The following is a 144,179-nucleotide window of genomic DNA, read 5'->3' as shown; positions in this document are numbered from 1 at the left end:
ATCAGACTTTCCCAAACTCAGTCCTGGGCCTCTGCCTGTTTGCACGTTTTGGTTTTTGCCCTAGTACTACACAGCTGATTCAACCCTGCATTACATGATAATCATAATCACTTTGTAAATTAACTATGCCAATGACCAAGCTTCAAAGAGCATAGGGCCAGTCTGAAATCTGATTAGCATGGTCAAGAACACCTGAGGAGGTGGGGAATTGCCCGGGTAACCAGACATTAAAGAAAGCCACTTCTCACCACCACTATGTCGTTATAGTTACGATCCTGAAACTAGACAGCCACTGATGATTTAAGATTCGATCAATGGCACACACACACCAGTCTTACCCTGAACCAGAGAAACAGTTTATTGAAAGAAGCAACTAATCTGTAAAATACATGTACATGTTTCAAATATAACTTTTTTATCTTTAAATACCAATTTCTATTTCTTACAAATGTACTTAGCTTTACAGAGTAATGCCAAATGTAGCAGACAAAGTTGAAATAATGCAAGAATTGCCTTCATATAGTATCACAAAGATTTTGAAATTCTAAAAAGTGATATGGCAGGAGGAACATTATTATTTTATTTATTAGAACAGAAATACTTTGAACGCCCAAGCCTAGCTAGTTGTCCAAGACTTACTTACATATATGTCTGTAAGCTTCAGTTTAGAATATTTTACATCATTATTTGATATGCTTCTCGAAACAAAAGCTTAAATAAATCAAATAAAATGTTCCTACAGCAGCAGCCTATTTCTTTCTACTCTTCAAGTGACACTGTAAACATCAGATTAAGATGATGACACATACTTACTGGCAAATACTGGTTACCTGGCAACAGCATGGAAAGTTCTCAGATAGGTGGAATATTTACAGCCACAGGTTCAACACAACATGTCATGAATGACCAGTAATATCAGATTGGGTATTAAATCAAATGTAACAAGTACCCAGTACCGTAGATGCCCGAATATTAATTGTGCATATGTAGATTGCAAAAACAATAAATAAAAATAACAACAAAAAAATATATATTATTTAAGACTGATGGGAAAATAAGCTAAGTAAAAAATATGACATACTGTACTGTACTTTATCTAACAACAAGAAAATACAGATCCACTGAGATAAGATCTCTCAACCAGGTAGACAGAGAACAGCTGAACTTTACTAACTAGCTAATGACGTAACCCAGTGGGCAAAACTGGTTGAAATTACGTATTTTCAACCAGTTTTGCCCACTGGGTATACCTATCCACTGTGCACCCACTGGTATTAGCCTGCCTGCCGTCTGTATTGCGCTAGCTAGCTGAATTGATGGTGATGTCTTTGTTGAGTTCCTTGTAAAGCAACAGCCCTATTCACAGCTCAGCTAACTGAACTGAAGCAATTTCATGTTTGAAAAGAGGTGACATGAGCATGATGTCACTCTAGCATCTGATGATTTAGGCAGAGTTGAAAAAAACAATAGAATAGAAATAGAAAGACAATAGAAAACAAAGGTTGAAGGAAATAAATCAACAGATGAGTGTCAATCATCATCATCCTCAACATCATCACCATCATGAGAAATCAATACCATCATCTTCACCATCATCATCATCATCATCACTATCATCATCATCATGAGAAACCAATACCATCATCTTCACCATCATCATCATTTTCACTATCATCATCACCATCATGAGAAACCAATACCATCATCATCATCATCATCACCATCATGAGAAATCAATACCATCATCATCATGATCACCATCATCATCCTCTTCCATCACCATCCTCCCCCTACCATCATCATCATCATGATCATTACCATCACCCTCCATTACCATCATCCTCCTCCATCACCATCCTCCTCATTCACTACCACCATCCTCCTCATTCACTATCACCATCCTCCTCCATCACCATCAATCACCATCCTCCTCCATCACCATCCTCTTCAATCACCATCCTCTTCAATCACCATCCTCTTCAATCACTATCACCATCCTACTCCTCCACCATCATCCTCTATCACTATCATCCTCCATCACTATCACCATCCTCCTCCATCACCATCATCCTCCATCACCATCCTCCTCCATCACCATCCTCCTCCATCACCATCCTTTTTCATCACCATCGTCCTCCATCACTATCACAATCATCCTCCATCACCATCCTCCTACATCACCATCATCCTCCATCACCATCATCCTCCATCACCATCCTCCTCCATCACCATCCTCCTCCATCACCATCGTCTTCTATCACCATCGTCCTCCATCACTATCACAATCCTCCATCCCCACCCTCCTCCATCACTATCACAATCCTCCTCCATCACTATCCTCTTCCATCACCATCGTCCTCCATCACTATCATCATCATCCTCCATCACCATCGTCCTCCATCACTATCACCATCGTCCTCCATTACCATCCTCTTCCATCACTATCACAATCCTCCTCCATCACCATCCTCTTCCATCACTATCACAATCCTCCTCCATCACTATCCTCTTCCATCACCATCGTCCTCCTTCACCATCATCCTCCATCACTATCACCATAATCCTCCATCACTATCACAATACTCCTCCATCACTATCACAATACTCCTCCATCACCATCATCCTCCATCACTATCATCCCCTATCACCATCCTCCTCCATCACCATCCTCCTCCATCACCATCCTCCTCCATCACCATCATCCTCCATTACCATACTCCATCACTATCACCATCATCCTCCATCACCATCCTCTTCCATCACATCCTCCTCCATCACCATCATCCTCCATCACTATCACCATCTTCCTCCAACACTATCACCATCATCCTCCATCACCATCATCCTCCATCACCATCATCCTCCATTACCATACTCCATCACTATCACCATCATCCTCCATCACCATCCTCCTCCATCACCATCGTCCTCCATCACTATCATCATCATCCTCCATCGCCATCGTCCTCCATCACTATCACCATCGTCCTCCATTACCATCCTCTTCCATCACTATCACAATCCTCCTCCATCACCATCCTCTTCCATCACTATCACAATCCTCCTCATTCACTATCCTCTTCCATCACCATCGTCCTCCTTCACCATCATCCTCCATCACTATCACCATAATCCTCCATCACTATCACAATACTCCTCCATCACTATCACAATACTCCTCCATCACCATCATCCTCCATCACTATCATCCCCTATCACCATCCTCCTCCATCACCATCCTCCTCCATCACCACCCTCCTCCATCACCACCCTCCTCCATCACCACCCTCCTCCATCACCATCATCCTCCATTACCATACTCCATCACTATCACCATCATCCTCCATCACCATCCTCTTCCATCACATCCTCCTCCATCACCATCATCCTCCATCACTATCACCATCTTCCTCCAACACTATCACCATCATCCTCCATCACCATCATCCTCCATCACCATCATCCTCCATTACCATACTCCATCACTATCACCATCATCTTCCATCACCATCCTCCTCCATCACCATCCTCCTCCATCACCATCATCCTCCATTACCATACTCCATCACTATCACCATCATCCTCCATCACCATCCTCTTCCATCACCATCCTCCTCCATCACCATCATCCTCCATCACTATCACCATCTTCCTCCAACACTATCACCATCATCCTCCATCACCATCATCCTCCATCACCATCATCCTCCATCACCATCACCATCATCCTCCATCACCATCCTCCTCATCATCATGTTTATCCTCATCATCATCAGTTACATCACGAAACACTGTCATAAACATTAACAACAACATCAACAAATTTAAACAAAAAAGCAGTTTATGAGATTAAGATTAAGAAAATGTAAGTTAAGGAAAGACATGCCGTTAAGCAAAATTATGCCCAATTTCTATCACTTGTACAAAAAGTGTGTGAACTGGTCAAATAAAGCTTCCAAAGAAACCTTCCAAAGAAACCCTCTCTTCAAGATACATACTGTCTATTCCATCCATTATTCCACCAGGGTCTCACTTGAAAACTGTGGAGCTACCCCCCGCCACATCTGTAGGTGCAGTTTAGGTGCAGTGTAGGCAGGCACAAACAGAGGTCAGCCCCTGTAGAGAGGTCATCCTGGTGAAGTGTTGTGCCCCTGCCCCTGTGCAACTGTCTATTGTTGCTTCCCAAATGGTACACTATTCCCTATATAGTGCACTACTTTTGACCAGATCTGGCACAAGGCTCTGGTAAAACATAGTACACTATATAAGGAATAATGTGCCATTTGGGATTGAGCCCATATACAAATCCCAAATCCTCCAGTCCTCCTCAGGATAGATGGGTGGGTGGGGCTTCGGCCAACCTAGGCAGCTCACCCAGTAGTCAGCTCTGAGTTAGGGGGCGGGTTAGGGGGCGGTTCCAGAGTCTCAGCAATCTCCCCCAGTTCATCCAGCAGCTCTGTGAATGCTGGTCTCCTGAAGGACTCCATCTGAACACACAGAGAAAACATAAGGATCAGTACTTGGCCTTGTTTGGGGTTTAAATGTAACTGTTCACAAAGCGACTCAGAGTAGGAGTGCGTATTGTCATGAAAATGTCAGTACTGAGAGAGACTTTGACATTCCTTCAAACAATCATCTTTATTCAATATCGATAAATTATTGCAATAATGAGACTAGTCAGCCCAACACTCTTGACTGTTGGGCCGAGCAGCCTAACCTTTACAAAAAATGCTGTTTCTTATACAGCTGATACCAAGAATGCTTAGTCATGGTTGGTTCCAGCCCTCGCATATAGATTGGGTTCATCTCCTGTGGTCATCTGTCTCTGGTGTTATTTTCCAGATGCAAGGATGATGAGACAATGAGGGTTTTGTTCTGTTCCTCCAGGCTCTCTCTATCTCTGTTACACCCACCACATCTTATCTATGGAATGACAGCTGTAGGTTTTAGGCTCCTCTCAGTTCACACAGACATTTAATTGTCTTACTGTTTAGTTAAGTATTTAATCATCAAATATCTAACAAATCAGGTAAATATGAAATTTTTCTATCACAGTATATTGGATCAGTTTTGTTTTTAATATAAAAATAAATATGATTTGGACAGGGAGGACCTGATCCTAGATCAGCATTTCCACCCTAAGACGCTTTGGGTACGATTCCGGTTTAGGAAATGCCTTTCCTACACAAGCCTTTCCTATGCACTTCTCAGTAGTTGGTATGGTCAGTCGTCTTGAACCATTTAATGTGTGAAAGTTACATATTTCAACAAAAAATAAATAGAATTTCGCATGCTGCCTTTTCAGCGGAATGTTGTCGAGGGGTTCCGCTAGCGGAACGCTTGCGCTAGAAAGGTTCACTTTCTACGTGTGGTCTAAGTTCCATAATGATTCAAATAGGCTACATGTCCCAAATTACTGCACAATTTGAACCGGCTCTAGAAGCGGGAACCGGCTCTGGCAGCTGTCTGTATACAGTATGTATTGTACTGTTGAAAGAACACTGCCATGTGGGGTTCCAACTGGAGTAGTGCACACCTCAGAGAGTGTGTTGCCAACTCGTAACCTACTGAGAGGATCACCAACTTCAGTTAGGAAGTTGGTGATCCATGTGATCAGCATAGCATCAAGTACCAAGTCTCCTCTCAGTCTGTCCGTGAGGACCAATGGATTGTGTTAAATGCAAAGGAGAAATCTGCAAACATATTAAGCACATGGGTTTTACTGCCCTACAAATGCATGTACACTATATGTAAGAGAGGATGGCGTAATCTGTCCCTCTCTCTGACCGGTATGCAAATTGGAGGCGATCAAAAAGGTGTCTGGTGGTGTTGATTATGCCTTGATGATCTTTTCAAGAGATTTCATCAAGGGAGAGGTAAGAGCTACAGGTCTGTAATCATTTGATACAGATGGGATGAGAGGTTTTTGGGACAGGTACAACAATAGATTTTCTCGGTTGCCATGACATCCTCCTGCAGACAGGCCGGGGGAGCCACCTGTTTCAAAGCGGGTGAAGAACTTGTTTAGTTCATTGGCTGTAGAGAGGCACACCCTCTCGTCTAGGCAGGAATCGATACATTGCCTACATTTGAAAGGGGTGTTTGCCATATTCTTAATGCACAACCAGGCAGACCAAGAGCCTCCCAGTGATATTATCTGTTGCACCTTATCCTTGTACTGGAGAGTCTTCCTGTGACCGTATCTTTCACCTTATCCTTGTACTGGAGAGTCTCCCTGTGATATTATCTGTGGCACCTTATCCTTATACTGGAGAGTCTCCCTGTGATATTATCTGTTGCACCTTATCCTTGTACTGGAGAGTCTCCCTGTGATATTATCTGTTGCACCTTATCCTTATACTGGAGAGTCTCCCTGTGATATTATCTGTTGCACCTTATCCTTGTACTGGAGAGTCTCCCTGTGATATTATCTGTTGCACCTTATCCTTGTACTGGAGAGTCTCCCTGTGATATTATCTGTTGCACCTTATCCTTATACTGGAGATTCACCCTGTGATATTATCTGTTGCACCTTATCCTTATACTGGAGATTCACCCTGTGATATTATCTGTTGCACCTTATCCTTGTACTGGAGAGTCTCCCTGTGACCATATCTCTTTCACCTTATCCTTGTACTGGAGAGTCTCCCTGTGATATTATCTGTTGCACCTTATCCTTATTCTGGAGATTCACCCTGTGATATTATCTGTTGCACCTTATCCTTGTACTGGAGATTCACCCTGTGATATTATCTGTTGCACCTTATCCTTGTACTGGAGAGTCTCCCTGTGACCATATCTCTTTCACCTTATCCTTGTACTGGAGAGTCTCCCTGTGACCATATCTCTTTCACCTCATCCTTGTACTGGAGAGTCTCCCTGTGACCATATCTCTTTCACCTTATCCTTGTACTGGCATCTCGCCAGTTTATCCCTTTGTTCACCTCTCTGTACACCTCCACTTTCAATTATTTGGTCACCCATAGTTTGTTGTTAGGAAATATCTTACATGTTTTTTTGGGATCACCAAATCATTCAATATAGCCAGATATCAGTCAACTCGTTCAGGTCAGCTGATGATTCTTCAAATCCACTCCAGGTGGTACAATCAAAGCATCCATGCAATTGATCAATACTGTCATTGTCCCACACTTGTATCTGTTTTTCCACCACCTTCTCCCTTTTGAGTTACTGTCTATAAGTTGGTCGTAGAAAAACAGTGTTATGATCTGATCCACCCAGTGGAGGTCTGGCCAAGGATGAATACGCTTTGGAGACTGAGTCATAACATAAGTCAATGATCTTATTTTTCCTTGTTAGACAAGTCACATACTGGGTGTAAGTATTCAAAGTGAGCTTGAGAGTGCAGCTAAACCCCCATGAAGAATTTGGGCGCATCAGGGGAAATCGCATCAAGCTCTTCAGTGGGTTGAAAATGATGTCTGCATTGACACTGTTTGCTCTCACATGGATATAAACAACAGTCAGAAAAAGCATGGTGAATAGCTTCTCATGCTGTCGCCGAAAAGCATTTTAAAAATCTGACTTGTCACAGCCGTGATTTAACCAGTTTTAGAAACGTCAGAGTGTTTTCTATCCACACATACTAATCATATGCATATACTATATTCCTGGCATGAGTAGCAGGACGCTGAAATGTTGCGCGATTTTTAACAGAATGTTCGAAAAAGTAGGGGGTAGACTTAACAGGTTTAACAAGTCCAATACCTCAAATGAAAGATAAACATCTTGTTCATCTACCCATCATGTCCGATTTTATTTATTTTAAGTATATTTTAAAAATATATTTATGTTAGACCACCACCAAATCAAAGGAAAAACGCAGCCATTTTTTCCAGCCAAAGATAGTCACAAAAGCAGGATTAGAGATAAAATTAATCACTAACCTTTTGAAAATCTTCATCAGATGACACTCATATGACATGTTACACAATACATTAATGTTTTGTTCGATAATATGCATATTTATATCCACAAATCTCGGTTTACATTGACGCCATGTTCAGAAATGCCTCCAAAATATCCGGAGGAATTATAGAAAGCTACGCCAGATAACAGAAATACTCATCATAAACTTTGACTAAAGATACATGTCCTACATATAATTAAAGATACACTGGTTCTTAACCTCTTCAGTCGACCCTCTACTTTTTTGAACATTTTGTTAAAAATCGCGCAACATTTCAACGCCCTGCTACTCATGCCAGGAATATAGTACGTTCATATGGTTAGAATGTGTGGATAGGAAACCCTCGGACGTTTTTAAAACTGGTTAAATCACGACTGTGGCTATTACATAACGTGCGTTACATCGGAAAGCGCAGGAAAACCTGATCACAGAAAATGGAAATAAATATCCTTGCGCCACTTCCAGCAATTGTTAACAGTGAGCCGAATTAGATAAGACCGAGCATTCAACTCCCACAGCATCCCCATGTTGTCGAGTATCTTGTGAATTTAATCATCTTTGATTCTTGGTTGAACCGAAAGAGGGGCACCGCTTACCTCCGGTCTCCGCCCAGATCATTCCGGAAGAGCTCTCTCCTGAAATTTTTTCCAAGACGACAGCTAATGATATTTACATCGCCTACGGATGATTTTTATCGCTTATTAACGTTTACTAATACCTAAAGTAGCATTACAAACGTATTTCGAAGTGTTTTGTGAAAGTTTATCGTCTACTTTTTGAATTTTAAAAAATGACGTTACGTTGTGAAATCGCTGTTTTTTTCGTTTATCACACAGTCTACATATAACGATATCTTGGCTTTATATGGCCCGATTTAATCGAAATAAAGACCCAATAGTGTTTATGGGACATCTAGGAGTGCCAACAAAGAAGATGGTGAAAGGTAATGACTGTTTTCTATTTTATTGTGCGGTTTGTGTAACGCCGAAATGCTAATTATTTTGTTTACGTCCCCTGCTGTGCTTTTCTGTTGTAGTGTATTGGTGCATGCTATCAGATAATAGCTTCTCATGCTGTCGCCGAAAAGCATTTTAAAAATCGGACTTGTTGCCTGGATTCACAACGAGTGTAGCTTTAATTTGATACCCTGCATGTGTATTTTAATGAACTTTTGAGTTTTAACTAATACTATTAGCATTTAGCGTAGCGCATTTGCATTTCCAGAGCTCTAGTTGGGACGCAAGCGTCCCAAGTAGAGGCAACAGGTTAATGCAACCGCTGTGTCAGATTTTTTTAAAACGTTATGAAAAAAGCCTACCTTGCAATAATCTGAGACAGCGCTCAGACGTAAAAGTATTTCTCCGCCATGTTGGAGTCAACAGAAATACGAAATTACATCATATATATTCCCTTACCTTTGATGATCTTTCATCAGAATGCAGTGCAAGGAGTCCTAGTTCCACAATAAATCGTTGTTTTGTTCCATAATGTCCAATACTAATGTCCAATTAGCTGCATTTGCTACCACTTTCAGCTCACGTGCCCAAATGCTGACGCTGGTCCAGCACAACTCGCACGAAAACTTCAAAAATATATATTCCAGGTCGAATAAACTGGTCAAACTAAGTAGAGAATCAATCTTCAGGATGTTATTTTCATATATATCCAATAACGTTCCAATCGGATCATACGTTTTCAGCTGCAGCCAAATGGAACGACGGTGGCACCCACAGAGAAATGCACCACAGGCAAATTGCATTCTGTCGGGACAGTGACTATTTCCCCTCCCATTCGGCCAAAGTTCACACCAGAAGCTCAATTCCACGTTCTACTGAATGGGGACATCTAGTGGAAGGCATAGGAAGTGCTACCAGATCCATATCTTATTTGGAAGTGGATAGGCGATGACTTGAAATTAGACATGTATTCAGAATTTCACTTCCTGTTTGGAAGATTGCCTGCCCTATGAGTTCTGTTATACTCACATACATAATTCAAACAGTTTTAGAAACTTCAGAGTGTTTTCTATCCAATAGTAATAATTTTTTATATAATTTGCATATATTAGCAATCTAGAACAGAGTAGGATGCAGTTCACTATGGGAACGCAATTCATCCAAAGTGAAAATACTGCCCCCTATCCTCAACAAGTTCGTGCTACCAAGTGTATAGAGCAAAAATATACCTTCATCCGGCTGTGGGCAACCACGAACTGTACTGTAATGTATACTGTACTGTAGCTACTCACGAGACTGTAAATTATACTGTATGAACTGTACTGTAATGTATAATGTATGAACTGTACTGCAAAGTATATTTTACTATATCTACTCACCAGACTGTAAATAATACTGCATGAACTGTACTGTGAAGTATACTGTATGAACTGTACTGTAAAGGATACTGTATGAATTTTACTGTAAAGTATACTGTAATATATCTACTCACCAAACTGTAAAGTATACTGTATGTACTGTAAAGTATAGTGTATGGACTATACTGTAAATTCTACTATATGCATTGTACTGTAAAGTATACTATATGAATTGTACTGTAACATATACTGTATGAACTGTACTGTAAAGTATACTGTACTCTATGCACTCAACAGAATATAAGGTATACTGTATGAACTATGCTGTAACGTTTTCTGTATGAACTGTACTTTAAAGTATACTGTATGTACTCACCAGACAGCAGCTGGCTGCCAGCTCCAACACCCGCTGAGGACACCCGCCCACCAGCTCCCTAAATGCACTCACATCCAGGCCATAGTCCTGTCAAACACACACACACACACACAAACACGGTCAATAGGGCTGAGCTTTCACACATGGTCCATGGCAGAGATTTCACACATGGTGCATGCGGCAGAACTTTCACACATGGTCCATGGCAGAGATTTCACACATGGTCCATGGCAGAGATTTCACACATGGTGCATGCGGCAGAACTTTCACACATGGTCCATGGCAGAGATTTCACACATGGTGCATGCGGCAGAACTTTCACACATGGTCCATGGCAGAGATTTCACACATGGTGCATGGCAGAGATTTCACACATGGTGCATGCGGCAGAACTTTCACACATGGTCCATGGCAGAGATTTCACACATGGTGCATGGCAGAGCATTCACACATGGTAGAAAACCTGGATCTGTGTAGTCGTATATAATGTAAATACAGAGTAGAGCTTTACCTGGGTTCTTGGTAGAATCTCTGGGTCTGCAGGGATCCTTGCCAGTATTTCACAGAGCATAATTCCAAAGGAAAATACATCCACCTGGTGACAACACAGAATCACATGTCTGTCGTACAGAGAGACAACCAACGATGAGCTATGTTCCAACTACTAGGATACTAAGACATGACAAAGCTCTCTAACTTTCTACCCAAAGTATTTTTGACCACATCTTCTCAAACTCAGCAGGCTTTTGGGCCTCCTGATCTGTGGTCAGTTTTGACTCAGGCAAGGCTATTTACTCAAATGAAGGGTCTTGGTGACGTATCCTTACCTTGCGATCGTAGGGTTCCCCACGCAGCATCTCCGGGGCCATCCAGAAGGCAGATCCCACCAGGGAGAGCTTCCTCTCTGGGTCTTTAACCGGCAGCTCCACCACCTCTCTGGCCAGGCCAAAGTCTGTGACTAGGGCCTCCCTGCCCCGCGCCGTCACACGGATCAGACAGTTCTGAAGAGTCAGACATATACAAATCATGTCAGTATACACAGTAACAGTCAAAAGTTTTAACACACCTACTCATTCAAAGGTTTTTCTTTATTTTGAAAATGTTCTACATTGTAGAATAATAACACATGGAATCATGTAGTAACAAAAAAAGTGGTAGGGGTGGTAGGTACAAGGTAGGGGTGGTATACAGAAGATAGCCCTATTTGGTAAAAGACCAAGTCCATATTATGGCAAGAACAGCTCAAATAAGCAAAGAAAAACAACAGTCCATTATTACGTTAAGACATGAAGGTCAGTCAATACGGAACATTTCAAGAACTTTGAAAGTTTCTTCAAATGCATTTGCAAAACCCATCAAGCGCTATGATGAAACTGGCTCTCATGAGGACCGCCACAGGAAAGGAAGACCCAGAGATACCTCTGCTGCAGAAGATAAGTTCATTGGAGTTACCAGCCTGAGAAATCGGTAATTAACTGCACCTCAGATGGCAGCCCAAATAAATGCTTCACAGAGTTTCAGTAACAGACACATCTGAACATCAACTGTTCAGAGGAGACTGCGTGAATCAGGCCTTCATGGTCAAATTGCTGCAAAGAATCCACTACTAAAGGACACCAATAATAAGAAGAGATTTGCGTTGGCCAAGAAACACGAGCAATGGACATTAGACATGTGGAAAACTGCAATTTGGTCTGATGAGTCCAAATTGGATATTTTTGTTTCCAACCACAGTGTCTTTGTTAAACGGAGAGTAGGTGAACAGAAGATCTCTGCATTTGTGGTTCCCACCGTGAAGCATGGAGGAGAAGGTGTGATGATGTGGGGGTGCTGTGCTGGTGACCCTGTCAGTGATTTATTTAGAATTCAAGGCACACTTAACCAGCATGGTTACCACAGCATTCTGCAGCGATACGCCATCCCATCTGGTTTGCGCTTAGTGGGCCTATCATTTGTTTTTCAACAGGACAATGACCCAACACACCTCCAGGCTGTGCAAGGACTATTTGACCAGGAAGGAGAGGGATGGAGTGCTGCATCAGATGACCTGGCCTCCACAATCACCCAAACTCAACCGAATTGAGATGGTTTGGGATGAGTGACGGAAAAGCAGCCAACAAGTGCTCAGCATATGTGGGAACTCCTCCAAGACTGTTGGAAAAGCATTCCAGGTGAAGGTGGTTGAGAGAATGCCAAGAGTGTGCAAAGCTGTCATCAAGGCAAAGGGTGGCTACTTTGATGAATCTAAAATATATAAAATACATTTGTTTAACAGTGTTTTGGTTAATACATGATTATACCCACCACTGCGACCTGTATGCTCTTGTTGGCTGGCCCTCGCTTCATATTCGTCGCCAAACCCACTGGCTCCAGGTCATCTATAAGTATTTGCTAGGTAAAGCCCCGCCTTATCTCAGCTCACTTGTCACCATAGCAGCACCCACCCGTAGCACGTGCTGCAGCAGGTATATTTCACTGGTCACCCCCAAAGCCAATTCCTCATTTGGCTAACTTTCCTTCCAGTTCTCTGCTGCCAATGACTGGAATGAATTGCAAAAATCACTGAAGCTGGAGACTCATATCTCCCTCTCTAACTTCAAGCACCAGCTGTCAGAGCAGCTCACAGATCACTGCACCTGTACATAGCACATCTGTAAATAGCCCATCCAACTGCCTCATCCCTATACTGTTTTTTTTTGTTGCTCCTTTGCACCCGTATCTCTACTTACAGATTCATCTTCTGCACATATATCACTCCAGTGTTTCATTGCTAAATTGTAATTATTTCGCCACTATGGCCTATTTATTGCCTTTACCCCCCTTATCATTTGCACACACTGTATGTAGACTTTTTTTATTGTGTTATTGACTGTATGTTTGTTTATTCCATGTGTAACTCTGTGTTGTTTTTTGTGTCGCACTGCTTTGCTTTATCTTGGCCAGGTCGCAGTTGTAAATGAGAACTTGTTCTCAACTGGCCTACCTGGTTAAATAAAGGTGAAATAAATCAAAAAAACATCATAGTTTTGATGTCTTCACTATTATTCTACAATGTAGAAAATAGTAAAAATAAAGAAAAACCCTGGAATGAGTAGGTGTGTCCAAACTTTTGACTGGTAATTTATACATTTTTAAATTCATTCATTCAACAGTGGTACTGCCACTATAAGCATTTGCGTTATGACAACTGCTTACCACCAGAGAGCAGTCTAACATTGTTATAGTACAATCACATGAATAGTAGGTGGTTTACTGTATGTGTGGAGAGAGCACCAGTGGGCTGAATGAGCTCAGTGAATGTGGGTGAGCTATTCTAGAAGACACAAGGTAGTAGAGCGGTTACATAAGTCGAGCAGGCAGAGAGACAGGCAGGCAGAGAGACAGGCAGGCAGAGAGACAGGCAGGCAGAGATAGAGATAGAGTCAGGAAAAGAGACAGGCAGGCAGAGATAGAGAGAGAGTCAGGAAAAGAGACAGGCAGGCAGCGATAGAGAGAGAGTCAGGAAAAGAGACAGGCAGGCAGAGATAGAGAGAGAGAGTCAGGAAAAGTGACAGGCAGGCAGAGAGACAGGCAGGCAGAGAGACAGGCAGACAGAGAGACAGGCAGGCAGAGATAGAGAGAGAGTCAGGAAAAGAGAAAGGCAGGCAGAGATAGAGAGAGAGTCAGGAAAAGAGACAGGCAGGCAGAGATAGAGAGAGAGTCAGGAAAAGAGACAGGCAGGCAGAGATAGAGAGAGAGTCAGGAAAAGAGACAGGCAGGCAGAGATAGAGAGAGAGTCAGGAAAAGAGACAGGCAGGCAGAGATAGAGAGAGAGTCAGGAAAAGAGACAGGCAGGCAGAGATAGAGAGAGAGTCAGGAAAAGAGACAGGCAGGCAGAGATAGAGAGAGAGTCAGGAAAAGAGACAGGCAGGCAGAGATAGAGAGAGAGTCAGGAAAAGAGACAGGCAGGCAGAGATAGAGAGAGAGTCAGGAAAAGAGACAGGCAGGCAGAGATAGAGAGAGAGTCAGGAAAAGAGACAGGCAGGCAGAGATAGAGAGAGAGTCAGGAAAAGAGACAGGCAGGCAGAGATAGAGAGAGAGTCAGGAAAAGAGACAGGCATGCAGGCTGACGGGTAGAAGCGAAAAGACAACACTGAAGCTATTGTTGAATGAAGGCATATTTATCCAAACAATGTCAGGAGGATATGACTCACACAGGACAGAAGCACCCACGTAAAACACTTAATCCCAGGAGAAAAGATGTCAGAAACAGTCCTACATACCAGTAGTCTTTTAAAACATGTTTTACTAAACACTGCCACCGTGTGGGCAGCTTGAGTCAAATGCATATATAATGTACTGTACAGTGTACATACACTACATTGTAAAAAGTAATTAATTCTGATAACTACATTTTTAGTGGAAACCCGTTGACTACAATCTTGAGTAACCCAACTCAAAGTATTGCAGTGTTAAATACTTAAAGTAATTAAGTGACATTGCCACTCATGTTTCTCTTTTTAAGTTGTAAATACTTAACTGTTTTGTGAACTTTTGACACTAACGATTTACTTTTTGTTGTAATGAACATACATACTGTATGTTAGGTCCGTTCTACTCAGAGTATGTGGACAGAGTTGAGCGGTTGTAAATCCTGTTCATTGCTCATGGACCACTTTGGTGCTCCACATCCTTTCCAACCGCTCCACTAAAAACTATGCCCTCACAAGGGGGAAAAAACTGCTACCTCATTAAAATCCCAATTTAACCAACACACATCTTCTTTTGTGAGTACCTGAACCTACCATTTGTTTTTGAACTATTGAAACGAGTACCTGAACCTACCATTTGTTTTTGAACTATTGAAACCAAACCATATGATTTGAAATAAAAGTATTTGAATAAATATGAAAAGGTGAATGTAGGAACCGCACATCATTTCAATTAGGCAACATGTCATATTAAACTGCATATAAACACTCTAAATAGGTCCAGAGCCAGACAGGGTGACTAAGAAAGAACGAAAATGAATTTAGGCTAGGTATTTATTTAGGCTATAGCCTACAAAGAAATACATTGTGAAACATCTGTCAGTGCGAAACAACAAGCTGATAGGGACATAAAGCAATCAGCATTTAAACAACACTTTGTTGTATTAAATCATTATAAAGTAGTCTATAAATTGGCCATATAGGCTATGACGTGATAATGCCCTCGAAGCCGGTGTTTGGACTTGGAGGATATATTGGCATGGTTGAGGGCAAACCGTGCCACCAGCTTCGAGAGCATTATCACTTTATACAACAGGTTACCAACATATTCAATTAATGATTGACATATTTTCCTTAAAAACGTTATTTTGATAAATATATTCATAATATGTAATCCTTCCACAAGATATAGTCCCGACATAAATCTTGGGTTGCTACCCAAGCCGGCTGGTCGTTTGTTCTATCGTTTCGGTTGCTAGAGACGCGACCCAGTCGTTCAGTCTTTTTGTTCTGTATCTATGGACGCGACCCAGTCGTTCAGTCTTTTTGTTCTGTATCTATGGACGCGACCCAGTCGTTCAGTCTTTTTGTTCTGTATCTATGGACGCGACCCAGTCGTTCAGTCTTTTTGTTCTGTATCTATGGACGCGACCCAGTCGTTCAGTCTTTTTGTTCTGTATCTATGGACGCGACCCAGTCGTTCAGTCTTTTTGTTCTGTATCTATGGACGCGACCCAGTCGTTCAGTCTTTTTGTTCTGTATCTATGGACGCGACCCAGTCGTTCAGTCTTTTTGTTCTGTATCTATGGACGCGACCCAGTCGTTCAGTCTTTTGTTCTGTATCTATGGACGCGACCCAGTCGTTCAGTCTTTTTGTTCTGTATCTATGGACGCGACCCAGTCGTTCCGTCTTTTTGTTCTGTATCTATGGACGCGACCCAGTCGTTCAGTCTTTTTGTTCTGTATCTATGGACGCGACCCAGTCGTTCAGTCTTTTTGTTCTGTATCTATGGACGCGACCCAGTCGTTCAGTCTTTTTGTTCTGTATCTATGGACGCGACCCAGTCGTTCAGTCTTTTTGTTCTGTATCTATGGACGCGACCCAGTCGTTCCGTCTTTTTGTTCTGTATCTATGGACGCGACCCAGTTGTTCGTTGTAAATGTTCCATTGCCATACTGGCTGGCAACGTTCTTATCTCTTGCTTACTAGCTAGCCAACTACGGCTAACTTACAGACACGTCACACAGTGCAGGCAGAAAAACAACAGTAGATGCATTTGTTTAAGCTGTTTTTTAGTGACATTTATTTGGATACATACATAATAATATGCTAATGAAGTACCTGGCATAGAAATGTGCTCTCTAATTAGGACACGGTTGAGGAGCTAGCCAACAACACAGTTAACACCATAACTTCAATCTGAAGCTGGGAAGACTGCAAACTAGATGCACTTCGTTTAGTTTGACCTTTTTTCAATTGACATTTCTTTGTATACATCTATAAAAATGATGTCAGCTGATTCATGATTTCGACTGGCTGAAAAACGCTTCCTGCCTCTCTCTCTCGTCACGACTCCCGACCCCTACAAGTTCATTACTATGGGACAGTTCGAGATCAAATTTGAATATTGAAACAATGTTACAAATGTCGGAGACAGACAGTAATTATACAAATCTCCGCTGTTGAAAACTAACTGTTAGTCTAAAATAAATGTTAGATAATGTCTAAATGCTTTTTATAGTGGAGATCAAGTGTATAACTTTCCTGCCTTGGCTGATGAGCCAGTGGATTGCGCAGTCAGATGGAACAGAAAGTAAATAGGCATTTTAACGTCATAGATTTAGCCGTTGGTAATTTGTGGAATAGACAACGGATGTAATGCGGTTTTAAACAATCCGTTTTCAGGATTAGAGACACCCGTTGTATAATTAGAATTAAATACAAATGACACGAAACATGATTTATTAATGCCTTTGAATTAATTTTGAGAATGAATGAAGCCAGTGTATGACTTTAGGCTCATGCGATGGTGCCCGGAGAGCAGGCCAGCAGCGGCATTTTTTTCTCTCGTAATTTTCAGTGATCGTGTCTTAATGTTTAATAAAAAAAGCATGAGCTGGCACACACCTAGAAAACATTATTTTGTGTAGAGGTGCTGTCTAACGGAGAATACAATTTAAGCTATAAAAAATCAATTGAGTCGACCACTCTATATAAACTCCCAGTAATGTTTTGTGTAAAACAACAAAGTTTCGGCATTATTGTGCCTTAATGGTAAACATTGTCCTATGTATTTGACAATTTGTCATTTTAACCCATCTTTGCATGCATTGTTGAACACAGTGCTCATTCTTATAGCAGATACTGGAGGTGTAACTGTACACATTATGTTGCATTAGCCTCTGTCATTGAGAGTAGTGCACATTATTTTGATGATTGTGGGAATGGCTTGTCTCATTATTTAACATCAATTTCCCTGACAGTGTTGATATCCGTTCATCATAATCAATTACACCTCATAGCACAACAAACTGCTTAATACTATTTTAGAAATATACTTTTCTTCCTTCAAACATGCATACAATGTTATGTAAAATTATCATGAAGTCTAAACATTTTCATTTTACCCACAATTCTTTAAAAATAGAGCCACGTGGTATTATTAAGTATTCATAACTTAAACGTAATAATTCTATATCAGCACAACACAAATAAATCAAGTGTTTAATATGAAAATATAAATGTGTCTGACTACTACTTTATTATTTTAAGTAAAGATGTAAAACATAATAGAATCAAGTAAGATCAACTTAATTAATAAATGTTAGAGTGACTCAAGTATGAAATAACTTGTAAAAACTCAATAACTTTAACAGTACTCAAAACATTAAGTGACACTAACTCATATGTCAATAAGATGTACTAACACTTTTATGATTTGAGTTCTACTGACTGTTGGAGATGTTTGAGTTGCCACTATTCGATTTCTTTAATGAGTCAGGCAGTTACTTTTTACAATGTATATTGAATATGATTTTCCACAGTATACCGCAGTATGCCAAGCCATTTCTCCATGACATTACAGTGCATATCGAACATGATTTTCCACAGTATACCGCAGTATGCCAAGCCATTTCTCCATGACATTACAGTGCATATCGAACATGATTTTCCACAGTATACCGCAGTATGCCAAGCCATTTCTCCATGACATTACAGTGCATATCGAACATGATTTTCCACAGTATACCGCAGTATGCCAAGCCATTTCTCCATGACATTACAGTGCATATCGAACATGATTTTCCACAGTATACCGCAGTATGCCAAGCCATTTCTCCATGACATTACAGTGCATATCGAACATGATTTTCCACAGTATACCGCAGTATGCCAAGCCATTTCACCATGACATTACAGTGCATATCGAATATGATTTTCCACAGTATACCGCAGTATGCCAAGCCATTTCACCATGACATTACAGTGCATATCGAACATGATTTTCCACAGTATACCGCAGTATGCCAAGCCATTTCACCATGACATTACAGTGCATATCGAAAATGATTTTCCACAGTATACCGCAGTATGCCAAGCCATTTCTCCATGATATTACAGTGCATATCGAAAATGATTTTCAACATAACATCCAGCCAAATGAACAACATGTAATAATTACAATAAGGATATTTAATTGAGTCCCTTTTTTTGGCACTAGAGTAGTACTGCCACTCTAAGCATTTGTGTTATGACACCTGCTTACCACCAGAGAGCAGTCTAACACTGTTACAGTATAATCACAACAATCATTTTTTAAATGTAACTAGGCAAGTCAGTTTAGAACAAATTCTTATTTACAATGACAGCCTACCCCAGACAACAGTGGACAACTATATAGGACTCCCAATCACAGAAAGATGTGATACAGCCTGGATTTGAACCAGGTACTGCAGTGACACGTTGGCACTGCGATGCAGTGTCTTCGTCCACTGCACCACTTGGGAGCCCAATAGGCAAGCTTGGTCTGAATAAACAGACAACTCAACTGAACATTCTCTGCCTTCGAATCTCACACATTATACCTGCCTGTGGGTCTACTTAATGCTGTTTTAGCTACCTCAGCAAATCAAATCAGGCCTATGGGGAAAGCTGAGTAAACGTGTTGATAAACATCTCATGGCACATCTCTTGATTATATCCATAGTGTAAGCAGATATAACAGTGTGTCTGCCCCAAATGGCACCCTATTCCCTATAATCCACTACTTTTGAACAGGGCCCATATACGGCTCAGGTCAAAGTAGTGCACATTGTATGGGAATAGGGTGCCATTTGGAAAGAAGCCAGCCAGTATGAAGGGGAGACCCGACATACAGACAGCCAGACCAGACACTCTTAAATAGCCTGACTCAATGGCGTCTGCACTAATCACTTCCCCGCCAGGCTACATTTTTCAGTCCTTACCTGATGATCCACCTGATTTGGCATCTATGCCTACTGAGAACAAAGCCAAATGCAGCTATGTGTGTTGGGTATTGATTACCATAGTAGGTGGTTTACTGTAGGTGTGGAGAGAGCACCAGTGGGCTGGATGAGCTCAGTGAGAGTGGGTGAGCTATTCTAGAAGACACAAGGTAGTAGAGCGGTTACATAAGTCGAGCAGGCAGAGAGACAGGCAGGCAGAGATAGAGAGAGAGTCAGAAAAAGAGACAGGCAGGCAGAGATAGAGAGAGAGTCAGGAAAAGAGACAGGCAGGCAGAGATAGAGAGAGAGTCAGGAAAAGAGGAAGGCAGTCAGAGATAGAGAGAGAGTCAGGAAAAGAGACAGGCAGGCAGAGATAGAGAGACAGGCAGGAAAAGAGACAGGCGGGCAGAGATAGAGAGAGAGTCAGGAAAAGAGACAGGCAGGCAGAGATAGAGAGAGAGTCAGGAAAAGAGACAGCCAGGCAGAGATAGAGAGAGAGTCAGGAAAAGAGACAGGCAGGCAGAGATAGAGAGAGAGTCAGGAAAAGAGACAGGCAGTCAGAGATAGAGAGAGAGTCAGGAAAAGAGACAGGCAGGCAGAGATAGAGAGACAGGCAGGAAAAGAGACAGGCGGGCAGAGATAGAGAGAGAGTCAGGAAAAGAGACAGGCAGGCAGAGATAGAGAGAGAGTCAGGAAAAGAGACAGGCAGGCAGAGATAGAGAGAGAGTCAGGAAAAGAGACAGGCAGGCAGAGATAGAGAGAGAGTCAGGAAAAGAGACAGGCAGGCAGAGATAGAGAGAGAGTCAGGAAAAGAGACAGGCAGTCAGAGATAGAGAGAGAGTCAGGAAAAGAGACAGGCAGGCAGAGATAGAGAGACAGGCAGGAAAAGAGACAGGCGGGCAGAGATAGAGAGAGAGTCAGGAAAAGAGACAGGCAGGCAGAGATAGAGAGAGAGTCAGGAAAAGAGACAGGCAGGCAGGCAGGCAGACAGGCATGCAGGCAGAGAGATGGTAAGACAGGTTGGGGTGTAGAGAGGCAGACAGCTAGGCAGAGACAGACAAGCAGATAGACAGGCACAGAAAGCGAGAGAGTCAGGAAGAGAGGCAAGCAGGCAGAGATAGAGAGAGAGTCAGGAAGAGAGGCAAGCAGGCAGAGATAGAGAGAGAGTCAGGAAGAGAGGCAAGCCGGCAAAAAGAAGGGATATAGACAGGCAAGCAGAGATAGAGAGAGAGTCAGGAAAAGAGACAAGCAGGCAGAGATAGAGAGAGAGTCAGGAAGAGAGGCAAGCCGGCAAAAAGAAGGGATATAGACAGGCAAGCAGAGATAGAGAGAGAGTCAGGAAGAGAGGCAAGCAGGCAGAGATAGAGAGAGAGTCAGGAAGAGGCAAGCCGGCAAAAAGAAGGGATATAGACAGGCAAGCAGACGGGAAAAGAAATAGACAGATAGGCAGACTGACAGGGGTGTGGAGCAGATCAGGGGGAGGGGAAGGAGGGAGGGAGGGAAGGCCCTGGTTGACTGGCTGGCTGTCCGACTAGCTGGTTGGCTGACGTCTCCTCAGCATCTAGAAGTCATTACAAAGGGAACCACACTACAGGCCCCCTCTCTCCAGTGTTTTCATTCAGCAGCTTGTGATTATTGGGCAACCTGGGTATCACTCCAAGCACCAAACCTGACCGCTAAATTTAGCATGGGCCCTCACCTCAGAGCCAAACAAAAGCAACAGTTCCCGGAAGACCAGATTTAGAATGGAGAGTTTCAGGGGGAATTAAAAGGGCTGTTCCAATGGAACTCTGAGGACTTGCTCTAAACTGTAACCAGGACTGTGTCCCAAATGTCACCATATTCCCTATGTAATGCACTACTTTTGACCAGGACCCTATGAAAGTAGTGCACTAAATACAGAATAGGGTGCCATTTGGGACACACTGCAAGTTCACTAAAATTATCTACGTTTGCAATTACATCCACCATACCTTTCCTAATTCTGGTCATTTTGAATTCTAATGATTTCTCCTACAGAAGATATGTCAGAAGAGCTGTGCAGCCTAATAGTGTGATTTTAACTGAAACAGTAATTGGTTTAACCTAACATGACCTTTTCAGAAAATACACTGCACATAATTATTTACCTTGCACGTCTGGCTTGGATTCACTATAATTTATAGAGACTGAAGTCCCTTCTTTAGAGATTGAAACATATTACACATGAGAAAAGACCTTGTCTGTCTATATGCCTCTGCCATCAATCCTAGCAGTGATCTTTTGAAACACTCTCTGTAATTGTGAAGACAGCAATTTTTTTTTTTTTTTTTTTTATTTCACCTTTATTTAACCAGTTAGGCTAGTTGAGAACAAGTTCTCATTTGCAACTGCGACCTGGCCAAGATAAAGCATAGCAGTGTGAACAGACAACACAGAGTTACACATGGAATAAACAATTAACAAGTCAATAACACAGTAGAAAAAAAATGGTCAGTCTATATACAATGTGTGCAAAAGGCATGAGGAGGTAGGCGAATAATACAATTTTGCAGATTAACACTGGGGTGATAAATGATCAGATGGTCATGTACAGGTAGAGATATTGGTGTGCAAAAGAGCAGAAAAGTAAATAAATAAATAAAAAAACAGTATAAAAACAGTATGGGAATGAGGTAGGTGAAAATGGGTGGGCTATTTACCAATAGACTATGTACAGCTGCAGCGATCGGTTAGCTGCTCGGATAGCTGATGTTTGAAGTTGGTGAGGGAGATAAAAGTCTCCAACTTCAGCGATTTTGCAGTTCGTTCCAGTCACAGGCAGCAGAGTACTGGAACGAAAGGCGGCCAAATGAGGTGTTGGCTTTAGGGATGATCAGTGAGATACACCTGCTGGAGCGTGTGCTACGGATGGGTGTTGCCATCGTGACCAGTGAACTGAGATAAGGCGGAGCTTTACCTAGCATGGACTTGTAGATGACCTGGAGCCAGTGGGTCTGGCGACGAATATGTAGCGAGGGCCAGCCGACTAGAGCATACAAGTCGCAGTGGTGGGTGGTATAAGGTGCTTTGGTGACAAAACGGATGGCACTATGATAGACTGCATCCAGTTTGCTGAGTAGAGTGTTGGAAGCCATTTTGTAGATGACATCGCCGAAATCGAGGATCGGTAGGATAGTCAGTTTTACTAGGGTAAGCTTGGCGGCGTGAGTGAAGGAGGCTTTGTTGCGGAATAGAAAGCCGACTCTTGATTTGATTTTCGATTGGAGATGTTTGATGTGAGTCTGGAAGGAGAGTTTGCAGTCTAGCCAGACACCTAGGTACTTATAGATGTCCACATATTCAAGGTCGGAACCATCCAGGGTGGTGATGCTAGTCGGGCATGCGGGTGCAGGCAGCGATCGGTTGAAAAGCATGCATTTGGTTTTACTCGCGTTTAAGAGCAGTTGGAGGCCACGGAAGGAGTGCTGTATGGCATTGAAGCTCGTTTGGAGGTTAGATAGCACAGTGTCCAATGACGGGCCGAAAGTATATAGAATGGTGTCGTCTGCGTAGAGGTGGATCAGGGAATCGCCCGCAGCAAGAGCAACATCATTGATATATACAGAGAAAAGAGTCGGCCCGAGAATTGAACCCTGTGGCACCCCCATAGAGACTGCCAGAGGACCGGACAGCATGCCCTCCGATTTGACACACTGAACTCTGTCTGCAAAGTAATTGGTGAACCAGGCAAGGCAGTCATCCGAGAAACCGAGGCTATTGAGTCTGCCGATAAGAATATGGTGATTGACAGAGTCGAAAGCCTTAGCGAGGTCGATGAAGACGGCTGCACAGTACTGTCTTTTATCGATGGCGGTAATGATATCGTTTAGTACCTTGAGCGTGGCTGAGGTGCACCCGTGACCGGCTCGAAACCAGATTGCACAGCGGAGAAGGTACGGTGGGATTCGAGATGGTCAGTGACCTGTTTGTTGACTTGGCTTTCAAGACCTTAGATAGGCAGGGCAGGATGGATATAGGTCTATAGCAGTTTGGGTCCAGGGTGTCTCCCCCTTTGAAGAGGGGGATGACTGCGGCAGCTTTCCAATCCTTGGGGATCTCAGACGATATGAAAGAGAGGTTGAACAGGCTGGTAATAGGGGTTGCGACAATGGCGGCAGATAGTTTCAGAAATAGAGGGTCCAGATTGTCAAGCCCAGCTGATTTGTACGGGTCTAGGTTTTGCAGCTCTTTCAGAACATCTGCTATCTGGATTTGGGTAAAGGAGAACCTGGAGAGGCTTGGGCGAGGAGCTGCGGGGCGGAGCTGTTGGCCGAGGTTGGAGTAGCCAGGCGGAAGGCATGGCCAGCCGTTGAGAAGTGCTTATTGAAGCTTTCGATAATCGTGGATTTATCGGTGGAGACAGTGTTACCTAGCCTCAGTGCAGTGGGCAGCTGGGAGGAGGTGCTCTTGTTCTCCATGGACTTCACAGTGTCCCAGAACTTTTGGAGTTGGAGCTACAGGATGCAAACTTCTGCCTGAAGAAGCTGGCCTTAGCTTTCCTGACTGACTGCGTGTATTGGTTCCTGACTTCCCTGAACAGTTGCATATCACGGGGCTATTCGATGCTATTGCAGTCCGCCACAGGATGTTTTTGTGCTGGTCGAGGGCAGTCAGGTCTGGAGTGAACCAAGGGCTGTATCTGTTCTTGGTTCTGCATTTTTGAACGGAGCATGCTTATCTAAAATGGTGAGGAAGTTACTTTTAAAGAATGACCAGGCATCCTCAACTGACGGGATGAGGTCAATGTCCTTCCAGGATACCCGGGCCAGGTCGATTAGAAAGGCCTGCTCACAGAAGTGTTTTAGGGAGCGTTTGACAGTGATGAGGGTGGTCGTTTGACTGCGGCTTCGTGGCGGATACAGGCAATGAGGCAGTGATCGCTGAGATCCTGGTTGAAGACAGCGGAGGTGTATTTGGAGGGCCAGTTGGTCAGGATGACGTCTATGAGGGTGCCCTTGTTTACAGAGTTAGGGTTGTACCTGGTGGGTTCCTTGATGATTTGAGTGAGATTGAGGGCATCTAGCTTACATTGTAGGACTGCCGGGGTGTTAAGCATATCCCAGTTTAGGTCACCTAACAGAACAAACTCTGAAGCTAGATGGGGGCGATCAATTCACAAATGGTGTCCAGGGCACAGCTGGGAGCTGAGGGTGGCCGGTAGCAGGCGGCAACAGTGAGAGACTTATTTCTGGAGAGGGTAATTTTCAAAATTAGTAGTTCGAACTGTTTGGGTATGGACCTGGAAAGTATGACATTACTTTGCAGGCTATCTCTGCAGTAGACTGCAACTCCGCCCCCTTTGGTAGTTCTATCTTGACGGAAGATGTTATAGTTGGGTATGGAAATCTCTGAATTTTTGGTGGCCTTCCTGAGCCAGGATTCAGACACGGCAAGGACATCAGGGTTAGCAGAGTGTGCTAAAGCAGTGAGTAAAACAAACTTAGGGAGGAGGCTTCTGATGTTGACATGCATAAAACCAAGGCTTTTTCGATCACAGAAGTCAACAAATGAGGCTACCTGGGGACATGCAGGGCCTGGGTTTACCTCCACATCACCCGCGGAACAGAGAAGGAGTAGTATGAGGGTGCGGCTAAAGGCTATCAAAACTGGTCGCCTAGAGCGTTGGGGGCAGAGGATAAGAGGAGCAGGTTTCTGGGCATGGTAGAATATATTCAGGGCATAATGCGCAGACAGGGGTATGGTGGGGTGCGGGTACAGCGGAGGTAAGCCCAGGCACTGGGTGATGATGAGACAGGTTGTATCTCTGGACATGCTGGTTGTAATGGGTGAGGTCACCGCATGTGTGGGAGGTGGGACAAAGGAGGTAACAGGGGTATGCAGAGTGGGTCTAGGGGCTCCATTGTGAACTAAAACAATTATAACTAACCTGAACAACAGTATACAAGGCATATTGACATCTGAGAGAGACATACAGCGAGGCATACAGTAATCACAGGTGTTGAATTTGGAAAGCTAGCTAAAAACAGTAGGCGGGGCTAATCCGCTAGCACAACAAACAGCAGGTAAAATGGCGTTGACTAGGCAACGGGGCCGACAGGTAAGACAAACAAGCAGAAAGGAGTACCGTGATTAATGGACAGTCCAGCGTGCGTCAGCTATGTAGCCAAGAGATCAGTGTCCAGGGGGCAGCGGTGGATGGGCAGGGGGCTGGGCTGGCGAGTGTTATCCAGGTTTTTTTTTTTTTTTTTTAAACTAACAATGACTAACTAGCTTGTAGCTAGTTAGCTGGTTAGCGTCTGGAGGTTCTTGAGTGTGTCATAAAAATAAAAGTAAAAGTAATAGCGATTCCGTATCACATTGGGTGAGGCAGGTTTCCGGAAGGTATAAACAAATTAAAAATCAAAAAGAGATAGAAAGTAAATGGGGTCAGAGAGTGATTGGGACGCGGTTTTGTTTGTTTGTTTGACGTAAGACAGACGTGTGCATCCTTTTGCCAACTCTAATGATACCAGTGGGGGGTCTAGGGGGAAAAACAACAGTACTGCTTTGCAGACACACCAATTACGTTCCGGTAAAATGCCATCATTGAGACCAGAGCCAAATGGATTGTCCCTCTGGGTGACATGCTAAATGCCAGTATGGAACACGTCACTGTCACCACCAGTATTCCCATGGTTAGTAGAGAGGGAGAGAGGTCGCTGGTAAAATGGGATGTGGTGAGGGAGAGAGAGAGAAAGATAGAGAGAGAGGGTGATAGGGAGGAGAGAGAGAGAGAGGGGGGGGAGAAAGATAGAGAGAGAGGGTGATAGGGAGGAGAGAGAGAGAGAGAGAGAGAGAGAGAGAGAGGGGGAAAGGGAGAGAGAGTGGGAAAGATGGAGAAGATGGTGAAGAGGGAGGGAGGGAGGGAGAGAGAAGGGGAGAGAGACAAGGAGAGAAAGAGGAGAGAGAAGGAAAGAAATATGAGAGAGAGAAGTGGTAGAGAGAGAGAGAGAGAGAGAGAGAGAGAGAGAGAGAGAGAGAAGGGAAGTAGGGCAGGATGGTGGCAGGACTCTACTATTGTTCCATTGCTCTTACTTTCCCAGACAAAAAGGGGCGGGCTGTTGGTGTGTATGTGTTCATGTCTCTCTCTCTGTGTGTGTGTGTGTGTGTGTGTGTGTGTGTGTGTGTGTGTGTGTGTGTGTGTGTGTGTGTGTGTGTGTGTGTGTGTGTGCGCGCATGCGTACAATAACAAAGCTCAGAGTGGGAGTACATTAACATGACAATGGAGTGTGCTTGTTACTCGTCCCTCTACATAACATAACCAACCTGCACTTCTGTGGAACCTGGCAACTGGGAATGAGACAACCGATTTTTCTAGGCTGATATCTTTTCCACATGGTAGAGAGTTATCCTCAGCCTCAGTCTGACTACTGAATGAACCTCAACTCAACCGTTCCCTGCTTTGTCCACAACAGTTGAAACCAATTTATTTAACCATTATTTATCCAGGAAGTCCCATTGAGGTCAGAAGACCTCTTTTACAAGGGAGACCTGCCAATGTGATCACTACATGATGTCACAGCACCAATGTTGCTAAAGTTTGTCGTAAGAGTAGGGGTTTTCTTAATGTCAAAGAGATCAGTCAGTGGCTGTAGCCAGGCCAAAAGTAGTGCACTATATAGGGAGTAGGATGCCATTTCAGACACAGCCACTGAGTGAGGTAACATCCCTTACAGCTTCCTCTTTCTTCCACTGCAAATGCTGAGTGCGGACCAACCTTATTTTTCCTTTTCACTTTCTGGGTTACTTTGTGGTCTATGCACCACAAATACAACAATAATCTACAATAGATGTGGCTGGGGTTTCCCCTGGTCTACTGTACCTTGGAGTTGAGGTCCCTGTGGTAGATGTGGGTGGGGTTTCCCCTGGTCTACTGTACCTTGGAGTTGAGGTCCCTGTGGTAGATGTGGGTGGGGTTTCCCCTGGTCTACTGTACCTTGTGGTTGAGGTCCCTGTGGTAGATGTGGATGGGGTTTCCCCTGGTCTACTGTACCTTGTGGTTGAGGTCCCTGTGGTAGATGTGGGTGGGTTTTCCCCTGGTCTACTGTACCTTGTGGTTGAGGTCCCTGTGGTAGATGTGGGTGGGTTTTCCCCTGGTCTACTGTACCTTGTGGTTGAGGTCCCTGTGGTAGATGTGGGTGGGGTTTCCCCTGGTCTACTGTACCTTGGAGTTGAGGTCCCTGTGGTAGATGTGGGTGGGTTTTCCCCTGGTCTACTGTACCTTGTGGTTGAGGTCCCTGTGGTAGATGTGGATGGGGTTTCCCCTGGTCTACTGTACCTTGTGGTTGAGGTCCCTGTGGTAGATGTGGGTGGGTTTTCCCCTGGTCTACTGTACCTTGTGGTTGAGGTCCCTGTGGTAGATGTGGGTGGGTTTTCCCCTGGTCTACTGTACCTTGTGGTTGAGGTCCCTGTGGTAGATGTGGGTGGGGTTTCCCCTGGTCTACTGTACCTTGGAGTTGAGGTCCCTGTGGTAGATGTGGGTGGGTTTTCCCCTGGTCTACTGTACCTTGTGGTTGAGGTCCCTGTGGTAGATGTGGATGGGGTTTTCCCCTGGTCTACTGTACCTTGTGGTTGAGGTCCCTGTGGTACTGTAGATGTGGGTGGGTTTTCCCCTGGTCTACTGTACCTTGTGGTTGAGGTCCCTGTGGTATATGTGGATGGGGTTTTCCCCTGGTCTACTGTACCTTGTGGTTGAGGTCCCTGTGGTACTGTAGATGTGGGTGGGTTTTCCCCTGGTCTACTGTACCTTGTGGTTGAGGTCCCTGTGGTATATGTGGATGGGGTTTTCCCCTGGTCTACTGTACCTTGTGGTTGAGGTCCCTGTGGTACTGTAGATGTGGGTGGGTTTTCCCCTGGTCTACTGTACCTTGTGGTTGAGGTCCCTGTGGTAGATGTGGGTGGGGGTTTCCCCTGGTCTACTGTACCTTGTGGTTGAGGTCCCTGTGGTAGATGTGGGTGGGGCTTTCCCCTGGTCTACTGTACCTTGTGGTTGAGGTCCCTGTGGTAGATGTGGATGGGGTTTTCCCCTGGTCTACTGTACCTTGTGGTTGAGGTCCCTGTGGTAGATGTGGGTGGGGGTTTCCCCTGGTCTACTGTACCTTGTGGTTGAGGTCCCTGTGGTAGATGTGGCTGGGATTTTCCCCTGGTCTACTGTACCTTGTGGTTGAGGTCCCTGTGGTAGATGTGGCTGGGGTTTCCCCTGGTCTACTGTACCTTGTGGTTGAGGTCCCTGTGGTAGATGTGGATAGGGTTTCCCCTGGTCTACTGTACCTTGTGGTTGAGGTCCCTGTGGTATATGTGGATGGGGTTTTCCCCTGGTCTACTGTACCTTGTGGTTGAGGTCCCTGTGGTATATGTGGATGGGGTTTTCCCCTGGTCTACTGTACCTTGGAGTTGAGGTCCCTGTGGTACTGTAGATGTGGGTGGGATTTCCCCTGGTCTACTGTACCTTTGAGTTGAGGTCCCTGTGGTAGATGTTCTTGTAATGCAGGTAGATCATTCCTCTGGTGATGTCACAGGCCAGGTCCACCTTCTCCCTCCAGCACAGAGACACATCCTTCCTGGCCAACAGTTCCTCCAGACATCCTCCACTAACATACTGAAACAAATAGACAGCCTGTCAGCCTCACATACTGAAACAGATAGACACCCCATCAACCCCCACTAACATACTGAAACAAATAGACAGCCTGTCAGCCTCACATACTGAAACAGATAGACACCCCATCAACCCCCACTAACATACTGAAACAGATAGACAGCCTGTCAGCCTCACATACTGAAACAGATAGACACCCCATCAACCCCCACTAACATACTGAAACAGATATGCACCACATCAACCCCCACTAAGATTCTGAAACATACAGACATCCCATCAACCCCCACTAACATACCGAAAGATACAGACATCCCATCAACCCCCACTAACATACTGAAACAGATAGGGACCCCATCAACCCCCACTAACATAATGAAACAATTATGCACCCCATCAACCCCCACTAACATACTGAAACAGATAGACACCCCATCAACCCCCACTAACATACTGAAACAGATAGACACCCCACCAACCCCCACTAACATACTGAAACAGATATGCACCCAATCAACCCCCACTAACATACTGAAACAGATAGGGACCCCATCAACCCCCACTAACATACTGAAACTGATAGACACCCCATCAACCCCCACTAACATATTGAAACATATAGACACCCCATCAACCCCCACTAACATACTGAAACAGATAGACACCCCCATCAACCCCCACTAAAATACTGAAACAGATAGACACCCCACCAACCCCCACTAACATACTGAAACAGATAGACACCACATCAACCCCACTAAGATTCTGAAACAGCTAGACATCCATCAGCCCCCACTAACATGTTGGAACAGATAGACATCCATCAGCCCCCACTAACATGTTGGAACAGATAGACACCCATCAGCCCCCACTAACATGTTGGAACAGCTAGACATCCATCAGCCCCCACTAACATGTTGGAACAGATAGACATCCATCAGCCCCCACTAACATGTTGGAACAGATAGACACCCATCAGCCCCCACTAACATGTTGGAACAGATAGACACCCATCAGCCCCCACTAACATGTTGGAACAGATAGACACCCATCAGCCCCCACTAACATGTTGGAACAGATAGACACCCATCAGCCCCCACTAACATGTTGGAACAGATAGACACCCATCAGCCCCCACTAACATGTTGGAACAGATAGACATCCATCAGCCCCCACTAACATGTTGGAACAGATAGACACCCATCAGCCCCCACTAACATGTTGGAACAGATAGACACCCATCAGCCCCCACTAACATGTTGGAACAGATAGACACCCATCAGCCCCCACTAACATGTTGGAACAGATAGACACCCATCAGCCCCCACTAACATGTTGGAACAGATAGACATCCATCAGCCCCCACTAACATGTTGGAACAGATAGACATCCATCAGCCCCCACTAACATGTTGGAACAGATAGACATCCATCAGCCCCCACTAACATGTTGTGACAGATAGACATCCATCAGCCCCCACTAACATGTTCGAACAGATAGACATCCATCAGCCCCCACTAACATGTTGGAACAGATAGACACCCATCAGCCCCCACTAACATGTTGGAACAGATAGACATCCATCAGCCCCCACTAACATGTTGGAACAGATAGACATCCATCAGCCCCCACTAACATGTTGGAACAGATAGACACCCATCAGCCCCCACTAACATGTTGGAACAGATAGGCATCCATCAGCCCCCACTAACATGTTGGAACAGATAGACACCCCCATCAACCCCCAATTACATACTGAAACAGATAGACAACCCATCAACCTTCACTAACATACTGAAACAGATAGACACCCCATCAACCCCCACTAACATACTGAAACAGATAGACACCCCATCAACCCCCACTAACATACTGAAACAGATAGATATCCCATCAACCCCCACTAACATACTGAAACAGATAGACACCCCATCAACCCCCACTAACATACTGAAACAGATATGCACCACATCAACCCCCACTAAGATTCTGAAACAGCTAGACATCCATCAGCCCCCACTAACATGTTGGAACAGATAGACATCCATCAGCCCCCACTAACATGTTGGAACAGATAGACACCCATCAGCCCCCACTAACATGTTGGAACAGATAGACATCCATCAGCCCCCACTAACATGTTGGAACAGATAGACACCCATCAGCCCCCACTAACATGTTGGAACAGATAGACACCCATCAGCCCCCACTAACATGTTGGAACAGATAGGCATCCATCAGCCCCCACTAACATGTTGGAACAGATAGACACCCATCAGTCCCCACTAACATGTTGGAACAGATAGACATCCATCAGCCCCCACTAACATGTTGGAACAGATAGACACCCATCAGCCCCCACTAACATGTTGGAACAGATAGACATCCATCAGCCCCCACTAACATGTTGGAACAGATAGACATCCATCAGCCCCCACTAACATGTTGGAACAGATAGACATCCATCAGCCCCCACTAACATGTTGGAACAGATAGACACCCATCAGCCCCCACTAACATGTTGGAACAGATAGACACCCATCAGCCCCCACTAACATGTTGGAACAGATAGACATCCATCAGCCCCCACTAACATGTTGGAACAGATAGACACCCATCAGCCCCCACTAACATGTTGGAACAGATAGACACCCATCAGCCCCCACTAACATGTTGGAACAGATAGGCATCCATCAGCCCCCACTAACATGTTGGAACAGATAGACATCCATCAGCCCCCACTAACATGTTGGAACAGATAGACATCCATCAGCCCCCACTAACATGTTGGAACAGATAGACATCCATCAGCCCCCACTAACATGTTGGAACAGATAGACACCCATCAGCCCCCACTAACATGTTGGAACAGATAGGCATCCATCAGCCCCCACTAACATGTTGGAACAGATAGACACCCATCAGCCCCCACTAACATGTTGGAACAGATAGACACCCATCAGCCCCCACTAACATGTTGGAACAGATAGACACCCATCAGCCCCCACTAACATGTTGGAACAGATAGACACCCATCAGCCCCCACTAACATGTTGGAACAGATAGACACCCATCAGCCCCCACTAACATGTTGGAACAGATAGACATCCATCAGCCCCCACTAACATGTTGGAACAGATAGACATCCATCAGCCCCCACTAACATGTTGGAACAGATAGACATCCATCAGCCCCCACTAACATGTTGTGACAGATAGACATCCATCAGCCCCCACTAACATGTTGGAACAGATAGACATCCATCAGCCCCCACTAACATGTTGGAACAGATAGACACCCATCAGCCCCCACTAACATGTTGGAACAGATAGACATCCATCAGCCCCCACTAACATGTTGGAACAGATAGACATCCATCAGCCCCCACTAACATGTTGGAACAGATAGACACCCATCAGCCCCCACTAACATGTTGGAACAGATAGGCATCCATCAGCCCCCACTAACATGTTGGAACAGATAGACACCCCCATCAACCCCCAATTACATACTGAAACAGATAGACAACCCATCAACCTTCACTAACATACTGAAACAGATAGACACCCCATCAACCCCCACTAACATACTGAAACAGATAGACACCCCATCAACCCCCACTAACATACTGAAACAGATAGATATCCCATCAACCCCCACTAACATACTGAAACAGATAGACACCCCATCAACCCCCACTAACATACTGAAACAGATATGCACCACATCAACCCCCACTAAGATTCTGAAACAGCTAGACATCCATCAGCCCCCACTAACATGTTGGAACAGATAGACACCCATCAGCCCCCACTAACATGTTGGAACAGATAGACACCCATCAGCCCCCACTAACATGTTGGAACAGATAGACACCCATCAGCCCCCACTAACATGTTGGAACAGATAGACACCCATCAGCCCCCACTAACATGTTGGAACAGATAGACACCCATCAGCCCCACTAACATGTTGGAACAGATAGACATCCATCAGCCCCCACTAACATGTTGGAACAGATAGACATCCATCAGCCCCCACTAACATGTTGGAACAGATAGGCATCCATCAGCCCCCACTAACATGTTGGAACAGATAGACATCCATCAGCCCCCACTAACATGTTGGAACAGATAGACATCCATCAGCCCCCACTAACATGTTGGAACAGATAGACATCCATCAGCCCCCACTAACATGTTGGAACAGATAGACACCCATCAGCCCCCACTAACATGTTGGAACAGATAGACATCCATCAGCCCCCACTAACATGTTGGAACAGATAGACATCCATCAGCCCCCACTAACATGTTGGAACAGATAGACATCCATCAGCCCCCACTAACATGTTGGAACAGATAGGCATCCATCAGCCCCCACTAACATGTTGGAACAGATAGACATCCATCAGCCCCCACTAACATGTTGGAACAGATAGACATCCATCAGCCCCCACTAACATGTTGGAACAGATAGACACCCATCAGCCCCCACTAACATGTTGGAACAGATAGACACCCATCAGCCCCCACTAACATGTTGGAACAGATAGACACCCATCAGCCCCCACTAACATGTTGAAACAGATAGGCATCCATCAGCCCCCACTAACATGTTGGAACAGATAGACACCCATCAGCCCCCACTAACATGTTGGAACAGATAGACATCCATCAGCCCCCACTAACATGTTGGAACAGATAGACATCCATCAGCCCCCACTAACATGTTGGAACAGATAGACACCCATCAGCCCCCACTAACATGTTGGAACAGATAGGCATCCATCAGCCCCCACTAACATGTTGGAACAGATAGACACCCATCAGCCCTCACTAACATGTTGGAACAGATAGACACCCATCAGCCCCCACTAACATGTTGGAACAGATAGACATCCATCAGCCCCCACTAACATGTTGGAACAGATAGACACCTCATTAGATTAGCATCACATACTGAAACAGACCTGGAAATAAGAGTTAAGTCTAAAGGATAAGGAACACTGCCACACCTGGCTCTCCAACCAAGGGGTAGGAATTGAGTAGCAAACTGAATAAATTCTGAGGAAATTCAGCAACTATTGGAAGTTGATAAAACTGCTTCTTCATTGTAAAACCCAACATGTTTCAGTCGCTACAGGCCATATTTGCCCAGATGGAGAGGCTCACACACAACCCAACCTTCTATACGTACAGGGTACATCTCCTAGAAACAGACAGCGTGTCTCCCCACTCATCTCACTAGTGTGAAGTCGTCATCCGTACAAGGTGGAGAAAGTAACACTCACCTCTAAAATAGGGTAGAGTTTATCTTCCTTCACACATATCCCCAGATACCTAGAATAAATCACAACAATATGTTATTCATATATTTCTTATTTCCATTCTTTTACTTTTAGATTTGTGTATTATTGTGAATTGTTAGATACTACTGCACTGTTGGAGCTAGGACCACAAGCATTTCGCTACACCTCCAATAACATCTGCAAAATATGTGTATGTGACCAATAAACTTTGATTTTATATGGACAACAGAATTATAATGTGGAATCATAATGACATTTAGAATATACTGTACTTGAAGATGGTTTAGTGGCTAATAAGGCCACCACTCCTGGCCCCACCGGTCGTCACACTATCTGTCTCCCAGGTCATAATATACAATAAGTTACATAAGATGCTCACGGCTGAAAACGTGTTTTGAGGACCAGCTGAGCCAGACATTCAACAACAACCTAGGCTCTTGTGAACAAAAAACAACATCTAAAAACTTGCCGGTGGCCAGTGCTCACCCGAGATTAACAACCTAAAAACGACATCCATTCCAGACACTGGTTTACAGTATACCTTGACTGAAAGGTTATTACCAACGGCTTACATAAAACCACCGAACATATCAGTCTTCTTACAATGCTCTGACGTTGGAGCCTGATAACATTGCCATTCTCACAGTGAGTAAGTTCCAAATTGCACCCATAGGGAATAGGATTCCATTTGGGTTTGGAGGAAGGCAATGTTCTCAGGCTCCAACATTAGAAATGATTCAGATTTTCACATCATTGTTTGAGTAGGGCCCACTCACAGAGGGCTGGATGCCCTATCTGTGCCAGGTACATATTGTATTGGACTCATATTCGCTTTCATCATTGACTCTCTATGCTCTGACCTCAGCAGATAAACTGTGCTGTTTAATAACCACTGATACTGTGGCCTTGAAAGAAAGGCTAAAATAAGATTGCTTGGACAAACACAATGCCTTGACACCTTATGTAACCACTTCATACGGGGAGAGCTGGCCTAAGGTAGTACTATGTCCCTCCTGCTGTGGCCATTACCGTACCTCACAGACTCAGCAGCATGTGTATACATACCCAGTCATCACCATGTCTTGAGACATGTTAAGACATATAAATGAAGATGTCTGGAGACGTCTTGAGACATGTTAAGACATAAATGAAGATGTCTGGAGATGTCTTGAGACATGTTAAGACATATAAATGAAGATGTCTGGGGATGTCTTGAGACATGTTAAGACATATAAATGAAGATGTCTGGAGATGTCTTGAGACATGTTAAGACATATAAATGAAGATGTCTGGAGACGTCTTGAGACATGTTAAGACATATAAATGAAGATGTCTGGAGACGTCTTGAGACATGTTAAGACATATAAATGAAGATGTCTGGAGATGTCTTGAGACATGTTAAGACATATAAATGAAGATGTCTGGAGACGTCTTGAGACATGTTAAGACATATAAATGAAGATGTCTGGAGACATGTTAAGACATATAAATGAAGATGTCTGGAGATGTCTTGAGACATGTTAAGACATATAAATGAAGATGTCTGGAGATGTCTTGAGACATGTTAAGACATATAAATGAAGATGTCTGGAGACGTCTTGAGACATGTTAAGACATATAAATGAAGATGTCTGGAGACGTCTTGAGACATGTTAAGACATGTAAATGAAGATGTCTGGAGATGTCTTGAGACATGTTAAGACATATAAATGAAGATGTCTGGAGACATGTTAAGACATATAAATGAAGATGTCTGGAGATGTCTTGAGACATGTTAAGACATATAAATGAAGATGTCTGGAGATGTCTTGAGACATGTTAAGGCATATAAATGAAGATGTCTGGAGATGTCTTGAGACATGTTAAGACATATAAATGAAGATGTCTGGAGATGTCTTGAGACATGTTATGACATATAAATGAAGATGTCTGGACATGTCTTGAGACATGTTAAGACATATAAATGAAGATGTCTGGAGATGTCTTGAGACATGTTAAGACATATAAATGAAGATGTCTGGAGATGTCTTGAGACATGTTAAGACATATAAATGAAGATGTCTGGAGATGTCTTGAGACATGTTAAGACATATAAATGAAGATGTCTGGAGATGTCTTGAGACATGTTAAGACATATAAATGAAGATGTCTGGAGATGTCTTGAGACATGTTAAGACATATAAATGAAGATGTCTGGAGACGTCTTGAGACATGTTAAGACATGTAAATGAAGATGTCTGGAGATGTCTTGAGACATGTTAAGACATATAAATGAAGATGTCTGGAGATGTCTTGAGACATGTTAAGACATATAAATGAAGCTATCTGGAGATGTCTTGAGACAAAGGTGATTTCTGGGTAGCTATATTTAGCATAAGTATGACTGGAAGTACAGTATACAGTATAATAACCTATATTTTTGGATTGGAATTCAGGAAAGGTCTGCCGTGATTCTGTGGTGCGCATCATAACATCCACTTGAAACTATGCCTTCACACCTTATGTAACCACTTCAGATGGGTAGAATAGGCCTTTGTGGCTACTAGATTATTATGTTCTGGAGCCATTGACTGCACAACATAAAGTACACAAAGCTTCCCAGCATTCCCATTCATAGTGTATGCCCTGTACTAACACAGATAATCTTACATAAATAAAAAATTATAGGCTTATCAGGCTTAATCTTATCTAAACAAATTGTATTTTATTTATTACATTGACAGGTACAATGCATCTATTAATATTTATTTTAATTAATAAGCAATGATGCAAAATTCTTACATGGTATCAATAAGGTCATATACCAAATATTATAAGTCGGCATCACAAAAAGGTGTAACTGACTAATACCTGACTATGTTGGGATGGGAGAGTTTTTGCAGTAGGCTGATCTCACGCACGATGCTATCCTGGTCCACATCATTCTTATAGATCTTCACCACCATCACCTTATGGCTCGTACTATGAATCACCTGAGAGAAACAGACAAGTTATTTCACAGTACTGTGAATCACCTGAGAGAAACAGACAAGAGTTATGTCACAGTACTGTCAATCACCTGAGAGAAACAGACAATAGTTATTTCACAGTACTGTGAATCACCTGAGAGAAACAGACAAGAGTTATTTCACAGTACTGTCAATCACCTGAGAGAAACAGACAAGAGTTATTTCACAGTACTGTGAATCACCTGAGAGAAACAGACAAGAGTTATTTCACAGTACTGTGAATCACCTGAGAGAAACAGACAAGAGTTATTTCACAGTACTGTGAATCACCTGAGAGAAACAGACAAGAGTTATTTCACAGTACTGTGAATCACCTGAGAGAAACAGACAAGTTATTTCACAGTACTGTGAATCACCTGAGAGGAACAGACAAGTTATTTCACAGTACTGTCAATCACCTGAGAGAAACTGACAAGTTATTTCACAGTACTGTGAATCACCTGAAAGAAACAGACAACAGTTATTTCACAGTACTGTCAATCACCTGAGATAAACAGACAAGAGTTATTTCACAGTACTGTGAATCACCTGAGAGAAACAGACAAGAGTTATTTCACAGTACTGTGACTCACTTGAGAGAAACAGACACATTTTTACAGTTTAACCACTAAAAAACCTGCTCAAGACCTATATAACCTGTACAAAATGTTTAAGTGACTGTCTGAAAGGAGCTGTTTTTGCAGGTAAATTAATTAACGACTCCATTATTTCATTGTGATTAAATCATCACATAAAATCAAACAGATTGATGACCAGTATGTTCCGCCATTTCTTGCCACTATGTTCCAATTAGATCCAACACAAAACATGCTTTGTCTTAAATATGCAGCGCAAATGGAACACTATTGTAAAAATAGTACGCTTTTTTTTACCAGGGCCCATAGGGCTCTGGTCAAAAGGAGTGCACTATATAGGTAGTAGGATGCCATTTGTGATGCATACTAGGTTCACTACAGATGGCTTATTGAGGGACCAGGTACCTTGTAGACTTTGGAGAAGAAGCCGCTCCCGATGAGCTCGGCGGTGAAGTTCTCCCAGAACTCCAGCTTGCGGACGGCGGTGCGGAGCTTCTGCCAGCGGTCCACATGGTAGTATTTGTCAGAGGACTCACCATAGAGCCTGGGGCTGGTGGGCTCTGAGGACACATCCACGTCACAGTCACACATCCTGGAGTGGGGAGTGATGTCTGCTATAAGGTAGACACACACACAAAAATACACATGAACACACGCACACATACACGCACACACACACACACACACACACACACACACACACACACACACACACACACACACACACACACACACACGCGCACACACACACACACACACACACACGCACACACACACACACACACACACACACACACACTTGTTAGTCACACCCCTCACCTCTGTGACAGATTACACTGAATGCCTGTCCTTACAAAGAGTCTGCAATAACCCCAAATAACTCTATGTCGAAAAAAAGTAGAGTGGATGAAAGAGGGAACGGACAATAATTAAATCTACGCTCATTAGCTCAATGGGATGGAACGTGACTCCCCTTTATGGAGAGAAACAAAGAGACATGAATAATGGTTCCTTAAAATAGTGTAGCAGGCCTGGGCAACGCAGGTGAGAGACTGTCCAGTGTAGCTGACTAATCAAGTGACTTGTTTTCCCTCCAGGCTAATAATAACAAGGAAGATCGAGAGGGGTTCTATTCATTTTAATGAGAGCATCTGATGAGAGGGACATGTCCGCCTACTACAGGATGAGAGGGAGATATTTGAAAGTAAAATGTGCTCTTCTGATGATTCATCTGGAGAAAGTGATCCTCTTCCATTAATTCATTTGTAACCAGATAGAGGTGAATGGAGCTTTTTCTCATAAGATTATGTTCCTTAATTGCTTTATGTATAATTATCAGTGTGCGCTTCTATCGTTAAGGAGTCCTTTTTAGGCTTTGAGGCATTCTAAGCCCTTATCAGACATCAAACACAAATGATTGGAATCGACTGTCACAGGAAAATGCAGCTGAGAAGACCAACTCTAACAGGAAGTGTCTGCAGCAAACAAAACCACGCTGTCATTGTTTTCATAGCAGCAGGATTGGCACCTTTCCAGGTTTGTTGTTGCTCCATCTGCCCTTTAACCATGCTGTCCCGACACCGGAAGTCAAGTAAAACAACTTATGTTAAGTAAGATATAGTGATGTGCGTAGCCGTAGAGGCTAGTGATTTGTCAGTGGGTGAACGTGTAAAATAAACTTCATAAAATAAAAGAATATACTGGACTGTCTGTGTGTTTTAAGGGAAGGACAGTTCTGTGTGTTTGAAACCATATAGTGTCTGTACCACACTGGAAAGGTGCCTATCCTGCTGCTATGAAAACAATATCTTACTTAAAATAAGTTGTTTCACTTGACTTCTGAGGGAGCAACAACAAACCTGGTCCTGACAATGACGCCAGTGAACAGCACAGACTGACACGCTGACACAATTGGCAGGGCTTCGTCAATCAAGTGGGAATCAACCCCACCATGGTAATCACCATGAGAGGCTAGCTCTCACACACGCTGCCATTGTTTTAACAGCCACAGCCGTGTACAAACAATCACAGTGTTTTCATCTCAACTGCAGCCCCCACCCCCCATTGTGTGACAGACCATAGAATGTACATACTATATGGTATTCAGAAAATATGGATGTGGATTACAGTCTGGTTTGTTTGAATACACAATGGTAGAAAAATCAGGTAATGATGTCATCTTCCCTTAGCATCAATCTGATGGCACTTCACTTTAATTGGGAGTGAATTTCAGTTTACAAACAACAAATCTGTCTCTAGATTTCATGTTGTTTGGATTCAATTTGTGTTTACAAATCTGATTTTTCGGTCTGTCTATTTCAGCTTTGTCTTACAGAGGGGTTTTGTTACTGAGCCAAGAGCTGCAAAAAAAAGTAACAAATCGAGTTACAAATGCATCCTAAATGGCACCCTATTCCCTATAGTGCACTACTTTTGACCAGGGGGCGAATAGGTAGAGCACTATGGAATAGGGTGCCATTTGGGCCGCAGCCTTAGTAAAGTGATTTCCTGTGGAAAAGCCTGTTATCACACTAAACAGTGAGTTTGACCTGTGTCTGACCACAGAGACCTTCAGGAGAAACACTACCAGTGGGACCGCCCTACTGACGTCCTACCCACAGATAAGAAATGTGAGTTATGAGACCTTCACAGTGAGACCAGTTCACACCAAGATGCAAGGCCATTTCCTGACTGATGTGGAATCACGTCAACAGGTGACGTCACAAAGGATGACACAGCCTTCACACAGACACGCAAGCGACAAAAGTTTTTCTCGAGTCTGACAGGATCCCTGTTATGCAGCAGCACTCTCTCACCTGCAGAAAGAAGTGTCTGTGTCCAAAATGCCATCCTATTCCCTATTTATTGCTGCAATCTACTTTTGACCAGAGCCAATTGGGTGCCATTTCGGAAATACCCAGTGCTAATGTTTAATTGATGTGTTATCAAATTTTAAAACATACAATCTACATTTACATTATATTCAGTTATCTAGCAGACACTCCCATCCAGAGCGATCCACAGGAACAACCAGGGTCAAGCGCACCAACCATCCAAGATCCTCCCACAGTTCCCCCAAGAGCTGCCCGTCAACCATCTGAGACCCCCCCACTGTCCCCCCCAAAAAAACTCAAGCCAATGCCCCCTTCCAAAACCCCAAGCCAATGCCCCCTCCAACCCAACCAAAACAACCACGCACCCAATATGCCAACAACCAACAGAAAGGACAAAAGAGAAAAAAAGAGAAAAACTAAGGAAAATAACAATACAAAAACAAGACATCAAGGCTAACTATATGCGTTTGAGTACATGTGTGGCACTGTTTTTGAGTGCATGTGTGGAACTATGTGTGTATGTGTGTGTGTGTGTGTGTGTGTCTGTGTGCACATGTGTGCGTTTGAATGCGAGTATGTCTGTATGCATGTGTACGCGCGTACAGTAATAATGAACTTAGTGTAACAGCAACATGCCATCCACACATAGGCTTCAGTCAATATGGCAGGCCAGCCTACTCTGGTCAGATTCAGAATCTGTAAATTGTCTCCACTGCTCTGTCTGCTGATCTCAGACACAGACCATTATGGTACAGATTGGAAGCTGGGTCATTAATCCTACATAATGATTTACTCAGGGCATGTGGCTCCAGCCGAGTGCATTAGGGTGAACACAACACTTTGTGTGTCTCAAATGGCACCACATTCACTACTTTGACCAGGGCATATATGGGCTATGATAGGGACTAGAGTGCCATTTAGGACGCAAAACACTTAGGGTGGATCCAATGAGGACACTTAAAGTGTTAATTGCCTCGTGGATCTTCAGACATCCATCCAGGGGAGACACAGGAAACCTAATGCTGCCTGCTTATGTCTGCAGTTTGGTGACCAACACAGGAAGAGCATGGAGAGATCCTGTTGTGTGGTTCTACAGCTGATCAATAGGTCTGAAACATACGGCACCCGGCCAGACCACACATACCTGCGGTGCTGAATGTGCTCAGTCTCAACTATAGGTCACATCACACAGGTGGAATATGCAGAAGCCACTTGAATTGTTTATTTAAAATGTACAGTATGTACAGTTTTAACTTCAACTGTATGTACAACTTTGGAAGTATGCTTGGGTCATTGTCCATTTGGAAGACCCACTTGCGACCAAGCTTTAACATCCATACTGATGTCTTGAGATGTTGCTTCAATACGGTATATCCACATCATTTTCCTCCCTCATGATGCCATCTATTTTGTGAAGTGCACCAGTCCCTCCTGCAGCAAAGCACACCCACAACATGATGCTGCCACCCCTGTGTTTCACGGTTGGGATGCTGTTCTTCGGCTTGCAAGCCTCCCCTTTTTCCTACAAACATAACGATGGTCATTATGGCCAAAGAGTTCTATTTTTGTTTCATCAGACCAGAGGACATTTCTCCAAAAAGTACAATCTTTGTCCCATGTGCAGTTGCAAACTGTAGTCTGGCTTTTTTTATGACGGTTTAGGAGCAGTTGCTTTCAGGTTATGCCGATTATAGGACTCGTTTGACTGTGGATATAGATACTTTTGTACCTGTTTCCTCCAGCATCTTCACAAGGTCATATGCAGTTGTTCTGGGATTGATTTGTACTTTTCACACCAAAGTACATTCATCTCTAGGAGACAGAACGCGTCTCCTTCCTGAGCGGTATGATGGCTGCGTGGTCCCATGGTGTTTATACTTGCGTACTATTGTTTGTACAGATGAACGTGGTACCTTCAGGCATTTGGAAATTGCTCCCAAGAATGAACCAGACTTGTGGAGGTCTACAATTTTTTTTCTGAGGTCTTGGCTGATTTCTTTTGATTTTCCCATGATGTCAAGCAAAGAGGCACCGACTTTGAAGGTAGGTCTTGAAATACATCCACAGGTGCACCTCCAATTGACTCAAATGATGTCAATTAGCCTATCAGAAGCTTCTAAAGCCATGACATCATTTTCTGTCATTTTCCAAGCTGTTTAAAGACACAGTCAACTTAGTGTATGTAATCTTTTGACCCGCTGGAATTGTGATACAGTGAATTCTAAGTGAGATAATGTAAGCAATTGTTGTAAAAATGACTTGTGTCATGCGCAAAGTAGATGTCCAAACCGACTTGCCAATACTATTGTTTGTTAACAAGAAATTTGTGGAGTGGTTGAAAAACGAGTTTCAATGACTCAAATCAAATTTTATTTGTTACATGGGCCGAATATAACAGGTGTAGTAGACCTTACAGTGAAATGTTTACTTACAGGCTCTAACCAATAGTGCAAAACAGGTATTAGGTGAACAATAGGTAAGTAAAGAAATAAAACAACAGGAATAAGACAGGCTATATACAGTAGCGAGGTTACATACAGACACCGGTTAGTCAGGTTGATTGAGGTAATATGTAGATATGGTTAAAGTGACTATGCATTTATGATGAACAGAGAGTACTAGTAGCAGTAGACTCCAACCTAAGTGTATGTAAACTTCTGACTTCAACTGTATATGCCATGTACTGTATGGCTGTCTGTCTGAGATTGTATGGGTTCTTGCTCAGCCTGACCTGAGAGTCCATATCAAGGCATAACTCAATTATGCATGAACAGCTGAAATGTTTTCTAGAGAAAAAGGGGGGATTGTGAGGGGATTGTCCATCGGAGAAGTAGCAGTTGTTGGGGCGAGCAGGTAGCCGACTATTGGTGGCTATTCAGCAGCCTGATAGTCTGAGGGTAGGAACAATTGGCCAGCCTTTCAGTTTTTGCCATGATGCTTCTGTACTGCCATGTCTGAGTGATTGAAGCGGGGAGAACAGGTCATGGTTTGGTGTCAGGGGTCCCTGAGGATCTTCTTGGCTTCCTGTGTCCTGTAAGGCAGTGTGCACCCCATGGTGCGTTTGGCTGCATGTACACCCTCTGAAGAGCCTTGCGGTCTGCGGCGGTGGAGTTGCCGTACCAGACTGTGATGCAGCCCAACAACATGCTCTCGATGGTGCTCCTGTAGAACACTGTGAGGGCCCTCGAGAACAGGCCGAATTTGGGGTTGAAGGGGACTGAGGACACACCCTTGTGGGGCCCCCGTGTTGAGGATCAGTGTCGAGGAGATAATGTTGCCTACTTTCACCACCTGGCAGCGGCCAGTCAGGAAGTCCAGGACTCAGTTGCATAGGGAGGAGTTCAGACCCAGGGCTGTGAGCTTTGTAATGAGCTTATAGGGCACTATGGTATTGAAGGCCGAGCTGTAGTCCATGAAAAGCATCCTCGCATATGCATTTGTTGGCTGGATGCAGTGTATGGCAAGTTACACAGAATGTCAACAGCACACAATGTAACTCTGTCCCGCTCTAACTTGTGTTTGTCCAAAACGGCACTCTATTTCCTATATAGTGCACTACTTTTGACCAGGGCATGCATAGGGCTCTGTTCAAAAGTAGTGCACTATATAGGGAATAGGGTGCCATTTCAGACACAACGTTCTCCTGTAGATCCCATGGAACTCCTCCTGTGCATTGGTCAAACAACCAACTGGAACTAAGGATTGTTTCGGCATGTTCAGGGTAGCCAACCACTGTAAGAGAAGGCCATTGCAAACACCAGACTCAAAGACTACTATCATCAGCACTCAATAAAACAATCATGTTAAGGCATCCTGAAATAAAAGCATTGCAACCTCCATTAAAACCTGGGAAGTATTTGATTATGTAAGTAGGGACATTGTTCCACTAAAATGTGGAATTGACATTTAGTGAGGGAGGACAGATTAGGAATTAAAGAACAGTCTGTTTCTTGAACAGTCTTGAACAGGCGTCACTAATACTGTAGGAAGGAACAACATAGTTTGCAAAGCTACCAGTAATTTACCAAAGTTAACAGAATATTTAGTAATTTTGGTAACTAACAGAAAATCTATGGCAATCAATCATAACTTTGGTAATTTATACCTACATTTTTAAAATTCATATACAGCATTCATATATATATTTTTTTTATCTATGTGTCCATATTGTCCATGAGTTTCTAGTAGATAATAGGCTAATTGATTAAATAAACATTTAATCAATAATGCCATTATTTTCAATTACCTCTGCAACTCATCCAACTGTTGACTTTTTTCACAACTGCCACCAGTTTGCCGGCAAAACATTGACAACAAATACATAGTAAAATAAATAATAGTGTGTAAAAAATATATAAGGATATTTCATACTAAAAGCCATGTCTTGTTTATTCTATGTGTAACTCTGATACTCTGTGTTGTTGTATGTGTCGAATTTCTATGCTTTATCTTGGCCAGGTCGCAGTCGCACCTGAGAACTTGTTCTCAACTATCCTTCCTGGTTAATAAAGGTGAAATAAATCAAATAAAAAAATAAAAACTCATGTTAGATTTTAGCAGACATTGTTATCCAGAAGAGCTTACAGCAGTGAGTGCATACATTATACTGGTCCCCTGTGGGAATTGAACTCATAACCCTGGCATTGCAAGTGCCATGCGCTACCAACTGAGCCACACGTAAAAAACAATGTTGTTTACTAAGTTTCTGGTTCATATTTAGGATAATGTTTTACAGATATGTCATTTTATTTTTAAATCATCTTATTTAATTATTTTATATATTTTACATGTGAAAAGGGCAGAGAGATGGCAAGAGAAATTACAGACACCTGTGTTAACCTTAACCCTTGTGTAGTGGTGTGTTCCGGAGTTCCAAATTGAGCAGCTGCTGAAAAATGAGCTCCTGTATATATTGAGATTTAAATGGTTTTTTAGAGTGAAGTACATCGAAAAAATCAAGAGAAAACTGCAAGACTCAATAGAAGACAAAACAAGGAACAAACCAAAAAGACAGGCTTTTGAAGAAGTAACTATTTTTCATAAAATTGTACAGTTATCTTAGCTAGCTGAATTGTTTACTTGTTGCTAAGCAGTTGCTAGGGACTCTCCTGGAAGAAGCTAGCTAGCTTACAAAGAATAACAACAAAAAATATCTAGTTAACAGAAGAAAGGAAGACAAAATAAGGACAGAAGAAAAAGGAAAAGAAAAAGGACAACAAAGTGAAACCTCTAAAGAAACAAGAGACCATAATACAAGAAACAGCACTATAGAGAGATAGAACAACAACAACGCAGCCACTGCCAGCTAGCCTACTTCAGCAGTACTGTATCATTTGAATTATTTTAGTCAATAAGATTCCTGCTACGTAAGCTTAACTTTCTGAACATTCGAGACGTGTAGTCCATTTGTCATTCCAATCTCCTTTGCATTAGCGTAGCCTCTTCTGTAGCCTGTCAACTATGTGTCTGTCTATCCCTGTTCTCTCCTCTCTGCACAGACCATACAAACGCTCCACACCGCGTGGCCGCGGCCACTCTAATCTGGTGGTCCCAGCGCGCACGACCCACGTGGAGTTCCAGGTCTCCGGTAGCCTCTGGAACTGCCGATCTGCGGCCAACAAGGCAGAGTTCATCTCAGCCTATGCCTCCCTCCAGTCCCTCGACTTCTTGGCACTGACGGAAACATGGATCACCACAGATAACACTGCTACTCCTACTGCTCTCTCTTCTCGCACACCCCGAGAGCTTCTGGTCAGCGGGGTGGTGGCACCGGGATCCTCATCTCTCCCAAGTGGTCATTCTCTCTTTCTCCCCTTACCCATCTGTCTATCGCCTCCTTTGAATTCCATGCTGTCACAGTTACCAGCCCTTTCAAGCTTAACATCCTTATCATTTATCGCCCTCCAGGTTCCCTCGGAGAGTTCATCAATGAGCTTGATGCCTTGATAAGCTCCTTTCCTGAGGACGGCTCACCTCTCACAGTTCTGGGCGACTTTAACCTCCCCACGTCTACCTTTGACTCATTCCTCTCTGCCTCCTTCTTTCCACTCCTCTCCTCTTTTGACCTCACCCTCTCACCTTCCCCCTCTACTCACAAGGCAGGCAATAAGCTCGACCTCATCTTTACTAGATGCTGTTCTTCCACTAACCTCACTCCCTTCCAAGTCTCCGACCACTACCTTGTATCCTTTTCCCTCTTGCTCTCATCCAACACTTCCCACACTGCCCCTACTCGGATGGTATCGCGCCGTCCCAATCTTCGCTCTCTCTCCCCCGCTACTCTCTCCTCTTCCATCCTATCATCTCTTCCCTCTGCTCAAACCTTCTCCAACCTATCTCCTGATTCTGCCTCCTCAACCCTCCTCTCCTCCCTTTCTGCATCCCTTGATTCTCTATGTCCCCTATCCTCCAGGCCGGCTCGGTCCTCCCCTCCTGCTCCGTGGCTCGACGACTCATTGCGAGCTCACAGAACAGGGCTCCGGGCAGCCGAGCGGAAATGGAGGAAAACTCGCCTCCCCTGCGGACCTGGCATCCTTTCACTCCCTCCTCTCTACATTTTCCTCTTCTGTCTCTGCTGCTAAAGCCACTTTCTACCACTCTAAAGTCCAAGCATCTGCCTCTAACCCTAGGAAGCTCTTTGCCACCTTCTCCTCCCTCCTGAATCCTCCCCCCCTCCTCCCTCTCTGCAGATGACTTCGTCAACCATTTTGAAAAGAAGGTCGACGACATCCGATCCTCGTTTGCTAAGTCAAACGACACCACTGGTTCTGCTCACACTGCCCTACCCTGTGCTCTGACCTCTTTCTCCCCTCTCTCTCCAGATGAAATCTCGCGTCTTGTGACGGCCGGCCGCCCAACAACCTGCCCGCTTGACCCTATTCCCTCCTCTCTTCTCCAGACCATTTCCGGAGACCTTCTCCCTTACCTCACCTCGCTCATCAACTCATCCCTGACCGCTGGCTACGTCCCTTCTGTCTTCAAGAGAGCGAGAGTTGCACCCCTTCTGAAAAACCTACACTCGATCCCTCCGATGTCAACAACTACAGACCAGTATCCCTTCTTTCTTTTCTCTCCAAAACTCTTGAACGTGCCGTCCTTGGCCAGCTCTCCCGCTATCTCTCTCAGAATGACCTTCTTGATCCAAATCAGTCAGGTTTCAAGACTAGTCATTCAACTGAGACTGCTCTTCTCTGTATCACGGAGGCCCTCCGCACTGCTAAAGCTAACTCTCTCTCCTCTGCTCTCATCCTTCTAGACCTATCGGCTGCCTTCGATACTGTGAACCATCAGATCCTCCTCTCCACCCTCTCCGAGTTGGGCATCTCCGGCGCGGCCCACGCTTGGATTGCGTCCTACCTGACAGGTCGCTCCTACCAGGTGGCGAGGCGAGAATCTGTCTCCTCACCACGCGCTCTCACCACTGGCGTCCCCCAGGGCTCTGTTCTAGGCCCTCTCCTATTCTCGCTATACACCAAGTCACTTGGCTCTGTCATAACCTCACATGGTCTCTCCTATCATTGCTATGCAGACGACACACAATTAATCTTCTCCTTTCCCCCTTCTGATGACCAGGTGGCGAATCGCATCTCTGCATGTCTGGCAGACATATCAGTGTGGATGACGGATCACCACCTCAAGCTGAACCTCGGCAAGACGGAGCTGCTCTTCCTCCCGGGAAGGACTGCCCGTTCCATGATCTCGCCATCACGGTTGACAACTCCATTGTGTCCTCCTCCCAGAGCGCTAAGAACCTTGGCGTGATCCTGGACAACACCCTGTCGTTCTCAACTAACATCAAGGCGGTGGCCCGTTCTTGTAGGTTCATGCTCTACAACATCCGCAGAGTACGACCCTGTCTCACACAGGAAGCGGCGCAGGTCCTAATCCAGGCACTTGTCATCTCCCCGTCTGGATTACTGCAACTCGCTGTTGGCTGGGCTCCCTGCCTGTGCCATTAAACCCCTACAACTCATCCAGAACGCCGCAGCCCGTCTGGTGTTCAACCTTCCCAAGTTCTCTCACGTCACCCCGCTCCTCCGCTCTCTCCACTGGCTTCCAGTTGAAGCTCGCATCCGCTACAAGACCATGGTGCTTGCCTACGGAGCTGTGAGGGGAACGGCACCTCAGTACCTCCAGGCTCTGATCAGGCCCTACACCCAAACAAGGGCACTGCGTTCATCCACCTCTGGCCTGCTCGCCTCCCTACCACTGAGGAAGTACAGTTCCCGCGCAGCCCAGTCAAAACTGTTCGCTGCTCTGGCCCCCCAATGGTGGAACAAACTCCCTCACGACGCCAGGACAGCGGAGTCAATCACCACCTTCCGGAGACACCTGAAACCCCACCTCTTTCAGGAATACCTAGGATAGGATAAAGTAATCCTTCTCACCCCCCCTTAAAAGATTTAGATGCACTATTGTAAAGTGGCTGTTCCACTGGATGTCTTAAGGTGAACGCACCAATTTGTAAGTCGCTCTGGATAAGAGCGTCTGCTAAATGACTTAAATGTAAATGTAAATGTAGTCTTAACATTCTGTATTCCCCCTTGTCTTAAGGGTAAAGAATTCACAAAAATTGACTAAACCCCTAAAATAAAGCAAAGGAACAACCTGTCATTCATCACAAACTTTGATATCTGGGTTTTCCCTCTTCACAATGCAGAACGACTGCATTTAATCAATGGACAGCAATCATTTTTCATTACAACACCTGTCATAATTCTTTATTATTATTATTATTGCTAAAGGTACTGCATAGGTGTAAACATACATTTTTTAGCCAGAGATAGCACTTGTATAGCCTAAGAAAGTAGCAGAAATGTGCAGAAAGTTTTGAATGTGTTTTATTGAAGGGAAACAATAACAGTCTTGAACTTTTTTGGCAACAGCGATATATTTTTATATACTGTACAATGAGGAATTCAACTACAAAATACTTGTCTTCTCCCATTTTTTAAACCATTGCCCCCACCCACAAGGTGTATAAACAACAACAATAAATAAGAATAACATAAGATAATAGATACAGAAATGTTAAGAACATAATCAATCAACACTAATTAGCACATGTAGGACAGTATGCAAGTGTGTGTGTGTGCAGATGTATTTCTCACATGTGCAGCACATAGTATTTGTTTTACAATCCATATTTGGGGCGCAGAATTGGCACCTCCTCCTCTTGCTGCAGCCTCAGCTGCAGCCTCAGATGGATCAGGACAAGATTCAGCCCCCTGAACAGCTTTCACAAGCCCTGAAGAGGCTGCTGTGCGGGGGAGGTGCTCCCTTCTTTGAATGTGTGGGGTTACAAGTGCCTTTGCCAGCTGCTCCAGGAACACCCTCCTCTTGTTCCGCTTATCAGGCATCCAGGTAGGGTTGATCTTGTTCCATATCAGAAAAGGCATTGTAACATCAATTATGTTATGGAAGATGACCAGGGGCCAGTGGGCAGTGATCCCCCTGCAGCTTTAAGTTCTAATCACCTTGTCCAGGATGTCCATGTGTCCTTTGTTGTGGTTGTAGTCCAGGATGAAGGCTGGCTTTCTGTCCTCACGATCACTGATCTCAGCCGTTTTGTGCAGTGTGCTCTGGAGGATCACATTCCTGTTGCTCTTTGGGAGGTAAGAAACTAGAGCTGAGGTGAGCATGAAGGCAAACTTTGATGAAAAGGCCTCTCACCCCTTGTTGCGAGGAGTGCAAGGGGAGCTCAGGCCTGTTCTTTCTAACTGTGCCAACCATGGTGGATCTTCTCCTTCATTTCAATCTGTAACACACATAATCTCAATTTCTCATTGTGTGTGTGTGTGTGTGTGTGTGTGTGTGTTTTTAGTGGTGTGTAAATTACAGCTTTCAATGACATATGAACAAAGGCGATGTTTAACTTTTGCTAATGTTGGGGTCAATCTAGGAAAATTAATCAAATTTCAAGTTGAAAAAATATAATTTAGGGTGTTTTCTCTGCGTTTAAACATAGTGGCGGATCTTTTTTTTTTTACCCTTAATACAACACAAGGGCTAACTACCCACTAGATGACAAGTGGTAGACTACAGTCGTGGCCAAAAGTTTTGAGAATGACACAAATATTAATTTGCTGCTTCAGTGTCTTTAGATATTTCTGTCAGATGTTACTATGAAATACTGAAGTATAATTACAAGCATTTCATAAGTGTCAAAGACTTTTATTGACAATTACATGAAGTTGATGCAAAGAGTCAATATTTGCAGTGTTGACCCTTCTTTTTCAAGACCTCTGCAATCCGCCCTGGCATGTTGTCAATTAAACTCTGGGCCACATCCTGACTGATGGCAGCCCATTCTTGCATAATCAATGAGTTTGTCAGAATTTGTGGGTATTTGTTTGTCCACCCGCCTCTTGAGGATTGACCACAAGTTCTCAATGGGATTAAGGTCTGGGGAGTTTCCTGGCCATGGACCCAAAATATCGATGTTTTGTTCCCCGAGCCACTTAGTTATCACTTTGCCTTGTGGCAAGGTGCTCCATCATGCTGGGAAAGGTATTGTTCGTCACCAAACTGTTCCTGGATGGTTGGGAGAAGTTGCTCTTGTGAGTTGTGAGTGAGCCCACTCCCTTGGCTGAGTATCAACCCCACACATGAATGGTCTCAGGATGCTTTACTGTTGGCATGACACAGGACTGATGGTAGCGCTCACCTTGTCTTCTCCGGACAATCTTTCTTCCGGATGCCCCAAACAATCGGAAAGGGGATTAATCAAAGAAAATGACTTTACCCTAGTCCTCAGTAGTCCAATCCCTGTGCCTTTTGCTGAATATCAGTCTGTCCCTGATGTTTTTCCTGGAGAGAAGTGGCTTCTTTGCTGCCCTTCTTGACACCAGGCCATCCTCCAAAAGTCTTCGCCTCACTGTGCGTGCAGATGCACTCGCACCTGCCTGCTGCCATTCCTGAGCAAGCTCTTTACTGGTGGTGCCCCGATCCCGCAGCTGAATCAACTTTAGGAGACGGTCCTGGCGCTTGCTGGACTTTCTTGGGGGCCCTGAAGCCTTCTTCACAACAATTGAACCGCTCTCCTTGAAGTTCTTGATGATACGATAAATGGTTGACTTAGGTGCAATCTTACTGGCAGCAATATCCTTGCCTGTGAAACCTTTTTTGTGCAAAGCAATGATGATGGCACGTGTTTCCTTGCAGGTAACCATGGTTGACAGAGGAAGAACAATGATTCCAAGCACCACCCTACTTTTGAAGCTTCCAGTCTGTTATTCGAACTCAATCAGCATGACAGAGTGATCTCCAGCCTTGTCCTCGTCAACACTCACACCTGCATTAATGAGAGAATCACTGACGTGTTGTCAGCTGGTCATTTTGTGGCAGGGCTTAAATGCAGTAGAAATGTTTTTTTGTGTATTCAGTTCATTGGCATGGCAAAGAGGGACTTTGCAATTAATTGCAATTCATCTGATCGCTCTTCGTAACATTCTGGAGTATATACAAATTGCCATCATACAAACTGATGCAAACTTTTGACCATCTATTTCAGATTTGACACTGGCACTGACACTGACCGATGACTTGCAAATAAGGTTGGAAAGGGAGGGAATATTACTGGAAACTTTCGAAGTTCGCCAGTAAACTACCAGAATTTTGGTATATTTCAAGGTGAACTTCGAAAGTTTCCAGTAATATTCCCTCCCTTTCCAACCTTATTTGCAAGTCATCGGTCAGTGTCAGTGCCAGTGTCAAATCTGAAATAGTTTTGGGTGTTTAACTACAACACCCCATACATTCTTGAAAATGCACCATAAATCAGATAATAACATATAGCATCCCAAACATCACCTTATTCCCAATATAGTGAACTATAGTGAGCTCGGGTCAAAAGTAGTGCACTATAAAGGGAATATGGAACCATTTGGGACAGAGCCAACAGACTTAGGGCTCAGACACACCAACAGTGTTTGCTGGCCGAGAGTACTTAGCACCTCTGAACGTAATTTGCGAACCGAATGTGCATCGGTTTACCATGTGGAATCCCATGAAAAATGTTGCCAGTCAAACATCTACAGCGGGTGGTCGCTAAAACACAGCTCGCTGATCCACATTTGGTGCGATGTGAGCAAGCCTTTACAGAAAGGTTTTCCCCGTGCATGCTTCACTATAACATACAGCACACAGTGACATCTGTGTGAGCTAAGAGGCTAAGGCTATGAAGTCAATCGAACAGAACGCCTGCATCGCAAATGGCATTCTATTCCTTTTACAGTACACAACTTTTGACCAGTGACCACATGACTCTGCTAGAAAGTAGTGCACTATAAAATGAATAGGGTACGGTTTGGATGCAACCACCAAAATATACTTGTTGTAACTCACTCTATTTTCCCATTACTTTTGTCATCCTGATTCTGAGGAGGACAGGCAGAAAGACTCAACCCATCTGATTACATCATCATAAACAACAACAAACCCAGAGAAAGAAGTGGGATTCAAAGGTCCCTTCATGCCAGCCTCTCCCTCCTCTGAGTACCCTCTCCTGAGTCCCCTCTCCTGAGTCTCCTCTCCTGAGTCCCCTCTCCTGAGTCCCCTCTCCTGACTGCCCTCTCCTGAGTCCCCTCTCCTGAGTCCCCTCTCCTGAGTCCCCTCTCCTGACTGCCCTCTCCTGACTGCCCTCTCCTGACTGCCCTCTCCTGACTGCCCTCTCCTGACTCCCCTCTCCTGACTGCCCTCTCCTGACTCCCCTCTCCCGACTGCCCTCTCCTGACTCCCCACTCCTGACTGCCCTCTCCTGACTCCCCTCTCCTGATTCCTCTCCTGACTGCCCTCTCCTGACTCCCCACTCCTGACTGCCCACTCCTGACTCCCCTCTCCTGACTCCCCTCTCCTGAACTATGAGCCTCCTAGGTGTATTGAAGTCAATGCACCCAGAGGAGGACAGAAGCTAGTTGTCCTCTGGCTACGCCATAGTTCTACCCTACAGAGTGCTTGCTGCAAGAGCTCTGATAGGTTGGAGGACGTCCTCCGGAAATTGTCATATTTACTGTTTAAGTCCATGGAAGGGGGAGAGAACTATGAGCCTCCTAGGTGTTGTATTGACATCAATGCACCCAGAGGAGGACAGAAGCAAGTTGTCCTCTGGCTACACCATAGTGCTACCCTACAGAGTGCTACTGAGGCTACTGTAGACCGTCATTGCAAAACAGTGTGTTTTAATCAATTATTTGATGAAGTGAATATATTTTGTATAATATTATCTAAAAATTATAACTTTTATCATATTTCACTATTTCTATTTTTATGAAATTCGCTGAGGAGGAGGGTCCTCCCCTTCCTCCTCTGAGGAGCCTCCACTGTCCTTCACATTCTCTATGGCTTCTGTTATCATTCACTTAACAACCATAAGCAACCACTTTAACAGAAAACTCCAATTCCCAGCACATCTTCAAGGTCCATATTCAGAAAGGGTCTCAGGGTAGGAGTGCTCTTATCAAGGATATATTTAGCCTTTTCGATTATAATGACTGATCCTAGATCAGCACTCCTACTCTAGTATGGCCCTGGTATTCCTTAAAGCAAAGGTTATTTTAGATGCTCAAGTCTCTATCATGCCAGTACATCACTCTCATCAAATGTATTCACCTGGAGCCTGTTTAGAGAATTGAGTCTCTGATATTCAAACCACAGAGGATAGATAGATAGATAGATAGATAGATAGATAGATAGATAGATAGATAGATAGATAGATAGATAGATAGATAGATAGATAGATAGATAGATAGATAGATAGATAGATAGATAGTACTAGGACACTTCTCTGACTCAACACCTCTGAACACGGTTAGGATAGTAGCGCACAATACTGAGGAGTTTCTATATTAGGACAAGACAGTTATACACACTTAGTCACACTGTATCAGAGACTCAGTCTGCGCCCCAAATGGCACCCTATTCCCCTGAGTGCAGTACTTTTGACTAGGGTTCTGGTTAAAAGTACTTTTTAAATGTTTTTATTTTATTTCACCTGTGTATCCTCATATCCAGAGCGATTTACAGGAACACTTAGAGTTAAGTGCCTTGCTCAAGGGCACTGACAGATTTTTCACCTAGTCGGCTCAGGGATTCGAATGAGCGACCTTTTGGTTACTGGCCCATCACTCTTAACCGGCAGGTTAACCTGCCACACTGTAAATGGGAATAACAGAATAGGGAGCCATTTGGGACACATATGAACGGTGCAGGTTTGGAAACAGAAACACACACACCTATATATGACACAGAATGTTATTACATCTACAAAAGCTGCTGATCATCAACAACATCCAACTCAATGCACGGTGCTCCATGCACACACGCTATAATCACAATCACGGGCAAGCAGCAAAACATATTAGAAAAATGAAAGATACAAAACAATTCAGTGTAATGGATGGAGTCACTCGGAATCAAAGGCATATGACTAAGAGTAAAAATAGAACTTAGGATAAAAATTCAATGCACTACTTCTGTAAAACTGTGAAATATTTCTATATGACACATAGTTGTCATGGGAACATCAAAAACCTAATGATATGATAGAGATGTCATATAATGTGTTTGGGGTATATTTTCATAGCATTTTCAATGCAATATTAAGAGGGGTAAGAAACAGTTGTTACAGTACTTACTCCATTGATTTAATAAGCTATTCATATGCATCTTGAGGATGGGGGGAAATGCACTGGCCGCCAGTCAGTGCAATACCCAGTAGTTATAGTCTTTATCCAGAAGCTGGGGAGAACCACATGCATGCAACAATGAGCATACACACACACACACACACACACACACACACACACACACACACACACACACACACACACACACACACACACACACACACGCACACACACACACACAGAGCCAGGACTGTTACTATACTGTGACATACATTAGGCTTTGCGTTCATGCAGGCATCGTCAGAGGCAGGCATACACACATAATCAGTAGGCCAGCTGTTGCATTCACATTTTCCATGCAAGGAATAGAAACATTGACCCTGTCTGAAATTTCTGTAAATATCTATTCAAATATTACAAATGAAAACAGGATTACATAAGTAAAGTAGGGTAGGCTATGACAAATACAAACAAATGAGTCTTGATTTTGGAATAAGAGCCAGCCATTTGCCCAGTGCGATATTCTATTCAATACATTGTTGGTATGTAGCCTAATCTTCACTTCTTCAATCAATGATCTCTTGTTATTAGAAAAATATTAAGGGAAACTTTAGGCTATAACTCTATTCTTGAACAAAACAACCTTGAACACATATTTAACACATACTTGATCGGTATAAATGGTACTTACATCGTTATAACAACAGTCCAATTCGTTTATAAAGAGTAAAGTGTTCCCCCAGAAATGTACTGATTATATTCTACACAGTGATATATTTGAACTTCGTTAGCTACGTAGGATACACTGTGATCCGAATTCGGTGCGCTATGCACTGTTTCCGTGTGCAGTTTGGCTCTTCAGTCTCCAACCAACGCACTCGCCACTCAGGGTGTGAAAGCGGTTGCACGGCGGAGCGGGGGTGAAACAGTCTTGATGAAATTCATGTTTGATGGGTTGCCTTTGGAGCCAACTGTAATTACGTCGGTTGATATCGCTCAACTCAGTCTCCACCCACTCTGTAAGCTTGACGCTGCATTATAGCCACCGATCAGCTGTGCTGTTGGCTACTTTGTAATCATGCAATAAAAAATAAATATTTTTTTCCCCATGTATTTATTCAGCAGGTACAATAAGGAGAATAAAGGCACAAGATGTAAATAGCACAGTATATACTGTAATATAAAGTACCAGTCAAAAGTTTGGACACACTTACTCATTCCAGGGTTTTTCTTTATTTGTACTTATTTCTACATTGTAGAATAATAGTGAAGACATCAAAACTATGTAATAACAGATATGAAATCATGTAGTGACCAAAAAAGGTGTTAAACAAATCAAAATAAGTAGCCACCCTTTGCCCTTATGACAGCTTTGCACACTCTTGGCATTCTCTCAACCAGCTTCATGAGGTAGTCACCTGGAATGCATTTCAATTAACAGGTGTGCCTTGTTAAAAGTTCATTTGTTGAATTTCTTCCCTGCATTTGAGCCAATAAGTTGTGAAAAGGGAGGCGTGGTATACAGAAGACAGCCCTATTTGGTAAAATACCAAGTCCATATTATGGCAAGAACAGCTCAAGTAAGCAAAGAGAAATTACAGTCCATCATTACTTTAAGACATAAAGGTCAGTCAATCCGGAAAATTTCAAGAACTTTGAAAGTTTATTCAAGTGCAGTAGCAAAAACCATCAAGCGCTATGATGAAACTGGCTCTCATGAGAACTGCCACAGGAAAGGAAGAGCCAGAGTTACCTCTGATGCAGAGGATAAGTTCATTAGAGTTAACCTCTTCAACCTATGGGGGCACTATGTCATTATTGGATAAAAAAACGTGCCCGTTTTAAGCGCAATATTTTGTCACGAAAAGATGCTCGACTATGCATATAATTGGCAGCTTTGGAAAGAAAACACTCTGACGTTTTCAAAACTGCAAAGATATTATCTGTGAGTGCCCCAGAACTGATGCTACAGGCGAAACCAAGATGAAACCTCAAACAGGAAATGAGCTGAATTTTTGAAGCTCTGTTTTACTATCGTCTCCTTATATGGCTGTGAATGTGCCGTGAACGAGCTTATGCTCTCTGCCGTTCGTCCAAGATGTCTGCAGCATTGTGACGTATTTGTAGGCATATCATTGGAAGATTGGCCATAAGAGACTACATTTGCCAGGTGTCCGCCCGGTGTCCTTTGTCTAAATTGGTGCGCAATTCTCAGTGGCAATCATTTTACCATGCCATTCAGAGGGAGAAGCACACTTCCAGGAACGATACATCATTGAAGAGATATGTAGAAAAACACCTTGAGGATTGATTCTAAACAACGTTTGCCATGTTTCAGTCGATATTATGGAGTTATTTTGGAAAAAGTTCTGCGTTTTTATAACTGAATTTTCGTTTTTTTTTGGTAGCCAAACATGACGCAGAAAACGGACCGATTTCTCCTGCACAAATAATCTTTCAGGAAAACTGAACATTTGCTATCTAACTGAGAGTCTCCTCATTGAAAACATCCGAAGTTCTTCAAAGGTAAATGATTTATTGAATGTTTTTGCTGGTTTTTGTGAAAATGTTGCCTGCTAATGCTAACGCTAAATGCTAATGCTAAATGCTAACGCTAAATGCTAAATGCTAGTTTGCTATGGTTGAGAAGCATATTTTTGAAAATCTGAGATGACAGTGTTGTTAACAAAAGGCTAAGCTTGAGAGCTAGCATATTGATTTAATTTCATTTGCGATTTTCATGAATAGTTAACGTTGCGTTATGGTAATGGGCTTGAGGCTGTAGTCATCCGGGTTGGCTCGACGCAAGAAGTTAACTGCGCCTCAGATTGCAGCCCAAATAAATGCTTCACAGAGGTCAAGTAACAGACACATCTCAACATCAACTGTTCAGAGGAGACTGTGTGAATCAGGCCTTCATGGTCGAAATGCTACAATGAAACCACTACTAAAGGACACCAATAAGAAGAAGAGACTTGCTTGGGCCAAGAAACACGAACAATGGATATTAGTCCAGTGAAATCTGCCCTTTGGTCTGTTGAGTCCTTTGAGATTTCTGTTTCCAACCGCCGTGTCTTTGTGAGAAGCAGAGTAGGTGAAAGGATGATCTCCACATGTGTGGTTCCCACCATGAAGCATGGAGGAGGAGGTGTGATGGTGTTGGGGTGTGCAAAGCTGGCATCAAGGCAAAGAGTGGGTACTTTGAAGAATCTCAAATATAAAATATATTTAGATTTTTTTAAATACTTTTTTGGTTACTACATGATTCCATATGTGTTATTTCATAGTTTTGATGTCTTTACTGTTATTCTACAATGTAGAAAATAGTAAAAAATAAAGAAAAACTCTGGAATGAGTTGGTGCGTCCAAACCTTTGACTTGTTCTGTATATAATAATGTGCCATTTAGCAGACGCTTTTATCCAAAGAAATGTACAGTCATGCATGCACACATTTGACATATTGGTAGTCCTGGGAATTTAACCCATTATTCTGGTGTTGCAAACACCATTCTCTACCAACTGAGCTATATGGGACCATGTATTTAATGTTACACACATGCGTTATATGAACCAACAATATTTCTAGGAACATTGTCAAGTCAAACAGAGATTGCATGAAGACATTGGATGATAGGGAGGAACACGTTTGTTTTACAGGCTCGAGTGCACCAGTCTAAGCATAAACTCACTCTGAGAGTGTGGGAATGAAATGATTATAACAGGGGGAAAGGAAGAGTAACATATCAAAGAACGGCTGAAACTTGTTGTTTCTCACTGTCTTATTGTTCTATAGTTGGTGTGACTGGTCTTACAGTTTTCCTGTTCGTCAGCCATCTGCTGCAAGTTGGCTGAGAGAGCCAGGCTCCACTCTAGTGTTCATGAATCATCAGCCTATTTCTGATCCCACACACTGACACATCTCTCTACTTCTACGGAGAGATTCTATCATTCTATCATCATTTCACCATCCAACCACCCGGTAATTACACAGCATCTTCATTTTTCTTCGTTACTTCATTGTTTTCTCAAAGCAATTACGTTACATAACAGTCACCAACAACAAACATTTAATAATGCCGACATGGATTGTTAAATGTATAACAAATCAAATTGAATCAGATTTTATTGGTCACATACACATATTTAGCAGATGTTATTGCGGGTGTAGCGAAAATGCTCGTAAACATCAAACAACTACATTTCTCAGTTAAATGAAATTGCATTAAAGAAAGAGCCAGATGAATTCGGAGTATGGCATACTTGTAGAGTAACACTATTCAGTACCGACGAGGAAGATATACTGTCCCGAATGTAGAATGCAGTTTCTGAAGTAGTAATTGGACAGATTCATTTTGTTTATTGATATGTTTGCACTCCAATTAATATGATAAAAGAATATGACGTTTAATGATATTCTTTCCATAATACACCACTCAATTGAACAGTGATGCAAGCATTTCTCAACACTGACAATAACATCTGCTAAATATGTGTATGTGACCAATACAATTTGATTGATTTGATGCTGATCTGTTCACTTCCACCTCGTTATAGGAAAGTGGGTAAACTCTGCCATCAGCTGTTCATAAAGTGGAACTACAGGTCTGTGCTGCTGTTCGGCATGATTCTATCTCATTTTACACCAACAACATTTTAAACCTAGTAAGGTCGATAATTAACCTTTTACCTCATTTTACCAACAAACACCAGTCAAGTTCAGGATATTGCGTATGACTTTAAAAAACATTGCCTCGATGCACATTCTTTACAACAATGTCCTAGTTGTAGTTTTTACTTTTAGTACATAAAAAAGACTGGATGAGACATCAGCAGGTGAGGTGGCCTTTCTGGAAGCCACCCCAAATACCCAGCAACTCATGTAGTAAATCCAGTGACAGTGACTATTGTGGCATACGGAAAAGTGAGCTGTTCTATCATGTTATTTTCCTATTATGTTATTTGACTGAGTTTCTTGTCTGTAAGACAACACAAATATAGTAGGCTTACAAGTAAAACCTACATGTGTGCACAATGAAAACATAGAATCTTATTCAGTACTGTGATGTGTACATCTTCTCTGTGCAATAAATTGGTCCTGTCTAAGATAGGCTATATAGAGACTGTCAATGTGGTTCCTTCACATTTATGCATCAGAGAGCTATGGACGAGCCAACTGCCAATATTAAACCAATATGCAGTGTAAAAACAAATTGACAGTGACTTATTGCATTATGAAACATTTGTCTTTAGAAAGATATTAGACTCGTCATTTTTAAACAAACCTTTTTTTATTATTGTAATACGGGCTACAGAGAAACACCTGTTGTTCACCCAGTTATAAACAATCAAAAATCAAAAAAAAACATTTAAATTTTTTAATTTACACAGGTATTTCATGGGGAGGGGGATCTCAGTGGTTTCGTCTCCTGGCATAGCAGGGGGAGGGGAGGGGAGGGGGAGAACAGAACAGAACAAGAATAACTTCTCTCTAGTTAATTTTGGTCTGACCAAATAGATGTTTCTCAACAAAGTAAACACTAAGACCTTACAATGTCAATTGGAATTGGCCATTGGCCTATTTTAAGCATCCATATCTTCTATATTTCATCACAATATTCCTCTGACTCCTGTTGCATCCATATAAGTATTCTCCATGTAGCAAAAATGTAACAATCACCCACCATTTCATTGTTTATTGAACTGTAGGTCCTGATTTTTTAGGAAATAGAAAACAAATCAAACAGAATTCTCTGTGTCCTTCAGCTAATGCATGATAGCTGGTGGAAAAAGTAGTACTAGCTCAGTTGCATGTGTAAGAGACAATTGCACAGTGCCTGTATAGCCCACACAATCAATGGAAACACCTCATGTCATTTATCCTGTGTGTGGGATGAAGCAGATTAGCTTTATTCAGAATGCCATTTATTCTGCCCATATCGTTTCAGAAGACAGTTTGCAGGTTGAGGTGAAGAAGGGATTTCGAGAGAGAGAGGGAATCATAAAGTGAAAAAGAATGAGTCACACATAGACTAATGAATGAGACAGCCTTTCTCTGTGAGCTCTCTCCACTTTACAAAGATATTTTACATTTGAATGAGAGAATCTTTTTGATCAATAACCACTTCCATCCAGATGATTGAATTGAAGGTATGTACTGTATGTGCTCTTGGTGTGGGTGGTGTGTTATTCAAAGAATATCATTTCTATAATCCAGTTTAAAGTTATACCATGCCCTCTGCAAACACTAGGGTTGGAGTCAATTCGAATTGAAGGCAGTCAATTCAGGAAGTAAACTGAAATTCCAATTCAATAATTTAAAAAGAGGATTATTCTCAATGACTACTCAATAAACGTTTTTTTTTAAATTTCAATATATTTAAAAAATTGTTATATTTTTTAAATTTTACATTCAAATCACTCTCTAAATTGACTGCCTTCAAGTCGAACTGACCCCAACCCTGGCAAACACTCTAATGGCCTACTGTGGTTGGAGGAGATGGATACACTGTAGAGGCAGAAAACATCAGTATTCTACATGTTAATACCTCAGACCAGACTCAAATACACCCCTCCACTGAGTGATGTTACTGTAACATGATAGTGACAAGAAAGAAACAAATGCTTTATACTTGGGATTTGAATATTATACTCTCTTTGGTGCAAGTATAATCTGTGGGTTTACTTTGTGACGTGTAAATCCATATTTTTCCACATCAATTTGGCATTGACACTATTTAAACTGCACCTAACCATTTTGTATCAGGGGTTGGATAGTGGGATTTGTAGTAATTTTTTACTGTATCTGTGCTTAGTTCTGTGATTGAGCAAGAGGAGGGGTGTAGTTCGAGGTGGCTGGGCTCTTAGCAGTGGCTTTGGTAGCTGCAGAGAATTGTGGGCTGTGTCCCAAATGGCACCCTGTTCTCTATTTAGTGCACCACTTTGACCAGAGCTCTACTGGCCCTGGTCAAAAGCAGTGCACTTTATGGGGAATATAATGCCATTTGGGATGCAGACCTGGAATCAGCAGTGGCAGAGGATGGTGGACAGGTTCAGGGGTCACGAGGAGATGGGTCGTAGCGCGGATCGGTCGGTTGGTTTACGATCGTTTTCTCCTTCCCTCAGAGTTCCTGAAGTTGGATGGCCTGATCTTCATCTCAGCAAACTCAACGGAGTGCTCATGGCCTTTCCAATGGAACCAGTTCACTCCCTGAAGAACACACAGTAATATTAGTAGCGAGGGGTTGATATTATTAACACAAATGCCTTGAATTTCCTCCCTTATCTTTTCAAAGTCAACAAGTTTGAATACTGTACTACAGCAGTATTTTTGAAAACAGAAATTCCTGCTAGTATTGAATCTTCAAGTATATGTGCTCTCACCTTGCTGTGACTGTCATCGCCATATCGTCCCATAAGGTTGACGCGATGGCAGTTCTTATACCAGAAGGCACCCTTGTAGGACAGGGCACAGTTGGTGACTGCGATGTCATTGTCATGGTCGTAGGTTGAGAATGGGCGACCATGGTGGTAGGTCATAGAATCACCTACAGGGGGCAGCAGAGAGAGCTTTAAGCAGGAACCAAACTTAACAGACTTCAGAAAGGAGGCTTAGGTTGAATACTTGCTCGCTTCACCCTCACCTAATAACAATACTTACTTTATTACTTAGATCTATTCTAACTTTTAGTGTGTCCACAAATGGCACCCTTTTGACCAGTGCCCTATGACCCCTGTAGTTGTCCAAATAGGGAATAGGGTGCCATTTCCGACACACATTGGACTTTGCACTAGCTATCTAATGGTTGTAGAGAAGCAAGTCTTACCTGCGGTACCACTGTACCCTCCAACGTGGACCTTGTAGCGACTGCGGGGATCAGAGATGGAGAACTTGTCGTACTGGGCATGGGCTACATCCCCCTTGTCTCTGAGGTCTACACGCAGCTCGTACTGTCCCACTACAGTGATCTTATGGAGGTTTGACAGGCCTGTGGGAAAATATGACAGTTGGGATTTACAATAATTTCTGAGGAATTTTTAGTCATGATATGTAACAAATAATAGGGGAAAAGAGGACAGTTTATTCAAATACAGTACTCATATTCATATACCTTAAATGCATTCAAATAAATCAATGAATGTGTTGATCTATAATATCTTCCATATTATGAGCATACCGAGCCAGAATTCGTCGTTCATGTCACCGAAGCCAGCAGTGTAGTTCCTCCAGTTGCGGAAGAACTCCAGTTTACCACTCTGCCGTCTGAGAAACACCTGTATGATGGGACAAACACCAGATCGCTCATTATATAACCCTAGGATCCATTACACTACATTACATGTCATCTGAATCAGTGTAGCCTGGTGTCACTTTAAATGGGGTGACAGGTTCATAGGAATGCCTGGAACAGAATGGAAACCATGCAGGAGTTTGAATCTGTTCGTTCCATTCCAGTCATTACTCTGAGCTGTCCTCCAGTCACCAGCCACCTATGATCTGAATCAATAAGGTTTGGAGTTGGGTTGTACAGTATACTAGTAGCCAGTGACTTACAATCCAACCACCTCCATCTGTGGCCATGTCACAGTAGACCTGTATGGGCTGACTCTCATCTCCACCCAGGTAGATGGTGTAGACACCAGAGGCTGTGTCTCCATTCAGCAAGGCCTGGGAGCAGTCCCTGGGGTGTTTGTACAGCACGCCAACTACACACACACACACACACACACACACACACACACACACACACACACACACACACACACACACACACACACACACACACACACACACACACACACACACACACACACACACACACACACACACACACGCAAACACGGAAGATGAGTTACTAAACAGCTCCGGCTGCCCAGCAAACTCTAAGCTGAAGATGAATAAAGAAGGGACAGAGATTACCACACTGTGTAGTGAACAGAGCAGAGGGTCGCTGTGGTAACATGTTTTTTTCTAAAAATATATACTTTTGTATTTGATGGTTTATGGGCGGTGCCAAATCGGAAGGTAGAGACAGGGGCAAATCCAAAGGGAAACTGAGAGTAGAGTCCGAGGCTGGATTCCTAACCCTATTGCCAGTGGGTATGTTCGGTCTGGAGTTGGCAGACTACCAACATCACTGTGGTAACACTCACTGGTGGTGAAGACAGTGGTGATGACTCTGCTCCTCTTGGGCCCTGCGATGGCCAGCAGTCTGACGGAGTACTCAGTGGAGGCACTCAGCTGGGCCATGTTGTAGGACGTGGCTGTGGGGCTCAGGACAACCTCCTGGAGGAACAACACAACCCAGCAGTCAGAATGTCAGAGATACGTCATTATTAATACATTCGGGTGCACTACATGGGGGAAAGGATGCCATTTGGGACTCATTGGATTTAGAAGTATATAATGCTTTTCTAGATCCCAAACGTGTATTATCAATGCTTTTTCTTACACTCCCCAAAGATGCATCATCATGTCCTCTTGGACAAAACCATACTCTATCTGACCAAGGAAGGAATGTTCTTCTCATCATTTTAATTCTATGGTTCCACCATGCAGACAACCACTGACCCGGATTGTGCCGTCAGCTGACTCAAAGCTGAGGATGTAGCCGGTGATGTCAGCGCGTGGGGCCTTCCAGGTCAACATGGCATTCTCTGTCTGGATGCTACTGGCTGTCAGGTCCTGAGGGGCATCTACATCTAGGGGAGAGAACACAGTGGTCTAAAACCCCCGTTCAGACAGAGTACTTCACCTTCTTTAAATCTTCTGTTTCCAGGTTCAGGTTGTCTGTTTGAAAGGGTACGGGGTAAAAAAGTTACATTTTAAACATACAAATAACAGTTATGTAACCTGTAGGGTTAGTGGGACAGAAAATACTGAAACTGCAGTAGGGAGAAAGAGATTAGTGCTTTGTATGAATGGCTGCCTGTTCGGTTTGAATTTGATATGTTCTGTTGTTGATCCACAATTGAATGAGCATACAGCTTCATAGCAGTTTCACAATAAAATTGTAGGCACTAATCAAAGCTGCTGGTTGGATGTTTGTGTGGGAGGGAAGGTCCAGCCTCCCCTAGGCCATATACCCACCAGTGGTGAACTCAGTGGTTGTGGTGGCGCTCTTAGCAGCCGCTCTCATGGCGTAGACCTTGACAGTGTAGTGGGTGGCAGGGGTCAAGGAGGTTATCTCAAACTCCACAATGTTTCCAGACACTCTCTCCATCACTGGGACAACTGCACACACAGAACACACAGAAACAGTGAGGAGACAGAGATAGAGACAGGGACAGAGAAAGGGACAGAGAAAGGGACAGAGAAAGGGACAGAGAAACAGACAGGGAAGGAGACAGAGACAGGGACAGATATATAAATATTAATATAAACAGAGAGAGGGAGAGAAACAGGGACAGAGACAGGGACAAAGACAGGGACAAAGACAGATATAGACAGTGACAGATATAGACAGTGACAGGGACAGAGACAGATGCAGGGAAAGAGTCAGGGACAGGGACGGAGACAGGGACAGGGACAGATATATAAATAGCAATATGGACAGAGAGAGAGACAGGAACAGGGACAGAGACAGGAACAGGGACAAAGGCAGATATAGACACAGGGATAGAAACAGTGACAGATACAGGGACATAAATAGAAACAGGGACAGAGACCAGGACATGGACAGAGACAGAGACAGAGACAGAGAATGATACAGAGACAGGGACATAGAGACAGGGACATAAACATATATATAAATATAAATATAGACAGGGACAGGGACAAAGACAGGACAAAGACATATGTAGAAATATAGGCAGGGACAGAAACATATATAGAAATAGAGGCAGGGACAGAAACAGACACAGAGACATATATAGAAATAAAGACAGAGACAGATACAGAGACAGATATAGAAATAGAGGCAGGGACAGATACAGAGACAGATATAGAAATAGAGGCAGGGACAGAAACAGAAACAGAGACAGAGACAGACACATATATAGAAATAGAGGCAGGGACAGAAACAGACACAGAGACATATATAGAAATAAAGACAGAGACAGATATAGAAATAGAGGCAGGGACAGATACAGAGACAGATATAGAAATAAAGGCAGGGACAGAAACAGAGACAGAGACAGACGCATATATATAAACAGAGACAGAGACAGACACAGAGACAGAGATATATATAGAAATAGAGGCAGGAACAGAAACAGACACAGAGACAGAGACATATATAGAAATAGAGGCAGGGACAGAGACAGACATAGAAATAGAGGCAGGGACAGAGACAAACACAGAGACAGAGACAGACATAGAAATAGAGGCAGGGACAGAGACAGACATAGAAATAGAGGCAGGAACAGAAACAGACACAGAGACAGAGACAGACATAGAAATAGAGGCAGGGACAGAGACAGACATAGAAATAGAGGCAGGAACAGAAACAGACACAGAGACAGAGACAGACATAGAAATAGAGGCAGGGACATAGACAGACATAGAAATAGAGGCAGGAACAGAAACAGACACAGAGACAGAGACAGACATAGAAATAGAGGCAGGGACAGAGACAGACATAGAAATAGAGGCAGGAACAGAAACAGACACAGAGACAGAGACAGACATAGAAATAGAGGCAGGGACAGAGACAGACATAGAAATAGAGGCAGGGACAGAAACAGACACAGAGACAGACATAGAAATAGAGGCAGGGACAGAGACAGACATAGAAATAGAGGCAGGGACAGAGACAGACATAGAAATAGAGGCAGGGACAGAGACAGACATAGAAATAGAGGCAGGGACAGAGACAGACATAGAAATAGAGGCAGGGACAGAAACAGACACAGAGACAGAGACAGACATAGAAATAGAGGCAGGGACAGAGACAGACACAGAAATAGAGGCAGGGACAGAGACAGACACAGATATAGAAATAGAAATAAAGACAGAGACACGGAAAGATACAGAGACAGATATAGAAATAGAAATAAAGACAGAGACAGGGACAGAGACAGATATAGAAATAAAGACAGAGACAGGGACAGAGACAGAGACAGATATAGAAATAGAAATAAAGACAGAGACAGGGACAGAGACAGAGACAGATATAGAAATAGAAACAGAAAAAGATATAGATATAGAAATAAAGGCAGAGACAGGGACAGATACATAGACAGATATAGAAATAAAGACAGAGACCGATATAGAAATAGAAACAGGGACAGAGACAAACACAGCTTTATAAATAAAGACAGAGACAGGGACAGAGACAGAGACAGATATAGAAATAAAGACAGAGACAGGGACAGATACAGAGACAGATATAGAAATAAAGACAGGGACAGGGACAAAGACAGATATAGAAATAAAGACAGAGACAAGGACAGAGACATACAGAGATAGGGACAGAGACATACAAAGACAGAGACAAAGACAGCTATAGAAATAAAGACAGGGACAGAGACAAAAACGGAGACAGCAACAGGGACAGAGACAGTGACAGAGACCAGGACAGGGATTGAGACAGAGACAGGGACAGATAGAGACATTAACAACCAGATCAACATCTGTCTGTAAGGATATTAAATGAAAACAATGAAGGTGAATGCAACGCATTTTCTCCTATAAGCCCTGGTAATATAGAGTATAGTACATCCAGATGGTGTGTGTGTGCGATACCCTACCAGTGTCTGCGCTGTAGGTGATGACATATCCGTCTACAGTGGCGATGGAAGGCTGCCAGTGCAGCAGAGCATCTGTGTCATTGATGTTGACTACAGTCAGGCCACGGGGCTTGTCCAGAGCTGTCAGATAGAACACACACAGAACACACACAGACGCACACACACGCAATGTGGTTACCCTGAGCAGAGCCACATCAAACACCTCCCCAAGGACAGAGCCATTGTCTTCTGTTGTAAGGAAACAGGAAACCTATCCACCCCCAGCCATGCTCCATCTGTACACACTAACATCTTTCACAATGGGCTTCGTGCTCAGCCTTTATAGACCTATCACCAACTTGGTTGTCACCATCAACATTTGATGCTTTGTTTAATTGTATTGAATGTATCACATTTTGTCTGCAGGGCATACAACGACTAAGCTATTATTGTTTTGGTGTTGTATGTGGATGTAGGCTCTTGTTACCATACTCCAAACGCTATGTCCCAAATGGCACCCTTTTCCCTTTGTGGTGCATTACTTTTGACAGGGGCTTATAGTGCTGTGGTCCAAAGTAGTGCACTAAATAGGGAATAGGGTGCCATTTGGGATGCATGCCTTGTGTTTTGACAGGTGTGACACACACCTGTGGTGACGCTGCTGGAGCCAGGCTCACTCTCCTTCTGTCCCTTCACAGAGATGACTGTCAACTGGTAGGTCACTCCAGGGGTCAGGTTGGACAGCACCTTCTGAGACTCAGTGCCACCCACTGTCACAGTCTGAGGAGCACCTGCACACATACACGTGAAGAAAGGGACAAGGTCAGTCAGACCATCAAATGACATGGAATTATATAGAATCAATAATGAATTATAGGACATGTTTTGGTCAGACGTCCGATTCTGTATTGGCTATTATTTATTCAATCCATATCACAAATAATATGTTTTATCATCAAGCAGCAAACCAGTAAAAGAGTGAACCAGTAGTGAAGCAGTTCACATCAAAGTTGTGTTGGGTTGCACTTCAAACTGCCACAACACCTCACAGAGACAGAACAGCCACTAGAGGGAAGAAGACGACTAGCATAAAATTCCACAGAATAATCTGTTCTCTCTACTGAGACTCCAAAATCCTACCTTACTTATTTTAAAATGATAAAATAAAGTCCGTGTGACCACACCACACATGTAAATGTGTTTCCTCTGGTTTGCAGCCAATGTATGTATAGTATAGTATATACGCTGAGTATACAAAACATTAAGCACTCCTGCTCTTTCCATGACAGACTGACCAGGTAAATCCAGGTGAAAGCTATGATCCCTTATTGATGACACTTGTTAAACCCACTTCAATCAGTGTAGATGAAGAGGAGGAGACAGGTTAAAGAAGGACTTTTAAGCCTTGAGACAATTGAGACATGGATTCAGAGGGCGAACGGGTAAGACAACATATGGAAGTGCCTTTGAACAGGATATGGTAGTAGGTGCCAGGCACACCAGTTTGTGTCAAGAACTACTGAGTTATTCATGCTTAACAGTTTCCCGTATTTATCAAGAATGGTCCACCACCCAAAGGACATTCAGCCAACTTGACACTACTGTGGGAAGCATTGGAGTCAACATGGGCCAGCATCCCAATGAAATGATTTCGACACCTTGTGGAGTCCATGCACCAATGAATTGAAGCTATTCTAATGGCAAAAGGAAGTGCAACTCAGTATTAGGAAGGTGTTCCTAATATTTTGTACACTCAGTGTATAGTATAGTTATATATGTATGTACAGTATAGATACAGTGCCTTGCGAAAGTATTCGGCCCCCTTGAACTTTGCAACCTTTTGCCACATTTCAGGCTTCAAACATAAAGATATAAAACTGTATTTTTTTGCGAAGAATCAACAACAAGTGGGACACAATCATGAAGTGGAACGACATTTATTGGATATTTCAAACTTTTTTAACAAATCAAAAACTGAAAAATTGGGCGTGCAAAATTATTCAGCCCCCTTAAGTTAATACTTTGTAGCGCCACCTTTTGCTGCGATTACAGCTGTAAGTCGCTTGGGGTATGTCTCTATCAGTTTTGCACATCGAGAGACTGAAATTTTTCCCATTCCTCCTTGCAAAACAGCTCGACCTCAGTGAGGTTGGATGGTGAGCATTTGTGAACAGCAGTTTTCAGTTCTTTCCACAGATTCTCGATTGGATTCAGGTCTGGACTTTGACTTGGCCATTCTAACACCTGGATATGTTTATTTTTGAACCATTCCATTGTAGATTTTGCTTTATGTTTTGGATCATTGTCTTGTTGGAAGACACATCTCCGTCCCAGTCTCAGGTCTTTTGCAGACTCCATCAGGTTTTCTTCCAGAATGGTCCTGTATTTGGCTCCATCCATCTTCCCATCAATTTTAACCATCTTCCCTGTCCCTTCTGAAGAAAAGCAGGCCCAAACCATGATGCTGCCACCACCATGTTTGATAGTGGGGATGGTGTGTTCAGGGTGTTGCTTTTACGCCAAACATAACATTTTGCATTGTTGCCAAAAAGTTCAATTTTGGTTTCATCTGACCAGAACACCTTCTTCCACATGTTTGGTGTGTCTCCCAGGTGGCTTGTGGCAAACTTTAAACGACACTTTTTATGGATATCTTTAAGAAATGGCTTTCTTCTTGCCACACTTCCATAAAGGCCAGATTTGTGCATGGGACAGAGTCTCCCACCTCAGCTTTAGATCTCTGCAGTTCATCCAGAGTGATCATGGGCCTCTTGGCTGCATCTCTGATCAGTCTTCTCCTTGTATGAGCTGAAAGTTTAGAGGGACGGCCAGGTCTTGGTAGATTTGCAGTGGTCTGATACTCCTTCCATTTCAATATTATCGCTTGCACAATGCTCCTTGGGATGTTTAAAGCTTGGGAAATCTTTTTGTATCCAAATCCGGCTTTAAACTTCTTCACAACAGTATCTCGGACCTGCCTGGTGTGTTCCTTGTTCTTCATGATGCTCTCTGCGCTTTTAACGGACCTCTGAGACTATCACAGTGCAGGTGCATTTATACGGAGACTTGATTACACACAGGTGGATTGTATTTATCATCATTAGTCATTTAGGTCAACATTGGATCATTCAGAGATCCTCACTGAACTTCTGGAGAGAGTTTGCTGCACTGAAAGTAAAGGGGCTGAATAATTTTGCACGCCCAATTTTTCAGTTTTTGATTTGTTAAAAAAGTTTGAAATATCCAATAAATGTCGTTCTACTTCATGATTGTGTCCCACTTGTTGTTGATTCTTCACAAAAAAATACAGTTTTATATCTTTATGTTTGAAGCCTGAAATGTGGCAAAAGGTTGCAAAGTTCAAGGGGGCCGAATACTTTCGCAAGGCACTGTATATACAGCATAGGTATAAACTACATGGCCAAATTAGTGGATTCGGCTATTCAGCCACACCGGTTGCTGACAGGTGTATAAAATCGAGCACACAGCCATGCAATCTTCATAGACAAACATTGGCAGGAGAATGGCTTAACTGAAGAGCTCAGTGACTTTCAACTTGGCACAGTCATAGGATGTCATCTTTCCAACAAGTCAGTTCTCAAATTTCTTCCCTTCTAGAGCTTCCCGGTCAACTTTAAGTGCTGCTATTGTGAAGTGGAAAGTCTAGGAGCAACAAGGGCTCAGCCACGAAGTGGGAGGCCACACAAACTCACAGAACTGGCCCGCTGAGTGCTGAAGCGCGTAGTCCGTGAAAATTTGTCTGTCCTGTTGCAACATTCACTACTGAGTTCCAAACTGCCTCTAGAAGCAATGTCAACACCATAACTGTTTGTTGGGAGCTTCGTGAAATTAGTTTCCATGGCAAAGGAGCAGCACACTAGACTAAGATCACCATGAGTAATGCCAAGCGTTGGCTGGAGTGGTGTAAATCTCACCGCCATTGGACTCTGGAGCAGTGGAAACACGTTCTCTGGAGTGATGAATCAAGCATCACGATTTGTTAGTCCAACAGACAAATCTGGGTTTGGCGGATGCCAGGAGAACACTACCTGCCCGAATGCACAGTGCCAACTGTAATGTTTAGTGGAGGAGGAAAAATGGTCTGGGGCTGTTTTTCATTATTTGCGCTAGGCCCCTTTGTTCCACTTAAGGGAAATCTTAATGCTACAGCATACAAGTACATTCTAAACGATTCTGTGCTTCCAACTTTGTGGCAACAGTTTGGGGAGGGCCCTTTCCTGTTTCAGAATGACAATCCCTGGTATGGTAGAACTTGACTGGCCTGCACAGAGCCCTGACCTCAACACCATCGAACACCTTTGGGATGAATGGGAACGCTGACTGTGAGCCAGACCTAATTGCCCAACATCAGTGCTTGACCTCACTAAAGTCCCCGCAGAAATGTTCCGACATCTAGTGGAAAGCCTTCCCAGAAGAGTGGAGGCTGTTATAGCAGTAACAAGGGGATCAACTCCATATTAATGCCCATGATTTTGGAATGAGATGTTCAACAAGCAGTTGTCCACATACTTTTGTGTAGCTGTATCTACAGTATAAGTACATATTTATTTATTTTATTTAACCTTTATTTAACTAGGCAAGTCAGTTAAGAACAAATTCTTATTTACAATGACGGCCTACACCGGCCAAATATGGACGACGCTGGGCCAATTGTGCGCCACCCTGTGCGAAACCCAATCACGGCCGGTTGTGATACAGCCTGGATTTGAGGTGTCTGTAATGACGCCTCTAGCACTGCGATGTAGTGCCTTAGACCCCAGCGCCACTCGGGAGAACCCTAACCCTAAGCCCTATAGATATAGCATAGATATAGGGTATATGCCTGTACAGTATAGGTATGTATGTCTGTAGGTACTCACCTCCCTGAGCAGGGACATAGGTGACATGGTAGCTGTCCACTCGAGCCCTGGGGATTGTCCAGTGTACAATGGCCGAGGTATCAGTGACATCAGAGAAATGGATGCCCTTGGGTGTGCCCAGCCCTGGCATAGGGGAACATAAGGATACAGAGGACACCAAACAAACAGAACACAGGTAGGAACTTAGGGGGCAGGTTTGTAAGCGAAGGGGAATGAAAACCACAAAGTGTCTCAGAGTAGGAGATCATTTTTGCCATTTTAGATAATAATCAATAAGATCATATGGACAAATGCTAAATCAGCACTTCTACTCTGAGATGCTTTAAGGAAATGGCTCCAGATCATAGGATATCTCTCTATAAAAGATGACTGCTTCCAAATAAATGACAAAAGAAAGGAAAACACCCCTAAAGCACAACTAAAGATTCCTAAAGATCCCATTCCTAAAAACATCCATAGGATTTTTTTTAATGCCGTAATTACCCAGAAAATACACATTATTGACATCCACCAACTAAAGTAGAGAAAGAGAAACAGACACAGACAAAGAAGCCAAGACTCCCAGAGCCTGTCGTCAGCGCTGGGCCACAGCATCTTCCATGACAGACACGACACGGGGAGATTAACTTGCCCCCATTACAGACACACAAAAGTGAAACATGCATCAGGGCCATCGGACCCGAGAGTGAAGCCATACCCCCAGAGAAGGCAGGGGACGACCAGAGAGAGAGAGAGAGACACCCATTCAGACAGAGACACAGACAGACAATTTCCCTAAAGACAATTAGACAAACCCCATTGGGGCTGGACAGTCAAAGACAACATTGGAGACAACTTGACAGATAGAGACAAAAAAACTGAGCAAGTGAAGAGTTGAATAAATCTCCTGAGCAGTTCTCTGTATCCCCATGAATGGGAGGCCATCAGAGGCTGAATGCTGTGTTTACACTGACAGGCAGACAGTGAGACAGACAGACAGAGTGTGTTGGTTCACATATACTGGAGCTGGCTTTAGAGGAGAGGGTTGCTGGATGATTCCACTGGAACCACACAGGAGAGCTGACAGACGAGACAATGACAGGACAGTGAACACTGAACAGACATGATGAGGATGAGAAAAAACACCATGAGACCCATCACACACAGCTTTGGCACAAGACACACAAGGCAGCCGAAGCTGGTTTAAATAAAACATTCATGACAACCTAAGGACTCCATTCAATAGGCTAAATAAGTACCATTTGCAAAGTTAATTATAATTCTACCAGATTGCTGCCTTGAACAAATATTATGACACAATGTTATCAGGTTAGTAAACAAAAACGACTGCAACGATAAAGAAATGAGATAATTGTATAAACATTGACCCATTTTGACCCTATTTTCATGCTGTTATTGTAAGACTGCAAACTGACAACATGCAGAAAGAGAAAATATAGTTTACAATATTGAAAGCTGCTGCACACATTCCTAGCATCATCTATCCAGCAGCCCTACGCCCTATTGGTGGTGTGATGTCATACCATGTACCTGTTTTGGCCACCCCGGAGATAGAGTCTGAGTGCCGTCCAGAAATTACCCCATACAGCTCAATTTCGTACTCTGTGTCGTCAATTAGCTCAGTAAGCACTGTTGTTCTCTCCTCGCCGGGCACGACCACCTCTTGCGGAGAAGCGAGGTCGTCGCTAGTATCATTGATCACAATGACGAAACTATCAAAGAGGTTCTCTTCAGCCAACCAGGCCACTTTACAGCTGTCTGGGGTGATGTCAGAGACCAAGAGATGCTCCACGATGGGTTCAGCTTCTGAGTGATAAGGGAAGACATGTTGTTTCCATCCTCTTTAGGCCTCAAGAGCACTTTAGGAAGTGCTAATGAAGATTACAGAAGATCATTCACAGTTATTCCATATTGTATTTACTATAGACAATCATATGATCATGAAAGCAGAAATGTATGAAAGTGTGTATACTTATTTGAAATAGATGTAGTTCTGACCTTGTGATGTACTTGTCTATTAGTGTTCTTTATTATGTCATGTTTTATGCCCACCCCAGGAAGAGTAGCTACTACTTTTGCAGCAGGTCATTTGGATCCTAATAAAATATCAAATACTAGTTCTGGACCCATATCAATTTAGGGATCCATATGAGTCAAACGAGAAGAGTAGGTTTGCAAGATGAAAATAATTAAAAGTTGTGTTTCACCAGTATTAATTATGTAAGTTATAAATGTTCATACCACTTGTGTACCTATCACAGCCACTGTGGTGAGCATGAAGGGAAAGATATGTATTTTATTGGTGCAGGTAGGTATGTTGTTATTCACCAGCTAGTGTGATCAAATTCAATCCTCAGTTTATTGATGCTGTGACTGCAAAAATCTATCAGAAGAAAAGGAACATAAGAGACAGAAAGTCAGGGTTTGACTAGAGTTTTAAGAGTCTGGGTGACTACGTCATTGCAGATGGGTCTGTGCTTACAAAGAGTTGCAAAAAACAACAGTGTAAACTAGTCGTTACCAGTAGCTAATAATGCCTGATGAAAAGGAGAGGAGTGGAGCCAACAGGAGTCTACATCTGCTAGAGTCTACATCTGCTACAGTCTACAGCTGAGTCTACATTGTTTAGTCTACATTGGTTAGTCTACATCTGTTAGAGTCTACATCTGTTAGAGTCTAGAGCTGCTAGAGTCTAGAGCTGCTAGAGTCTACAGCTGCTAGAGTCTACAGCTGCTAGAGTCTACAGCTGCTAGAGTCTACAGCTGCTAGAGTCTACAGCTGCTAGAGTGTATAGCTGTAACAGCCAGAGAGAGAGGGTGTGCTAGCAGACTGGCCATCTGCACCATACAGACAGCAGTTTATTACAACTAAAGCTGCTTCCTGGAGATTCAGAGCTGCAGATGGATGGAATATGGGCCAGGGTGGTTCTAAAGTATTTCTGGTGTAGCTCTGTCCGAGAGACGGACAGTCAGACATAGACCGTGGACTGACCGTGCCGCCTCAGTGCTGCCTGACTAGATACAGGGACATGACTCGTTAGAACACTACAACAAACATTAGGTGCCTGAGCCAGTGTGAACCCAGAGGATTGGGCTGACGGGAAATGAGGGAACTGCTCAAGGCAGTTGTTGTGAGAAGAAGTGGTGGAAAATGAAAACCATATCACAAAAATCCCGGGTAGCTGTCACTCTTCGTTAGGAGTGGAGCAGGGCTTCTTTAGCTGGGCAGCTAGTCAGTCAAGGAAGCAGGGAGGGAGAGAGTGTGATAGAGGCCCCGGTAAAAAAGTAGTGCACTATTTATGGGAATAGGGTGCCATTTGGGATGCAACCCAGAAGTGGAAACATGTGCACCAGCCCCAGCATTCCCTGGCACCCCAACACCAGGCTCTAGCAGTCCCTGGCATCCCAACACCAGGCTCCAGCAGGCCCTGGCATCCCAACACCAGGCTCTAGCAGTCCCTGGCATCCCAACACCAGGCTCCAGCAGGCCCTGGCATCCCAACACCAGGCTCTAGCAGTCCCTGGCATCCCAACACCAGGCTCCAGCAGTCCCTGGCATCGCAACACCAGGCTCCAGGACACAGTGTCAATGTGAGCATGAGATTGAGGAGAAGAGTGGTCTGGAAGAGTAGCAGAGCGGTCTGGGAGAGGAGCAGAGAAGGTGTGGGAGAGGAGCAGAGTGGGTGTGGGAGAGGAGCAGAGCAGTCTGGGAAAGTAGCAGAGCGGGTGTGGGAGAGGAGCAGAACGGTCTGGGAGAGGAGCAGAACGGTCTGGGAGAGGAGCAGAGCAGTCTGGGAGAGGAGCAGAGCTTTCTGGGAGTGGAGCAGAGCAGTCTGGGAGTGGAGCCGAGAGGAGTAGAGCAGTCTGGGAAAGGAGTAGAGCGGGTGTAGGAGAGACGCAGAGCAGTCTGGGAGAGGAGCAGAGCGTTCTGGGAGAGGAGCAGAGCGGTCTGAGAGTGGAGCCGAGCAGAGCAGAGAAGAGCGGTCTGGGAGCGGAGCAGAGTGGGTGTGGGAGCGGAGCAGAGCGTGTGTGGGAGTTGAGCAGAGTGGTCTGGGAGAGGAGCAGAGTGGGAGCGAAGCAGAGAGGATGTGGGAGCGGAGCAGAGCGGGTGTGGGAGTTGAGCAGAATGGTCTGAGTCTAGGGAGAGAGGTGAACAAAGCCCTCACAGATTAGAAAAAAATCTTCTTACGGACTTGAAGAAACCATTAACTCTCTCGATCCATTTTTTTTATTTTTTTTATTTTTTACCTTCATTTTACTAGGCAAGTCAGTTAAGAACAAATTCTTATTTTCAATGACGGCCTAGGAACAGTGGGTTAACTGCCTGTTCAGGGGCAGAACGACAGATTTTGTACCTTGTCAGCTCGGGGATTTGAATTTACAACCTTTCGGTTACTAGTCCAACGCTCTACCCACTAGGCTACCCTGCCGCCCCATTTGCCGAATCGTCATTATGTGGGAACAGCTGAACTATAGTGTGCTTTGAGTGATACAATGATACAATACATACCTATATTGTTTATACCATGAGGATAACATGAAAAACGTGAAGAACTGTTTTAAATGAGCTTTGAAGAGATTGTTTGAAATAAATCTCGTTTATTCACTGGGAAAGTTACCAAATTAGTAGATGAGTGAGAAGTAATTTGAGGCAGGTTTTCAGTAGGTGAGGGAAGACCTCAAAAGAACAAAGCTATGTGTGCGATGTGTGTGCAGCCTGGCCTCTATATGTGTGTTTAGGGGAGAACGGGAGGTACCAGGGGTCTGACTGGTCTGAATGACAGCTATTATTCTCCATGGCAGCAGAAGTATGCAGAGGCCAGGTTCATCTAGGTACTCTATGCTGTCAAAAACAGATGGCTTGGCTAGGTCACCTAAATCTTAACTGACATCCACCTCGAATCCGAAATGAAAATGTTTTACTGAAACATAGACAACACTGCATGTGGATACGTATTATTACTTGTCACTGCTTATTCCTTTTGTACATTCTCATAGCACATGCCAAAGTCCTCAATGGTTTTAACAGCAAACAGGTAGGTAGTCTTGTTCACGCTCCGTTCAACGTTGTAATTCACAGAATGTGAATTGTTGATAATGACTACTATTGGTTGGATGGGAGAATTAATCAATGCACCTGTTGGGTTTATACTGTCAGTCAGTCAGTCACTACCCAGGGTACAGATCACAACACGTGGGTCGGCTGACATCTCAGAGATTCTCCAGACATGTTCTCTCATGGTACGCCCTGACAGGCACATACTGTACTGTAGTCTGCTTAGGGTGGCTCAAAGATGGATCCACTGCAGGCCAGGTCAGGCCTCATGTCAACTGAATGGGTTTTGTCTGGGTGGGGTGGTTCTATACTGTGGACGGTTGGTTTCGAAAATATATTTTACAGTCACTGCATCAAAGTGAGGGAAAGCCACATAATGGGTGATATGGTGTTGCTAGGTGATGATGGTTGAGGCATTTGAATGGCAAGAGGTTAAAACAGACTGGGGGTTTTGTATGGTGGAAATGACTAAGTAGCAAAGAACTTCCGCAGTGGCTGGACTGGTCATTTATCACCATTAGACAGTTATTGTAAGAAGAGATCAGAGGTAAAGTGCTGTTGGTGGGAAAACAGATAAATAAAGTTATATTGGTGTACAAATGGATAATAGGGTGTACACTACAGTATAAAGAGACAAAATGATACCATGAATTAAATCAAGCCTCTTTCAAGACGAGGGAGAAAAAGATTGTGATGTTAATTCAAATATTTAGTCAGACAGACAGAGGATTTACTAAGTGAGTGGTGATACCTGTGATGGTGTCTGCATAGACAGGCCCCAACAGGGCCCCCTTGAACAGCCCATACAGACTGACATTGTACCAGGTGGCGGGAGAGAGGCCTACGATGCCCAGGCTCTGGGCCGCATCTTGCAGGGTGTGGTTCTGCCAGTCTATCCCTGCCTCTGCGTCTGTCACCTCAACCACAAAGCCATCAAAGTCTCCCTCCTCAGTGACCCAGGACACCAGGAAGCTGTCCCACGACACGTCTGACACTGTCAGTTTGCCCAGCACAGGCTTCTCCTCCTCTGGAGGACGATAAACATGACAACAAACAACATCAAGACAACGTTAGGCAAACCACTCAATGTAAAACATAGATATAGATAGGCTGTGACCCGATTCTCCACCCTTTTTCATGAAATGTGCACTTCCACCATTTCAAAATGGTGAAAACTCCCTCTAGCCAATGCTTACAGCAATCCTATGCTTATAAAATCCACGACGGGGAGTGTACAAATCTACACCTTTGGAGAAGGGTGGAGAATTGGGACAAGGAAAATACAATACACATAAGAAAGCTGAGGGCTTGGAATGTGAAAAAGGCTGGTTATTGAAGACATAGCCTACAGATATTTCCCTGAAAACATTTCACTCAAATGACATGGCACACAATAAACAAGTATTGACCTCAAAGAAGAGAGTAGAGATGTTTGTAGACCCCAAGAAAGTTGTATTCAATCCATGAAGACAGTGTTAATTCAAGACTCCATAAAACCAAAAAAGACAACATGATTTTTGCTGGAAAAGATCGTTGAACCTGATAACCCAATCTCATTTCTATTTCAATAATTTATTTCCACATACAGATGTAGGATCTTAATTTGACCAGTTTCTCACAGCACAAAAATAATCGAGCAGCAACAGGTAATGTGTGGATTTAAATTAATGGACATTTTTGATAATTTATTTTTAGCTCGGGCAAATCAAGTCTGACATTTTAAATTGGAAATTAAAAACTTTAGAAGCCTTTTTAAACCTTGAATATACTACCATTTCCTGCAACAACAGGATGATCAAATTATTAAGTTCCAACATCTTTAAGACTCTGAAAGAAGTCCCTTTAGTGTATGTAAATGAACGTGGAGTGAAAGTGTGGATATGAAGACTCAATTTATTGTTGAGACAGACAGACAGACGCGCAGACAGACAGACAGACGCGCAGACAGACAGACAGACGCGCAGACAGACAGACAGACAGACAGACAGACAGACAGAGACAGACAGACAGACAGACAGACAGACAGACAGACAGACAGACAGACAGACAGACAGACAGACAGACAGACAGACACACACACACACACACACACACACACACACACACGCGGCCTGTCTCGCTTGTCTATTAATGGCTCTGAACAAGCCATTCATTTTTAAAAGTCCACTGTAGTCCGCTTGAGCAGAAGTACACAGTACACTTCAAACACATGGAGAAGCCATGCAGTAGCAGCAGTAGCAGCAGTACAGCAGAGAAAGGAGAACTGCCTAGCCCATTGTTAGCTGGAGGTGTCAGCAGAGTGAGATGCAGGGAAACATCAAGGCTACCATTATCCTATTTTCAAAGCACCTATGTTGGAGTGGGCAGAAAAATGTAGACTAAATGGAATGGAAGACAATGAGAATGGAATGAATGACATTTGATGGAAGGCAGGCGGAGACCAGCCAGGCCATTAATTGCTTGTGAAAGCTCACATGGGAAAAGAGATTGAACAGCATTACCAGAACATTTTATAATGTTGGAGTAGTTAGATTGAGACCATCAGGAGGGAGGGGATTGAGTCAGGCTCTTGTTGTATTCATTCTCTCTTTATATACTAGTCTATGAATGTTCATTTTACTGACACATACTAAACGATCAACATACGTCATGTCAATCAGTACCTAACATAAATCTGCATTCCAAATGGCACTCTGTTCCCTTTATAGTGCACTATATACACATTTTGGATCTTCATTTGATCACCATGTTGCAGGAGAACTTGTAAAACTTGTAGTGTAAAGTGTAAAGGCTTCAGACTTGATTTTCCCCTACGAAAAATGTATCAACCCTTACAAAATGTAATGAATTATAATCCACATAATAATTCACATTTCCTGTTGCTGCAGGATTATTTCCCTGCTGTAGCAAACTGCTTAAAATGAAGATCCTACATCTGAAGGGAATAGGGTGCCATGTGGGACGGATTGTCTCTTCTCCTTTTGTCAGGCAACAGAAACAACTGTGGCTGAGTCTGAGGTCTGGCCTTCAGAACATGCAGATGGAGTCGTGATGGGCTGAATGAAATTACTTATCGTCAAGATGAGACCATCTCAAAGACATGCAGGACATGCACTTTGTGCTCCATTTCTCAAATTGGAGGAGCAATTGGTCATGCAACATTCGTGCAAAATATTGTTGAACATGAAAACTTCACATAAAAAAGCACTCTATTTCTAGTCTTATTTATAGAGAAGTTCACGTAGGTGTATAAAACCGTCACCAAACTGCTAAAGAATATTGTTCTGTACAGCAGAATCTTCAAAAGGCTTTGTTTACACTCTAGGGTTATACTTCATATTCTGTGTGGTGTGCGCAGTACACTAAAGCCACGGACAAAATCATCTGGTGTGTTTAATCTATTATTCAAATGTGATTAATGACTCCTTTGACTATAGCTCAAGGTATTATCATTCAAACTGTTCTCTCTCATTGTGCCTGAGCCTTCCGTTTACACAAAGGCTCCCCACAGCTCCATGAGTCTGAATTTGCCGATTAGCCTAAGTTATAATACTGCAGCTGTACTGTCTCCTGATCTTCCTACATCAACAATACATGTCTGACTGCTGGAAGGATGTGGGAGGTTTATTATATCAAATCAATTTTGGTTTCTTGCTCAGCATTTGAAATAGCCTTAAGATTTTGAAGTTTTTTGTTCTGCAGAGGTATAATGTTGTTACTGGCTCACTCCAGTGGGACTCCAAACCCTTGAACTCTAATTCTTGTAATCCTTTCAACGCCAGATGACTGTCAAACACAAGTAAAGTCCAGGCCTGGGGGGTAAAAGGGTGGGACCCCCCCCCCCAGGGTGGGACCCCCCCCTCCCAATCCCTTTATATCCCTGTTAACGTGCAGCGTGCACTGCGTTTGCATTTTCTGTCTGGAATGGAGACGATAAAGTGTTGGAGGAACGACCGCTGCATGCTGATTAGAGGAGTGGTGATCTCGGAGCCAATGTTTTAACAGAGTATGTATCGTTTTATCTGACAGACCCACAATTCATCATGGTAAATTCATACAAAAACACAGAGGAGTGGGCTCACTCCACCAATTATCACATGAATGAGCTTTGTATGGAGCACACACACACACACACACACACACACACACACACACACACACACACACACACACACACACACACACACACACACACACACACACACACACACACACACACACACACACACACACCATTCTGAAAGTTGGCAGCATGTAACAAAGACCCAAACAAAAGACAGTCATTCTTATCCATACCAGCGTTTCCCTCTCACCATCTCAATTTTGCCCATAGCCAGACAGATTAATGGGTATCCCGTTACATAACTGGAGGACTTTCTTCTCAAATGTTTGGTTTGGAAGCATCCTGCTAAAAAGCTCAAAAGTGTTATAATCATCTTATTTTCCTTTCCTTGTTTTAGTAAAAAAGTAAACCCACGTGCAGTAAATGAAACAGAGACAGAGAGACTTAAAGAAAGTAGTAACAATGAATTCAATTCATTCCCTACTGCAGGTTTGGCTGCAGGACTGGAGAGCAAAATTGAATCGTTGATTAATGAGGAGAAGGCTGAACAAAACTTTACTGTAGAAAACTTCACGAAACACAGTCCAAACACAAAAAAATAGCTTTCTTACAGACTCCTACTATACAGCAGCCAAAACTGGCCTGTGAGTGGTTTCTTTTGGCCCCCCAAAGTTTTATCAAATAATTCTAATAATAATACATATATTTTGGAGGGGTTTCTGTGTCAACACAGTCATTGTCAACACAGTTATTTTAAATTACATTACATTTTAGACGTGACAATTCCATAAGGATTTGGCAAGAGAACAGAGACAGACTGGCACCCAGGCTAGAGTACTGTCCACACTGACCTGTGGCTAGAAAGCATGTAATAAGGGACCATGGAAATATAATCTAGATTGTTTTTCTATGTAAGGGACCAGGTTGGAAAGGTAGAGGGTTACTGTCGACACTGACATGTGGCTACTGCAGCATGATATCATATAAATAGATTGAGGGGACACTCAATATGTCCGAAAGTCCTCCCATTATAGCATTACTGACCTGAATGGGGATGCCTGCTCTATTTATTCTAATTCTATGAATTGGCTAAGAGGAGATAGCGGTGACCTGTCCACACCGACCTGTTGTTGCGGAGATGGTGGTGGGGCCGCTCTGCCTGCGTCCCCTCTCAGCAGTCAGGGTGATGGTGTACAACATGCCGGGCGTCAAGTTCCTCATGGTGTACTTGACGTCTATAGAGACGGGTGTCACCTCAGCCCTTCTCCCATCGGCTGACACGTACTCCAGCTTGTACTTGTCAATCTTAGCCACCGGCTTCTGCCACACCAGTACCATCTCAGTCTCAGAGGAAGACTCCACCTCCAGGTTCTTAGGAGCATCCAACGCTGAAGAGAAGAACATAGAAGGAGAATATATAATATAGAAGGAGAATATAGAAGGAGAATATAGAATATAGAAGGAAAATATAGAATATAGAAGGAGAATATAGAACACAGAAGGAGAGTATAGAATATAGAAGAAGAACATAGAATAAAGATGGAGAATATAGAAGGAAATACAGAATATTGAAGGAGAATATAGAATATAGAATATAGAAGGAGAATATAGAAGGAAAATATAGAATATTTAAGGAGACTATAGAATATAGAAGGAGAATATAGAATGTAGATGGAAAATATAGAATATAGAAGGAGAATATAGAACACAGGAGAGTATAGAATATAGAAGAAGAACATAGAATAAAGATGGAGAATATAGAAGGAAATACAGAATATAGAAGGAGAATATAGAATATAGAATATAGAAGGAGAATATAGAAGGAAAATATAGAATATTTAAGTAGACTATAGAATATAGAAGGAGAATATAGAATATACAAGGAAAATATAGAATATACAAGGAGAATATAGAACATACAAGGACAATATAGAAGGGGAGTATAGAATATAGAAGGAGAGTATATTTCAAATAGTGCAAGACAAGTGCAAATAACCATTTGTGAATTGTAGGAGGCAAATAGTCGAATGGGGGGTATTTTTAGTACATTATTACTACAATCCATAATCGTAAACAAAAACAATGTATTTCTTTACAATACAGAAAAAGGTCATAGCTCTCACCTGTAACAGCATTGGTGGTGGTAGGAAGGCTCTCACGCTCACTCTTCACAGCTGTCACTCCCATCCCATACTCTGTCCCAGCTCTCAGGCCTAAACAACACACAGACGAAGAACACTTATCGTACAGGATGTATGCAAACAGAGCATGAGAACAAAAACATGTTATTGTATTTTTAATATCAAATATTTATCAATGAAAACAATATGTTTAAAGTTCTATATTAAAACACCCAGCTGTTTGCAGGTGAAAAAGACCGAAGCTCTTCAAGGCTTTTAAAGCTACAGTGGGGAGAACAAGTATTTGATACAATGCCGATTTTGCAGGTTTTCCTACTTACAAAGCATGTAGAGGTCTGTAATTTTTATCATAGGTACACACAGAATCTAAAACAAAAATCCAGAAAATCACATTGTATGATTTTTAAGTAATTAATTTGCATTTTATTGCATGACATAAGTATTTGATCACCTACCAACCAGTAAGAATTCCGGCTCTCACAGACCTGTTAGTTTTTCTTTAAGAAGCCCTCCTGTTCTCCACTCATTACCTGTATTAACTTCTTAAGGTATCAGCATTTTCACTTTTGGATAAATAGCGTGCCCAATTTCAACTTCCTGCTACTAATGCCAATAATATAAGATATGCATAGTATTATTAGATTTGAATAGAAAACACTCTGTAGTTTCTAAAACTGTTTGAATCATGTCTGTGGGTATAACAGAACTTATGTAGCAGGCAAAACCCCGAGGACTAACCGTTCAGAATTTTTAGGTCTCTGTCTGTTCAGTGAGTTCTCATTGGGAAACGATATTTCTTAGGACCTTGTTTTCAGTTCCTACCGCTTCCACTTCAGTCTTTGGAATTTGATTGAGGTTATTATTTTGTGCAATGAAGAAGTACGGCCATCTAGGAACTGCGTAACACTGTTGAGAGTTGCGCAGGACTTGAAAAGTAGCTTGGTTTGTTGTCTTCCTGAATTGAACACAGATAGACCCGTCTTCAATTTGATCTATTATTAACGTTTAAAAATACCTAAAGTTGTATAACAAAAGTAGTTTGAAATGTTTGGCAAAGTTTACAGGCAACTTTTGAAATATTTTGTAGTGACGTTGCGCAATTTGGAAGCTGTTTTTTCTGGATCAAACGCGGCAAATAAATGGACATTTTGGATATATATGGACGGAATTAATCGAACAAATGGACCAATTGTGATGTCAATCAAACAGACTCAATCAAACAGACATCAGGGATAAAATTGTAGACCTGCACAAGGCTGGGATGGGCTACAGGACAATAGGCAAGCAGCTTGGTGAGAAGGGAACAACTGTTGGCGCAATTATTAGAAAATGGAAGAAGTTCAAGATGACGGTCAATCACCCTCAATCTGGAGCTCCATGCAAGATCTCACCTCGTGGGGCATCAATGATCATGAGGAAGGTGAGGGATCAGCCCAGAACTACACGGCAGGACCTGATCAATGACCTGAAGAGAGCTGGGACCACAATCTCAAAGAAAACCATTAGTAACACACTACACCGTCATGGATTAAAATCCTGCAGCGCACGCAAGGTCCCCCTGCTCAAGCCAGCGCATGTCCAGGCCCGTCTGAAGTTTGCCAATGACCATCTGGATGATCCAGAAGAGGAATGGGAGAAGGTCATGTGGTCTGATGAGACAAAAATAGAGCTTTTTGGTCTAAACTTCACTCGCCGTGTTTGGAGGAAGAAGAAGGAGTACAACCCCAAGAACACCATCCCAACCGTGAAGCATGGAGGTGGAAACATCATTATTTGGGGATGCTTTTCTGCAAAGGGGACAGGAAGACTGCACTGTATTGAGGGGAGGATGGATGGGGCCATGTACCGCGAGCTCTTGGCCAACAACCTCCTTCCCTCAGTAAGAGCATTGAAGATGGGTCGTGGCTGGGTTTTCCAGCATGACAACGACCCGAAACACACAGCCAGGGCAACTAAGGAGTGGCTCCATAAGAAGCATCTCAAGGTCCTGGAGTGGCCTAGCCAGTCTCCAGACGTGAACCCAATAGAACATCTTTGGAGGGAGCTGAAAGTCTGTATTGCCCAGCGACAGCCACGAAACCTGATAGATCTGGAGAAGGTCTGTATGGAGGAGTGGGCCAAATTCCCTGCTGCAGTGTGCAAACCTGGTCAAGAACTACAGGAAACGTATGATCTCTGTAATTGCAAACAAAGGTTTCTGTACCAAATATTAAGTTCTGCTTTTCTGATGTATCAAATACTTATGTCATGCAATAAAATGCCAATTGATTACTTAAAAATCATACAATGTGATTTTCTGGATTTTTGTTTTAGATTCCATCCCTCACATTTGAAGTGTACCTATGATTTTAAAAAATCAGACCTCTACATGCTTGGTAAGTAGGAAAACTTGCAAAATTGGCAGGGTATCAAATACTTGTTCTCCCCACTGTATAGTTGAAGTTGTGCCTTCAAAAGCTAGTCACAGTTAAAAGTTGTTCAAGCAGGAAAATGGATAATCAACTTCTAGCAAACTCCACATAATAAACATTGGTCTGTCTGACATTTGAAGATTGTTGTGATTGTAGCTGCTACATCTGGACAATAGATTTTATTACCAGACTTCTCTGGTCTCTACTCCTCCCGTTACGGGGTCTGAGACGCCGAAGTTTCCCACCATTAGCTCTGACAAATTGAACACCCTAGTCATTGGCGACTCCATTACCCGCAGTATTAGACTTAAAGCTAATCATCCAGCGATCATATACTGTTTACCAGGGGGCAGGGCTACCGATGTTAACCTTTTGCGTGTAGGGGGCAGTATTTTCATTTTTGGCTAAAAAACGTACCCATTTGAAACGGCCTATTTCTCAGCCCCAGAAACTAGAATATGCATATAATTGTCAGATTAGGCTAGAAAACACTCTAAAGTTTCCAAAACTGAAAAAAATATTGTCTGTGAGTACAACAGAACTGATATTGCAGGCGAAAACCTGAGGAAAATCCAATCAGGAAGTGCCTCTTATTTAGAAAACACTCTGTTCCTATGCATTCCTTTCCTCCATTTAAAGGGATATCAACCAGATTCCCTTTTCTATGGCTTCCCTAAGGTGTCAACAGTCTTTAGACATAGTTTCAGACTTTTATTTTGAAAAATGAGCGTGAAAGATCACATTGCGTAAGTGGATAGGTGGGGGCTCTCGGAGTGAGTTTTGAGCTACAGAGTAAAGCGGCCGTTGTTTCTCCCGGTGTTATTGAAAAACCTACACACCCGGTTGATATATTATCGAATATATTTTTTTTTTAAACCTGAGGATTGATTATAAAAAATGTTTGACATGCTTCTGTGGACATTATGGATAATAATATTTTTGTACGTATGGAACATTTCTGGGATGTTTTTTATTTCAGCTCATGAAACATGGGACCAACACTTTACATGGAACATTTCTGGGATGTTTTTTATTTCAGCTCATGAAACATGGGACCAACACTTTACATGTTGTGGTTAATTTCCATGTAAAATGTTCCACTTTACATGACCGCTCTTTCCTGTGGATTTCTGAACATAACGCGACAAACAAACAGAGGTATTTTGGGTATAAAAATAATCTTTATGGAACAAAAGGAACATTTGTTGTGTAACTGGGAGTCTCGTGAGTGAAAACATCCGAAGATCATCAAAGGTAAACGATTAATTTGATTGCTTTTCTGATTTTCGTGACCTAGCTACTTAATGTGTACATAATGTTTTGTGGTGCTATCGATAAACGTACACAAACGCTTGGATTGCTTTCGCTGTAAAGCATAATTTCAAAATCTGAGACAACAGGATTAACAAAAGGCTAAACTGTGTTTTGCAATATTGCACTTGTGATTTCATGAATATTAATATTTTTTAGTAATATTATTTGACTGTGGCGCTATGCTATTCAGCGGTTGCTGACGAAAATGATCCCGCTAACGGGATGGGTAGCGTCAAGAAGTTAAGGCAAATCTGAAAATGGTACTGGCTAAAGCTAAAACTGGCGAGTGTAGAGAGTATAGAGATATTGTTATCCACGTCGGCACCAACGATGTTAGGATGAAACAGTCAGAGGTCACCAAGTGCAACATAGCTTCCGCCTATACATCAGCTAGAAAGATGTCGGCATCGAGTAATTGTCTCTGGCCCCCTCCCAGTTAGGGGAGTGATGAGCTCTACAGCAGAGTCTCAAAACTCAATCGCTGGTTGAAAACTGTTTTCTGCCCCTCCCAAAAGATAGAATTTGTAGATAATTGGCCCTCTTTCTGGGACTCACCCACAAACAGGACCAAGCCTGGTCTGTTGAGGAGTGATGGACTCCATCCTAGCTGGAGGGGTGCTCTCATCTTATCTACCAACATAGACAGGGCTCTAACTCCTCTAGCTCCACAATGAAATAGACTGCAAGCCAGGCAGCAGGCTGTTAGCCAGCCTGCCAGCATAGTGGAGTCTGCCACTAGCACAGTCAGTGTAGTCAGCTCAGCTATTCCCATTGAGACTGTGGCTGTGCCTCGACCTAGGTTGGTCAAAACTAAACATGGCGGTGTTCTCCTTAGCAATCTCACTAGAATAAAGACCTCCTCCATTCCTGCCATTATTGAAAGAGATCGTGATACCTCACATCTCAAAATAGGGCTACTTAATGTTAGATCCCTCACTTCAAAGGCAGTTATAGTCAATGAACTAATCACTGATCATAATCTTTATGTGATTGGCTTGACTGAAACATGGCTTAATCCTGATGAATTTACTGTGTTAAATGAGGCCTCACCTCCTGGTTACACTAGTGACAATATCCCCCGTGCATCCCGCAAAGGCGGAGGTGTTGCTAACATTTATGATAGCAAATTTCAATTTACAAAACAACCCCCAACCTTTTTCGTCTTTTGAGCATCTAGTCATGAAATGTATGCAGCCTACTCAATCACTTTTTATAGCTACTGTTTACAGGCCTCCTGGGCCATATACAGCATTCCTCATTGAGTTCCCTGAATTCCTATCGGACCTTGTAGTCATAGCAGATAATATTCAAATTTTTGGTGATTTTAATATTCACATGGAAAAGTGCACAGACCCACTCCCAAAGGCTTTCGGAGCCATCATCGACTCAGTGGGTTTTGTCCAACATGTCTCTGGACCTACTCACTGTCACAGTCACAGTCAAACTCTGGACCTAGTTTTGTACCGTGGAATAAATGTTGTGGATCTTAATGTTTTTCCTCATAATCCTGGACTATCGGACCACCATTTTATTACGTTTGCAATCGCAACAAAAAATCTGCTCAGACCCCAACCAAGGAGCATCAAAAGTCGTGCTATAAATTATCAGACAACCCAAAGATTCCTTGATGCCCTTCCAGACTCCCTCTGCCTACCCAAGGACGTCAGAGGACAAAAATAAGTTAACCACCTAATTGAGGAACTAAATTTAACCAATACCCAAGATGCAGTTGCACCCCTAAAAACTAAAAACATTTGTCATAAGAAACTAGCTCCCTGGTATACAGAAAATACCCGAGCTCTGAAGTAAGCTTCCAGAAAATTGGAACAGAAATGGCGCCACACCAAACTGGAAGTCTTCCGACTAGCTTGGAAAGACAGTACCGTGCAGTATCGAAGAGCCCTCACTGCTGCTCCACCAAACTGGAAGTCTTCCGACTAGCTTGGAAAGACAGTACCGTGCAGTATCGAAGAGCCCTCACTGCTGCTCCAGGAAGTCTTCCGACCAGTGCAGTATCGAAGAGCCCTCACTGCTGCTCCACCAAACTGGAAGTCTTCCGACTAGCTTGGAAAGACAGTACCGTGCAGTATCGAAGAGCCTTCAAGCTGCATACTGGACCCTATTCCAACTAAACCACTGAAAGAGCTGCTTCCTGTGCTTGGCCCTCCTATGTTGAACATAAAAAACGGCTCTCTATCCACTGGATGTGTACCAAACTCACTAAAAGTGGCAGTAACAAAGCCTCTCTTGAAAAAGCCAAACCTTGACCCAAAAATATAAAAAACTGATCAGCCTATATCGAATCTTCCATTCCTCTCAAAAATGTTAGAAAAAGTTGTTGCACCGCAACTCACTGCCTTCCTGAAGACAAACAACGTATATGAAATGCTTCAGTCTGGTTTAGGACCCCATCAAAGCACTGAGACTGCACGTGTGAAGGTGGTAAATGACCTTTTAATGGCGTCAGATTGAGGCTCTGCATCTGTCCTCGTGCTCCTAGACCTTAGTGCTGCTTTTGATACCATCGATCATCGAGAGATTGGAAACCCAAATTGGTCAACACGGACAAGTTCTGTCCTGGTTTAGATCTTATCTGTCGGAAAGATATCATTTTGTCTCTGTGAATGGTTTGTCGGCTGCTAGAATCCTGACTAGAACCAAAATATTGGATCATATTACTCCAGTGCTAGTCTCCTTACACTGGCTTCCTGTCAAGGCAAGGGTTGATTTCAAGGTTTTACAAGACGCAGGCCTCCTAATTATCCATAGAATTTCTAAGCTGGAGGCAGGGCTTTCTCCTATAGAGCTCTATTTTTATGGAATGGTCTGCCTACCCATGTGAGAGACACAGACTCAGTCTCAACCTTTAAGTCTTTACTGAAGACTCATCTCTTCAGTACATCATATGATTGAGTGTAGTCTGGCCCAGGAGTGTGAAGGTGAACGGAAAGGCTCTGGAGCAACGAAAAGCCCTTGCTGTCTCTGCCTGGATGGTTCCCCTCTCTCCACTGGGATTTTCTGCCTCTAACCCTATTACAGGACCTGAGTCACTGGATTACTGGTGCTCTTCCATGCCGTCCCTAGGAGGGGTATGTCACTTGAGTGGGTTGAGTCACTGACGTGATCGTCCTTTCTGGGTTGGTGCCCCCCTTGGGTTGGGCCGTGGCGGAGATCTTGGTGGGCTATACTCGGCCTTGTCTCAGGATGGTAAGTTGGTGGTTGAAGATATCCCTCTAGTGGTGTGGGTGCTGTGCTTTGGCAAAGTGGGTGGGGTTATATCCTGCCTGTTTGGCCCTGTCCGGGGGTATCATCGGATGGGGCCACAGTGTCTCCTGACCCCTCCTGTCTCAGCCTCCAGTATTTATGCTGCAGTAGTTTATGTGTCGGGGGGCTAGGGTCAGTCTGCTATATCTGGAGTACTTCTCCTGCCTTTTCCGGTGTCCTGTGTGAATTGAAGTATGCTCTCTCTAATTCTCTCTTTCTTTCTTTCTTTCTTTCTTTCTTTCTTTCTTTTTTTCTTTCTTTTTCTTTCTTTCTTTCTTTCTTTCTTTCTTTCTTTCTTTCTTTCTTTCTTTCTTTCTTTCTTTCTCTTGGAGGACCTGAGCCCTAGGACCATGCCTCAGGACTACCTGGCATGATGACTCCTTGCTGTCCCTAGTCCACCTGGCCATTTTGCTGCTCCAGTTTCCACTGTTCTGCCTGCGGCTATGGAACCCTGACCTGTTCGCCGGACATGCTACCTGTCCCAGACCTGCTGTTTTCAACTCTCTTGAGACAGCAGGAGCAGAAGAGATACTCTTAATGATTGGCTATGAAAAGCCAACTGACATTTACTCCTGAGGTGCTGACTTGTTGCACCTTCGACAACTACTGTGATTATTATTTGACCATGCTGGTCATTTATGAACATTTGAACATCTTGGCCATGTTCTGTTATAATCTCCAGCCGGCACAGCCAGAAGAGGACTGGCCACCCCTCATAGCTTGGTTCCTCTCTAGGTTTCTTCCTAGGTTTAGGCCTTTCTAGGGTGTTTTTCCTAGCCACCGTGCTTCTACACCTGCATTGCTTGCTGTTTGGGGTTTTAGGCTGGGTTTCTGTACAGCACTTTGAGATATCAGCTGATGTAAGAAGGGCTATATAAATCAATTTGATTTGATTTGATTTAATTGCCTTGCTAATAGATTGAAGCATAATTGGGTTTATTTCAGCCTCTTCAGTTTGGAACCTCTATCTGCTCTGGTTGATCTAGAAGAGGTGCTATATGGGGCAGAAACAACATTTGCTATGATATAAGAGGCTTTGAGATCCTTTTAGTCCGGCTATGTGGCCGCGCTGTGCGGTGCAATTAAGAGCCCTCAGTCCAACGGCCTTCATTTCCTTTATTAACTCCCACAGAGGTCACTAGGCAACCAGGCACAAGAAGCATGAAATTACACCTAACGCAGAGGAAACTCATTATCAATAAAATCACAAGCGTGAAGGCAATTACAGATAATAACTGTGTGAAAAAAGTGCTGAGGTTTGTGAGGAGCGGAGAGGAGCGGAGGGGGACCGGGGAGGCCAGTCAGCTGAATAGAAGCACTGGATGCATCCCAAATGGCACCTCATTCCATATATAGTGCACTACTTCTGACCAGAACCTATAGGCAGATGGTCCCTGATCAAAAGTAGTGCACTATATAGGGAATAGGATGGCATTTTGGGACACAGCCAATGCCTTATTTACAGGGGATGGGTCTCCCAAGAACAAAGAACGGGCCCCAGACAAAGACACTATTACCCGTTTGGAACTTTTTTTTTTCTCAGCCAGGGAGCTTAATCCGTTGATGCAGTGGCACATGGTATACAAAAAGAGTCTGTCCGCCCGCCGGACTCAAAACATGGAGTATAATGGGAACCGGTGCAGGAGGATAAAAATAGGCCCTCCCTGCATTTCTTGTTAAACCAGGATGAATCTCACATTGAAGTAGTAGTGTTATTCCATTTAAGGCCTGAATGCAATCTCCCTTGAGCTGTCTTCTAATAAAGTGGGGGTCTTTTGTGGCCGGACAAACGTTTGATGACAGAAAAACAAAGCAGCCCATCTGTAAATAAGTGTATTGAATTTAATAATGACAATTTAGAAGGAGGGCCGCAAACGCTTGGCAGCAGAACAGTTGGCAGAGCGAGGCTGCCGTTTACATTGAAAAACAATATACACTATATATACAGCAATACGTGGACACCCCTTCAAATTAGTAGATTCAGCTATTTCATCCTCACCCATTGCTGACAGGTGTATAACATCAAGCACACAGCAATGCAATCTCCATAGACAAATATTGGCAGTAGAATGGCCTTACTGAAGAGCTCAGTGACTTTCAAGGTGGCACCGTCATAGGATGCCACCTTTCCAACAAGTCAGTTCGTCAAATTTCTACCCTGCTAGAGCTGCCCCGGTCAACATATGTGCTGTTATTGTGAAATGGAAACGTCTAGAAGCAACAATGGCTCAGCCGCAAAGTGGGAGGACACACAAGCTCACAGAACGTGACCGGCGAGTGCTGAAGTACGTAATGTGATAAAAACCTCCTCGGTTGCAACACTCACTACTGAGTTCCAAACTGCCTGTGGAACAACGTCAGCACAAGAACAGTTCGTCGGAAGCTTGATGAAATGGGTTTCCATGGCCGAGCAGCCGCACACAAGCCTAAGATGACTATGCTCAATGCCAGGCGTTGGCTGGAGTGGTGTAACATCCGCTGTCATTGGACACTGGAGCAGTGGAATCGTGTTCTCTGGAGTAATGAATCACTCTACACCATCTGGCAGTCCGATGGACGAATCTGGGTTTGGCAGATGTCAGGAGAATGCTACCTGCCCCAATGCATAGTGCCAACTGTAAAGTTGGTGGAGGAGGAATAATGGTCTAGGGCTTTTTCATGGTTCGGGCTAAGCCCCTTAGATCCAGTGAAGGGAAATCTTAAGGCTACAGCATACCACAATGAATCTGTGCTTCCAAAATTGTGGAAACATTTTTGGGAAGGCCCTTTCCTGTTTCAGCATGTCAATGGCCCCGTGCACAAAGCGAGGTGCATACAGAAATGTTTTGTCAAGATCGGTATGGAAGAACTTGATTGGCCTGCACAGAGCCCTGACCTCAATCCCATCGAACACCTTTGGGATGAATTGGAATGCTGACTGCGAGCCAGGCCTAATTGCCCAACATCAGTGCCCGACTTCACTAATGCTCTTGTGGCTGAATGGGTGCAAGTACCCGCAGCAATGTTCCAACATCTAGTGGAAAGCCTTCCCAGAAGAGTGGAGGCTGTTGTAACAGCAAAGGGGGACCAACTCCATATTAATGCCCATGATTTTGGAATGAGATGTTTGACGAGCAGGTGTCCACATACTTTTGGTCATGTAGTGTATATTAATTTACACAAAGACAGGACGGTTGTTTTATAGCTGTTCTCACATTGATTGTTTTTTTTAAGAGGTAACAACAAAAATATCTAAAAACTGAAAATTCACAGATATTACACAACACCACCACCAAAAGCATCCTGTTATAACTAGACTAGTGGAGGGGCTCTGTCTTACCAGTGATCTTGAACAAAGGAAAAGGAGCAGTTGCCACTACCTTGCTCTACAACCAAGGTGCATGAACTGAGGAGTAAACGGAAGAGAAGAGGAATTCTTGGAAGAGGAACTCTTGGAAGGCAGTTGGAGTTGATAAAAACACATAGTCATTGATATAACTAACACATTTCGGCCCTTACAGTTCATCAGGGTTTTACAGATATGTAGTAAAATGAGATCACTTACCAGTGATCTTGGCCTGGGTGGTGTCCAGGGGTCCGGTAGGGAACAACAGCTCTCCATGGTCTCCTCCAGAGAGGGGGCCATATTTGATGCGGTAGTTGTCTACTTGAGCCTGGCTGTTCTTCCACTCCAGAGTAATGCTCTCGTCAGTCAGCTCTACCGTCTGCAGGTCCCGCGGGGCATCCAGGTCTGGAACACATCCAGTCATAGATCAGGCCGGGGGGAATGTCATGATCCCCTCGCAAATACAATACGATGTGTGGTCCAGACCCCAGTTGAGAACAGACCAACACTTTTTTATCGCCGGTTAGTATGTTTGCCTAGGATGTGGCCCCCTGGGCAAAATGACTTTGACACCCCTGGCCTAGTTGATCAAAGATACTGGACAGTTTTTCATCTATTTTTTAAGCTTATTGGATGTTTATTTTAATTCAATCTAAATGTATAACAGCTAAAGGGTAAGACATGAACATATAAACAGTTCAATAATCAACATTACCTTTATTCTAATCAAAGACCCAGCAAAAAAATTATTACACATCCATCATTTTGATATTGTGCTGTTTAAAGAGATCCACACTTCCAGCCACTTTCCCCAAATTCCCATGTTTTCCAGAAATCCCAGTTGAACGGTTTCCAGATTTCCTGCTTATTCCCTCCCGATTCAGGTTTTTCCAGAAATCCCAGTTGGAGCATTCTTGGATATCCTGTTTATTCCCTCCCGATTCCAGGTTTTTCCAAAAATCCCAGTTGGAGCATTCTTGGATATCCTGTTTATTCCCTCCTAATTGAAAGATTTCTGGAAAACTTTTGCAACCCTAGTGTTGTATAGTTTGCTTGTCCCTAATGGGCCCTGGTGCACTATAAATGGAATAAGGTGCCAAATGGAATACAACTCTTGTCTCACCTGTTAGGAAGGTCTCAGATACAGGCACGCTGGTCATCTCTCCCCTCTTGGCCATGAGCGATACCTCATACTCTGTGTCGGGGTTCAGGCTGCCCAGGTGGTGCTGTGTGTCGCTGGAGGACAGCTCCACTGTGTTCCTGTCTGAGGGGTTGTCGCTGGGCCCATAGGACACTCTCACCCCATCCACCATGGCCACAGGCAAGACCCAGGTCACCAGCGCTGTGGTGTCCGTTACATCACGCAAATTCACCTCTCTAGGAGAATCGATCTCTGGGGATAGAGGAGGTGGTGGTGGGGGGGGGGGGGGGGTGAATACAGGGTGCGATATGAATACAGCTCTATGGTACGTGGTGAAATGTATTGCACTATATAGGGAATAGGGTGCAGTTTGGGTCGCATCCCAGGACTGAGAACATTTAGTTAGCATTCATGATGTTTTTCATGTAGAGCAGCATTTCCCAAACTAAGTCCTCGAGTCCCCAGGGGGTACACATTTTGGTTTTTGCCATAACACTACACAGCTGATTCAAATGATCAAAGCTTGATGATTAGTTGATTATTTTAATCAGCTGTGTAGTGCAAGAGCAAAAACCAAAACGTGCACCCCTTGGGGTCTCGAGAACAGAGTTTGGTCAGAGAACGGGGTTTATTAAGGCAGGTTGTCTATTTTTAATAAGGTGATACTCGGTGCAGGTGTCCTGGTAAAAGGCCATGGATAGGGCAGAGAGACTTGGAATATGATTTAAAGAGTTTAAGCTCTCATCAGAGCCTTTGTTACAGGGTTGAATATGAATAGTGACAGGATTTACTACCAATAATCATTTGAAAATGAACTATGTTTTCTTTTAGGCATCCATGCATAACGTTATTAATTTAAGTACAGATCAAAACCCAGAGCATGAAAGGCACTTTCCCTAGATTATGATGGAATTGATTTGTCACAATTAGCAACTTCAGGAAAGTCAACCTTCTGCAGAAGAAAGATAAAACAGGGAATCTGCACTGGAGCTTAACATAGATTTAACCGCCAATGAGATTGGCTGGCTGTGTGTGTGTGTGTGTGTGTGTGTGTGTGTGTGTGTGTGTGTGTGTGTGTGTGTGTGTGTGTGTGTGTGTGTGTGTGTGTGTGTGTGTGTGTGTGTGTGTGTGTGTGTGTCGTTAAAGGGTTGTGAGTGTTTCCTGGGAGGATGATGGCTTCCCATGAGCCGGAGTGGTCCCTCCCTCCCTCCCACATAAACACACACCATGGGGGAGGGGATGTGGGAGGGCATGGGGGAGGGGATCTCTCCATGCAATTAGACCCACAGAATGCTAATCCCACTACACTATGTCTATGTGACTATTAAAACCTACCCTAATCAGAAACCATGTATAGATGGCGGAATTCGCACAAAGCTGAATGTGCGAGCCATCACATTCAATGATGGAAAGATGACTAGGAATATAGCCGAATATAAACAGTGTAGTTATTCCCTCTGCAAGGCAATCAAGCAAGTGGAATGTTGGTATAGGGACAAAGTAGAGTTGCAATTCAACGGCTCAGACACGAGACGTATGTGGCAGGGTCTACAGGCAGTTATGGACAACAAAAAGAAACCCAGCCAAGTCACGGGCACCGACGTCTTGCTTCCAGAAAAACTAAACACCATTGCCCGCATTGAGGATAATACAGTGCCACCGACGCGGCCCGCTACCAGAGACTACGGGCCTCCCTCTCCTTCTCCGTGGCCGACGTGAGTAAGACATTTAAACGTGTTAACCCTCGCAAGGCTGCTGGCCCAGACGGCATCCTTAGCCGCGTCCTCAGAGCATGCGCAGACCAGCTGGCTGGTGTGTTTACGGACATATTCAATTGCTCCCTATCCCAGTCTGCTGCACCCACATGCTTCAAGATGGCTACCATTTTTCCTATACCCAAGAAGGCAAAGATAACTGAACTAAATGAATATCGCGTCGTAGCACTCACCTCTGTCATCCTGGAGTGCTTTGAGAGACTAGTCAAGGATCATCTCACCTCCACCTTACTTGCCACCCTAGGCCCACTTCAGTTTGCAAACCGCCCCAACAGGTCCACAGACGATGCAATCGCCATCACACTGCACACTGCCCTATCCCATCTGAACAAGAGGAATACCTATGTAAGCATGTTGTTCATTGACTACAGCTCAGCAATCAACACCATAGAACCCTCCAAGCTCATCATTAAACTTAAGGCCCTGATTCTCAACCCCGCCCTGTGCAATTGCGTCCTGGACTATCTGACGGGCTGCCTCCAGGTGGTGAAGGTAGGAATCAACATCTCCACTTCACTGATCCTCAACACTGGGGCCCCACAAGGGTACATGCTTAGCCCCCTCCTGTACTCCCTGTTCACCCATGACTGCGTGGACATGCACGCCTCCAGCTCAATCATCAAGTTTGCAGATGACACAACAGTAGCGGGCTTGATTACCAACAACGACGAGACAGCCTACAGGGAGGAGGTGAGTGCACATGGAGTGTGGTGTCAGGAAAACAACCTCCAACTTAACGTCAACAAAACAAGGGAGATGATCGTGGACTTCAGGAAACAGCAGAGGTAGCACCCCAGCCTACAGGGAGGAGGTGAGGGCACTCGGAGTGTGGTGTCAGGAAAACAACCTCTCACTCAACATCAACAAAACAAAGGAGATGATCGTGGACTTCAGGAAACAGCAGAGAGAGCACTCCTCTATCCACATCGACAGGACAATAGTGGCGAAGGTGGAAAGTTTTAAGTTCCTCGGCATACACATCACGGACAAAGTGAAATGGTCCACCCACACAGACAGTGTGGTGAAGAAGGATCAACAGGAGGCTGAAGAATTTAGGCTTGTCACCTAAAACCTAAAAACGTTTACAGATGCACAATTCAGAGCACCCTGTTGGGCTGTATCACCGCCTGGTATGGCAACTGCGCTGTCCTCAACCGCAAGACTCTCCAGAGGGTGGTGCGGTCAGCACAACGCATCACCAGGAGCAAACTACCTGCCCTCCAGGACACCTACAGCACTCGATGTCACAAGGAAGGCAAAAAAGATCATCAAGGACAACCACCACCCATCCCACTGTTCACCCCGCTATCATCCAGAAGGCGAGGTCAGTACAGGTGCATCAAAGCTGGGACCGACAGACTGAAAAACAGTTTCTATCTCAAGGCCATCAGACTGTTAAACAGCCATCACGAACACAGAGGCTGCTGCCTACATACAGACTCAAATCATTAGCCACTTTAATAAATGCATCACTAGTCACCTAAAAAAATGACACTTTAATAAGAGTCAATCACCACCTTCCGGAGACACCTGAAACCCCACCTCTTTAAGGAATACCTAGGATAGGATAAAGTAATCCTTCTCACCCCCCTAAAAGATTTAGATGCACTATTGTAAAGTGGCTGCTCCACTGGATGTCATAAGGTGAATGCACCAATTTGTAAGTCGCTCTGGATAAGAGCATCTGCTAAATGACTTAAATGTAATGTAAATGTAATAATGTTTACATGTCTTACATTACTCATCTCATATGTTTATACTGTATTTTATACCATCTACTGCATCTTGCCAACGCCGTTTGGCCATCGCTCATCCATACATTTGTGTATTAGGTCATTGTGAAATTGTTAGATTACTTGTTAGATATTGCTGCACTGTCTGAACTAGAAGCACAAGCATTTCGCTACACTCGCATTAGCATCTGCTAACCATGTGTATGTGACCAATAAAATTTGATTTGATTTGATTTGATGTGGGTGTGTTTTAATGGCAGACATAGAGAGGCCTTGAGCTACATGGAGATCTAGGTAACATAATCCCAGTGCTGTTGTGTAAAAGTATGTTTGTGTGTGTTTATGTGTGTGTGTGTACGTGCGTGTGCGTGCATGTGTGTGCACGCATGTGTGCAAGCACACGTGTGTGTGCGGTGTGTGTATGCGTGTCTCAGGTTCCAATGTTCAACAGCTCAACAGCTCCATAAACTTTAGGCACGGACATGCTAGTCCTATAGTGTCAGTCAACGCTATAATGTATAAACTACCCTCCGATAAAGAGGAAGGGGGCGTATAAGAGGAGAATGTCAGGTAGCTAGTGACTTAGTTCTGTTTACTCTGGCAAAGCGAATGCATTTTCCAAACCATAAATAAGCAGAGAGAGCCTGACCTTGAATTGGGATGGAGGTGAGCCAATAAAGGTTAGTACAGAAACCTGGGAAGAACATTTGCTTCAGGATATTGAAATGTCTTTACTCTGATTTGTTGAAAGAGAACTCTTGCAAGGGCAGGGGTGAAAGCTCCCAGTCTGTTCAGCTCCCACGTCAGCGCTGGCATGTTCGATTAAAAACCATGAGCTGGCGCACACCCAGGAGAAATAGTTTGTGTGGAGGTGCAGACTAACGGCGAGTGAACTATAAACTATCAAAATAAAGAAAGTCACACACTCCATGTATAAACTCCCAGCAATTTAATGGGTATTTACCAACGTTTCTGCATCACTGTGCCTTCCTCTGGGTAATGTCATGAATACTTGAACCAGGTTATGTAGACAAAAAGTGCAATTAGTGTAACCAATGACAGTAGTGAGGGGTGTGTCTTAATGATTAAGTTAATTAAAATTAATTTGTGAAACTGTTAAAAAAAAAGTATATGGCATATTAAATATATTACACTATTGTTATCATATAGAAAGATAATGGAATATTGTATCATATTAGCATCAGCATACGTTGGTTGTTTCATTCAATTTCACATAATCATTTCGTACTTAATTTCATATTTGTTACATGTAATCTTTTGGTTCAACCTGAATGTATAATGAGCACCATCAAACAGAGGGAACATATTAGGTGTACTCTAAATCACAAAAAAATAAGTTGAATTTCTGTGTGAAATTTCCCAAGATACCAACTTTCTATACAGTCGCGAAATTACACAAACAAGTGTCTCCTCCACCAGGTAGACAGACCCATTGTAGCAGCAATTGACTCTGTAACATCAAACATTTCCACATTTGTGGATTACCACATTAAACTGATGGTTGAGAATCTCCCATTTTAGGTTAAAGACACGAGTCACATGATCTCATTGATAGAGGGCTTAGGAAGGTTACCAGAGGGCACCCTGCTGGACATTTTTGATGTGGAGAGCTTGTACACTAACATCCCACACACTGGAGGCTTGCAGACGCTGCAACACTTCCTTCAGCAGAGAGACTCTACCCTTGCTCCATCCAATGATTGCATCTTACAACTTACTGAACTGGTATTATCACATAACTACTTTGTCTTTGAGTCAGACCTTTTCCTTCAAAGTCGGGGTGTAGCCGTGGGCTCCCCTTTTCCCCCAACTATGCAAACCTGTATGTGGGACAATTTGAAGAAGCACTCCTTTATAAAACAGAGACACCCCTTACTTTCTAAAATACTTCTATTGAAGAGATATATAGATGATGTCTTTGTGCTATGGGAAGGAAGTCAGCAGGAACTAAATGAATTCCAAACTCTGCTAAAGGAGAACTCTGAATACCTCAAATTCACCATGCAGACTGGTGAGAGAAAAATAAACTACCTGGACTTATGGATCATCAAAGAGAATGATGCATTACACACAGACTTATTCACGAAGCCCACAGATCGCAATACCTTGTGCCTATGTGCAGATAGTATGCATCCTCTTCCCCTCAAGAATGGCCTACCATATAATCAGTTACGCAGGGTTAAACGAATCTGTGGCCACCAGTCAGATTTTGACAGCAACGCAAAAAAATGACAGATAAATTCAAAATGAGAGACTACAAGGACAAAACTCTTGATGCTGCAATGATGAAAATATCTCAAAAAACAAAAGAGGAATTACTAAACCAAAGAAGAAAAACAACGCAATCGTACACGAAGGTTTCGGAGAAAATGAAAGATCCTGATAAAGCACTGGCACCCCGACTGGTTGTCTATAAGCATGGTCACAATATTGGAGATAGTTTGGTGAGATCTGACATGCCCCCTGAGACTACTCAGACTCTCTTGACACCTATCCCAAATGGGAACTACAAATGTGGCTCTTGCGCACAGTGCAATAGCACTATAAAAACGTCTTTCTTCAGACACCCACATACAGGTGGAAAGATCCCTGTTAGGGGATCATCTCATGCAAAACCAAGGGAGTAATCTATGTCATCACCTGTCCATGTGGAAAAGCCTACGTAGGACAAACGAAAAGACAATAAAAACAACGCATAGCTGAACACCGCAGCTCAATCAGGTGTAAGAACATTGACTATCCAGTAGCAGCTCACTTTGTTGAATCTAACCATCCCATCTCCTCCCTCAAATACACAGGCATTGAGCATGTTGCTCTACCAAGGAGAGTAGGTAACATGATGATCCTACTACTACAAAGGGAGGCTTATTGGATATCCGATCTATAAACAGTTTTCTGAATGTTGACTTTGATCTCAGGCCCTTCTTATGAACAAAATGTTTCCTTTATGAACAAGTCTTATAAATGTATATATTTTTCTACAGCTTATTAGCGTACACCTAATATGTTCCCCCTGTTTTATGATGCCTAATATACATTAAGGTTTAACCAAAATATCACATGTAACAAATATGAAATGAAATAGAAAAGTATTATGTGAAATTGAATGAAAGAACATATGTTGATGCTAATATGATAAAATATTCCATTAGGTTTCTATATGATAACAATAGCGTAACATATTGAATATGCCATATATTATTTTTAAACAGTTTCACAAATTAATTTTAATTAACTTAATCATTATGACACACCCCTAACTACTGTCATTGATTACACTCATTGCACTTTTTGTCTACATAACCTGGTTCAAGTATTCATGACATTACATTTACATTTACATTTAAGTCATTTAGCAGACGCTCTTATCCAGAGCCTGAGGAAGGCACAGTGATGCAGAAACGTTGGTAAATACCCATTAAATTGCTGGTAGTTTATACATGGAGTGTGTGACTTTCTTTATTTTGATAGTTTAGGGCTGGAATGTTCCAGAAAGCTTTTTTTCCCTAAATGACAATAGCACACCATTCTCCATGACTATTCATGAATGTGTTGGTAGTGCAGTATATTTTAACCTCCCCTCGAGCCACCTAAAAATAGCTTGGCTAGTGAGAGGGTACGAGATGTATAGTTTCAACATGAAACCTATTGTTATATTGATCCCATAAAAGCCATTAGCCCTTATAGCAGCAGCATTATGGAAATATGATTTCCACATAAATGTTAACCAGCCGAGGGGGTAGGGATGGCTTTTTACTACCTCTGGTAAATCAAGACGTTGCCATGAAAAGTGACAAGCAAATCACTCAATATTGGCACTTCAGGATGCCTTGGATAGACTGTCAAGCTGCATCCCAAATGGATGCACTATAAAGGAAATAGGGTGCATTTGGAACACACTCACAGAGCTGCAGCAGTGCGGATATTCAATAGAGAAACCTAGTGAATCAAGGTGACAATGTGTTTCTGTGCGTAACTATGACAGCTGTAAGCTGCTTCTGAGTCTGTGTGTATTGCTGGGAATCATGTCTTTTAAATCTCCAGCAGGTGGTCAGAATGGCGTAGAAGGGGTTTATGGATTATATCCAATGCAAATATGTCATGAATACAAGGATTACAGAACATTTGAGGTTGGCAAGAAATAGTTCATCATATTTTGAAATAGTTATTTAATTTACTTGTTTTAATGCGCGACAAGCTACCATCTACGCAGATTTAACATTCAGGTTAATTTTCCAACTGAAAGATATTGGCCTGGAGGAGCAAATTCTTGTCCTAAAAAACAAGTGAATAGAACTCTATAAGTGCTGTATGTAAGGACTCACTTGTGAAAAGGCTTTTGCGTGCTGCAGGTCCGCTGGTGTTGTTCTTCACCACCTCCAGTTTGACCTCGTACTCCTGACCAGGTCCCAGCCCAGACTGCTCGAACATGGTGTCAGGGCTGCCCAGGGAGTTCAGAATCTCCCCGTTCTCCTCTTTCTGACAACACCAAACGACACCAGTCATTAAAATGAGATGGCATGTTTTAAGACACACAGTATATCTACCGTTACCCACCTCAAAGTCAAGGTTAGCCTTGGGCTGATTCCCAAATGGCACCCTAATCACTACTTTCCCAGGGCCCCTCTGGTCAAAAGTAGCACACTTTATAGTAGATGGGGTGCTATTTGGGACATAGTCTTGGTGTGGGAATAGGGCAGCCACATCGTACTCAGAGGATTCTGTCTGTGATGGTTAAACTACTGTAAGGATGTGGGGGGGGGGACTGAATGTAATGAACTGTGGCTTTCATGTCCTTGGGCTACTTCTCATAGGCTTTGGAAAAGAAAAAACAAAGCATTCAGAAACAATAATGGTTCTGTGCCTCATTGCTGCAGTACATGGCCATTAGAGCTGTCGACAGAAGCCTTGCAGAACATTTAGTCACATTTAACTGCTGACTTAGAGACTTGAATACGGGCTCTGCTACATGATTTCCACAGGATACTCAGGTTCACATAGTATTTGTCCCAAATGGCACCCTACACCCTATTCCCTATACAGTGCACTACTTTTGACCAGAAACCATAGACCCATAGGCTTCTGGTCAAAAGTAGTGCACTATATAGACAAAAGTGTGCCATTTAGAACACAAATGCACATAGCTAGGGCAATTACTGAAGCTAGGAGTGGGTCTGTCTGTCCTTTCAGGGGGCGGTGTATGGTTTCGACCACAGGAAAGTGGGGATAATGATAGGCTTTTGGCTTCTGAAGATCTCAGCCTCCTCCATGTAGAATATGTAGAGACAGATCTATTAACAACAAAATCCACCATGGGAGACGAGGGAAAGGCGTGTTCCTCACTCAGATTGTTTGAAGACGAGGGGTCTACTACTGATAACTCAGTGTTTCTATAGATGAGAGGTCTACTACTGATAACTCAGTGTTTCTATAGATGAGAGGTCTACTACTGATAACTCAGTGTTTCTATAGATGAGAGGTCTACTACTGATAACTCAGTGTTTCTATAGATGAGAGGTCTACTACTGATAACCCAGTGTTACTATAGATGAGAGGTCTACTACTGATAACCCAGTGTTACTATAGATGAGAGGTCTACTACTGATAACCCAGTGTTACTATAAATTAGAGGTCTGCTATTGACAACTCAGTGTTTCTATAGATGAGAGGTCTATTACTGATATCTCAGTGTTTATACTGCTGATAACTCAGTGTTTCTATAGATGAGAGGTCTATTACTGATATCTCAGTGTTTATACAGCTGATAACTCAGTGTTTCTATAGATGAGAGGTCTATTACTGATATCTCAGTGTTTATACTACTGATAACTCAGTGTTTCTATAGATGAGAGGTCTACTACTGATAACTCAGTGTTTCTATAGATGAGAGGTCTACTACTGATAACTCAGTGTTTCTATAGATGAGAGTTCTACTACTGATAACTCAGTGTTTCTATAGATGAGAGGTCTACTACTGATAACTCAGTGTTTGCATAGATGAGGGTCTACTGCTGACAACTTACAGTGTTTCTGAAGATGAGGTTCCAGCCATCAAAGGGGATGTCCAGGGGGTCCCACTGAACCTCTACTGCAGTCTCCCTCACTGATGTGAACTTGAGTCCCTCGGGCTCAGGGAGATCTAATGGGATGAGACTTACAAATGAAACCATGTTTGATATTCTGTTTACTAAATCCTCAGGACACCCAGCACATGGACTGTGTCAAAAATGGCACCCCTTTCCCTATATAGTGCACTGCTTTCGATCACAGTCAGCCCTGTGTCCTGGTCAACAGTAGTGCACTATATAGGAAATAGGCTGGCTGGTTCCAATGATGGGTAAATAAAGTGTAACAACATTGAAAAACTACCATATCCCAGGTACAATTAGGGATTTAATTCAATGAGATTAGCAACAGATGTTCGCATGAGCCCTGCAATCAATTTGTTGATATAATTCGTTTTTTATTGGCTGCCCGTTATGAATGTCACTTTTGCATTACTTCAGATCTGGGAGAGCCGACAAGTCAGGTACCAAAGGTGAGGTAAGGGTGTACGGAGTCCATTTTAGGACAGTCTCAGTCAGACTTGAGTCTGTCTTATCACGAGTTCCAGGAGAGACTGAGATGGCCTTAATATGGACACCGTAGAGGTGAATTACATCTCCGGGCTGAAGTTTCCCCAGTTACAGATCTAGGATCAGCTTACCTTCCACCAATCCTAACCTTAAACAATAGTGGGGAAAATGAAAATCTGACACATGGTGAGAGTCTTCGGTCAACTTTTTACTACTCCTGACTTACGTGTTGCCACTCTGGCACTGACAGGGACACTCCTCTTGTTGCTGAGGACTGCGAAGACACTGATCAGATACTCCACACCAGGCTCCAGCTCACTGATGGTGGCGTTCTTCTGATCCCCATGCACACGCATGTCCAGCTCCAGGCCTCCAAGGGCGGTGGGCACATATGTGACCAGGTACTCTGCCACCTGCATCTCGTTAGCCCAGGACAAGTCCACTGTCTCTGGGGTGACCTCCTGCACTGTCAGGTCCTTGGGTGGAGACACTGGAGAGAATCACAACCACATCATGTTAGGGGACATATTCAGTATAGTAGGTATAATTGTAACAGATGAGTGTTTTTTATTGCTAATACCATGGACTTGGTTGGGTACGCTTTATAACATGACAAAATAATACACAACTATGACACGTATCACAAACGCAAAGGACAATGCCTATGAATCACTTTCAAGTTCATGTAGTCTTAATGAGAAGGGAAATTAAAATGTCCGGATTTGCTGAACGTAGAATTCCTGTCTGGAAATTCCAGCAGCTGCACAACTACACTTCAATGGAGGGTGGACATCGAATAGCATCAATTGCCAAACCCATTTTTTTTTAAATGTCTCTGATTTCAGGTATTTTGCGGCATCTAACGACATAAATTCGACCAAATCATCAATTCTCCAAGATGACTCCAATTGCCATGGACATTTTCACTTGACATCCACATTAAACAGCAACAGTATTTATTCAAAGCAATGTAACCAATGTTGTGCAGCCAGACACTTTAGCATTTAAATGAATGTCATCATGTTGAAATGTTCCTCAAACATATCAGCCATAAACAAATGATATCACATCAAGCCATAATCCCATCAAGCAAAGGATGTGAGATCTCTCTCTCTGTCTCTTTCTGTTTGTCCAAAATGACACCCTATTTCCTAGTACAGCGATTCTCAACTGGTGGGTCATGACCCACATACGTGTCGAGGGAGGTTTGAATGGGTCGAGAGTGTGAGCAAACATTTTTATTTTACATTTTTTATGAAAAATACTCCAGTCTGAAAATTAAACTACTAAAACCAGGTAGAAAGTGTGTAGAAATGAACCTATATATTTTTTTATAATTTCATATTTTTCTTTAATCACAGTATCTTCAATATAGAGTTATTAGCAACGCTATTTAGAGGATTTGGTTGATTTTGTGTTCTCAAACCAGTGAGCTTAACATTCCTCATGCAGAATATGGGCTAAATTAAATTAATGACAATGAAAAAGGTGGGACTGCTGTTCCCTTTTCATATAACTAGTACACTTACTATCAATATAGCATTCAAAATAGTTTTCCAGGTTGCATTTTAGCCCCCCCAAAAAATTATATTGGTTTGCAACTGAGACAACCTGGTTCAATTTGGGTTCTGAGGCAAAACCAGTTGAGAACCACTGCCCTAATACACTACTTTTGACCAGAGCCCTAATGGCCCTAGTAAAAAGTAGTCCACTATAAAGGGAATAGGGTGCCATTTGGGATTAATCTTCGGTTTCTTACCCCCAGAGCAGTCCTCTCCGATGAAACCTTCATTACACAGACACACTCCATCCATACATCTCCCCTGGTCCTCACAGTCTCCTGGACAGGTCAGCACAGAGCAGTCCAGGCCCTGGAATCCCTCGAAGCACACACATGTCCCGTCCACGCAGTAGCCCCTCTCCAGGCAGTTTTTGGGACATGTCTTCTCACTGCAGTCCTCCCCAGCAAAACCTTTGTTGCACACACACTGGCCGTTAACACAGTGCCCACTGTTCAGACATTTGTTGGGACAAGTCAGCTCGCTGCAGTCTTTGCCCGTGAAGCCAATGAAGCACACGCACGTGCCGTCAACACACTCGCCGCGTCCCAGGCAGTCTTTGGGGCAGGTCTTGATGCTGCAGTCGTCCCCGGTGAAGCCTTTACTGCACACACACTGTCCATTCAAACACCGGCCTCGGTTCAGACACTTCATGGGGCAGGAGATTTCAGAGCAGTCGTCACCCTCAAATCCTACATTGCAGACACACTCTCCATTGACACACTGGCCTCTGTTGCTGCAGTTGTCTGGGCAAGACAGGATGGAACAGTCCACTCCCTCGAAGCCTGGGTCGCAGATGCACCTCCCGTTGAAGCAATGGCCTTTCTCAGTACAATCGTTGGGGCAGGTGAGCTTGGAGCAGTCTTCGCCGCTGTAGCCAGAGTGACACACACATTGGCCGTCGACACACATCCCACGGTTGTTACAGTTGCTGGGGCAGGTGAGTTCCCCACAGTCATCCCCGGTGAAGCCCTCCTCACAGAAGCAGGTTCCGTTGACGCAGCGACCGCGGTCGTAGCAGTCGTTGGGGCAGATGAGCTCGGAGCAGTCGTAGCCCATCCACGGCTCGTCACACACACACTCATCGTCTACACAACGGCCGCGTCCCAGGCAGTTGTTCAGGCAGTTGGTCTGGGAGCAGTCGTTCCCGGTGAAGCCGTCCTCACAGATACACATGGCGTCGATGCACTCCCCGTTGTCCCCACAGTCCTCCTGACATGGCTCCATGCTGCAGTCGTCTCCGTGGAAGCCCTCGAAGCAGACACACTTCCCATCGACGCAGCGTCCCTGGTCTTGGCAGAAGTTGGGGCACTCAGACTCGGTGCAGTTGGGTCCCTTCCAGCCGGGCTCACACACACAGTTGCAGGTCTCAGTGCTGAAGTTACCACGGCCGTTACAGTAAGGCTTGGTGGCCACCTCACCTGAGGAAACGTAGAGGAAACAACACATACATCCATTAAATTATGATAATATTATAATCTTTGCAGCAAATAATATATGTACAAAAAGACAATTGCAATGAGTCGGAATAGGGAATATTGATCTATAGCAGAATTAAAAGCAATGTAGGAATGTAATCTAAGTGAAAACTATAACTCTAACTGCCGCAAGAACAGTGTTTCTAAATCCTGGTCCTTGGAACCCAAAGGGGTAAACATTTTCCTTTTTTCCCTAGCACAAACTAATTTTATACAACGAATCTACCCACTATCAAGCCTATAGTTGAAACAGGTGTGAAACACTGCCTGAGAATGTCTTTGGTCAAAATGTTCTGTGCTATACCTGTAACCTGGGCTCCACAGCAACCGGCTCCACTGCCACACTGTTCTCTGAGGCTGGACAGCTCAGACTCCAGCATCTCCAGTCTGCTAAAGATGTCCTTCATATCAGGCATGTGGTTGTCACAGCCACATGCCTGCTTGGGGATGTTGATGCGGTGGGTGAACACGATCTGGTTCTCTCCGTCCATCGTGTGGTCCTTGTTCTCCATGCCCTGCATGACCGACTGGACTGGACTTCGTTTAGGCTTGACCTTGGTTCCTTCTGGGCTCTCCATGTTTACGGAACACAGGGAGCTGGAGGGGACGTTGATGTTGTAGACGTGGTTGAAGACCACTGGTTGGTCAGGGTGGGGCAGGGTCAAGTTCTTAGAGGGTTCTCTCAGGGTTTCTCTGCGGTGGCGGATGATCTTCTTGACCAGGCCGGTGCTGGAGAGTTGAAGCAGCATAGCCACGGTCACACAGCCTAGGAGCAGGCCTTTCATCACCCTGATGACCAGGTCCAGTCACGTCCTGCTGGGGGCGCTTGTGAGCGGTCAGGGACGGTGGAGGAGAATGGAGTTCTTCTATCTGGGAGATGGCGCAGATACCCTTGTGTGTAAGAAAGAAAGAAATACGAAAGAAAGAAAGAAAGAAAAATAAAGAAAACATAATGTGAATAGAAGCAGAAGGTCAGCCTTCAGATAAACTGTATGTATGAAAAAGCAAGGAAACATTAGAGTTGAGAGAGATTTTGACAAATACTGTATGTTGTATTACAGTAGCTACTTTATTATATTTAAAATCTCAACCAACTATGAATTCTCAAGTTATGAAACTCAGAACTATGTTGACATTTCCAGTTTGGTCTTGCTAGCCAGTACGGAGCTGACAGTGACCAACACAAAACACCCTGATACACATGGGACCACTTGGCTGTAGTGAAATGTCATAGTATCCTACTAAAAGCAATTAATCTTCCACAGTCCCCCTCCAATACATTATCCTGTTGCAGCCTGCCTGCCTGCCTGCCTGCCTGCCTGCCTGCCTGCCTGCCTGCCTGCTGTCTGTCTGTCTGTCTGTCTGTCTGTCTGTCTGTCTGTCTGTCTATCTGTCTGTCTGCCTATCCTTCCTTCCTTCCTTCCTTCCTTCCTTCCTTCCTTCCTTCCTTCCTTCCTTCCTTCCTTCCTTCCTTCCTTCCTTCCTTCCTTCCTTCCTTCCTTCCTGCCTGCCTGCCTGCCTGCCTGCCTGCCTGCCTGCCTGCCTGCCTGCCTGCCTGACTGCCTGCCTGTTTCCCTGCCTGACTGCCTGCCTGTTTCCCTGCCTGCCTGCCTGTTTCCAGTCTCCCTGCATGCCGGTCTGCCTGCCTGCACCCCATCTCAACCCCCCTGGTCACAGTGGAGGACACAGACACTTAGTGGATGACATTGTGGCATTATTTTGTCTATTTCTCTGAGGACTAACACTGCAGGGACAATTACTGCAGGGGTGGAGTGTTGTGACCTTGAGTACTGCTCGAGCTTATTCTCCGTCCGGGTTTCTCATGACATGCTGCCATAAACAGCAGGCAACACCTGCATGTGGGGAGTGGGGAGCTACCCTTCTCCCTCCCCTTCCTGACTCCCTATACCACAACCCAAGCTGACAGATTAATACTGATGAGGGGAAGACCATCTGCAGGTTCCTGGCTAGCCTAGTGGCGCACGGAGTGGAGGGTGTTCAGTTTGCGCACCAAATGGCACCCTATTCCCTTTATAGTGCACTACTTTTGACTAGAGCCCTATGGGTATTAGTTGTTTTTTTAAATAGTCAACTGTAAAGGGGATAGGGTGCCATTTGGTACGCATCACAGGGCTCCCCAAGGGTCAGATCAGCATTCACCTCACCGCTCTACAGACGGCCATTCAGCTTAATTTGGTAACATGATTCTTTCTACACCAGAAGTTACTGGGCTGTTTGGCAAGGCTCCTGAGCATTGTGGCTGCTTTGTTAAACATTTTTTTCATTTAATTTATTTCACCTTCATTTAACCAGGTAAGCTAGTTGAGAACAAGTTCTCGAGGGGCGAATGGCTCAAAATAATGGCTGTAACAGAGCAAATGGAATGGCATCAAACACATGGAAACCATGTATCCCATCGATGCTGCTCTAGCCATTACCATGAGCCTTTACTCCACAATTAGGGTACCACCAACCTCCTGTGCTCCTGCAACATGTTGTTTCTTTTAAGAGTAATGGTCTGCTGGAAAATGTGCCGAGATTGAATTGTGGTTTAGAGACAGGCAGTAAAAGTTTGTTTTCTTTCCTTTAATCTTGTGGTTAGATAAAACATACAAGTATTCTCCACACCAAATACAGGTTAGTTAAAGTATTCGCTCTTGTAAATACAGGTTAGTTAAAGTATTCTCTCTTGTAAATACAGGTTAGTTAAAGTATTCTCTCTAGTAAATACAGGTTATTTAAAGTATTATCCACTGTAAATACAGGTTAGTTAAAGTATTCTCTCTTGTAAATACAGGTTATTTAAAGTATTATCCACTGTAAATACAGGTTAGTTAAAGTATTTTCCACTGTGGGCAACCAAGCTTGAACGTGAAGCATTAACTACATGTTCTGTATGAACACAAGAATAGATGTTGACATAAAGGGGGGATTTGTGAAGACTATTCCTAACAATATGGTATTAAGTAACTATTAGGTCACTTAGTTTAAGTTAAGAGTGACATATTTAGAAATACCTTGTTATTGGCACATTATACGTGAGGACATGAGTGTAAATACAAATGTAACAATGGATTTCCTGCCTTCAATAAAAGTGTGTGTGTTTTGTACCACAAGCTAATGAAATACTAACTTTTCTGCACCATTTATTTGGTGTTCCTCATCTTCAGTAAGTACATCATTTCTACACTCTCCCCTGTGAGAGCAGACGGTGGGGGGCTGACAGACAGGACAGTCATTGGCACAGGGAAGTCATGAACAGGTAACATCCTGTGCTGTGAGGAGCTGCTCTGTTTCTGTCTGCTCGGTCTCCTGAACCGGGGCTGGCTGACGTGTGATTAGGCTGGCTGACAGATGAGCTCCAGTCACAGGGATACAGGGGATGGGATCCCACGGCTGATCTCAGCTTCAGCAGCCCCACGTAGCCAGCCGCTGATTCGACAGACAGGGATGAGTGCCTCCGTGATGTACGCACAGTAAGAGCACTAATGGGAGCGCTAAGATCTGGACCCTAGGGGTGCTAAAAAGCTACCCCCCACCTCACAGGCATATACACACACACACACACTCCACTGTGCCTGAGCATCGCAAACCAGGGATTAAATCAACAAAATAGCCAGAAAATTGCTTTGAGCTGCTGCTGGGGTTTTAGTTCTGGACGGATGGTTGGCTTTCTCACTTTGGAGGCTGGCTGGCTTCTCTCCACATGAACCTCTAAGGGACCCAACCCTCCCTGAGAGACAAAACTACTCTTTGTGTGAGGCATTATTTAGCAAATCTGTGGCTTTGGCAAAACACAGTATTATTCCAAAAATAAGTGGAAAGGAATAAAACATGTCTAATCAGAATCAACTATCTACAGACAGGAGAAGCTAATGCCAGCTTCTTGTGACCATACGGTTATTATTAGATGATACTGCGATTAACAGACAGTTGTAGCTTTTTTCTACCATGGGAAACGAAGAAAACAGCCTCCCCTCCTGGACTTCCATCAGCAGACCCCCGTGGCCATGGTTTGATGCTAATGCAGCTGGTCGCTGGCACACCAACTCAGACCTGACACTATTTGACTGCTGCTGCTTTCACTTGTTTTTACTCTATTGTTAGCTTCTCAGACCACAACAAAGCCAGTTGGCTGCCATGTGGCCAATGTGAGGGGAATTTTACCAGGGAAAGAGGAACCTACTGGCTGGCACACATATTTAGTGCAAGTGATCTATATTAGCCCAGTATTGTATGAGTGGTACTGAGCCGGCAACACTTCAGTTTTATACCCACCCCACACAGAGGACAGCTGGGAATGGTTTCAAACAAAGTCCCGTCTTCAAAAGCTTCTCATTCAAAACTTTGCAGTATTGACTATTCATCTGTCTTAACAATGGTGCCCATTTAAGCAATAAGGCCCGAGGAGGTGTTCTCTGCACGACGCAACGAGGAGTGCCAGGTTACAGCCCTTAGCAAAGGTTTGGATTGATTCATTCGAAAAAATGGCAAAGAAGAATGAGTCTACAGATCTCAAAACAAGCAAAGCAGCATCCTTCTCTGACCCTGCCATATGGACATACATAATGATCATGGGGATTAGAGACGATGTCTGCACCCCTGTGGAAAACCAATTAGCATAATAAAAAAATCCCCATGAAAATATCTGTTCAAAGTTTCTCAGTCCAACGCATCTCTCCGTCCAAACATCGGTTTATCCTACAAACTATTAAGACCCTTCTATAGAAAGATGAGACTCACAAACACAATGGTGTTCTCCGTTTTGCTCTGAATTCGGTACAGCCGATGGGGCTTGTTGGTAGAGCCAATCTTCCAACCTCTGTATGTAGCGTCCGAAGAGTTTGGGCTGCACACTAATAGGACGCCTCTGTGGAAATTTGTGGATCTGGCTATTTCAGCCACACCCGTTGTTCACAAATGTATCAAATCGAGCACACAGCCATGCAATCTCCATTGACAAACATTTACAGTTGAAGGGCCGTACTGAAGAGCTCAATGACTTTCAACATGGGACCGTCATACTCAGTTAGTCAAATTTTTTGCCCTGCTACAGCTGCCACGGTTAACTGTAAGTGTTGTTATTGTGAAGTGGAAATGGCTAGGAGCAAAAACGGATCAGCTGTGAATTGATTGGCCAGACAAGCTCACAGAACGGGACTGCAGAGCGCTGAAGAGCGTAGCACATGAAAATTGTCTGTCCTCAGTTGCAACACTCACTACCGAGCATAGTGCCAACTGTAAAGTTTGGTGGAGTAGGAAAAATGCTCTGGGTCTGTTTCTCATGGTTCTGGCTAGGCCCCTTAGATCCAGTGAAGGGAAATCTTAACACTACAGCAAGTATTTACGTTCTTGACAATTCTGTGCTTTCAACTTTGTGGCAACAGTTTGGGGAATGCCCTTTCCTGTTTCCGCATGACATTGCCCCAGTGCACAAAGTGAGGGCCATACAGAAATGGTTTGTCGAGATTTGTGTGGAAGAACTTGACTGGCCAAAACAGAACCCTGACCTCAATCCCATCGAGCACCTTTGAGGTGAATTGGAACGCCGACTGCGAGCCAGGCCAAATCGCCCAACATCAGTGCCCGACCTCACTAATGCTTTTGTGTCTGAATGGAAGCAAGTCCCTGCAGCAATGTTCTAACATCAGAGGCTGTTATAGCAGCAAAGGGGGGACCAACTCCATATGAATGCCCAAGATGTTGGAATGAGATGTTCGACGAGCAGGTGTCCACATACTTTTGGCCATGTACAGTAGTCTACATATGGAGACTGTTCAGTGACGACAAAAATGTACAAAAATGTTTGTTTTTTAATGTTTCCTGATCTTTCTTATATCTCTCAGATATAGGACAGACACTTCAGAACACATTTATTTTGTATTTTTGGGGGGGCCTTTCTGTTGTTCCATATAGTGAAACTGTTATTCAATGCGGTTTAGACTGTTATGGGATCAAGAAATAGGGTAAAATGTGATAGTTGTAACTATGTTGACATGATTTTGATTGATCAAATAAGGACGAAACTACATTAATCTACTGTAGCTACATTGCAAGCATCGGGTGAACTGACGAACAGTTTTACCATGTGGGTGTGGATACAATAAGCATGGTCCTTCATTTTCTATAGAAAATCATATATTGTGTGAGACAGAACTGAGACCCAATAGAGATTAAATCTAATCCCCAGAAGTGTTTCTTTACATAAATCTGCTTCTCATACTTGACTGTACCTCCCTGCTTTTGTCATTAGTGTAATGTAAGAACCATGGCACTGTGGCTCCAACTTCAACCAATGAAAGCCATGATCCTCCTTTACCTTACGGTACTAAACATGATTTTTTCTTCTCTGATGAAGACTCTCCTCTGTGTGCTGTGTTCTTTCCTTCTGTTCTGTGTAAGTCTTGGAGGATCTTGATTCTTCAATAAATCCAGTGAGTTCACTTATTTAACACAAAGCAGAAGGAAGAGTATGAGGCTTGAACACAGCAAGAGGGGAAACCAGGACCCTGCAGGCCATTGAAATCCCTATAAGCTACAGTTTTGCCTATAAACTACAACATTTTCCTTCGATTGTATCCCAAATGGTGCTCTAGTCCCTAGTGCATTTCTTTTGACCAAGACCTATGATCAAAATAAAGGCACTATTTAGGGAATAGGCGCAAGTAAGATTTTTGTTATAAATGTTTAATCGCTTAGCATAGCTGCTACCGTTTCCCACGTTAACCTCTAGTTTCAGGGGAAATGAACAATTATTGCTATTCTGTCGATGATTGCTTTTCCAGGAGTGCCTTACATTTTCTTTCCTTGTCCCATCTTTAAGACACTGGAAGTTGTTATTTCAATTGGTTCTGGATGAGCACTTTATGATTGATGAGAGGGAGCTTTCCGCCTGTAGAGGATTTCAGACGTTATATGCAGAAGCCAGGATTTCTTTCAAACTCAGCTCAGCCTGGCCCCCATGCTGCAAACTTAATTATCACTCTAGCCTACAGGGGCGGACTGGGACCAAAAATCAATAACCGGCCCATTTTCTTTCCTTTAAAAACCCAAGAAATACAGGTCCACTTGGCTAAAAATGGACTACCAGTTGTCCCTTGGTAATCTATCTTAACTAATACTCACTGTTCCATATGGTACAGTCAAAATAAATCACTAGAAAAGACAACTGTTCACCACGCACAGTTTGGCCTGTCACTGCAACCAGTCTGTTTGGTAAAAAATACTAACTATTGATAGAGCAGGAAGGAAGGCAAGCGTCATCATTCTGCGGGCACATGTGTTCCATGACATAAACGCAAGCTAATACAGATCATGACTGTCTGCTAATGATAAATGGAAGATATGCCAGAGGAGTACAAAGGAAGCAGTCGCATTGCTGGAGTGTCCTACTGTCTACCGTATCAGTCAGATCAACTACACAACAAACACACTGAATAATGAAACAGACTGGCACACTTGATGTGTAAAAACTGTACATATTCAATGATTTCTTCAACCAACTCCCAGGACTGTATCTACATCCCCAGTTTGTTAAACAGGGGACAGGGGAAAAGCATCGTTTCAGTAGAAATCATCAAGCTTGTCTAGTTTTGTAGGTCACCCATGGCAAAGACGGGCTTGCCTTCCTTGGCACACACTCTTATTTAATCTGGGTCGCTCGTGAGGAGGTGAATGGCCAGTTATTGTCTGGAGGATCTTTTCACCTTGAGAGACGCCATACAAAATATCTCAGTGGATGTGTACTGACCCAGAGTATCAGGCTCATAGACCATGGTATCAGAGTACGAGGCTCAATGACCAGGAAATTCTGCTCCAACAAAAGATCATGAGAAAATACAACACATCAAACTGCCACACTTACATCTTCCATTTACTACAAAGCCCGGAAAAAAACCTCTCTCTTATCACATTTCAAGATTCATCTTTAAAGAGAAGATTGGCGATAAGGAGGACACACTGGCTAATATTGAAATGGTTTGATATGCACATAAATCATTCAAAAACGCCTGCAAGGTGAAAGGGTTTCTACTTATGTCCTCTTCTGGAGCGGTTAAAGTGTTTGTTTCAATCTCCACGAAGGTCACAATCAGAGAGAGAAAGACAGAGGGAGAGAGAGAGAGAGAGAGAGAGAGAGAAAGAGAGAGAGAGAGAGGGTGGGGGTGAGGGGGGAGAGGAGAGATAGTTGCTGAGGCCAGCACTATATCTGTATGGCTGAGAGTTATAATCATCAAACACAGAAATTGATTTCCTGTATGACTTATAACGTGGATTGAATGCGAGTGCGAGTGAGAAATGGGATCGATTGTAAACTCCAGCCCTCAGTCATGTTGTTGCTGCTCACCAAAATGGGTTTCTAAAGTTATCACCTTGCAACAATGGGAAACCCTGTGCTCTCTGTCCTTGTCTCGATCGATCAAACAGTACACAACCCTTACTGATATTGCACAGTGTTGAACTGAGTTGAAAACGACGCAGGAATTCATTTTTGAAAACACCGTAGACGAAGCAGTCAATCAATCTCATTTTATCCAGTCAGAGGGAGGGGAGGAAGGCACCGCATGCTTTAGAGGGATGAGGCTCACTGATGGTACTGACTGTGCCCAAGACCTAACACATTGGAAAAAACAAACACAAAAGGGTGCCATTTTGGATGCAGCCTCTAACGCAGTCCACTGCCTCTAAACAAGCCCTCTCAGTCTAGTTTGCTAGTGGACGACTGGACGCAGGCGTCCCTCAGACATTTATTTTCTCTGGCCTGGATGCCATTTATAGGGCAGTCAGTTGTGGCAGGTTTGGGCTCACTGATTGGTTTCTAACTAATTGTTTTGAGCAGTCATAATAAACACAATACACTTCCATTTGTTTGGATGAAAGGCCTAGATGGTAACGACACAGAAACTGACCCTCATATCTGGCTGTTGGACAAGTCACAGAGGTGGTAAGGAATTTCACCTCACATTAAATGTAGTGTTTGGTATTTCTGAGCTGTATACATTTCCATGTTGATGATAACTAGAATTGAATAATTGCAGAAATGCAAATAACCCCACAAGATTAACTTTAATGGCATAGTGCAGTCAAAAACATGATTTTGCTGTGTTTTATATATATTTCCACACTATGAGGTTGAACTACACTGTGAAATTGTGAAAATGCTCTTTTAGTGTAAGAGCTGTTTGAACAGACTAGCTGAAATGTCAGCCTGTTTTCATGGGATGGAGTTTTGGCCTGCCTGGTGACATTACCAGCAGGTAAATTAGTTAATAGACCAATAAGAAAGAGAGTTCCAACCCTCTCTGCCAATAACAGCTAGTTTTCAGTTTTTCCCTCTCCACTCAGACCACTCCCAGATAGTCCAAGCTAAATTCGTGCTTAAGAAATTGCTCTTTGCTAAGAAACTATTTTTGTTTATTTTTGACCATTTTATTTGAAAACAATCACAGTAAGGTACATATTCGTTACCCAGAAATGATCTGATATTGAGATAAAAAAATGGCTGATGCATTGGACATTTAAGAAACTTGAAATTGTAGACAAGTCTCTTTGAATATGCATACAGTCTTTGGAAAGTATTCAGACACTTTTTCCACACTTTGTTAGGTTACAGCCTTGTTCTAAAATGGATTAAATTGTTTTTCTTCCTCATCAATTTACTCGCAATACCCCATAATGACAAAAGCGATAACAGGATTTTAGAACATTTTGGGAAAAACGGAAGATCACATTTACATAAATATTCAGACTCTACTCAGTTCTTTCATCAAACATATTTGGAACTAATTACAACCTCGAATCTTCTTGAGTATGACAGTACAAGCTTGGCACACTCGTATTTGGGAAGTTTCTCCATTCTTCTCTGCATATCCTGTGTGTTTAGGGTAATTTTCTGGTTGGAAGGTGAACCTTCACCCTAGTCTGAGGTCCTGAGCACTCTGAGCTGGTTTTCATCAAGAATCTCTCCCTACTTTGCTCCGTTCAACTTTCCCTCGATCCTGACTAGTCTCCCAGTCCCTGCTACTGAAAAACATCCCCACAACATGATGCTGCCACCACCATGCTTCACCGTATGGATGGTGCCAGGTTTCCTCCAGACGCAATCCTTGAAATTCAGGCCAAAGAGTTCAATCTGGTTTCATCTGACCAGATAATCTTATTTCTCATGGTCTGAGAGTCTTTAGGTGCCTTTTGATAAACTCTAAGTGGGCTGTCATGTGCCTTTTACTGAGGAGTGGCTTCCGTCTTGCCAATCTACCATAAAGGCCTGATTGGCCTGATTGGTGGAGTGCTGCAGAAAAGGTTGTCCTTCTGGAATGTTCTCCCATCTCCACAGCTCTGTCAGAGTGACCATCGGGTTCTTGGTCACCTCCCTGACCAAGGCCCTTCTCCCCCGATTGCTCAGTTTGGCTGGGCGACCAGCTCTAGGAAGAGTCTTCATGGTTCCAAACTTCTTCGATTTAAGAATGATGGAGGCCACTGTGTTCTTGGTGACCTTCAATGCTGTACCCTTCCCTAGAGCTCCACGGACAATTCCTTCGACTTCATGGCTTGGTTTTTGCTCTGACATGCACTGTGGGTCCTTGTATAGACAGGTCTGTGCCTTTCCAAATCATGTTCAATCAACTGAATTCACCACAGGTGGACAGGTGGACTCCAATCAAGTTGTTGAAACATCTCAAGGATGATCAATGGAGACAATGGAAACAGAATGCACTGGAGCTCAATTCTGAATACTTATGTAAATAAGGTATTTCTGTTTTAAAATGTGTATAAATTAGCTAATATTAAAAATAACTTTGTTATTATGGGTTATTGTGTTTAGATTGCTGAGGATTTTTTATTTATTTAATCAATTTTAGAATAAGTCTTTCACTTAACAAAATGTGGGAAAAGTCAAGGGGTCTGACTACTTTCAGAAGGCACTGTACAGTATGTTTCTAAACTAAGGGGTAAACACTCAGAGAAGGGAGAATATTAAATAAATCATGTGTTACAATGTTTTGATTATATCCCCTCCTGGCATATAGCTTATAATTTTCCTTGGTATGGGAAAAGCATAAAATTACTTTAAAGTTTTAAATATATCGAAATATGGTCTTGTTTTTTTCTCGGGATGAAAGGGCTTGGTTTCATATAAATCAAGCCCCATGTTAATGATCTTCCATTACCCTGGTGTATCTGATGCCACAGATAGCAGGGGAGTGGGTTGGTTGGTGTGTTCATGTCTGATAAGACAGGCTGGGGGTGGAGGACTGTGTCACCAGCACAAACACTTATCGCAATGCACTTCTAAGTCCCAAATGACACCCTATTCCCTATATAGTGCACCTTCAAAAGTAGTACACTACATAGGGAATAGAGTGCCATTTGGGACTCAGACAATGAACAGCTAGTGCGATCACCTAGCCAGGGGTGAACAGTATCCCCCTGATTGAAACACAGGGTTGCTTTAAATCCTATCCCAACTTATCTGACTGTTACAAAAAGTCAACACACATTTACAGAACCGAAAAGCAATTTCCCATTCTGACATTGAGATACAAAGACAAATTAGGATGCTGTGAATGCACATGGGAGGAGAATAGAATGGCAGGCAGACAGCCGGAGACTCCATTTTATTGTCAAAATGTCTCTCATCTCTGGACAGAGCCCATCAATTTTCTTTACTGCTAGTAACCCAACGTAGGTCTGTCACACACTGCTCTTGTAGTCCAGTCCAGACGGAGAGGACACATACCAGTCGTTGTTCATGAGATCTTTTTACCATGTTGTTGGTGATCTCCTGTTTATTAGTTCAACCTCTGTGTGGCAGGCAGCGCCAGGGAGAAGCTGCCTCATCTCCTGCCTTTATAGCACATCTAACCATTCATTTCAGCAGACAGTCGTAACAACCTAGACCTCCAGTCATTTATCCCACTTCCTTTAGTTTTAACACCACACAGCAATGACAATAAAATCTGCACGTGTTTGACCTCATTCTAACTACTTTACTCTAAAGACTTTTCCCACAGTTTGTTGTTACAAAGTGGGGTTAAAATAGATTAACATGTTGTATTTTTTTATTATCTACACAAAGAAAAATTCTAACTTTTGCTAAAAATGTAAGAAAAATAAACCACTAATAGAGTGTATCTTGATAAGTATTTAACCTCCTAAGTCAATACATGTAACACTCACCTTTAGCAGCAATTACAGGGGTGAGTCTTTCTGGGTAAGTCACTAAGAGATTTGCACACCTGGATTGTACAATATTTGCACATTATTATTATTTTAACAATTCTTCAAGCTCTGTCAAGTTGGTTGTTGATCATCGCTAGATAGTTATTTTCAAGTCTTGCCATGGATTTTCAAGGCGATTTAAGTCCAAACTGTAACTAGGCCACTCAGGAACATTCAATATTTTCTTGGTAAGCAACTCCATATACAGTTGAAGTCATAAGTTGACATACACTTAGGTTGGAGTCATTAAAACTTGTTTTTCAACCACTCCAAATTTCTTGTGAACAAACTATAGTTTTGGCAAGTCGGTTAGGACATCTACTTTGTGCAAGTCATTTTTCCAACAATTGTTATTGATTATTTCACTTATTATTCACTGTATCACAATTCCAGTGAGTCAGAAGTTTACATACACTAAGTTGACTGTGCCTTTAAACAGCTTGGAAAATTCCAGAAAATGATGTCATGGCTTTAGAAGCTTTTGATAGGCTTATTGACATAATTTGAGTCAATTGGAGGTGCACCTGTGGACAAAAATAAAAAATCAGCCAAGACCGCAGAAAAACAATTGTAGACCTTGGGAGCAATTTCCAAACATCACAAGGTACCATGTTATTCTGTACAAACAATAGTACGCAAATATAAACACCATGAGACCATGCAGCCACCATACTCTCAGGAAGGAGACACGTTCTGTCTCCTAGAGTTGAACGTACTTTGGTGCGAAAAGTGCAAATCAATCCCAGAACAACAGCAAAGGACCTTGTGAAGATGCTGGAGGAAACAGGTACAAAGTATCTATATCCACAGTAAAACGAGTCCTATATCGACATAACCTGAAAGTCAGCTAAGCAAGGAAGAAGTCACTGCTCCAATACCGCCATAAAAAAAGCCAGACCACGGTATGCAACTGCACATGGGGACAAAGATCATACTTTTTGAAGAAATGTCCTCTGGTCTGATGAAACAAAAATAGGACTAATTGGCTATAATGACCATTGTTATGTTTGGAGGAGAAAGGGGGAGGCTTGCAAGCCAAAGACACCATCCCAACAGTGAAGCACGGGGGTGGCAGCATCATGTTGTGGGTGTGCTTTTCTGCATGAGGAACTGGTGAAAATTCTGAGGATATATTGAAGCATCGTCTCAAGACATCAGTCAAGAAGTTAAAGCTTGGTCGCAAATTGGTCTTCCAAATGGACAATGAACCCAAGCATACTTCCAAAGTTGTGGCAAAATGGCTTAACCTCTCTGGGATAGGGGGCAGTATTTTCACGTCCGGATCAAAAAGCATGCTCAAATGAAACAACCTGCAACTCAGGCCCAGAAGCTAGGATATGCATATTATTTCTAAAACCGTTTGAATAATGTCTGTGAGTATAACATAACTGATTTGGCAGGCGAAACCCCGAGCACAATCCATCCAGGGAATTTTTTCTTTGGCATTCCCGTTTTGATATAAATAATCTTGCAGTTCCTATGGCTTCCACTAGATGTCAACAGTCTTTAGAAATTGGTTGATGTTTTTCCTTTGAGTAATGAAGAAGTAGCTCTTTCCTTTCTGGGTGTATAGCCAAGTGGACTGTTTTGTTTGGGGCGCGTGACCTGGAGCTCGCTCCACTTTCATTTTATCTGCTATTGAACACAGTTTATCCTGTCTTAAATTTTTAGCAATTATTTACATTTTAAAAAACCTAAAATTGGATTAGGAAAGTTGTTTGAAATGTTTGGACCAAGATTAGGTGCCCTTCTTTGCGAGGCATTGGAAAACCACCCTGGTCTTTGTGGTTGAATCTGTGCTTGAAATTCACTGCTCAACTGAGGGACCTTACAGAGAATAGTATGTGTGGGGTACAGACATGAGGTAATCATTCAAAAATCATGATAAACACAAGTATTTCAGACAAAGTGAATCCATGCAACTTATTATCTGACTTAATTAAGCACATTTTTACTCCTGACCTTATATAGGCTTGCCATAACGAAGGGGTTGAAAACGTATTGACTAAAGACATTTCAGGTTTTCGTTTTTTATTATTTTGTCAAAATGTCTCAAATATAATTCTACTTTGACATTATGGGACAATGTGTGTAGGCCAGTGACACAACGTCTTCATTAGGTCTGTAACACAACAAAATGTGGAAAAAGTGAAGGGATGTGAATACTTTTGGAAGGCACTGTATGATGCACTGTTGATAATGTACTGTATCTTATTGAGGCTGGCTGACCTTGAAGACAAGGATGAACTTTCAAGCAGCCAACACCTTCTCAGGTCATCAAATCTTGCTGCAAGACGAGCTCGACAGAGATCTGATTGCAGCACCATAACAAGAAACAAGAGAGCTGGGAACAACTGTGGATTCATATTGGTTACCTCTAGAGAGCGCTTGTTAACTTAATTGCTTACATATACAAAGTGGCACTACGACCAGACACAACATGAGTGAAGTAAAAAAATAAAAAAAGAGGAAAATTCTCAGCAGGATCCAATTCCCTCACAGACAAACAAACCTTCAGACAATAATGCAGCATGGCTCTATAGTGGCTTTATGGATGAATAACTGTCTACTTGCTTGTCTGTGGTAGGCACAAGGATTTTCTGTCCAATGGTGGACAGAAAAATCCCTTTCCTGGAGAGGGAGCACCTTGCAGGCATGTGGTCTCGGGAGCATTTCACCGTGTTGCTCCCCAACTTTGGCTTTGCACTGCAGCAGTGAATTCAGACAGAGGAAAGGACAACTTTCTCTGTCCTTGGTCCTAGTTACTCCCTCGCAAACTGCAGAGGCAGCTGTCCAGTACTTCTGCTAACAACGTACAGTAGACAACTTGATGAAAAAGTTTAGAGTAATAACATTAGGTGAATTGCCATGTTTGCCTTCTTCATCCACTTGTAAATGAACCGAGGGGATTTTTAGGTTATTCAAGGACATCCAAAGTACTGAAGGATATCTTTTGAATACTGTGGGGTATTCTTCACAGCATTTACAGGCTTTATGACGGGAAGGAGAGGTTTTTCCCACTCGGAAATCGAGGCAGGAATGTTGGCTGTGATATGAGGACATCTGTTTGTCCCTGTCAATGAAAGGCTGACAGTGTGTCGCGTGTCCTCACGGGGAGTACTACCATCCTTTCACACACTAATACGACCCCAGGTCATACACTTTATGGGTCTCCCATTTACCATATCCCAATTTAAATAGTCTGCCCCCTCAATGAGGCCTGTCTTGTCCAGGGAACGCGATGCTATGGTGTGTGCATTCCAATATGTGGGGTCACTGGCGAGTCACAGTCCCATCATCAGCCAGCTGTGTTCATCTCTTGGATGCCACCAATGGAGTTATAACGTTGGCAACACAAAGACCCCGGGAACACAGACAGTGTCCCAAATCTCACCCTATCCCCTATATAGTGCATTACTTTCAACCAGGTCCTTTAGGGTTCTGTTCAACAGTAATGCACTGTATAGGGAATAAGGTGTAATTTGGGATGCACTCACAGGCTGCCAGCGCTTCCCCTCCACTCAGCTCTCACATTAGCATCAGAGTAACATTAAAAACCGTCTGGGTGTTCAACACTTTAAGACATTAGATTATTTTTGAGAGAATCTTTGTTCCCGTGGTGATAACTAATCTGTCAGGAGCTTTTTGTCTATTCGGGCGGAAAAAATGTGTAGTTTTTTTTACACATCACAATACCACAGATGTCTCAAGGTTTGAGGGAGAGTGCAATTGGCATGCTGACTGCAGGAATGTCCACCAGAGCTGTTGCCAGAATTTTGAGTGTTAATTTTTCTACCATAAGCCGACTCCAACACTGTTTTCGAGAATTTGGCAGTACGTCCAACTGGCCTCACAACCACAGACCACATGTATGACATTGTGTGGGTGAGCGGTTTGCTGATGTCAACTTTTGGAACAGAGTGCCCCATGGTGGTGGGGTTATGGTATGGGCAGGCATGAACTCAATTGCAATTTATCGATGGCAATTTGAATGCACAAAGATACTGTACGTGATGAGATCCTGAAGCCCATTGTCATGCTATTCATCCGCCGCCATCACCTCATGTTTCAGCATGAAAATGCACGGTCCCATGTCGCAAGGATCTGTACACAATTCCTGGAAGCTGAAAATGTCCCAGTTCTTCCCTGGCCTGCATACACACCAGACATGTTACCCATTGAGCATATTTGAGATGCTCTGGATCGACGTCTTTGACAGTGTGTTTCAGTTACCGCCAATATCCAGCAACTTCTCACAGACATTGAAGATGAGTGGGACAACGTTCCACATGCCACAATCAACAGCCTGATCAACTCTATATGAAGGAGATGTGTCGTGCTGCATGAGGCAAATCGTGGTCACACCAGATACGGACTGTTTTTTTAATCCACGACCCTACTTTTTTTAAAGGTATTTGTGACCAACAGATGCATATCTGTATTCCCAGTCATGTGAAATCCATAGATTAGGGCCTAATGAATGTATTTATATTGAATGATTTCCTTATATGAACTGTAACGCAGTAAAATCTTTGAAATTGTTGCAGGTTGCGTCTTTATTTTTGTTCAGGGTAGTAATTACTCACCATCATTCAATTCAATCAATGAAACATATGTAGAACTGTCAATTTCTCAAATTGTCAGTGAATTAACCCATTATCAAGATAGCCTTGAATAGACAAACTTCAACTAAATAACAATGACAGTGTAGAGAGACAATAGATATAAATATAAAAGAAAATAGTTCAATCAATCCCCAACTTCTGTGCATTTACTAATGACATAAAGCTTGTTAGTATTTTGGGTGAGGGAGCAGCTATTACTGACAGATGTCTGATTGCCATAGGCTGAGGGACAGTCCGTGAACATTCATTCCTTGATGTATTTACATTCTATATACCTTAAAAGCAACATATAGTAAAACCATCTTCTTTTTATAATATGTTTTATTTAATTAAATATATCGATCAAAGATCACACAATAAAACAGCAGTAGTGTTTTACCTGTCCACATGATATGTTATTATTACTACTGAAATTAAATGGATTTCATTAACCTCATTGCATTGAAGTGTATTTCCTGAAATTATGTACCACTATACAGCTTTTGCAATATCTACAAATTGTATTTCATGCCAATAAAGCAATCTGAATCTGATAGAAAGAGGAGATACAGGGAGAGAGGGGGAGTCGGAGAGAAAGAGACAGAGAGCAAGAGAGAGAGAATACAGCAAATGTAATTTAATTTAATTGAGAGAGCGACAGAGAAAGATAGAGAGAGAGAGAGAGAGAGAGAGAGGGGGAGAGAGATACAGGGAGAGATGGGGAGAGGGAGAGACAGAGAGACAGAGAGCAAGGGGGAGAGGGAAAGAGAGAAAGAGTGAGAGAAAGAGAGAGAAAGACAGGGAGAGAGAGACAGAGACAAAGAGAGAGACCGAGTGAGAGAGAGAGAGAGAGAGAGAGAGAGAGAGAGAGAGAGAGAGAGAGAGAGTGTGAGAGAGAGAGAGCGAGAGAGAGAGAGAGAGAGAGAGAGAGACAAAGAGAGACAAAGAGAGAGACAAAGAGAGACAGAGTGAGAGAGAGAGAGAGAGAGACAGAGTGAGAGAGAGAGAGAGAGAGAGAGAGAGAGAGAGAGAGAGAGAGAGAGAGAGAGAGAGAGAGAGAGAGAGAGAGATAGAGAGACAGAGACAGAGAGAGAGAGAGAGAGAGAGAGGGTGAGAGAGAGAGAGAGAGAGAGAGGGGTGGCAGTGCAGGTGGGGGTGGTTTGAAATTGTTGTTTCATCCAGCAAAAATCACATCTGCTTCTTCACTCAACTAATTTGTTATCCTTTCCTTTCTTTATGAGCATGTAAATTAACCTCTTCAGGTCATTGTAAATGCACCAATCATTGTTTCTCCTCCATCACCACCAGAGGAGCTAAGTGAGGGTAAATACAGTTCTCTCTCCATGTGCATTGATTATCATGCATGGGGTGATGGAGGATACAGCTGTACAAACAAAGGACATTTTTCCACTCATCTCTGGTGCTGTGTCACTATCAATGGCTCTCCTCTCTGCACATAGCATTAGGATCATAAAACATTCCCACACCAAGCCTGAGCAACCTCCGCATGGAAAGCAGTTGGTAGTGAAACATAACCACTCTGACACTGACTATACACATATCAAGAAGGAAAAGGTTCATGAAAGAGAAAACCCAACATCAGACGTCTTTGCTCAAAGAGACAAAAAACCTACACAAATGAACCAAGATAGTAAGTAGGTAGCCTTATCCACACAAGCATCAAAGTATTGAGTGGAAAAAGGTCAATATTGTCCAATTAGGCACTGAACATCCTTGTGCTGCAATAGAAGAACCATGAGTTGATCCTGCTTCAACCATTATCTACACAACAATGTTCAAAAGATAAGATGAGGTAGGCATTACATTGTGCCCCCATGTTGCATTTACCATCCAACAGATGCAGACGTGGTATCCTGGGGGTCTCCTCCTTCACTGCACCCCACATCTCCGTAGTTAACCACACACAGTGCCCCAACACACACATCTCCACACACACACGTGCACGGCACCCCCCACACATCCTCCCCTCTACTCTCATTCACAGTCACAGTCATCACAGTCACAGGCATGCAATCTTTTACAGGGACATAATCACTGTCGACAACCCCCACCAATAAGCGCTGTACATCCCTAATTTCTCTCTCTGAGCCCTCTGATATAGGAGATCTGATATAGGAGATCCGATATAGGAGATCTGATATAGGAGATCTGATATAGGAGATCCGATATAGGAGATCCGATATAGGAGATCTCATAAAGGAGATCTGATAAAGGAGATCTGATATAGGAGATCTGATATAGGAGATCTGATATAGGAGATCTGATATAGGAGATCAGATATAGGAGATCTGATATAGGAGATCTGATATAGGAGATCTGATATAGGAGATCCGATATAGGAGATCTGATATAGGAGATCCAATGGAGGAGATCTGATATAGGAGATCTGATAACGGAGATCCGATATAGGAGATCCGATGGAGGAGATCTGATATAGGAGATCCGATATAGGAGATCTCATAAAGGAGATCTGATAAAGGAGATCTGATATAGGAGATCTGATAACGGAGATCCGATATAGGAGATCCGATGGAGGAGATCTGATATAGGAGATCCGATATAGGAGATCTCATAAAGGAGATCTGATAAAGGAGATCTGATATAGGAGATCCGATATAGGAGATCTGATATAGGAGATCTGATCAAGGAGATCTGATATAGGAGATCTCATAAAGGAGATCTGATAAAGGAGATCTGATATAGGAGATCTGATATAGGAGATCTGATATAGGAGATCTGATATAGGAGATCTGATAAAGGAGATCTGATAAAGGAGAACTGATATAGGAGATCTGATAAAGGAGAACTGATATAGGAGATCTCATATAGGAGATCCGATATAGGAGATCTTATATAGGAGATCTGATATAGGAGATCTGATAAAGGAGATCTGATAACGGAGATCTGATAAAGGAGAACTGATATAGAAGATCTGATAAAGGAGATCTGATATAGAAGATCTGATATAGGAGATCCGATATAGGAGATTTGATATAGGAGATCTGTGAGTGTTGAGGACTATACATGCACACACAGACATGCTGCCTGTAGCCCAGTGCTGAACAGCACATAGACTAGAGGGAGGAAGGGAGTCTGCAGAGCAGCCAGCTAGTACTGTGTACCGACCATACAATGAGAGAACCAGGAGAGAGAGTAGAGAATAGAGAGAGTAGAGATAATAGAGAGAGCAGAGTATAGAGAGAGTAGAACGAGTAGAGTAGAGTAGAGAATAAAGAGAGTAAAGATAATAGAGAGCGGAGAGAGAGTAGAGAGAATAGAGAGAATAGAGAGAGCAGAGTGTAGAGAGAGTAGAACGAGTAGAGTAGAGTAGAGAATAAAGAGAGTAAAGATAATAGAGAGCGGAGAGAGAGTAGAGAGAATAGAGAGAATAGAGAGAGCAGAGTGTAGAGAGAGTAGAACGAGTAGAGTAGAGTAGAGAATAAAGAGAGTAAAGATAATAGAGAGCGGAGAGAGAGTAGAGAGAATAGAGAGAATAGAGAGATCAGAGTGTAGAGAGAGTAGAACGAGTAGAGTAGAGTATAGAATAGAGTAGAGAATATAAAAAAATAAAAGAACAGAGAGAATAGAGAGAGTCAAGTGAACAGAGGGAGTCGAGAGAACAGAGAGGGTAGAGATAATATAGATAGTAGAGAGAACAGAGAGAGTCAAGAGAACAGAGCAATTAGAGAGATTAGGATAGAGAGAGTATAGAGAGTAGAGAGTAAAGAAAATAGATAGAACAGAGAGAGTAGAGTAGAGGTAATAGAGAGATAATACAGAACAGAGAGAAAAGAAAGAGTAGAGAGAATAGGGAGAACAGAGAAAGTCAAGAGAACAGAGGGAGTCAAGAGAACAGAGAGAGTAGAGAAAATAAAGAGAGTAGAGAGAGTAGAGAGAACAGAGAGAGTCAAGAGAACAGAGAGAGTAGAGAGAATAAAGATAGTAGAGAGAATAGAGAGAGTCAAGAGAACAGAGAGAGTAGAGAGAATATAGAGAGTAGAGAGAATGTAGAGAGTAGAGAGGGTAGAGTGAACAGAGATTAGAGAGTAGAGAGAACAAATAGTAGAGAGAGTAGAGCGAATAGAGATACTAGACGTACTAGAGATACTAGAGAGTAGAGAATAGAAAGAGAGTAGAGATAATAGAGAGTAGAGAGAGTAGAGAGAACACATGGAATCGAGAGAACAGAGAGAGTAGAGAGAATATAGAGAGTAGAGAAAATGTAGAGAGTAGAGAGGGTAGAGTGAACAGAGATTAGAGAGTAGAGAGAACAAATAGTAGAGAGAGTAGAGATACTAGAGGTACTAGAGATACTAGAGTAGAGAATAGAAAGAGAGTAGAGAGAGTAGAGAGAATATAGAGTAGAGAGAATAGAGGGAGTAGAGAGAACAGAGAGACTAGAGAACACAGAGAGAGAATAGATGGATAGTAGAGAGATTAAAGAGATTAGAGGGAGTAGAGAGAATATAGAGAGTAGAGAGAGTAGAGAGAACAAAGAATAGAGAGAGTAGAGAGAACAAAGAATAGAGAGATTAGAGAGAGTAGAGAGAACAAAGAATAGAGAGATTAGAGAGAGTAGAGAGAACAAAGAATAGAGAGAGTAGAGAGAGTAGAGAGAACAAAGAATAGAGAGTAGAGAGAGTAGAGAGAACAAAAAATAGAGAGAGTAGAGAGAGTAGAAAATAGAAAAAAATAGAAAGAACAGAAAGAGTGGAGAGAATAGAGAGAGTAGAGAGAGTCGAGAGAACAGAGGGAGTCGAGAGAACAGAGGGAGTAGAGAGAACAGAGAGACTAGAGAACAGAGAGAGAGAATAGATAGATAGTAGAGAGATTAAAGAGAGTAGAGTAGAGAGAATATAGAGAGTAGAGAGAGTAGAGTGAACAGAGAGTAGAGAGAGTAGAGAGAACAAAGAATAGAGAGAATAGAGAGAGTAGAGAGAGTAGAGAGAATAGAGAGAGGAGAGAGAATAGAATGAGTAGAGCATAGAGAATATACAAAATAGAAAGAACAGAGAGAGAGTAGCAAGCGCACAGAGAGTAGAGTGAGTACTCCAGCCACTTTAATAATGGAAAAATTGCTGTAAAATTGTATCACTAGCCACTTTAAACAATGCCACTTAATATAATGTTTACATACCCTACATTACTCATCTCATATGTATATACTGTACACTATACCATCTACTGCATCTTGCCATCTTTATGTAATACATGTATCACTAGCCACTTTAAACAATGCCACTTTTATATGTTTACATACCCTACATTACTCATCTCATATGTATATACTGTACTCTATACCATCTACTGCATCTTGCCTATGCTGTTCTGTACCATCACTCATTCATATATTTTTATATACATATTCTTCATCCCTTTACACTTGTGTGTGTGTATAAGGTAGTTGTTGTGAAATTGTTAGGTTAGATTACTCGTTGGTTATTACTGCATTGTCGGAACTAGAAGCACACGCATTTCACTACACTCGCATTAACATCTGCTATCCATGTGTATGTGACAAATAAAATTAGATTTGATTTGATTTGAATGGAGAGATTAGAGAGAGTAGAGAGAGTAGAGATTAGAGAGATTAGAGAGTAGAGAGAGTAGAGAGTAGAGAATAGAGTGAGGAGAAAGTAGATAGTAGACAGAGTGTAGAGTGAGGAGAGAGTAGAGAGAGTAGAGGGTAGAGTGAGGAGAGAGTAGAGAGTAGAGAGTGTAGAGAGTAGAGTGAGGAGAGAGTAGAGTGTAGAGAGTAGAGTGAGGAGAGAGTAGAGACAGTAGAGACAGTAGAGAGCAGAGAGTAGAGTGAGGAGAGAGTAGAGAGTAGAGACAGTAGAGTGTAGAGAGTAGAGTGAGGAGAGAGTAGAGATAGTAGAGACAGTAGAGAGTAGAGTGAGGAGAGAGTAGAGAGAGTAGAGAGTAGACAGTAGAGTGTAGAGTAGAGTGAGGAGAGAGATCGTAGAGACAGTAGAGAGTAGAGAGTAGAGTGAGGAGAGAGTAGAGAGAGTAGAGAGTAAAGAGTAGAGAGTAGAGTGAGGAGAGATTAGAGAGAATAGAGACAGTAGGGCCAGTAGAGAGTAGAGAGTATAGTGAGGAGAGAGTAGAGAGAGTAGAGAGTAGAGTGTAGAGAGTAGAGCAAGGACAGAGTAGAGAGAGTAGAGAGAGTAGAGAGTAGAGACAGTAGAGACAGTAGAGAGTAGAGAGTGTAGAGTGAGGAGAGAGTAGAGACAGTAGAGAGTAGAGAGTGTAGAGTGAGGAGAGAGTAGAGAGAGTAGAGACAGTAGAGAGTCGAGAGTAGAGTAGTGTGAGGAGAGTGTAGAGAGAGTAGTGAGAATAGAGACATTAGTGAGAATAGAGAGAGTAGAGAGAGCAGAGATACTAGAGAGTAGAGATAGAAGAGAGAGTAGATAGAGTAGAGAGGGTAGAGATAGAGAGAGAAGGGAGAGACTAGATAGAGTAGAGAGAACAGAGTAGAGAGAAAAGGGAGAGTAGAGAGATTAGAAAGAAAGGAGAGAGTGGAGAGAGTAGAGATAATAGAGAGTGTAGAGAGAAAGGGGAGAGTAGATAGAGTGGAGAGAAAGGAGAGAATAGAGAGAACAGAGAGAGTAGAGCGAGTAGCAATGACAGAATAGAGAGAAAAGAGAGAGTAGAGAAAATAGAGAGGGTAGCGAGAACAGAGAGAACCGAGAGAAGAGAGAGACTATAGAGTAAAGAGAGTAGAGAGAACAAAGAGTAGAGAGAGATTAGATACTATAGAGTAGAGATGATAGAAAGAGAGCAGAGAAAACAGAGAGTAGAGAGAACAAAGAGTAGAGAGAGTGGAGATACTAGAGATCCTAGAGAGTAGAGATACTAGAGAGTAGAGATACTAGAGAGTAGAGATAATCGAAAGAGAGTAGAGAGAACAGAGAGAGTAGAGAGAATAGAGAGAGTAAAGAGAGCAACTGTATTGCACAGCAGTTGTCTGATTCTCGAGCTACAGAAGCTCGATGTCTGCTGGCACACATACAGTAGATCTACAGACTCATATCTGTCAGGCTGCGGGAGGCAACACACAGAACAACCCTACTCCTATCCCGAACCCCAGCTGACTGCAACTCAACACCTCCACAGGCAGAATTATTCAGTAGATGATCAACATCTTGGATCACTCAATGTCATTTTCCCCTCTGTTCAGGTAAGACCCAGCTATCCTCACCCCCTGGCTCAAGCGAGAGAGAGAGAGAGAGAGAGAGAGCAGGCTGGTGGATGAGGTTAGGTAAGAGGTAAATAGTAGAAACGTGGTAAACTGTAAAGGCACCTTTGAGCATGTACAGTAAAGGAGTAATGATGGAACAAACTAAGCCAGCTTCAGAAGACTTCGCTTGTTGAAAAGTATTAAAGGCAAACAATAAAAGACTCCACTTTGATGAATGAAATATATCTCATTATAATCCACAGTTTACTGTTCTGAAATGTTTTGCTTTGTATTTATTTGGTTTGCCCGTCGAGACATATTTTAAGACAAACCAAAAACATTCAATTGATTGTATTTCCCACTGTGTTATTTCTGTGATATTAATACAAATCCATACTAAATTAAGTCACACTAACAAAAATCTGAAATGATCTGATCACACAAAATCTAGACATCAGCATTAATTCTAATTCAAACAGAACATCATCAAGTACCACACAGCTAAACACAGGAGCAGCTTACCTTCCACTGAATTCACAGAATCTCTCCACCGGAGCTAAATCAACGTAATAGAACAAAAAGGAAGTATGTGAGAACTTGGCTCAAAGAAACCTAAGCCTCAAACAAATGGACTTGTGTGTCTGTGACTTTGCCTTCTAAAGCAATGACAGTTTAGTCATTTTCCTCTCCTTCTCTCAATCAGTCTATTCCATCTACCTAGAGACCCAGTCTGCTGCTGATGTAGTCAGTGAGAGGAGAGAGAGAAGCCAGGAGAGCTGGGGACTGAGTGAAAGAGAGAGGGAGGGAGAATTCCCTTTCTCTTAAATAGTAGACTATGCGGTCAGACCCCACTCCCACCTAGCGCTCTTGAATACCCCCCTATGAATGGAAGCTGAGGAGTTGAAATGGGATGCCTCAAGGCTGGAGAGAGGGGGAGAGAGATAGAGAGGGGGGGGGGGGCTGAGGGCTTGGGGGGAGGGTGGACCATTAGCCACAAAGTGGAGCAGCCAATGGAAGAGGAATAAATTAGTGGATTCAGGGCTGCATTAACATATCATTTTAGACTAGGATATAAACAGGAAAAGTAGCTAGATTGACTGCTTCTGCTTTTTGATGAGGATAATAATGGTGGTGATGATGGTGATAATGCTGATGGCGATGATGATAATGGTGGTGATGATGGTGATAATGCTGGGGGTGATGATGATACGGGTGGTGATGGTGGTGATAATGCTGGCTGTGATGATGATAATGTGGGTGACGATGATGGCAATGTCGGTGATGATAATGCCAATGGAGGTGATGATAATGTTGGTGACTGCGATGATAATGCTGGTGGCTATGGTGACGATTGTGGTTACGATGGTGATAATGCGGCTGGCCATGGCGATAAGGCTGATGGCGATGATGATAATGCTGGTGGTGATAATGATTAGGATCAGTTTTCTAAGTTATTTGTTATTAGTCCTCATATCCCTAATTGAATCAATAAGGACGAGTGGGTGTGGTATGGACAATATACCACGGCTAAGGGCTGCTCTTAAGCACAACGCAATTCAGAGTGCCTGGATACAACCCTTAGACGTGGCATATTGGCTATACTGTATTCCAAACAACCAAGGTGCTTTATTGCTATTATAAACTGGTTACCAACGTAATTAGAACAGTAAAAATGTATTATTTGTCATAACCGTGGTATTAGGTTGGATATACCACAGCTTTCAGCCAATCAGCATTCAGGGCTTGAACAACCCGGTTTATAATATTGGATATACCATTCTCAAATCCACCAGAATACTGAAACCTCTGAAACCTGATGCATAACATTGAACAGAACCAAGCTAGCCTGCTCTCCATACAGCACTCTACCAACCACACAGCCCTTGATTAATGTGTGTTTACATACAGCTGCATCCCTATTTCCTTTATATTGCACTTATTTTGACCAGGGCACATAGGGCTCCTGTCAAAAGTAGTTGACTTAATAGGGAATAGTGTGCCATTTGAGACAAAGCCCAGTACCTACCTCTGTCCCTCTGCTCTGTGCCCATGTCTGGAGTGAACCAAAATGGCATCCTTATTTAGAGACTACAGCTATCAAGACACAAGGCCAGACCCAGCTGCAGACACATGAGGCAGATGGTTGGAGTCTTACAATGTTTATTCATCCAAAGGGGTAGGCAAGAGAATGGTCGTGGACAGGCAAAAGGTCAAAACCAGAACAGAGTCCAGGAAGTACAGAGTGGCAGACAGGCTTGTGGTCAAGGCAGGCAGAATGGTCAGACAGGTGGGTACAGAGTGGCATACAGAATGGTCAGACAGGCAGAATGGTCAGACAGGCAGGTACAGAGTGGCAGACAGGCTTGTGGTGAAGGAAGGCAGAATGGTCAGACAGGCGGGTACAGAGTGGCAGACAGGCTCGTGGTCAAGGCAGGCAGAATGGTCAGACAGGCGGGTACAGAGTCCAGAAACAGGTCAAAACCGGGAGGACTAGAAAAAGGAGAATAGCAAAGGAGGACGGTAAAAAAACACGCTGGTTGACTTGACTGAACATACAAGACGAACTGGCACAGAGTGACAGGAAACACAGGGATAAATACACTGGGGAAAACAAGCGACAACTGGAGGGGGTGGAGACAGGAACAGGTGAAACAGATCAGGGCGTGACAACAGCGGCTAGGACCTGACCTCCTCATTTAGAGACAACAGGGGCTAGAATCTGACCTCCTCATTTAGAGACAACAGCGGCTAGGACCTGACCTCCTCATTTAGAGACTACACGGGTTAGAACCTGGCCTCCTCTTTTAGAAACAACAGGGGGCTAAAACCTGACCTCCTCATTTAGAAACAACAGCGGCTAGGACCTGACCTCCTCATTTAGAGACTACAGCGGTTAGAACCTGACCTCCTCATTTAGAAACAACAGGGGCTAAAACCTGACCTCCGCATTTAGAGACACCAGCGGCTAGGACCTGACCTCCTCATTTAGAGACTCCACAGGTTAGAACATGGCCTCCTCATTTAGAAACAACAGGGGCTAAAACCTGACCTCCGCATTTAGAGACAACAGCGGCTAGGACCTGACCTCCTCATTTAGAGACTACAGCGGTTAGAACCTGACCTCCTCATTTAGAGACTACACGGTTTAGAACCTGGCCTCCTCATTTAGAAACAACAGGGGCTAAAACCTGACCTCCGCATTTAGAGACAACAGCGGTTAGAACCTGACCTCCTCATTTAGAGACTACAGCGGTTTAGAACCTGACCTCCTCATTTAGAAACAACAGGGGCTAAAACCTGGCCTCCTCATTTAGAAACAACAGGGGCTAAAACCTGACCTCCGCATTTAGAGACAACAGCGGCTAAAACCTGGCCTCCTCATATAAACACTACAGGGGCTAGAACCTGACCTCCTCATTTAGAGACTACAGGGCTTAGAACCTGGCCTCCTCATATAAACACTACAGGGGCTAGAACCTGACCTCCTCATTTAGAGACTACACGGGCTAGAACCTGACCTCCTAATTTAGAGACTACAGGGGCTAGAACCTGACCTCCTCATTTAGAGACTCCACGGGTTAGAACATGGCCTCCTCATTTAGAGACTACAGGGGCTAGAACCTGACCTCCTCATTTAGAGACTACACGGGCTAGACCCTGACCTCCTCATTTAGAGACTCCACGGGTTAGAACATGGCCTCCTCATTTAGAGACTACACGGGTTAGAACCTGGCCTCCTCATATAAACACTACAGGGGCTAGAACCTGACCTCCTCATTTAGAGACTACACAGGTTAGAACCTGGCCTCCTCATATAAAGACTACAGGGGCTATAGGAACAGCAGGACCCAGAGGATGCTGGTTGTGAAAACAGTCAGCCTCATCTCAAATAAACACAGGAACAACCAAGAAGGACGATGCAGGACACAGCCAGAGACAGAGCCAACATGCTCACAGGCAGTGTCCCCTCATTCCCAAGGACATCAAAAGCAGAAGATATGCATTAAATATATTTCATAAGAGCCAGCATGGAGAATTGAGTGACACTAATTAAGTCAGTCTGTGACCCGACCTCCAAACTAATCGTGGGCTACAAAGGCTCTGGTGCTGATGATGATGGTGCATCGGGGGTTCCCTTAGGGAACATTCAAGAACCCCTTTGACGATAAAAAATAAATCTACCCTCATTAGCTTTCTGTCCTTCAATGTGAAATCATGCTGATGTGACACAAAAAAACGAAATATTGAATATTCTAATGGTGCCAGTCTATGGAAGTTCTCCATATAAAACAGTTAATGTCACAAATGGCACCCTAATACAGTGCACTACCTTTGAGCGGGTACCATATGTCTCTGTTCAAAAGTAGTGCAATACATAGGGAATAGGGTGCCATTTGGGACACATACACAGTGATAAGCATGGCTGGTGAATGAGGCAGAGGAAGTAGTGGTGTGTGGTGAGGGGAGGCTGAGACAGGGAGACTTGCAGCCTGAGAGAGAGAGGCTTTCTATCAGCAGGGGAAATTATCTCCTTCTTCTTATCGAGAGCCAGTTACCAGTCAGACAGAAAAGATCCCACCCAAATCCAATACAAAGCACAGTGGCACCTACTGTATATGTAGCACGGCCATTGGGTGACAAAGAATATTCCATTACTTGAGGGGCCTGATTAATTTTGCTTTGGCTCTCCTGAGGGTAAACATGATCTAGCATATAGAATTATAGTTGTGTTAACATTCAGTCCTTATAATTGTCATTTGTGACACTGTGTTCCAATGAAATCAATGTCTTCGTTCACTATAGGATGGAAAGAGGCTGTGGAGCCATGTCTAAGTATAGCACCTGTTTTAAATGAGTATGTCTTTACACACAGAGTCCCTACGTTCCTGTGGAACACGTACTGTGTCTCTCCATCTGTTCCTCTTTTCACCTTCCTGTCGCACTCTCTCCTTCTCTCCCTCCTTCTCTCTCTCCTCCTTTCACTCCTTCTCTCTCTTCTTCTCTCTCTCCTTCTTTCTCATGTGGTTGTAAATATTTGTTTGTGTATTGTTTCAGTCACACCTGCACTGTTGGAGCTCAGAGTTTAAGATTTTAATCTGCGATGCAGTTGCAGCGACCCTGTGCATGTGACTAAATAAAAATGTCTCTCCTCTCTCTCTCTCTCTCTCTCCTTCTCTTTCACCTCATCTCTCCTTCACAGCAGTGCAGCCAGGGAGGATTCACAGGGAATTGCTGTGGGAGCTTGACTAGTCTCTGTTTGTCATGCTAGTACCTCCGTCTACTGAGCAGGGAACAGAGTTTGATTTCCCTGCTGACGTCTATGTGTGCAAGCGCATCCTTCCCTGTCATCCAATCTCGTCGCAATCAGGAACCAGACACTTGCAGAAGCATGTGCTGAGTTATCGACTGGCATTTAAATGTACATGTCTGATGAAACTATGCTGCTAGGATATGTCAAGTGGGGAGGGCCTGACAACCTGCACTACATGCTGCTACCTTATTGATAATGTATGGCGTATGAATGAAGATATAGTGTACCTGGAGAGACAGCATGCAAAAGGACAACTAGTTGGATACAGTATGTCACGTGCTTCGTAAACAGCAGGTGTAGAATAACAGTGTAATGTTTACTAAAGGGCCCTTCCCAACAATGCAGATAGAAAGAAAAAGAGAAGTAATAACGCAAGGAATAAAGACACAATGAGAAACGATCAAATGACTGTAAACACCAGTACAGAGTCCATGTGCAGGAGTACGAGGTAATGGAGGTAGATATGTACATATAACTAGGAATAAAGACACAATGAGAAACGATAACATGACTGTAAACACCAGTACAGAGTCCATGTGCAGGAGTACGAGGTAATGGAGGTAGATATGTACATATAACTAGGAATAAAGACACAATGGTTGACCTTATTAAATGTGCTCCAGGTTGCCTTTAATAAGGTCTTCCTGCCACTGTATAATTAGTGGCACTCAACTTGAAGGCGAGGAAAAGGACTCGGCGGAAAGTGAGAGACACTTTTGGTCAATGACAGAGAGACCTAATTATGGGTTGGAGCCCCTGCAGCAATGCTCTGTGTCAAAGCTCTAGGCAGGGAGGTAGTCAGGCAGCTGATGGAGTAGACACACCACCCACTGAGGGTACAGCTGACCTGGAAAGACCTGTTTACCTCATTAAAAATGAATTCACAGGTAATAATGGGCCTTGGTCCTGTTGCATGCCCCTCTCTCTTTCTCTCCCTCCCACCCTCCCCCCATCTGTCCTTCATCCTTTATGCCCACTAGCTGTCGAGGTGTGAGTTAAATTCTCAGGGAGAGTCAACATGGACAGTAGAGCAGCCCTGAAAGGAGAAGATATCCTCCAATCTCTCTCCTCTCCTGTTGACACCACAGGAGTGTACAGGAACCCATGCTGCTTAACGCAGTAATGAGACGATAACATAACAATGGGAGGGAAGGAATCTGTCAGTGGATCTGTAAGGGGAGAGTACTCAGCTAGGGTGGAGTGACTTTGCCATTAAAATCAGTCATCAACACAATAAGCCTGTGGCTGCAGTAAGTTAAACAAGAGAGAAAAACGCTGTTTAGAAGGGATCAATAATTCATAACCCAGGGAGGGAAAATACATGTCTCCAGGATAGGCTCAAGCAGAGAGCTAGAGGACAGAGGATCCTTTCTTTTCCTTTCATTGTTCTACGGTTCTTATGTATCTATAAAACGATGAACATTTGGCAAAACAAAACATGCTGAATTGGTGGAAATATAAACATTGAACCAATTAGACTACACTTATTAATGAATCTACTTATGTGAAAATTAAGATGATATCTGTGAAAACACACAAAGAAGGTAGAAGACACTGCTGGGAGCCTGCAGGTGCCTCTTAAGTCTGGCTGATGCCTTTGACCACACAGAACACACACACTCCAACCTCCCACACTCCTCAGCTGTGTGGAGCCCCATAAAACGCCTGTAATTCTCCCATCATAATAACAGAACCTCAGCTGTGTAAAGCCTCATACAACGCCTGTAAATCTCCCAACATAATGGCAGGGCCTAGTGACTTTAATGCTGCTCCTGACCTGTGTAATCCCAGTAAGCAAGGTCCTCCCACCTTTTGTGTTGCCACAGTTGGTGCTGTGTCCCCAGTGACTGACTGACCACTGCTTTTCGTTACACAACTGCTGCTAACCATCTCAGGGTTCAGGACACTTTCATGACTGGCCGACATGCATGCAACTCATGCATATGAATGCATGAAATCAACGATTAATGTTTTCAATTCATGCCAGTGTAATTTTCTCCTCATTTGCTATGGATATGTTTAAACACTGTTGTATTACTAAATCATTACCCGGTCCATACCAGTTTAACACTATCTGACATAAGGCCTACATTTCATTTTCCAGTTACGGGTGATTGAAAGGTCGAGCCTGTTTAAACACAAACAGATGAATATGCCTCTCCATATATTTCTCTCTCTCTGTTCAGTATGTTTTTTTATTGGCTCAAATATGTAGAGCCAAGTTTACCATCTTCTCCTGACTGGCTTCTGACAAAGGGCTCGACAGTGTAGGGGGGTGGGTCTAAGGAGCACAGATAGGGCTGCTAAATGAGAACTTTATCGGGAGACTTTTAATGGGCTGATTCCTCTCTACTAACGGAGCCAATGGAACATATTTAACCTGCACCCAGGGAAACTATGAACTAATCCTTACCCCTGACTCTTAATGATTCAAAGGGGCAATGTTTTCATTGGACCTTGGTCAAACTTGTGCATTATATTGGGAGTCCCTATATTGGGAGTCCCCAGTACCTTAGACCGCTGCGCCACTCGGGAGCCCCCTAGGTAGTTTATTATATAGGGACAGGGTGAGGCTGGTCATATGTAGTGTAATATGTAGGGACAAGGTGCTGTTGGTCAAACGTAGTGTATTATAAAGGGAATAGGTTGCTGCTGGGAAAACGCAGTGTATTATTTATTTAACAGGTAGGCCAGTTGAGAACAAGTTCTCATTTACAACTGTGACCTGGCCAAGATAAAGCAAAGCAGTGGGACAAAAACAACAACACAGAGTTACACATGGGATAAACAAACGTACAGTCAATTACACAACAGAAAAATCTGTATACGGTGTGTGCAAATAAAGTTAGGAGGTAAGGGAATAAATAGGCAATAGTGGCGTAGTAATTACAATTTAGCAAATTAACACTGGAGTGATAGATGTGCAAGTAGAAATACTGGTGTGCAAAAGAGCAGAAAAACAAAAACAAATATGGGATGAAGTAGGGAGTTGGTTGGATGGGCTATTTACAGATGGGCTGTGTACAGCTGCAGTGATCAGTAAACTGCTCTGACAGCTGATGCTTAAAGTTAGTGAGGGAGATATAAGTCTCCAACTTCAGTGATTTTTGCAATTCGTTCCAGTCATTGGCAGAAGAGAACTGGAAGGAAAGGTGGCCAAAGAGGTGTTGGCTTTGGGGGTGACCAGTGCAATATACCTGCTGGAGCGCGACTACGGGTGGGTGTTGCTATGGTGACCAGTGAGCTGAGATAAAGCGGAGCTTTACCTAGCAAAGACTTATAGATGAGCTGGAGCCAGTGGGTTTGGTGACGAGTATGTTGCAAGGACCAGCCAACGAGAGCGTACAGGTTGCAGTGGTGGGTAGTATATGGGGCTTTGGTGACAAAACGGATGGCACTGTGATAGACTGAATCCAATTTGCTGAGTAGAGTGTTGGAGGCTATTTCGTAAATGACATTGCCGAAGTCAAGGTTTGAAAGGATAGTCAGCTTTACGAGAGTAGTTTGGCAGCACGAGTGAAGGAGCACCCTATTCTTTATATAAGGAATAGGGTGCTGCTGGTCAAACGTAGTGTATTATATGGGGAATTGGGTGCTACTGGTCAAATGTAGTGTATTATATATGGAATAGGGTGCTGCTGGTCAAATGTAGTGTATTATAAAGGGAATAGGGTGCTGCTGGTCAAATGTAGTGGATTATAAGGGGACTATGGTGCTGCTGGTCAAACTTAGTGTATTATATAGGGACTAGGGTGCCGTTTGGGTGGCAGCTTGAGCGAGCACAGTGTGTGGAATGTGCTAATGTGAGCCAGGTCAGAGTTGGGGAGTCGTGACCTCCTGGGGAACGTGTGACCCCTGAGACCGGACCTCTGCCCAACCTCACCCCTGAGATGGCGGCCTGGCAGCCAGAGTTTGGTCGCAGAACTAGCCCAGGTAAATGCCAGGGATATGCCACAGTGACACACCATACCATGGGGCGTAGACAACATTTTCACAGTTTTAAATCACATAGGGTGAAGAGATGATTGTGCAATTATAAAACTAATTGCATGCAATTATACAAAATGTTCCATAGCTGGCCGCAATACTAACTTGCAGTCCAAAAATGTTTTGATGACATGGGCTAATTGATTGACTGTCAGTGACTGACATAACAAGAGAAAAACTGATGATGAACAATCTAAATTGCACCTTGTGTTGTGTATTCTTCTTCTGTTTTTGGGGTGGGGGGGGGTAGATTATCTTTAATATTACACACAGATTCTGGCTTCTGCCAATGTAATTGTCTGCATAATTTCCAATGCACAATTCTAATGCACCATGATAACATAAAACAACTCATCATCCCAGATATCTATGTGTTTAAATTATGAACATCTTAACATCTAACAAGAGCATTACTATTTTTTCAGTTTCTCAATTTCATTGTCATTTTGAACCCACAATGTTCCAATGACTACGTTAAACACTGGTGTGGAATATCAGTCTGTGGAACACGTATTCTAGAAAATATTTTGTCATAAACGGACAGCTTGTGGAATATCCATCTTTCTGAATACCTGCTGAGACCTTCCTCATATCTGCTCCAGATTTAAACTCTATAGAATGAGAGATGCCTGTGGAAGCTGATGGCAGTTCACAGAGGAGAGGAGGCAGACTATTGCTATTTGTCAGGATTATTTCCTGTCTAGATTAACACGTGGCAGAGTTAACTACATGTCTTCCAGTCTGTAAAGCACTGTGAGCTAATGTCGAAATGTGATGCTGTTGGCCCCACTAGACGCGAGGAAAGACTGAGCTGGGGATTCGAGCTGTCAACAAGTCTTCAGTCTCAAAGTTGTATTTTTAACCAAGAAACAGAGGAAGCAAAAAGGGACATTTGAACGATAAATTAGAATACAGCCTATATGTCTGGCTCAAACACATAAAATCAGCCTCACTGATGACGTGTGAAGAGCAATTAGTGGAGGTATTAAAATAGGGCAGGGATCACGGTGACTAGCTGAGATATAATCATAGAATTAGAATGATTGTAATTCCATGGATAGAATATTGATTTCATAGAACAATGAAAGCCTCCTGGTGGTCGAGACAGGCAAACATTGGCTGAGGGGGGTGTCTTAACAGAGCAGAGGCAGAGTTATAAGGGGATCCCCACCCTCAGTCCCACCACAGCATCCCCAAACCCATTCAAACACCAGCAGTCTTTATGGGCCATTCTCCACAGCCTGTCTGGGCCAAAGGTTCAGCTCTCCCTTTTACTCTTTTGTCCGCTCTCTTGGGGGAAATGAATGGGAGGTTGTGGACGGGACAAAAGAGAGATCATGGGTCTATTCTGGGGACAAATGAGCTTAGTTTGGGTTATGGTAGCCAATGTAAAAGGGAGGTCTGGACAGTGTTGAAGAAGGGGGGCT

General features: G+C 43.3%; 2 protein-coding genes across 2 annotated transcripts; both read right to left on the bottom strand.

The window, feature by feature from the left end:
• Positions 1 to 334: 334 nt before the first annotated feature.
• On the bottom strand, positions 335 to 56,959 carry LOC115140694 (dual specificity testis-specific protein kinase 1-like). The gene is made up of 10 exons (XM_065026768.1): positions 56,720 to 56,959; positions 56,038 to 56,140; positions 38,976 to 39,184; positions 37,838 to 37,959; positions 34,970 to 35,018; positions 29,527 to 29,676; positions 11,448 to 11,621; positions 11,132 to 11,215; positions 10,621 to 10,707; positions 335 to 4,487 (listed from the first exon to the last, which is right to left on the bottom strand). The coding sequence occupies exons 2-10, from the start codon at positions 56,066 to 56,068 to the stop codon at positions 4,371 to 4,373; spliced, it is 1,023 nt and encodes a 340-aa protein (XP_064882840.1). The 5' UTR covers positions 56,069 to 56,140; positions 56,720 to 56,959; the 3' UTR covers positions 335 to 4,370.
• A 4,336-nt stretch (positions 56,960 to 61,295) lies between these two features.
• LOC115140273 (tenascin-like) lies at positions 61,296 to 134,293 on the bottom strand. The gene is made up of 23 exons (XM_029678555.2): positions 133,977 to 134,293; positions 109,735 to 110,321; positions 108,153 to 109,373; positions 106,620 to 106,883; positions 105,842 to 105,957; positions 104,144 to 104,297; positions 96,272 to 96,541; positions 95,368 to 95,553; positions 84,817 to 84,906; positions 83,818 to 84,081; positions 79,382 to 79,657; positions 75,106 to 75,381; positions 73,576 to 73,698; positions 69,343 to 69,486; positions 68,717 to 68,836; positions 66,117 to 66,260; positions 65,598 to 65,728; positions 65,180 to 65,312; positions 64,581 to 64,732; positions 64,204 to 64,300; positions 63,853 to 64,014; positions 63,410 to 63,573; positions 61,296 to 63,236 (listed from the first exon to the last, which is right to left on the bottom strand). Exons 2-23 carry the CDS (start codon positions 110,213 to 110,215, stop codon positions 63,126 to 63,128), a joined length of 5,079 nt encoding a protein of 1,692 aa, XP_029534415.1. The 5' UTR covers positions 110,216 to 110,321; positions 133,977 to 134,293; the 3' UTR covers positions 61,296 to 63,125.
• Between the last annotated feature and the right edge of the window lie 9,886 nt (positions 134,294 to 144,179).

Source organism: Oncorhynchus nerka, linkage group LG13 (assembly GCF_034236695.1).
Source record: "Oncorhynchus nerka isolate Pitt River linkage group LG13, Oner_Uvic_2.0, whole genome shotgun sequence".
Taxonomy (NCBI): domain Eukaryota; kingdom Metazoa; phylum Chordata; class Actinopteri; order Salmoniformes; family Salmonidae; genus Oncorhynchus; species Oncorhynchus nerka.
The sequence above is the reverse complement of the archived record's forward strand: the minus strand, read 5'-3'. Positions and strand labels throughout refer to the sequence as shown.

Coding starts and splice junctions, on each gene's coding strand:
- LOC115140694 (XM_065026768.1), bottom strand. CDS start 56,068: ATGCATATGAATAGCTTATTAAATCAATGGA. Junction 35,019..37,837: donor TCCCATCCCAACATAGTCAG/GTATTAGTCAGT, acceptor GATTTATTCTAG/GTATCTGGGGATATGTGTGA. Junction 11,216..11,447: donor GGGAACCCTACGATCGCAAG/GTAAGGATACGT, acceptor TGTTGTCACCAG/GTGGATGTATTTTCCTTTGG.
- LOC115140273 (XM_029678555.2), bottom strand. CDS start 110,215: ATGAAAGGCCTGCTCCTAGGCTGTGTGACCGTGGCTATGCTGCTTCAA. Junction 84,907..95,367: donor CACCCAGGCCAAGATCACTG/GTAAGTGATCTC, acceptor TGTGTTGTTTAG/GCCTGAGAGCTGGGACAGAG. Junction 84,082..84,816: donor CACCACCAATGCTGTTACAG/GTGAGAGCTATG, acceptor TCTTCTCTTCAG/CGTTGGATGCTCCTAAGAAC.